The sequence below is a fragment of the Rhea pennata genome, chromosome 5 (assembly GCF_028389875.1).
Source record: "Rhea pennata isolate bPtePen1 chromosome 5, bPtePen1.pri, whole genome shotgun sequence".
Taxonomy (NCBI): domain Eukaryota; kingdom Metazoa; phylum Chordata; class Aves; order Rheiformes; family Rheidae; genus Rhea; species Rhea pennata.
Window position 1 is genome coordinate 15,977,726 of NC_084667.1, and position 115,433 is coordinate 16,093,158.

General features: G+C 39.8%; 2 protein-coding genes and 1 pseudogene across 2 annotated transcripts; all 3 read left to right on the forward strand.

Annotated features, from left to right (window-relative positions):
• The first annotated feature begins 1,113 nt into the window (after positions 1 to 1,113).
• On the forward strand, positions 1,114 to 22,702 carry LOC134140711 (cytosolic phospholipase A2 epsilon-like). Its single transcript, XM_062576266.1, has 21 exons — positions 1,114 to 1,143; positions 1,797 to 1,877; positions 5,307 to 5,379; positions 6,946 to 7,082; positions 7,478 to 7,609; positions 10,263 to 10,303; positions 11,045 to 11,087; positions 11,889 to 11,961; positions 12,153 to 12,322; positions 12,456 to 12,542; positions 13,534 to 13,571; positions 14,136 to 14,271; positions 15,398 to 15,534; positions 15,952 to 16,174; positions 16,878 to 16,992; positions 17,381 to 17,518; positions 19,143 to 19,250; positions 19,904 to 20,095; positions 20,614 to 20,780; positions 21,151 to 21,337; positions 22,494 to 22,702. The coding sequence occupies exons 1-21, from the start codon at positions 1,114 to 1,116 to the stop codon at positions 22,700 to 22,702; spliced, it is 2,517 nt and encodes an 838-aa protein (XP_062432250.1).
• An 8,170-nt stretch (positions 22,703 to 30,872) lies between these two features.
• Positions 30,873 to 78,267, forward strand: LOC134140712 (cytosolic phospholipase A2 epsilon-like; annotated as a pseudogene).
• A 3,560-nt stretch (positions 78,268 to 81,827) lies between these two features.
• On the forward strand, positions 81,828 to 114,735 carry EHD4 (EH domain containing 4). The gene is made up of 6 exons (XM_062576858.1): positions 81,828 to 82,094; positions 90,012 to 90,188; positions 94,693 to 94,790; positions 101,763 to 102,175; positions 106,405 to 106,569; positions 109,902 to 114,735. Exons 1-6 carry the CDS (start codon positions 81,856 to 81,858, stop codon positions 110,436 to 110,438), a joined length of 1,629 nt encoding a protein of 542 aa, XP_062432842.1. The 5' UTR covers positions 81,828 to 81,855; the 3' UTR covers positions 110,439 to 114,735.
• The last annotated feature ends 698 nt before the right edge of the window (positions 114,736 to 115,433 follow it).

A 115,433-nucleotide genomic window follows, 5' to 3' on the forward strand; every position in this document is an offset into this window, starting at 1 on the left:
CTCATAGACAATATGCCAGGACAACAGGGAAGCCAAAAGACTTCCTCCCTGCAGAAGTTGTGTTGACCTGCTGAAGATACGGTGGCTTTTGACTGCTCTCTTTAATCCTTTTCTAGTGAGCTGTGAGCCATGCTGGTTTCCACAGTATGGGTTCGTTGGTGCTACCAGAGGTACACGCAGCTGTCTTGCAGTGGTGGCCGGTTTGTCAGGTTTGCAGAAGAGCTGTTCCACCAGTGCACAGGATAGTGTGGAGTTGGAACTGTGTTTCGTCTCCAGTTGACAGGATTCATTGAGTCAGGCACAAGTGTTTAAATGTAGCTAGATTATGGCCAGAGTCAACGCAAGCCTAGAAGTGACACAGAAATATTCATGGGCGTGGAGCTAGGCTAAAGAAAGTCATTGCTTCAGGACTTGTTGTCTAAATAAAAAAATAATAATAACGAGCCATAGGAAGGCAGCAAAAAAGAAAACCACCTGAGGAGAAATCCAGCCCTGCTGGACTTAGATATAAACTCTGCATGAGCATCTCTGCTCTGCACTCCTAGACCTAGGAGAGCAGGTGTATGTAGTATGGAAACCACCGAGCTGGCTTTTGCTACAGCCAATTTAGTCTGAGAGCAATGGCATTGTCCTTGTTTTTCCATTAGCTGTTGTGTCCTTCTTACTATCTCAAATGACCTAAATGCAGTTAACATACTGTTGCTGCATCTTATTGCAACGCATATATTCCTGCAGGCTTTGGGGACTTGCTGAGTGAAAATACAGTGTTCACGTAAAATGGCATCCTTCTCTTAACTTTAGCTGTAACACTGCCATGGGCCAGTATTGCACAAAGTGACTCGAACAGCACACTTCCAGCCACTGTACAGGCAAAGGTGATTTTTGTTATTCTTATTATGACTTACTCTGCCACAGGATTCAGTTTCCTAGTGTAAGAAAATGGGAGGGGAGCCTCTGAATCTGAGAAATCAGACAGAGGTGGGGCTCTGAGTCACTTTATAAGACAGCTGCTCACCTGCATATGAGACATTTAAACCACAGGTGTCTCTGGGAGCTAGGAGATGTGAAATTGCCCTGCCACTGATAGCACTGGACACGCACGTAACAGGGACCATGACGGAGCAAAATGGCATTTTGTCTCAGGTAAGAAGGGAACAGAATAAAGCAAACGTGTCTGAGATGTCAGCAATTGTGCTGTAAGCAGTGCAAAGATGGCACTGCTTGCTTGACCTATCATCGACTATAAATGACTTTGCAGAGGAAGAAGAAAGTCAATACTTCAGGAGTTCATTATCTAAACAAACAAATAAACAAAGGTAGCAAGCCATAGGAAGGAAGAGAAAACTACTTGGGGAATAAGATCTTATTTAAAAGGTAGCCCTTTTGCACAGTTTGAATTTTCTTCGTTTCAGAACCATGATATATGTAACCTTAGAAAGAAGAACCAAATAGAACGGAGATGAGCTTCAAGGAGAAAAATTAATTACAAGGTGTGTTTTCTGGAGGCAGGTTTGCTGTCTCTTTAAGAGGCAGAGCTAGGCACAGCCTTCTTCCCTGTGTGTCACCAAAGGGTGGACCTCACCTGCCTGGTAGCCTCTGCTCAGGCTTGCTGGGGCAATCCTAATGCCAGCTGTGCCACTGGTACAGCAGGGAGCATCCTTACCCACTGAGGCTCTAGGGAGGGCACTGGCCATGGGCTCTTGTTCTCTGTTTCACAGTTATGAATTCATACCAAAGATTGCTTTTAAGAGGCAGGATGGTTTTTCCAGGGGTAACTTTAGCCCTTCGTATTGCAGGAGCTGATCACGCAAACCAGTCCAGTAGGAGATGGAGTTCTGAGGCTGCATCCCGATGGAGAACAGTGGACTTCTACCAAGGTACTGCCAAGCAGAATTTCAAAAGAAAACTCTAAAAGGGACTTTTTTGACGGGGGGGCACCAGGGTGAGAACAGATGGGTTTCACCGTCTGTTTAACAGGCTGATTAGCTACCACAACACATCCAGCTTCCTCAGTGAAACTCTCTCCTGCTTATCATTTTAATCATTTCACTTACCCAGTCTTGCTTCCTGTTAAAGTCTTCGTGTTGTTTTCTGTCCTTACAAGGGGAAATGAAACTTGTTTTAATGAGATCAGTATTTTCTAAAAGGGTGGGTCTGAATGGGCTTCCTGCTAAGCATGTCTTGCTAAAGCACAAGGGCAAATTTATTGCCCCTGTAAGTAATAATAGCTGTGAAACTGTGCCACTTTTACACCCACAAGGAGTATGGCACAATCTTATAGTGGCTTTTCAACACTTGATTTCCTGGGTTAAGCTGACTTCTGGCCTCTACAAAGCACACAAGCAAGCACAACCTCTAGTTCCTAGGGGACTTCAGGCATTTCACATGAAATCTTTCTTCTGGGAAATCAGAGAATTAGATTTGCTTAAAAAGGTACTTTTCCACCAATAAAATAACTCTTTATGAGGTTTGCTTGTGCCATCAGAGAGCACTTTTGGTGTTAGACAGGGTGATAGCACTTTATTCCATCTCTTTACAGCTACTGCTATACTTGACTCTGGCTCAAGAAAAAAAACAGTAATGGTTGTAAGGAACAAATGGAGCCTGCTAAATTGTCTAGGATCTCCCTAGAAAAAAGTGGCACCAAACAAAGGAGTCCTCTGAGGTTCTTCTGGCTTTGTTATCTCTAGTTTATTGCCATTTATTAATAGTTAGGTACCGTCCTTTCTGTTTTGAGCTGAGTTAAGATGCTGAGTAACAAGTGTTGTGCTTAGAGTTTAAGGATATTCAATCTTTCTGTTGATTAGTTGAAAGGAAAGTCGAAGATAAGAAAATATATTCTAAAATGTAACTCTCTGTAGTTCAAGAATCATTAAAAGTTTAGAACAATGAACAAACCTCTAAGCTTTTTTAGGCAAAACTCACACCTGTGACAGAATTAGGTTCATTATTTGTGTCTGTATGACGTTCAGTAAGATTTCCTGACTGTGTTAGGGTATGTCCACACGCTTAAGTACAAGCAAGGCTTTCTTCAATCTGTGCTCCCTCTCTGATACTTTTGGGTCACCACAGACCATGAGGGTGACTCCAGGGGACACTGCTCCTTAAACTGGTTTGAGCTCTTCCAGGAGAACACCTTCTCCAAAGCCAACCACCAGCAGCTCAAGCTCTTCCTCATGTCACTCTTTTACATTCCTGGCTATAGTCATTTCTCCAGCATCCCTTTGAGGTGTAGCTCCCTTAAGATGATCTGTGCCTCCATTTTGCATTGATAATCCACAGCTACCTGCTTTTCAACAACTAGTAGGCAGCATAGCAAAAGCTTCATATGGCAAAAATAAGATCAGGGAATCTTAACAACACACACAGGAGGCTTACATTACAAAAAACAAAAAAAGTATTAGGCACTAAAGTATGCTCAGCACAGGATTTCTTCTTAGCTGCTTCCAGTTTTCTTCACCTCTGTTCTGTCCTCACTGATATCTTAGCACATCAAGGTCTTAAAAGAGTCCCCTCACCTTTCTAGTGGCTCTCTGATTACTGAACATCTTCTGCCTGTACCTGCCTCATTTATATTCCCTTGGAGCTCGGTTTTAGACACAAATGCAAGTGCCTTTGATGGTCTTATCCTGAGCTAGTTTTTGTATACTTAACACTGTTGACATCCTTGATTCACATAGCCAGTCACCAAGTATGCAGCTGAGCACAGACATTGCTGCTAGCTCTTAGAACTGGCTGTTTTGGTTACTTGAATGCTACTTTCATCTCGTTCTTCATTAACCTGCTAACTGCCCCCCACCTGGACAGTATATGTTAACATGCTGTTAATATAACATAATAACATGCTGTCTAACATGCTCTGGGTGACTCTTCTTGAGCGGGGGGGGGGTGGACTGGATGATCTTCAGAGGTCCCTTCCAACCTTACCGATTACATAAGGCACCACGTAGAAATATATTTCATGGAGTCTGTGACTAGCAATTCATATTCACTTTTTACAGAAGGTAAACCTGGCATGTTATTAACACAGAGTGTGCACCACATTGCTTCGCTTGGACAGGCTCGAACAGGGCAGAAGCCCTGCTCTCCTCTCCTGTGGTGCCTGTGTCGCGTCTCCTTCTCAGTGGCACTAACAAGGTCAGCATCGTCCTAGCGTCACTTCAGGACTGGCACTGGCCCTTGTACAGTCATGGTGCAGTACGAGGGGAGTCAGTGGGCAGCTCACTACCTGTCTGCATGCCTTCAGTGCCACTAAACACCAGAACCTCTGGAGTAACGTTTTCCTACTGATTTATAGTCTAGCATATCATGTCTCTTTCCATTCTCCATGATTCTAAAAATGAAAGTTCAAATGGAAATAGAAAGTAAATGTATTTATTTGTTTATTTTATGGTAAAGGGATGGGGGTAGGGAAGCATCTTTTGGGCTCAAATGTGAAAACAGAACAGGAATTTGAGAGACTAAGAAGTGAAGCACAAGGCCTTAATGTAGAAAATATGGCCTAGTATGAAAGAAGGAAGCCAAAGGAAAGTAGCAAGAATTGCTTATACAGGGTCAAGTTTAAAACAATGTTTTCCCTTTCTACATGTATTTGGAGCAAAACAATGCATGGAAACTCCAAGCGTGAAAGGCTCATGTTGTTCAAAACTAGAGAAAAAATTCTCACAACAAAAATTCAGAAGTGAGCTCAGCCTGAGAGAGGTAGTTGTGGTCCTGAAAATGAGAAAACACATGCTACAGTGAGTAGCATGGTGGGATGCAAAGTAGAGATCTCTTCTTTTGAAGTTAACAGCTGTGTGAAGACCAGAGGTTAGCATTTAATGCCGGTGAGTACTGTATGTTTAAAAGAGCTTTGATGAGAAAAAGAGATTTCATAGGCCGGGAGACTGAACATGGGTAATGACTGGATGGAAGCTAATGCACGTAATGATAATTTTATCACTTACAAAGAACCTAATGCAGCTTTTTATTTTCTGCCTTAAAAATTCACCAAGTGACTACCTCTCTCAAGCTGAGTCTGAATCTTACCACTTTGCATAGCTGGATTTTTGTTGGAAAGAAAAGAACTTTCCTATGATAATACAAGTCCACATCTCATGTTACACTAGTAGAGAAACATTTCAGTCATTTAAGTTGACTTAAATATTAGTACGAAAAAAATGTATTGGCCATTTTGTAATCATATAGAAAAATTTAACTGTGTAAGCTGCTTATGATTTGGATATCTCACTCCCAGGCATTTCTATCTTCTAAACATGCTGTGTACATTTAGTATTCATTCCTGTATTTTGTATTTTTTTTTTCAGATAGAATTGTCTCCATGCTACTTACTGACTATAAGAGTCATAAGAGCAAGAAATATCCACCAGGCAGATGTCTGTGAGTATCAGTAGCGATCTGCACAGTTCCTGTGACCTTCTCTGTTGGACTAGCGAGTCCTGCTCCAAGGAAAGGGGCTTTGTAGATTTCTGCTGTGGATGGAGAAAATCCCCTCACAGGCATACTATTTTCAGCAATGAGTATAGTTGTTGGTCCTGTTCTTTGTTTTAGCCATATTCTGCATGCCAGCACAGAGATGACTGTACAAGGTTTCAGCTGTAGCTATTCCACAAATTTCTCTACATCTCCAAAGGGAAAAGGGAGAGCAGTTACTGTCTTCTGAAAGCAAGAACTATTGGAAGGTCTCCTGTGGTTTCCTCTGGCATATATTTATGTAACAGAAGACACAGACTGGCTGTGATAAAGCAGCAAACGCTGATGAGGAAGTAACCTTATCTCAGACTTATTATTTACTCAAAGCTTTCTTATAGGTAACTAGTCCAAAGTGCCGAGAAGCACACCCTGATTCGCTGAGCGCCGGCTTTCTCAGATATAGCCCCATTAGGAATGGCTACTTTCTGTAGGTTCATTTCTGACACCTCATGCCTGAATTATAGAAGATTATAGTTTTACTTATGCAGAAATCAAGCAATATTTTTCTTTGTGTTCTTTTTTAAAGTTTTATCTGGCTAAAATCAAAGCAATCACTTTGTTTCCTTAACCCTTGTAGAAACACGGAGGTATGGTTGTCTCAAACTACTGCTTGAAGGAAAGGCTTGGAAAACTACCCTCTGCTATGTGCTGTTTGTATCTAATTTTATCCCCCTACCACTTCATTTTTCCAGATGTCTCTTGGCCTTGTTGGCTAATGTATTAGGATGCAATTCTCACAAATCTTTTCAGTCAAATTGATGTATTCTTGCAGCTTTGACCTTGTGCTTTGTTACCAACTACGACACATCTAGCACATGACCCAAATATCCTAACACAAATATCACATCTAATTTCCTTTCAAACCCATGGACAAAGTCACTATGACTTCACTAACTAGTAGTTCCTATGTATTAATTAGCCCACAATACAGTTCATTTTTTTTCAAGCATGCACCTGTGTACAGCATTTTTCTGCTTGCATTTCTACGGTGCTAAAACTCCTCAATATTAATCTGTGTGTGTTTATTTTCTCTGTGCATTCCCTCTTTAACATTTCACTTTTCTGGTTTTGTTGCAACTGTCCCTTTTGCAAGAGCTGAAACTGGTTCCCAAATCTGAAAAATAAAACATAAACAAATTGGCAGTTCAAGTGATGGAACAGAGAGCTGCAGAATTGGATTTTTTTTTTTTTTTTTTAATTCTGGGCTAAAATGATTGATTGATGATGTGTCAGGAGAAAACTCTTTGTTTTTAATACATTTATTATTATCTCTAACTGTTTTTATTCAGAGAAGTATCAGGTTCCTCTTTTTTTTTTCTCCATTCCTGTTACTTGAATTGTAACATTTATGTTGGACAAATCAGGTAACATAGTGTCCCTCTTTTAGAAAACAAAGCTTCATGTTGTTCCGTTCATTCAGTCTTCTAGAGTAAATTCTCATTCTAGCTGTGTTTGTGTCTCTCTAATATGCAGTAAGCCAGACTGATTGCTACGTGAGCCTGTGGCTGCCAACTGCTTCAGCTGACAAATTTCAGACTAAAACCATCAAGAACTGCAAAGATCCAGTTTGGAATGAAACCTTCTACTTCAGAATCCAGGGTCAGGTCAAGGTACAGAGCGGAGATTTCCGTGTTAACTGTAATCTAGGGAGCAATAACCAGCTTTCATCCTTTTGCAAAGGGGACATCGGTAATTTTCTTGAGAGGCGGAAAAAGATGCAGAAATATGCAAGAATAACATGTGTCTTCACGATGTTATTCCATGCCAGGAAAGACAAGTATATTATTCAGCCACATGTAGAATATGATCTTTGACATGTCTTTAATCTCTCCTCATTCCTCCTCATAGGCAGATGGGTACATACAATTAATTTCCCCTCCACCTCCTTCCTGCTCTCTTTCCTTCTTCCTACTCCTTGCAAAAGCTGAATGAAAGAATCATCCTCAGGATCTTCTACTTTGAATGAAACCTGTCACGTTTCTAAGTCTTTCCCTTTCCTTCTCAGAATGTGCTGGAGCTGCAGCTCTGTGATAAGGATGTTGTTACTGAAGATGATCACCTCTTCACAGTGTATTTTGATATAGCCAAACTTCCCCTGGGAGAACAAGTCTTCATGCACTTCAAGTGTGATGCACAGGTGAGGTCTGACAAAAGAAATGGAGTTGGTTAATAAGAACACTTTCATCTGCTTTTCTGTTTAAAATGTTATTTGCAGCATTTCTTTTTTCCTTCTTGTGAATGGATTGCCCAGCCTTGTAAAAGGAAGTTGTTTTTCACTCTGATTTTAGAAAGCCTTTTCTCTCCCGGATCCACAGGCACAGTGAAGAGTTTTGTGTTGATGTGTTTGGTCACAGAGGCTAGCAAACTTGAAACGTCTTTGCAAAGTTGTTTCTTTGCTGAGCCAGCCCCCATGGAGGATCTTAGAGGAGTTTGTCCTTAGCAATAGAAGTCACATGATGCTTTCTGTCATAACTTGTTACTTAACCTAGTAATTAGCAAGTGATGACTCTGTGATCAGAACCAAACGTCGAACCAGACTAGAATAAAAATAGTTGCTAATTATAGGCTCTGACATGGGTGTTCAAATAACGTGTCTAAATCCCATCACTCAACTTGGCAACACGAAATATTCCTGTTTAGAACATCTGGAGAGACTTTGAAAGTTGCACTTGGAAATTTGGGGCCTGTATAGTACAGGAATTTCTAAAGTGGTAAAAGATGACTTAATGTTTCACCTTAATGTAGCTACAGAGGGTCGTCTGAGCAGAGTGCCTGGCATCAAGCCTTTGTCCAGTGTCTGACTTTGCTGCCACTACCAGTGCCGAGGTGCAGAGAGATGTGAATTTTCAGTGCTCATTTCTGTGGAGAACCTTCATGTGCTGTTAACATCTACCAAGGAGGCCAAAACAGCAGCCATGGCAGTAGGACTGAAATATTCCCTGCCTCTGTAAGGTGTATGGGGCAGCTCGTGTAAGGAGGGATGTCGTGTGCTACTAGGAAAACCCCCCACCCTGTGTGAACAGCTCGAGGAACATGGGTGCGTCCTCTGGCTGCTCCTCCACGCCTTGTCACCGATCTGAGCTGTGTGTAGGTCCATCTCATCAGCTTTGTTGCACGTGTGGGCAAGCCCCACTTAACGTGGGACTGGCTAGACGCTCGGTACCTCTAGACAGTGGGGATAGCTAACGCCCCATGTTAAGCACGGGAGCAGTGCTGCATTACACAGTAAAGGCCAGCTACGAATCTTGGGGATCTCTGCTGCCGACTGGGACAGATGAACTCTTGCAGTGAAAACTGTAGGTGACTTTACAGAAGTTTCCTGTGTATTTAGAAGCCTAGTACGGCACCTTGGTAGGGCTGCCCTGAAGCCTATGTTTCAAGGATGTTCAGAGTCAGTCCAAAGAGAAGCAACTTCTTGAGGAAACCACTGGTCTCCCACAATATGCCTGTGACAGCAGCAATGCTGACCAACAGAAAGGTGTGGGGGTAGTCTTGGCTGCTCCTTCCAGCTGTCTGTCGATATCACTGACCACTTTGTCCCTTTACTGGCTTCCCAGGGTCTCGGCATGATACAGTGTGGCTGTTCAGCTATTAGCTGCAATTTGCCTTCCCAGCGCCTGTTTCTGAACTCCTTTTCGCCAGACAGCAAGCTCCCCTCAGCCTTGTCCAGCAACACTGGTCTTATCAGGGTGGTTTCTTTACCCAGGGACACTGGTAAATGCCTAGATAACCATGCTCCAGCAACCAAATACCAGGATCGAGCAGCCAGAGCCTGAAAGCTGAAAAGGTGTATCCCACCTTGCGGTACATTCAGGCAGTCCTTCTCCTTTTCCAGTTCCCTCCTGTTTTCTTGGTGTGTCTGTCATTCACCATTCAATTGGTTAATTATCTTATCTACATACACCCAAACTCCTCTCTGCAGTTCATTACCTTTAAATGCCTTCTTTGAGCATTCCTTTTGCTGCGAAGCACCAGAAGAGCAGTGCGCAGACTTCCACCAGCCCTTTGACAGAGCGGAAACATTCTGCCTGTTACAGTCTAACTCATTATTGTGCGGGTGATTATGGGTGGTCCATCCACTTTCATTACTGCATTTGCACAGTTACAGTAGTTAGAACTCATATTTCTGAGGCCTTTGTTATGCTTTTATCTGTACTTTTGGATGTCTTTAATGCAATAAGTACTTTTGCCCCCACTAAGCACATAATTAATGTGGAGTACAATTTCTATCTCTCTGTTCATTGCTTTTCTGCCCCATTTTTGTTTTACTCTTTCCTGCATTGTCTTCTACCAAGGAACTCTACTCTCCTCCACTATCAGCAGATAAGGCCTTAATGTTAGATATACCTGCCCTCAGCATGTTGCCAAACCAGCTAGTTATCCTCTTCTACAGCTGCTTTGTAGGTCACCAGTTCTTCTTGCACCAGAAGGATTCAACAGCTCCTAGCAGGAGATCTTCTTTATCTTCCCACAGGTGGATTCAGTTTGAAACAGCATCTCACTCTGGTCTGTTTATTAGGCATCAGGGGCCCCCAGCAGAAGCAGGCAACCTCACTTCTTTTCTGTGTAAAATCCTGCTATTACTGACATCCAGAATCTTTGTATCAAAAAATAACCTTGAGGCTGGAGCTATACATGAGCGAAAGGAGAGGTGTTTGGATTTTGTGTACTCTGCCAGTCGTGAATAGTGCACGCACACCCACCTTATGAGAATGGGAACTTGCATTATGAAAGCTTCCAGTAAACTAGTGACAAATACTTATTCCTCTCTTTTTAAAATATTTTTCCAGAGAAAAGAGGAGCTGGAGGTTGGATTTGCACTGGATAATATGTGAGTAAATGTTCAAAAGTAACATAATATGCAGCAAAAAATCCCCAACAGAGGCATGAAATAATCTAATATAATTGTCCAGAATACATTGTTCCTTGCTAATATTGACAACAAACGTGGTTTTCCATGGAATCTGTGGTATGTGCTGTCTGACTAATTAGTGCATGCCTGGATGATCTTCCACGAACTCCAAGCATACAGGGAGAATTCCCTAAAATCTCGAGGAGGGTGTGGGGGGAGGTATTTTTTTTCTCTCCTGTGTGTTAGTTAAGACCAGATTACTGGGACTGATGTTCATTCTAGTTTCCTGGATTGACTTTGAAATTAGCTGGGGGTTTGTCTCCCTTTCTGGCATAACAGTATGCTGAAATAATGCACTATATTTTGATCTAGAGCCCTTTCTGTCCAGTCACTGGACAAGCTGCAATTCTGGAAAAGTTGGAGTCGTTGAAGTCATCTACAGGCTCAGCTTGGGGCTTAATAGAAATTCACTACATGGTTTGGCCCTGTAGCACTTTTATTTTGCTGAGCTCCAGGACTGGAATAGCCAGTATCATGATGATTGTGCCTTGACAGTAAGCAGTGAGGAGACTTGTACTGCAGTTCTCCTGGATTTTTTCCCTTGGATTCAATACACAACTAAAAATAAACAAGATCAAAATCAAGAGAAGGGTGTGACTCATGAATTATACTGTAATTATATTGAGTTATTAAAAATGTAATTTTCTTTCTGTTTTGTAGTTCAGGCCCTCCAGAAACCATCATTACTAATGGAGTACTAGTGGTGAGTGTTTCATTTTGTCATCTCTCTTGTCCTATTGCCACACTTCTTCCACTTGACTCACAGTCATCATGCCAACATACTTTTTGAGTAAACAAGGCTGTCACTGAAACAAAGTGATTTCCCTCTTCATCATCTGCCTCACGATACATCCTTATGTGTGTCACCTATGGAGAAGTTGTGACTGGAAAAGCTGTAGGATTCCCCACACTAGTGTTCCTCTGATATTGCAAAGACAACACAAGGGAGTGATTTAGATATGAATCGTATCCTACCAGGTACCTTACCGTGAAAGACAGAGGTGGGGGTAGTTGTGAGCTGTCCCTTGGATATTGTTGCTCCAGAACTCCCCATATTGCCAAAGAGACGGGGCTTATCCTGTCCCGCGTGCACACCATTTTCTGCGTTCAGACCTGCACACAAGGACTTTCTGACCATGGCACTTCCTCCTTGATTAGCTTTGTTTCCTCAGTATTTTTGTTTAAATTAGTCCTTTGCATCTCTGCACTCTAAGAGTGCTGTTATTTAGCTTGCTCTTACCCACTGCGTTGTGCAAGCCCTGTTCCTCCACACCACTGCCACCTGCCTTGCGGTGGCTACATCTGATTTCTCAGAGATTTCCCTTCATTTCAGACGGAATCTGAGAGCAAGACTGCCATTAAGGGATCAATTTTTCTCACGAAGCTAAGTGCACGGCCTATAAAGTACTCATATCAGCAGTAGCAGGTTATAGAGTAGGAAACATGATCTCAAACTGAAAATTTCCCTGTCAGAAAGTATTTTATTGTTTCATTTCTCTTACAGTCTCGCAAAATATGCTGCTTGGAAGTTCAAGTGGTTGAGAAGAAGAAGAAAAAGCAGAAGAAATCTGCATCAGGTGAGGTTATTTCTCTTTCAGCTGTTTTTAAATCATGAGACGCTAATGCTATGCAATTGGCCAGTCTTGTCGAAAAAATGAAGAAAACCCCACCCAAAACAGAAAATAGCCTCCTAAAAGATTTTGTAACTACTTTTATTTCTAGACAGATAACAAAATTGTTTTCGGTCTGCTTTTTATCACTTATTTAGAAAAAGAATTCCTCTTCAAAGTGAAGGGGTCTTATGAGGGCACCCAAGACATCACACTGGGATCCGACCTCGTCTTTAGCTCCGCCGCTCCTGCCACTTTCCACTATGCCAAATATAAGCAGCCAGCACTGGATGTTACACTACCAGGGAAGAAACCTCATTCCTCCACTGTACGTCTTAACTGGACTTAATAAAATAGACTAATGGCACGTAATATAATGTGCACAATAGTAACATTAATCTCTCTCTGTGGAAAGAGAGGAACGTTTCTGACAATATAAACAACTTTGATATATTTTTCAGCACTCCTGTTTGTATGATAGAAAAGCAGGCTCCCCAAATGTGGAACTTCATTCCCTTCCAAGTGGAAAAAAAATGATCTTAGCAGAGGTGAGTACCCTCTGTTGTGTGGGAGAGGTTAAGAAATCTGAGTGCTGAAGTTCGCATCTTCAATAATTTGTACAGTCCCTTGGAGCCCCACGTCCAGCTCTTTGCTGTCCTTGGCAGTGTTTCTCCTTGCCTTAGAGGAGACTGGTCTCACTCCAGTACAGACTGGTGACTCTGTGCATGGGATTGGGGGGCCCAAGCTCATTGCGCTGATGTGGTTTAATGGGAATAGTGAGTCTGAAGAGCAGAGACCTCAGTTTCTTCCTTAGGAGACTGGGAATTTTCCTGACTTACTTGATGATTTTGAAATGCTCTGATGATTGCCAGGCACTTTCTGATGCTGAAAGCATGCAAACTAAAATGCGAAAATTATATAAAATGGTGATCATTAGGTGATAAAGTCAGGCTGTATCTTGCCCTGTTTGGATGGGTGCAGGTGTATGGGGAATCTTGTCATGCTGTCCTGATCTTACTTTATGCTTGATGTGGAGGCACTGCTGTTCCCTTCCTCTCATGCCCGTGGGGCACCCGAACTAACAGTGGAAGCAGTACCATGCTCTGTAAAGCACCTTTAGATCCATGGTTAAGCAAAATACTTACAGAATCAAAGGATTACTGTTGTGGAGTATAAACCACAGAAAGTGAAAAGCAAATGCTGGTGTGTACAATAGTGATGCCTTTATCCCTGCTGTCCTTCTTCTGATAGCCTGAGAGAGGTGATGTTTATAGGGAGGGATAACGTATTAATTATAATTACTTTTCTCTGTAAACAGCAGACGTGTGAAGACATTTACTAGAAAGTGCTGGGAATTACTGAACTGCTTCCCTGACAACAGTCTATTGCGGGCAGCTCACGTAGGCTGCTGGGTTGTTCAGAGCCCCTGATTTGCTGAGATTGCTAGGATAGCGCACGATTAAATTCCCTCTGAGGCTGAAGGGGAGGAATGCTCAAGCTGATTATCACACTTAGGCCTCTCCCATTCTTGCCTTCCAGGATAAAGGGTTTGATTTACATGTGAAGGCAGAAGACTGGTAAGAGATCTGTACACTCTTGGAGCACTGAAAACTGAAGCTGTATGTGTAAAAGTAACAAGACGCGTCAATAATCCATACAGATACAGGAATGATGCATAAAATAGAAGAAATAATATCATTAGCCGATTATCTTTGCATGACTCTGCTGACTCCATCCTCAGCTCAGTTTTTAAGCTTTTCTGTAGCACTATATAACAGTGCAGTTGATCATCTAGTATTATTGATCATGAAGTAGGCATACTTTGTGGCCTATTTCCACATAAAAGTAAGAAACTTTTCATACAGCTGTCAGTACCGGTTAAAATATGACAAAATCCAGCCAGCAGATCCCTCAGAAATTAACTGCAGGAAAGACTTTTCTTAAGTTTTCTATTGATAACTCCTTAGAAATTTGGCAGTCCCATCCCATCATTCTTGCATGCGGCACTGTGTATGTGTTTGGGAGTGTGGGAAAGAATCTTCCTTTAATTGCAATGCTTTGTGGAATTGGTTGATTGTAAATTTTGAGATTTTCCATCAATAATAAAAAGGAATATTCCTTTTTCCTGATCTCTGCTCCAGCCCAGACCACCTTGATATTCGTTTAGGATTTGACCTTTGTGCAGAAGAGCAAGATTTTCTTCGTAAAAGGAAGAAGTGTGTTGCTGCTGCTCTGAAGAAGGTCCTGCAGCTGAAACAGGATCTGCTGGATCATGAGGTCTGTAGGGCAAACATTCAAAACATCTAATGAGTGTTTAGCAGTGGGAACACCTTATATGATACTGAATATTCACTATATCCACAGCTTGGGTAGCCAAGAGGTACCATGGAATAAGCACGACTTGCACTCACTTGCCCTTCTGTTCTTTACATCAGCTGCTGCTGTTGTCTAGACCTTCCCCTCCGCTTTCTCCAAAACATCTGTTTTAGTCCCCACAAGACCTACCTTGGCTAAGTCGTGAAATCTTCGTATCTCTCTCCTGTTTGCACCTCACTGTCATGGGAATGAAGGGTCCCAGATAATCCAGTTTGTTCCAGTATTCTATGATTTTCTCCTCCCTCTGTCCTGTCACCATCCCAGTCCAGATGTATGACTTTTCTTCTAGTGCCATTTTCCCTTTGTCCTGCATCTCCCCATGTTTCTGCAAATCTTGTCAAGAAGAGAAAATTGGTACAGTTCCTCAAGGATCTGTATCCTCCCTTTTCTCATTTGACCCACTTTCTCATGCTCTTTTACTTGCTGTCCTCTGATCCTTTCACAGGTTGCTACAGTTTGAGTTGGTAAAGTTCCTTACCTTTTTTTCTCTTTGTTACCACTTTACTGTTCTCTGCATAACTGCTCCTGGGCTATGGCTTCTTTTCCTTCCCGGTTCAAGTATTTTCTGTTTTTTTCCTTTCTTTTCACCCTTCTTCCCCAATCTTTACTCTATCATTATCATCCCTGTTGATAATCCTTCCTCTTTTTCCTTAGACCTGTGAGATTGTTTTTCTTCCTGCCTTTACAACTGATGCTTTCTATTTTACTGTTTCTGTCTTCTTTGATGACTGTATATTCTTCTGTTTTGAACCAAACTTCTGTATTGAACACATTCAAGAGAAGTGTCAGTATTTAATTAAAAATTGCTATTACTATTATTCCTGACCTTCTTTATAAAATAGATGGTATATTTGGTTCAGTTGAAACCAAATGGAAAGAAGTCTGTGTTTAGGCATGTGCGATGTGCAAGTTTGTGCTGTCCCGCTTTAGGCTTTGTGTAGTAGGAGGTCTCCGTCGAGAGCCCGGCGTCCCACTCCAGGTCTGCCTGTTAGTTTACTCCCGCCTTTTCTGTGTGTGTGTTACTCAGACCCCAGTGGTGGCGATCATGACAACAGGAGGAGGGATGAGATCTTTGACTGCACTGTATGGCAGTCTGTTGGGCCTCAAGAAGCTCCATCTCTTAGACTCTGCTACCTACTTGACTGGCTTGTCCGGTACAACATGGTGAGTAGGACTAAGCAGCTCTTCCCATGAATCTTCTTCGTGACACGAATGCACCAAAGGAGGTTAAAGCTTACATCCAGCCAACCTCTAACACCTTCTTGATAGACCTATTTTTTGATCTACCTTCTCTTGACAAATTGAAATCTTTTCATGGGACGAAGGTACACGATTTGCAACAGCATGAAAACAAGGATTTAAAAAAAAAATCTTATGGAAAAATGTTCAAGTTGTTTTGACAAGGAATATCGATTTTAAAAGGGAACATGATAGTTTCTTTGGGAACACATAATTTAAGACAGAAAACTTTTACTGAACTTTAAATCAAGAACTTAAAATAGAAACATCAAATGTAGCTGTTGCCTAATTCAGACCCCCCTCTTTTTTTTTTCCTCTTCAATATATATTTCTTTTTCCTAGGACTATGTCAAACTTGTACAGAGATGCTGACTGGTCACAAAAGGATCTTGATGAGCAAATCAGCGAGGCTCGAAAGCATATGACAAAATGCAAAATAAATTCTCTTTCCATGGAGTATCTGAAGTATTACAAAAAGCAGCTGTGTCAACGGAAAAGAGAGGGCCGCAAGACAACTTTTATAGATCTCTGGGGGCTTGTCCTGGAATCTTTGTTACATGATGGGGTACAGTATGCCATAAAGCAGAGTTTACAATTTTGTGAAAAATAATTTCTGGAGATAAGACTTTCATTTTTGTTCTGAGAAAAGCAGTTTGTTACGCGATTCTGTATGTATGCATGTGCACAGTCATTTTCAAGGCATTTGGTGGCAGTATTTTAGATATCCATCCATAGTGGAAAATATAATTCTTGCTTGTGAGATTTTGGATAATTTTTTTCTGAGAAAACTCCAGAATTAACATTTTTGAAAAAAAACACACTTGTTTTACATCAAGAGTTACTGACATAGTCTGCAAGTATTTTGTTTAGAAGTAACAAAATTACAGTATCTTAGTGCCTATGAAAGAGAGTAACATGGTCTGCAAACTTTTGAAATACATATGAAAAGTTTACATAAAGTTGCAGTGTAACACATTAAACTAGTTTATAGCATAAGTATTGCTTTCTGTCCTTGACCATTTCCTTCCATTTTCATGTTAAGGGGTCATCAGATAGTCTAGGATAAATAGTTGTCAATAGGTTGCAGGTATTTCTGTAACAAGAGTCTCACAGGAACTTGGGAAAATAGGAAACTTTTCAAACAATATAAACTCCACACATGTTATACATTAAAAGGCAGGAATTTTACTGCCATTCAAGTTCAGATGCAGAGAAATCATTTCTACGGTAATTTTTGTCATAATGTAATCATCTTTCTGGAATTACAGAAAGACAACCATAAACTCTCAGATCAGCAACGAGCCATTGACCGTGGTCAGAACCCATTGCCTATTTATACTGCAGTCAATGTCAAGAACAACTATAGCACTCTGGATTTCAAAGGTAATTACGAGATTTCTGAGAGTCATTTGTCTTTATATTTAAAAGGGTTGATCTGAGGACGGTCTCTTTAGTTTGAAGAGGAAAAAAAAGCCACCTCAATTAAAGACCAGGACCTCAGCTGATGTATATTGACAAAATGTCTTTGAGTTCAGGCGAAATTTTGACCTTTTATGCAGGGTATTCAAAAATATTTCAGAGACTTTTCTTATTCACTGGTTTTCATTTGTACCGCACTCATAATTCATTGCTATTGGTCAAAAATATTAGATTGAGTTGTAGAAATCCTTTTCCTTTTTAACTCCTTTTATTCTCATGACAACATCATTTTTGCCTACAGCCAAGGGGCCATAGTGAAACATTGTTCTTTTCTTTATGCCCCTTCTCACAGAATGGGTGGAATTCACCCCTTATGAGGTGGGATTGCCAAAATATGGAGCCTTTGTTCGCTCTGAGGATTTTGGCAGTGAGTTCTTCATGGGTCGGTTGATGAAGAAGCTCCCTGAATCCCGGATCTGCTTTTTGGAAGGTAAAATTATTGTCTTGAAACCATCTGCATAATTCTTTTTATTTGTGAGATACGTAAATCAAGAACAAATAAAGCACTAGTGCATGGCTGGCAGGGCAGTTTCATTGAAGAGAATAAATATCTCTTCTCTGAGTTAATACTTAGTATCATAAAATCAGTTTGCTGTAAAAAAAGACAATTCAAAGTGACAAATAATCATTTTGATTTTTAAAGTTATTTTTGAATAACAGTATAGTATTAATGTCAGCCCAATAGCAAAATCCAGGCCCCTGGCAATCCATGATTCAGGTCATGCTACTCCAAAAAAAGCGATGTCCAGAGCAGTTTCAAACACGCTGTCTCCAGCCTGTCTCATAGTCTTGTGTATGCTGCCTGTAGACAGTTCACATGGGCCTGCCTGCTAACTCACTAACAAACCAAGGTATGTTTGAACTTACCAGGACCTGCCTGCTCTGCAAAGTCTGCTTTGGCCACACCAGCTCCAATCTCCATATAGCCTGGGCGAGATTGGAGGGAAAACAGTATAGTCATATTCAAAAATATTTTTGCTATTGACATAAGAGTGTGGATTTCAAGATTCACATCCAGAATATAATCCTGAAGCATAGCCTTATGCAGAGCTCTAAACTGAGACACCAACTATATAACATTAAAGCAAAAGTGTGTAAAAAATGCATTGCATATTGATCAAATAATGTTCTGCAAGAAAACTACAGCAAAGGTCTGTAGGTAATCATTGAACAATGCCATATTTCTTTAGAATCTAAGATGCTGTATGTAATTATGTATCTCAAAGTTTTCCAGACATAGGGACAAAATGATAATTTTGGTAATTTTGGAAATACAGCCTTCTCTTTGTCTGGCTACTTGAGTTAGAGTTAGGGAAAAAACATACTGTTCTAGTGAATGTACATACATTTGCACTTCCTGAATGAAAAATCAGCGAGAAATTGTGCCATAAGGAATAACCAGAGAAATTGTTTCCCAAGCTCCAAAATATGTGGTCAAAACGGTTCTGTTGGTGTTAACAGGCTTATTCTTAGAAAGGGAAATCTAGAAATGGAGAGGATGGGCCTTGCAGTCTGCAGATGTGGGCTGTGTTCCTTTGAGGGTGTGTAAAAGAGAGGAAAGTTCCTTACATCTGCACACAGGGACAGAGAGAAGTATTTACTAACTCAGCAATTCGGAATAGGGCAGAGACAAATGTATACACAAAATAGAAGAAATGGAAAAAGTTCAAATGAAAAGGAGAAAGATCACATTGTAGCTAGCTCCTTGCCAAGTATAATTCCCCACCAAATCTTTCAGATTGCAAATTTTCATCCTTTTTTGTTTATACAAATCTTGTAGTTTTTTTTTCTGGAAACTAATTTCATTGAATCAATCACATGAATTCAAAAACATCTCACCTTTCATTACAAGAAAATATATCCATCCCAAAATACCATAAGACAAAATCTGTATGCCAAAATAAGTTCTAAAAGCCAGCAGCCAAATTTAAAGGGCAGAGCATCCATTTAAAACATGCAAAAGAAAAACATAAAACTCATGAGTTTTATTTCGTAACAGTTTTCAGCTTCATGATATGTGAACATTTGAGCTAGAGAATTCTTTCCTTTTACAGGCATGTGGAGTAGTTTATTTTCATTGAATGTGTTATATATCTGGAATTTGTCCCATTCGTCAGAGGATTTCTGGCACAGGTGGACCCAGGACAAAATCAACAATATAGGTGAGTTACCATACTTTTTCCTTAAAGTGTATTTATTGTTAGATAAATTTAATGTTAGATAAATCATCACATCCATCTGCTATGTGACATGTGCACAGTATATTTGGCATTTTATTTTACGTGCTGCCTTAAAGGCCACAGTGCCTTTGTAGAAGGAATTGGATTACAAGTTCCATATTGTAAAGCATACTTGGACGGTCCCTGGATCCAGCCCTCTGATCGACATGTTCATGAAGGGCTCAGCATCAATTTTGGCAAAAGAGTAAAATGTTCAGGAGCAATAAAGTTGATTTGCAAATGATTAATAAAGCCCAAAAGATTTCAGCTCCGTAGAGGAGTATGGAGCTACTCTACCAGAAATAAGTACAACAGTTGTCCTTTTCCAAAGCCTGCCTTCAGTCTGTTCCAGGACTATGTGGATGTCTGGTGCAGAGTTTCACCAACTGACTGATGCTGGGTCATGTTTTCTGTCCAGATCTGGACTACATAAAGAAATTTCATTTTCACTTTCATTTTTTTCAAAGTGCTCATGAAGTCTTTCCATCCCACGCCTTTGAAACACGTAAAACACTGATTTTTATTAGTTATTTTTTATATTCATCAAGCTTGCCCTGTTCCAAGCAGGTGAAACTTAACAGTCTTTTATTGTGCAGAGGAAGAGCCTCTTCTACCTCTAAAGCCCCACGAGCTGAGAACTCGGCTGTTCACCCCGCCTGGCCCCCTCGGCAGTGCTATTCGTGGTGCCCTTACAGACCGCCTCTCTGTCGCCCAGGAGCACAACTTCCTAAAGGGCTTCCAGATGCATAAAGACTACCTTGAGAACAAGCACTTCTGCAGATGGAAAGGTGAGCGGTGAGAAAATCAGGAGAAGACCAATGTGCCCTGGGAGAGAATAAACAAACAAAACAAAACAGAAACCCACGTTCAGTCTCAAACCTGTTTTCCAAGGTCCAAGACCATGTCTAGACAATTAGATCTGGGAGTTGTGGTATACTGGGATGTAGCATGCAGCAGAGCAGAGCCCGTGCCCGTGCTGCATCCGTGGTATAAGCCTCCTTGGGCAGTGCTGCGGGGTGCTGACGATGGTCCCGGCTTTCCCTGCGCAGAAGAGACGATCAGCGGATAGGCACAAGAAACCCCCTTCGCAAACGTTGCTGTGGCTCGTCCAAACCTGAGTGTGGTGGGAGCAGGGAAGGCAGAAGAGCAGGGACCCAGCAAACCCCCTGCCTAGAGGGGCTCTACAGTCATGGTGTAAGGGAGGAAAACAGGCCAGCACAGCTGGAGGGTGAGAGCTGAATGACCATGTTGTCTTAGATAGGTTTTGCATTGTTTCACTTTCAGTAGGAAATATCTTTCCTTTTAGATACTGTGTTAGACTCGTTTCCCAACCAGCTGACAGAGTCAGAAGAATATCTGTCTCTAGTCGACACAGGATTTTTCATCAATACAAGCATCATGCCACTTTTAAGACCAGAGAGAAAGGTGGATGTCATCCTGCACTTAAATTACAGTGCTGGATCTCAGATACAGGTGAGAGAATTTGAAGTAGTCTGCATTTCTTCCCTAAAAGCCATACATCTGGAAGCTTTGAACACTTGGGTGCTTGCTCAGGTATTGCTCCTACTAAGTCTTAACCACTAGCATTTTTAGCTTAAGGCTACAGTGCAATTCCTCATTTATAGGCTGTACACATTCTCATTTATTTTTCTTGTATGATGACAGCGTTTTGTTCTAAGAACTCAGGCAAAGCAAATCCCTTGTCTCCACTGATGCAGTGTTTTTCAGTAGGGGTTCAGAGCTCTCTCACAGCTAGCCTGAGAAAATTTCTCCTTTGTTGATGGACTCCAAGAAGTCCTAGAGCTCCTCCTTTAAATCTTAGTATTGATGTTTTTTGATCCAGGCTTTGGACCAGACCTGTAAGTACTGCTCAGATCAAGGAATCCTCTTTCCCAAGGTGGAGTTGAATGAAGAAGACAGGAAAAAGCTAAAGGAATGTTACCTCTTTGAAGGGTCTGAGACTCCAGGAGCTCCAATATTGCTATTTTTCCCACTGATTAATGATACCTTCCAAAACTACAAAGCACCAGGTAAGTAATCAAGCATGTAAGAAAAAGACTGCCAGCATGGCCAGCCTATTAAAGGAATAAATTTAATTCTCCAACTCCTAAACATCACTGTTGGCTCATTTCAATACATTAAACACTCTGTTGCCTAAGTTCACCTTTTTTACCTTTTCCCAGTAAAAGAGATTACACTTGTCCCTTCATGTTTTCCTTTATCTTTTCCCACAAAGTTTCTTCATGGTTAAAATAAACTCTTGTCAATAAAATGAGTAAAATCTGTAAGTTTTTGACTAGACTGTATACTAAGAAAAGCTTCCCTTTTTCTTTAGTAGACCTTTTTGTTTTAAAGCTGGCCTTTAATACCAATTTAAAACAGATTGAAGCATTCTACTGTGCCTTTTAGGCGTGGCAGCTTCTTTTTATTATAAATTAATCTACTCATGGTCAGGATTCATTTTTCCTCTCCATAAGTAGGATGTCCTTTGCTTTTGATGGCTCAATGTTTCACCTATTGTAGCTCATTCTGGGGCTGCCACTTTCCTTTTGCTTCCATTTTCTTTCTTCAGCTCCTTTAACTTGCAATGAGTATCCTTCTCATTTGAGTCACATGCATGTGAAGTCCTCCTGGCCTGTCCTGAGCCGACACTCAGCATGTATCTATCTGCTCTGCAGTACTAGTGTGTCATTGCAGCTCACCGTGGAGCTGATGTGACCAACTTTGACCTACCATCTTTAGCAAGTGCCAGCCTCGCAGCTGTAGCAAGATGGCACCTAGCCTGGGCTCAGCTGCTTGAGTACTCAAGTTCCTCAGTCAAATTTCTTGCCATGATCAAGCTATTTAAATCCCCAGACTAATTAGGTTGCAGGTAACTTTGGTATAGCCATATGAGCTACAGGCACACCTGAAAACTGCAGTGTAGACCCATGTAAGAGGAATAATCACCATTCTTGTCCCCTAGTCAGGTGAAGCATTTGATACCCCTCTGAGCCAGGGACTGAGTTGCCGGTTTGAAAAAGAAATATTTATTTAAAAAATAATTTTAAAAGCCCAATAAGACTGATGTGGATCACGAACTCTCTGGAGAGGGACATCTCCTTTTCCTTCTCTGGTAGAGTTTACTTGCCGATAACCAGAGCAATTGCCATCCCACAGTCATGGTTTGTTATGCATTTCTCCTAGGTCAGAAGCGCTCTGAGTCAGAGATGGAGGATGGCAAAGTTGATCTCTATGGCTGCTGTTCCCCTTACTCAACATACTCAGTCAAATACACTGAGAAGGTGTATGATCGTCTGGTTCAGCTTGGTGAATACAACATCCTGAATAATGAAGATCTCATTATGCAGGCCTTGCACACAGCAGTGGAACGGAAAAGGCAGAAAAAGAAATAAATCACCATTCTGCTTCTCAGACAAGGGAGGCTGCTGCTGTGTCCCTTAACCCACTGACAGACTGATGCTCCTTAAGATGGGCCAGCAGGCTTCAGCAGATTCCTGTTCAGCCCCATGAAGTGGCAATCTCTGATGAACAAAAAAGAGATGGAAGAGAACTCTTTTTCCCAAAGAATTTCACTGCAACGATTCATTGCAATTCAGCCAGAATAATGGAGTACCATTCACTGTATGGTACTGAGTTGGGACAGCTGTGAGGATGAAGATGCTAATTGCCTTCAGAGTGTTTGAAATGTTTAAGTCTAATGTGTCCAGGCTAGATAACATTAAAAATATATTTTATTTACATGGCTTGTGTTTTGTGTTAATGAGATGGTGGCATGGCAAGCAGCAGTCTGTGGGCCAGGGCTGTGACCTGTGCCATGGCACACTGTAGAGAAGCATTTAGAGAAAGAGAGGCATGCGTCATACGGGACCCTGGGGACACTGGTCACCTCAGAGTGGTAGCTTTGGGTGGAGAAGGAGGAGGTGCTGGCCCAGGGTACCAGGTTGACAGAGGCAGCAAAAGAGTGCTGATAAAGGGCTCCGCTGCTTGACTGCCACACTCCTCCTTGTACCTCTCTACCTGCTTCTGGGCTCCTTGTCCCTCTTCCCACTCCCAGCTTGAAAGGTGATAGCACAGTGAGTACAAAACCAAGCTGAACAGCATGACACTCTCCTGGTGCCGACCTCCTCAAAACCTGAACAAGGACATGCAGGCCCCTGGATTCCTTGGCCCTGCCTGCCCTTGCTGTGGGCTTTGCATGGTCATGGTGAGGGGAAAAAGGATTTTGTGTGTTGCAGCACATAAACAGGACATCCTGCTCCAGAAATATATTTTTTTCCTCTTGAGATAGCAAAAAATTTTTTGCCTATGCTATTGCTGTGAGCCTTGTGCCATTGTGCCAGCTGTGGCTCTGGAGCAGACAAGGAGGATGCAGACCTATAGAGGTCTCTGATAGCTCTGGGAAGATTTGCTGTAGCAGGCACATCCTTTTGCACGGCATGATGCTGAAGGAGGGTCTGTGCCTAATAAGCTATAATTCCTCTTGGGCTGGCTCTGCACTAAACCCAGCACCAACACAAACGTATTATGAACTGTCAGTGACTTTTCAATCAGGCTAATTTTGAGTACAGAAACATATTAGGGAAAGTCTGCTATGTGTTAAATGCTTAGCTTATGAATAGAAAGCAATCAATAATGTGTGCTTTCTCTTATGTCACCTCTCTAGCTAATTTTTAATGTACTTAACAATGCAACGGTGTGTTGCATTTCTCATTGTGTGTAACAATACTGCAGCTACAATTTGTAGCCTACTGAAAACTGTTTGTGGTTATATTTCAGCATTAAAGTTCTTTGGATTGCAGAAGGGCTCTCAGCTGATGTCAAGGCTCATGCTCAGAATTTTATCTTTACTTTCCAAATGAGTAGATAACAGAACCTGCAGCACGTTAGACTGAGTCAGTCATGTCACTCTAAAGCTTTAAATAGCATCATCAGAGCCTGTTAGGGGGAGCAGGACACAGTTTCTGTAGGACATGACAGCCAAGGACAAGCATTCTGTGTAACTCCCTGTTTTAAAATACAGAGTAGAAAGATGGACAGCTGCTTATTGTCAGAGATGTCTTGTATGTCAGAGAAATCAACTCATTTTTTCTGGGTCCGGCTCGTCTGGAACACAGCAGGAGCCAGGAAAATCAGGACCTTTGTAACCCCCTGGCTTGGGGTTAATTTAAAACTCTTCTTTGTCACTACAGAGCTATATGTTTCTAAACATTGTAAGTCATTTCTAGGCTGAAAGTCCTTTTTGTAAGCAGGTGTTCTTCCTGTATTCACTACTACAAGAAGCAGTTTCTTGTTGTAAGTAAAGTTTGTGCACAGACTTGTGGCTGTGAATTATTTATGCTAAAATCCACATGCATCTAATGCATTTATGGACTAAGCAACATAGTTTGTTACTGCTGGAAAAATATTTAATTAAATTAAATCATCATGTGAGCAAAACAAAAGAATTTGCTAGTTATCCTTTGGATGTGAGGTACAGAGAGTTCCCACTGACAGACATGGAGATAACATTTTCCCACAAGAAAAGTCTCACCTGTAATCAAGCTTTTATTTTGGTTCTGCCAAAACATTGCAGCATTAATAGTGTGGTTTGTACCGGTGGGTTACGGACAGGTTCTAGCTCTCAGCACCTCTTTAATTTAAAATTTATCCCTCTGGAACAAAATTCTGAGGGTTAGTTTTCCTGTAGTCAGTCTGTATTGATTTCCTCATGACCAGTTTGCTTCCTTCTCAAAGCCAATGTAAAGCATCAAAGAGATGGCTTTTAGGGCTACAAAATGGTCAGGTATTTGTGCGTTAAACGAGTGGACAGTGAGGTGGACTGAGAACTAGTTGAAAGGCAGAGCTCAGAGGGTCGTCATCAGTGGCGTGGAGTCCAGTTGGAGGCCTGTGGCTAGTGGCGTCCCCCAGGGTTCAGTACTGGGTCCCATCCTGTTCAACTTCTTCATCAGTGACCTGGCTGGGGGGACAGAGTGCCTCCTCAGCAAGTTTGCTGATGCTACTAAGCTGGGAGGAGTGGCTGAGACACCTGAAGGCTGTGCTGCCATTCAGAGAAAGCTGGACAGGCTGGAGAGCTGGGCAGAGAGGAACCTCCTGAGGTTCAACAAGGGCAAGTGAAGGTCCTGCACCTAGGGAGAAATAACCCTAGGCATCAGGACAAGCTGTGTGCTGACCTTCTGGAGACCAGCTCTGCCAAGAAAGACCTGGGAGTGCTGGTAGATGACAAGTTGACCATGGGCCAGCAATGTGCCTTTGTGGCCAAGAAAGCCAATGGTCTCCTGAGGTGCATTAGGAAGAGTGTTGCCAGCAGGTGGAGGGAAGTGATCCTGCCTCTCTACTCAGCCCTGCTGAGGCCTCATCTCGAGTAGTGTTTCCAGTTCTGGGCTCCCCAGTACGAGAGAGGCATGGAGCTACTGGGAGAGATTCCAGCATAGGGCTGCAAAGATGCTCAGAGGGCTGGAGCACCCGCTGTATGAGGAACAGCTGCGAGAGCTGGACCTCTTCAGCCTGGGGAAGAGAAGACTGAGGGGGGATCTTATCAATGTGTATAAGTACCTGAAGGGAGGGTGTCAAGGGGACGGGGACAAATTCTTTTCAGTTGTCCCATGTGACAGGGCAACAGGCAATGGGCAGAAATTGAAGCACAGGAAGTTCTGCCTGACCGTGAGGGGGAATTTCTTCCCTGTGAGAGTGACGGAGCACTGGACCAGGTTGCCCAGAGAGGCTGTGGAGTCTCCTCCTCTGGAGATATTCAAGGCCTGCCTGGATGCAGCCCTGTCTACCATGCTCTAGGTGACTCTGCTGAGCAGGGAGGTTGGACTGGATGATTTCCAGAGGTCCCTTCCAACCTCACTGATTCTGTGATTCTATGATTCTATATCATTTCCTTCCAGAATATCACCAGTGCTTCAAGTTTCATCTTTTCACATATCAGGGTATCTCCCATATAATTTTTCGCTTGACCTTTCTTCTGGGATGAAGGTGTTGTTCCCAAGATTTATAGTCTCTTATAAATGACTATACTAATTTATAAAATGGCTCTATTCAGGCTGAGAAGTTGTAAAATGGTATATTTACAGTGGCCATTCATCAGTTTCTGATGCCAGCAATTTGTATCTTCCAGAGGCATTGCCTAAGCTCTGTTGGGCAAGAGCTCTGTCAGAGGGCATTTTATTACCCTTCACCTCTTCAGAATTGAACTTTGTATGGCACAGATACGTATGTGAACCAGTCAGCCCAGTATGTGGTAACCTCGTATAAGACTTTGGGCTTTTAGGCAAGGCTCAGCCAAGGCAAATTCCAGATTCAACAAGCCTGGAGGAGGTGTCTCACACCTCTCCAGCTGGAAACGTAAACAGGAGTTACAATAGGAAGCAGTAGTTGGCTGCAGTATGTAGGACTGGAAGGCCTTAGAAGAGATGAGAAAGACTGTGAAGCTCTGGAGGCTAAAGCCAAGCCTGGAGGGGTAGTTACATTGCTTGGATTCCTTTGTCTTTGTCCTTGCTTCCAAGCACATAGTAATAAACATTTAACTAAAGTTTGAGGGATAGTTTTTCTGGGCATAGTTTTGCCACTGTTGCATTGTTGAATGCTTGCGCTTAGTTAATCCATTTGTTTTATAACACTGTACAGAGCCCTCCTGTTTAGCTCCTACTAGTTGGTCTGTGGATAGAAGAACACGATAAAACAGTGAATACAGTTTTGTATTTGTACTATTCATCTTATTTCTCCCCATAAACTCATAAAAGCTGGAAGTACCATTAGATCACCTTATTTTACTTGTTAGATGTCTCAGCTGTTACCTGTCATGCAGTTACTTAAATGTTAATCCTGATCACCTGTGGCTGATCAAAGTCTGTCTTGAAGAAAAGTGACTTCTTTCAAAGATATCAAGAATGGTAAAGTCATCATGTTTCATGGAAATAACTTCTAATGGATACTCTTCTTCCAGTAAAAACTGCATACCTTGTTCCCCATTGCATTTAGTTTGTTTTGGGTGTTCAGACATTAATTACTGTTATATCTCTTTCTAGTAGCTTAAAAGCACTTTTTTTCCCTTATGATAGATTTTATAAAATATGACAAAGTTATGTCAGTCTTTTTTGACAAACCAGTAGATTCAGCTCTTCAAGTTCTCACTATAAAATTTTTCTTTAATTGCTCGATCCAAATGTAGCTCTGTTCCTACATTCCCTCCAACTCTTAGTTGTCCCTCTATCAGATGCAGATTCCAATATCCTTCTCACTAATTCTGTATTTATAATGAGGTGAAAAATGCTTTGTTATTCTTTTATTTTTCTATATAAATGACTTCCCTGTTCATATATATAGGAATCTAGATGCCTTCATTTGCCATTGAAGACTTCTACAGAGTTGTTCGCCTGGTATAAGCCGGTGAGTTTTCCACGTTACAGTCCTCCCTTTCATAAGGGAGTAAATTGTAACATACCTTTGTCATTCCTTTAAACATGACTTCACACTTCAGTGCATTAAAATTAACTGTGGTTAATCAGGTCTAGTTTATCAAGCAGGTCAGACCATTCTGTATGATTGTTCTGTCCTTAGTATTGCTCAACACTCTCAGTCGTCTTCTATTACAAATTTTAACTGTCATTATGTCACACTTATTTCCAAATCATTCATGAAAATAGGGAATAGAATAGTAAATGCTTAGAACTTTCTCATAAAAAGCATTTTTCAGTGATATTTCTCACTGAGGACTAATTTGAAATCAGGTATATACTTTTTTTGAATCTTGGATAGAATGTCAATGCCTAACAAAAATTTACTGTCTTTGTGCAGTAGCCTAAGGAACAAAATCTTACAATTGGAAGGTATAATCATAGAATTGGTAAGGTTGGAAGGGACCTCTGGAGATCATCTAGTCCAAACCCCCTGCCCAGCAGGGTCACTTAGAGCATGGTAGACAGGGATGCATCCAGGCAGGCCTTGAAGATCTCCAGAGAAGGAGAATGAAATCAGGTTTTCATGATAAAAACCTGATCCATTTTTATTTTCCATAAAACTATATTGACTGGCTTACAGATCTTCCAGGAGGTAGCTCAGGGATCACCAAAACTGCTCATCATCTTACAGGGAACCTTTGGCTAATGCTAATTATTGAAAGTTTTCTCTTTCATGCAGTTGCCTTGCATCACTAGCTTACTAGCCCATGCATCTTTCTTAGAGAGCACTCTGATTTTTTAGAGATCCTTTACAGCTTTATTGTACTCCAGTCACTCAAAGAGAGATCTATACCTGGGTCTACAACATCAATGCATCCATGGAACTTTGTAGCCTATTGACATCACCTGTAGTACATACATAAGGTAAGGAAATTAACGAAAAATTTATGTGCCTAACCCAAATATAAGTAAGACTTTCACAAAGCTTCATAGGTTCCTTTAAAGAAATAAAAATAAATGTGCAATTGTGTCTACTTTTACTAGGATCAACTCTCAACTATTTATCTGTCCATGTGTATCCTAGCTATGAAGTTATTAAGCTGCTTACCCAACTGTATGGCTAAGAATTCAGCTCTTTGCAATCTATAACCCTTATTTTTGCCTTCATGGAAAGGAGGATGATATTTGGAGAGATATCATTTTTACTCCAAATCTCCCCTGGTGTTTATATATATATGGAATTTGGCCGGGTGGAGCCTTCTCCTGTCCAAATAGTAAATAGAAGCAGTTAATGACTGTTCTAAGGCTAACTAATTATAAATCACAATCTTTTTTTTGGGAAAAACACTCCCTTATGGGGCGGAGTGCAGTTTTCAGTGTATAATTGCTTTATCTGCTGAAACTTGTATTTCATATAAGCATGCATACCTCAACATATTTTATACATAACATATGAAACTTAAATGAGAAGAATGCATGCGATTTGAAACTAACTCTTGACTCAAAATAGGCATGGCTATTAATTATTTTAGGGATGATGATGCATTTGTTGTGTATGACTACCAAACCAAATTTTGAAGAACAGCAAGAGAACCAACAGTGATAGTATTCTGATAGTCTATTTTCAGTTGATCAGATAGTATACTCACTATTCCATTGGCATCACAGAAACCAATCTACTATCACCCTGCCCTACCCCTCTTGCTATTTTCAAAAATTAGTGCAACATTCACTTTCTTCAACTCTTCTGTAGCTCTGCAGTAAGATGTTAAAAAAAAAAAAAAAAAAAAAAAAAAAAAAAAAAAAAAAACAGGCAGTCAGGATTCTGCCTAGACTGAACTTTGGGACTATTTGGTAAGAATGGTTTCTATATAGTCTTAATACATATTGTTTAGTAGCTATGTGTAACAAAACAATTAATCATATTTGCTGATGAAACATGTATGTATCTTCTTTCCAAACACATAACTAATGCTTTACTACCATGTATTTATATATATATATATATATATATATATATATATATATATATGTTTCCTATTATCACCCTGGAAAATCACGATTTTCAAAACTCTAAGTTATGATTTATTTTGAAGGTTTTGTTTTTCCCATTTTCCTATGTTCTGTACATTGCTTTTCTCACGTCAGCTGCTGCTTTCTTACCATCCCTGAAAGAGGTTGGCCTTTCAGCCAAATTATGAAACTAGGATTGCTCTTATCTCACTGCTGATATTTCCCCAACCTCAAGGGGAGCGAACAGTTAAGCTGCTGGAGACAGCTAATTCTCTTAGCTCATCCTGACCTTCCACCTAACGCTGATTCGTAGCATGCAGCTAGAATGTTGAGCCTGTAAAGCAGTATGGATTCCTCTTTGTCAGTCATTAAGGTTGTTTTCTCAACAGCTATTCTGACTCGATCATCAACCTGTACTTGCAGATATAGTGGAAGCAATTTGTTTTCCTTTCACTTTGTATCTGTGCAACATGATCTGAGGAGTGGGTTTCAGTCATTATATCACATAGGGTCAAAATACTGAAACCATGTGACAGTTATATGTAATAGCTGTTAAGACAGGCTTTCATATCCTTTAGTAACATATGGCTCCCCTGTATTTATTATAATGGAGATTCAGCAATGCTTGCCACTACAAATTTGTCTTTCCTTGGTTTGTGTTTTCTTGACCTGACCTAAAGTCATGCCTGCCTTTGAAGTCTGTAGGTTTTAGCAGAGTGTCATGTTGCAATGGTGATTTAATTTAGCATGTAATAGGATGTACTTACATGGTTGCCTATCTTGATCTTAAGAATGTTTCTTTCCTTATGCATTTCTGAAACACTTCCTTAAGAGGTTTTGCAATTGTTTCTTTAAAGTCTTTCCATATGGAGTTGTTAACATAGTTTAATCTTTGTGATCAGCCCTTTTGTGAGTAAGTAGCTGTGCTAGATTCCTTAGCAGGTTTGTATATTTTTCAGCGGGAGCATCTGGAACAATAGCTACATTCCTTTGCCTCCCTACCCCTAATGCTCCCACACGCAGCCTCCTAACAAACTGGGAAGCCTTTAGGAGCTCCCTGAGAAGGTGCTTTGCTTTGGTAGTGTCTGAACGGACTTGCACATGTGGTCTCACGGAGAGCACATCCCATGGGCAGCTGGGGCAAGGCATGAACGATAGCTCGATCTGTGACAGAGCAACAATGCAGGTGAGTAGGGTGTCCCTGTGATTCCTGCCTGAGCTTAGGCTTATTAAATTCTGCTCACAGGAGCTAGCAGGTGCCCTGGAAAGGCTGGCATTCCTTGCTACCAGTGACAACACCCTGTATATAGGGCAAGACACACGATTGCTGCCATGCATACCTCCTCAGATTGCACAACGGGTCGCAAGACTTGAAGACGATGCGGCAATGGGATGTGGCACGGCTTTCGCACATGTGGAGAGATACTGTTTGCAAGAGCTTCTGAGATAGCAGGGCCTTTATCACACAAGGAAGAGGCACCAGGAACCAGAGGCACCATGAGATTAACTAGAGTGAATGCATTACCTAACCCCAGGCTTCCTCTTCCTTCTCCATCGGGAGGTAGGGCAGGAAATGCTCACAGTGCATTTCCTGCACCTCTTCCCTGCCTGGCTGTTACACCCCTCAGAATCTCCTTTACCTCTAGCTTGTGTTTTCTACCCGGGGCTTTCATAATGGAGGCAGCAACCTACCTCGGGCTGCATCACTCCAAGGGGTCAGCAGCAAGAGAAGGGAGCAGGGTCTTTTAGGGCAGAATCTCTCAGCTCTTTCTGTCCCAGTTGCTCAGTTAAGCAGGAGTGTCTTCAGTCTCTTGCAGCCCTTCGTCAGATGTGGGCTCTGATTTAGCAAGGCACTGACCTGTCCTGCGAGGGAACATATAAAATGTCAGAAAAGTTAGGAATTTCATTATAGCAAAACTTGAGTCCTTGCCATATTGAGAACAGTCTCCTGGTGTCTGCTGAAATACTTGGCTGAGTCCTTGGCTGACACCACTATACACTCAGGAAGATGCAATGCTGGCCTTTACACAGAAGAAGTAAAAAAGATCCTGGCCGACATGGTGAAAAGCTTTGAGGAACTGTCAGAGTCAGGGGCAAATGTGTCATCTGCGCTGGGGTCCCCTGAACTAGCCTGGTATTCTCAAATAACTATGCTGATGGGAAATGCCAGTTGTCTCTCTATAGTCAGCAAATGCACACTCTCTCATCCAACACTTATGCATGGACTGGATTACTGTAATACACTTTTTCTCCTGAAGCTACCTGCAATGATCACTGGAAATTTAAAGCTGACAATAACATATGATGGCCCATGTATTAGAAAGGATCAGGAGACTCAAAGGCAAATCACTTGGTGATTTAAATTAGATCCTTACTTACTAGTGAGTGATTATGAAGATACCAACATACCATTAGCTGAAAAAGTTCAGAAACTTGTTGTTTCAGGATATGCTACTTTAGCAGTTCCAACTCATTTTACTATTTGATGAGAGAATACGGATACAGATTTAATGGTAAGAACAAGGATCCCATTTGGGGTATGTCTTGCAGAGAGAAAAATCAATTTAAGAACTGTATATATGAACTTGTGAATAACAAATATTGCACTTAATACTGCACTGGTCTCCTACTAATCAAATATACCAAAAGAGCGATTGCTTTAGCCATCAGAACAACCAGACTTTCCAGACTGCAGGAATTTGCAGATCTGATTTACTGTTGGTATTTGTCCAGATATCCCTTGGATTGTTTATGGAATATTTATGAGTTAGGGTTTTCTCTAGGACTGAGGAAAGTCTGTATCCATTTGACAAGAAATATTTATTCCCTGCAATCATAATGGGGAAGAGCATATAGAGTGCTCTTAAATGCTAGATAATACTCCTGGTGGCCAGAATCTCCTTCCTTCTGCAGATCTAACTTTATTGTCCAAATTTTCACAAGTTATTCAGATTTTTCTGTCCTAATTTACTCATGTTTGAATGTATTTTTCTCATAAGGACCAAACTTAAAATAAAGGTGTATGAGTTAGCGGCAGCAAGAATAAACTTCAGTTGTATGATGTGAATCAGGCAAAGTTGCACGGCAGCTGTTCTATTAGGGCATGATCCTTGTGAATGATATTTGGTATTGCTTTCATAGAGGCTGCTATGATCTCTGGATTTCCGACATGAACTTGAACATTTCTGCTTTTACTCAGACAGGCCACCATGTATTATTACTTTTAATATGAGTGAAGCATCATACTGCTAAGAATCAAGAGAACTGCATTTTCTTGCACACTTGGGGAGCAGAAGATGGCTGTTCCTCATAAAAATAATCATCAGCTATCAGGAATTAAGCAGTGAAGATTTTAGGAAAGCTGGACCCTCCCTCTATGGCTAGAAATATTGTCTGGGAAATCTGAAGGGAAGATGCGCTGAAGCAGGAAGAACTTGTGGCACTAGGGCATTATACGAGGTGGCACGTGGGGTAAGATGTAAAGGAGAGTACATAGGCTGCAGAGGAGTTGGAAAGGGCACAGAAAGAGACTGATTTGATTGTTTATTTACTCTTGGCTGTCACTGCGATAAATCTGTGTAATTATCTCCAATCCTGTCCATGTATTAAAGTAATAATATTAAAATTAGCCTAGCTCAGTCACCGATTGTAGTCTCAGATCTTTTTGATTGTAATCTTAGACACCATCACACTAGACAGGAAAAAAAGAAAGTCATTTATGAAATGATAGTCAGCTCATGACAGAGCAACTTTGGCTGTTCGGCATTTTCACCTTTCTAGTAGCTGACCAATTGACTGACAGACCCCAAAATTGCCATGAGTGTGGATATCTAAGGGTGACATGGCACAATTTTTGTCCTCCTTGAGTTGCACTAAATGTATCATCTGACTCCCAAGGCCCTGACCCACAGGTAGGGAGTGAGTTACCTTTGGATAGTTGAAGCACATCTCTCCTCTCTGTCCTTCTCTTAGACATGCCCCATTTGCCCCAGGCATGTCTCAGATGCTCAAGAAGCAGCTGCATGCAGCCGGGGGTACCATGGAAAGCTGAACTTGATGTTCCTGCCCAATATATCCAGCCATGAACTGTTCCTACTCAGCCTGTTTTTTATTAGCAGCAGAAGTATTCCTGAAATGAAAGGCAGGGAGGGCTTCTGGGAGCCACAGCAGTCCTGAGGTAAGCTGTCCTTTTCATGATCACAGGAGCCTTAGGCTATCCAAAATTGAAATATGGAAGTTTGTACTCAAAAAGCTTTCCAGTACTTTTACAGCATTGCATTTTGCATTCTCTGTTAACCTGGATATCAAAAAAAAATCTTTTCTTTGCTATTTGAGGTTTTTTCATTTGTATGCTAATAGAGTTTTGCCCCAGGGTGTTTTGCAGCTTCACATTGCAACACTCTGAATCACCTGTTAACAACATAACCAAGTTCCTCAATGTCAGATTCCCTCAGCATCAGTAACTTTGGAAGCAAGTGATTAAAGAGGATATACTGATTACTCAGGGTGGGATCCATCTCACCTACCTTTAGCTATTCAAAAGTTTTGTTTCAAGTAGGAGCTGGACATCTAAGCTTCTTCTACAGTCAGATAGAAGAGTGAGAAGAATTTAATATAGATAGGTATCGTCACTATCTGTCATTACTATGTCTCCTTTTTCTTCCGTCCAATACAGAGGAAACACAGATAATGAGCTTAGACTAAGGCTAACTTTCCGATGACTAAATTTAGACAACATCAAGCTTATCATCAGTGCATGTCATGTGAAAAGACCACGTTTGCCTCAGAAGGAATGATCCTTCAGAGTGAAAATAAATTTGAACTATCTTCACAGTGAAAATGAGTTTGAACTTTGAACTAATTGAGGAAATTCAGCACCAGTGCCAGCTTGGAGTCAAAGGTGCACCTGGCTGCATCTGACTTGAGCTTAAAGAACAGGTATTTCATATGGTGAAGGTCTGAGTCAGAAAAGAAGAGTTAGTCGTTAGGCAGCAAGCAGCTCTTAGTCACGTTCCTGAGGGATGCTGGAGTTTTTCTCCCCCCTCATTTCCTTTTGTCTTAAAACCAAATGTGCACTGTGACACACGTAAAGGAAAACTGGCTCTCATGCAAAATCCTCACACCCATTAACTTCCCATATTTTGTAGAAACAAGACCTGGAGCTAAAAATCTTTGTGGGGTACAATTATAATGAAATTGTAGCTAATGTTCTATTTCCTGCATTGAGATACTGTACTTCTATACACTTTAATCAAGAATACAGATAAGCTATAGCAGAGTAAACAGAAAATGTGGATGCTTCTGTATGTACATACACTGTTCTCTAAACTGTCTCTGGTCATTTTTTACAGAAAAAAAGAAAATATTTTTTAGAAACACATAAGTGTTTGTGCTAAGCAAAGCATGTCAAGAGTCTGGGAGAAGCTAGTGACCTCTGCTCTGGAAGGCTTCCATGTAGGAGATAGTGACTGTCTTTTGCCTAGTACAGTAATTTGTCTAATTCTGCTTTCAGTTAGGCGTTTTCTATTCCATCAATAAGTCTTGATATGTTGAAGATGAGAATGGGAGTTCCTAGCAAACCTTTACCTTGCACAATGGGAGAAAGAAATGTGGTTTTTTATTAAAAACCTATATAGAAAATGTAGATATAAGATTAAACATAAGAAATTAAACTTTGCCATTATGGGATATTGCAGGCATGATGATCAAACTGTCTTAACTTGTTATCCTTGTACCCCACCTTTTCATCTTAATTCCTTTGTGCATAAAAGAAACGTACGTAATGAGCTGGAATGCTGGAAGCGACTGGGTTTCTGTCTAGTTTCTGTCAGTCAGGGTTCTTGTACAACACTTACCACCACACTCAGAGTAGCTGTGATTTCATACTTACGCAGATTTCCAATAGGAAGCATCATGCTTTGTCATCCTGTTAATCTCAAGTCCTTTCATAAGCACTGCTTCTAATCATTTGGGAGGATTTTCAATATAGATGTATGCCTGTCTAATGAGGTTTGCATAATGGATTAGAAAATTTAATCATTGAGTCTCCTAGAAGTCTGCTGAACACATGCAGATCTTTGCTGCACAGAAGGTTTGTAAAATGAGCAGATTTAGCCCATTAAATTCTGATAATTTGCTAGAAATGACGTGCCAGCTGCTGATTTAAATAAAGTTGCTCGGGTACCTGGAAGATTTTTGCATAACAAAATGACAGTTATGAACTGGTGCAAAACAAAAATGAAAAATCTGGATTTCCTAAAAGATGCAATTGTTTTACTTTGTTGAAATGTTGCATGATTTTTTAAGGTGAAACATTTGAATCTGATTTAAGTATGTTAAATGTGTATTCTATTAAACTTAAAAAAGGAAATAAACAAGAGATTTCAAATGGAAAGGGGATACATTACATTTCAGGGAAAAAAATGTTACTTACTGAATTTCTTCTTTCATTTATTTTGAAGCAGATTATTATAAAAACAGCACATGTACACAAATCATGATGAAACAGCGTTTTTCAATAGAAACATATTTTTTCAGGAAAATTCCTCCTCTTCTTTTCTTCTCTTTCGTTAAACCTGCGTAGCATTCCTGTCCTCAGGATGGGTAGTGTTTTCTCACATTTTCCCTAAGCATATGTCTCCTCTTAGAATACTATTTAGATCTTCTGTAGTTGTACAGCTCTCCACGGCTGCACCTCAGGACCAAACATAAGATCACAGACAAAATCTCTTCCTGGCTCTCCCCCCCCCCCCCAGGTCTAGCAAGCTTGGATCCCATCTAGCTCCTCTCTTCCACACCAGAGGGAATGAGAAACCTCTACTGCGTACAAGAGAGGTAGAAGAGACTGGATATGTGGAAGGAGTATGAGATGTGAGGAACAAGTACTCTAGTTCCTTTTGTTGATGGGAACACAGGTGGGTCTAGAGGATAAGTCATTTTAGTATCAGCATTTTAGAATGGCTGAAGTTTGTAGGAACCTCCCAAGATCATCTAGTCCAACCTCCCTGACCAAGCACAGTCACCTAAAGCGCTTTGCACAGGAACAGATCCAGGTGGGTTTTTAATATCTCCAGAGAAGGAGACTCCACAACCTCTCTGGGCAACCTGTTCCAGTGCTCTGTCACCCTCACAGTGAAGAAGTTTGTCCTTATACTCAGGTGGAACTTCCTGTAGTTCAGTTTATGCCCGTTGCCTCTTGTCCTGTCGCTGGGCACCACTGAAAAGAGTCCAGCCCCATCCTCTTGACACACTCCCATAAGATACTCATATACACTGATAAGATCCCCTCTCAGTCTTCTCCAGGCTAAACAGGCCCAGCTCTCGCAGCCTTTCCTCATAAGAGAGATGCTCCAGTCCCCTAATCATCTTTGTAGCCCTATGCTGGACTCTCTCTAGTGGTTCTGTGTCTCTCTTGTACTGGGGAGCCCAGAATTGTAGAAATGAAGAACTCTGTTCTTTGATAGTGGTAACTTGGTAATAATAATCTGGTTTGCTGCTTAATGGTCATTTGTGCAAGTCCTTAAAACATAAGGTACTATGTGAAACATATTGGCATTAAAAAAGTCCTCTGGTATTTTCTAAACCAAAGAGATGTGCCTTGCTGCCTTTGGGGGATGTCTCTCCACTACCTCCCTGTTGGAGGGAATAGTGCAAACCATTTCTCAGGGTCTTTGCACTGAAACACTTGGTAGATGGTTCTATTAAACTATTATCCTGTCTTTTAGATTATCACAGGAAGACTACCTACTGTAGATTATCTCTACCAGATCATCAACCAGGTAATCACCTTTTTTTACATTTCTTCAGTCCCCTAGCTGGAAAGGGTTTGGTGTCTCAGCACACTCTGTTCAGTCACAAGAGCTGCAAATGAATGTTCCCACTTTGCAACAGACTTGTTAGTGGGACAAGCAAAGTGGGTGGTAAATTTTCCTGTTTCAGAAATCCCAGAGGGGTGGAGCTCTGACTCAGTGTAATAAAACACCTGCTCAGCAGCTTCTGACACTCTGAGGTCTGTAAATATGTTTCAGGAGACACAGGGAACTGTGGAACCTCATATACAGGTGCCCTCTGCGGCACCTGCTTTTAGTGCAGCAGCGATCTCAATGGCATCAACAGCTGCCTTCCACAAGGTAAGTGGAAAATAGCACAAACCTGGCAGGATTCTCTGAGAATTTGATTCAGATTTGTCCCCAGAGTACAGATAGTACAAGTCCACTCTTATCTGTAGGATATAACTCTGTAAGCAAAAAAGATTGTCCTCCCTCGGCTATCTGCAGGCATAGGGACCTGGAGTCAGTATCTTTTTATATTGCATAGAAACAGCTGCCACTTTTTTGACACGTTCATTTTCTCTACCTGATAGAAGCAATGAGGGAGCACGAATTGTCCAGGTACTCGGCATACCCAAGGTATCGCAGTGGGAGTTCATGAGCAGCAACTCCACATTGAGAAGCTGAAATAACATGTTACAGTTAGGGACATAAAATACAACCGGAAAAAAAAATACCCTTCTTTTCAACCTGTGTTTTCCCAACCTCAACAGAATACAAGCAGCAAAACAAGCTCCTTGGGAAACGAGGAAAGAAAATGGATGATCCAGCGTGCAGCACAACACAGTGTTCATGCTAAGGTACCACATTCAGCAAACTAAAAATATGAGGGACTAAACCAAGAGTGACATGTTTTTCAGAAGGGCAGAACCTTCTCCCAAATTTAGTTATTATCAAAGATTCACGTGCATATTTAGAAATAAGAACAACATTTCATGGATGAAAATTCTCTTCAGGTGAAACATCTGCATTCCATTATTCTTTTATTCCATTCCTTGGTCTATTCACACAAAGTGTATTGTTTTCGTGTCCTTCTTTTAACACTGTCCACCTCTACTGACTTTAATGGAGTTTTGGTTCAGCATGATGAATGGAGAACGTTACCAGCATCTGCTGATCAGAGCAAGGCTGTGGGCAACCCCTTGGATTTTAGTCATGAATGCCAGTTTCCAGAATAAATGCTTGCTTTGCTCACTGTGCAAGTCACTGCAAGGACAAAAGGAGAACAGCTCTAGCAGACTTTGCAGGGCCTGAGACAGAGCTGTGTTTGTGTCTAACCTGTACCGTTCGTATCAGTGATGATTTTTCTCTCCGTTCTTGGTTAGCTTGCAGCTGGCTGTACTTTCTGACAAGCTGCCTCAAAGTTAAATTGGATCATGCTAAGCAAAAAGCTAAGTTATGTTTAATGATATTTTAAGTGGGGTGTGATTCAGTGTCTCTAGCTGACAGGAAACCTCAATGTTTAATTTTGTGTTTGTAATAAGTGTTCAAAATCTATAGAAAATGACAAATATCACTTTGTTTCTTTATTTATATTACACACTTGTCAAAACAATTGAAAGCATTCTTGTTAATACTACCCTGACAGCTCCTACAGGTGGAAATTAGAGCAGAAAAAATGATGACAAATTATCAGTGAGGTGTGAAATTTGATGCATGACCGGTGCTGACATGGCATGTAGGTGTTCAAAATCCTACTGAATCTCTTCATTTACAAAATGTACGTTGTGTATCTCTTGTAATCATTTACAAAAATCCCTATTGAACTTCTTTCTTGCTTTAAAACATCTATGGCCAAAATCATCCGTTTTTTTTAACCACTAATACATCTATATGTATATAAAGATTGATAGAGTCTAGCATATGCTTTTGAATGCATGTAAAACGATATAAAAAATCAGGTGGTCGAAAGCACCTGAATATGGGCATATGGGACTCTTTCCATTGCTTTAATTTTTTCTTCTTGTACTAATTTTTTCCTTAGCAAATCAGCTTCCAGAAATTCTGCCTGGCTATCCTCAAGTGTTTAACAACCAAGATGTTCTCAGTCATTCTTTATTTGCCTCCTGCATTTTGAACATCTGCTTTCTCTCTTCTGTAATAAAGCCTGATAGAAAACTGGCATTAAAGGCACGGACTTGTGTGAGCTGGCCAATTTCTGGATGGCTTTGAACAATCCTTGATTTTTGCTTGCCACAGCTTGCCATCCACAGGAGGATAATCATGAGTAGAGAGGTTTTATAAAGGATAAGACACTTATAGCAGCTCTTGAGTCCAAGGCCCAGAATGAGTAAGGAGGTGCAGAGCTCTCCTTAATGCCAGTGCTTAAATATTTACCAGAATATTTGTTTCTGTTTGATTTCTAAGCAGACTTTGCATAATTGTGTGATAAACTAAATTGTTACTGGGTTGGTTTTAGAAAAACATGCCCAGAGGCTGCTGCATGGAATTTACTAAGACTCTAAAATAGTAATAGCTGTCTCATCTATCTACAGTGGAAAGCCAAATATCCCTCACTGCTTTATTTTCAGGTAATGCATAAATGTTATGAAACCTCCTTCAGATTTTAAAATGGATGAGAGTTTCCACTGAGCATCTCTCTGACTGAATCTGGAAGTCTTGAGTTGACAGTTTGCTTTTTAGCATATTAGACATGAATACAGGGAAGATGAAACATAATAAATGAATGTCATAAATGGTTGTGAATAAGCTCCCCATAATTACATTAAATCTAGTAAATTTATTACTGGAAATTATCTGTTGGTGCATTGCATTTCTCAGACACCAACAGTGTAATTTGTAATTTTCATATATGCAAAAAACTGTGGCATTTTTTCTTGATAAATTATCAGCTTAAAAACCTAGCCTTTGGCTCATCAGCTGTGGATGTATTGAACATTTGTGTGCAGTAATGTAAAGAGCAGGAAACAGGCAAACATAATCTCAAGTAGCGTGAGCAGAGGTTGGAGGGGCTCATCAAAGTATTCTGCTGGACAGGACATCAGAAACCAGAGGAGCACTAGCAGGAGCTCCATCAGCTTTGAACTTAAGTAAGCAATATCGAGCACATCTCATCTTTACTGGTTTCCTGAAAAACTAGAAAAGTTGTGGCACTAGGACCAAGCCACCTGTCACCCTTCCCCCTTAAAAAATACCTGGAACTGAACAGTGACATGCAGGCTTATATTTTGCAGGAGTAAAAATGAGCCTTTAAAGAGGGCTACTCAGTTTGCCAGTCGCCCTGCCATTGCAGGGATGAGTTCAGAGGCTCAGAGCATAGATTTATCTCGTTGCCAGAGAGGACTGCAAGTCTGCAGTGAGAACAAACCACACTCTTCAGGCTTTGCCCACCTGTGGAAAAAACATGATGTACTGTGGATCCTCATGTTTTGGTAACAATACTTGCAGGATGGTACCAGGAGTTTTTCCTGACTCAGTAACGAATGAAAATGTTCTGCTGAAAGAAACTATGATAATAATCTCTTGCAAGTAGTTAGTTACATTATTTAATCTCTGAATTAATGATTTTTTTGGGATGTAATACAGATCATCAGCAGCAGCAGCAACACATTGTTGCTTTTTAATTTGTTAGCTTTTAGCTTTGCTCAATATGTTACTGTAATGAAATAATGAGACTAGAGGAAAAGGAGGATTAATTAAGTTATTTCCATTGATAAAGCCAGGGACTTGACCTTCAGTTATAAGAAAATGTTATTTTGCTCATAGAATTTTCTGGAGTGGCTTTCGTGTCTGCCATTTGGCTAGCAGGAAAGTGCTATATGGAATACTTTTTCATTAACTGCCTTCTCTAAAGAGGTTAGGTCTCATTTTCATTTGTCTCCGAGATTCGCTTAATACAGAGCTGGCGAAGCCCTCCAAAGGCAATGCTGTCTCCAGTTACGATGAGGAGGAACTGTCACTGAGTGAAGGGGGGAACTCCCCCTTGACACCGTGAAGAGGGGACAAAGGTGTATTCCGGAACTGATTTGCTTTTATTTTTTTTTATTTTATTTCTTTTTTTTTCCACCGAAGAGCCTTGCTTTGGCCTTCTAAGTGTTGTACTGAGAGAACATAAAGGCAGATCAGGTTACAGACCGGTTCTGAGTGCTAGGAAAATGCTCTTTTAACTAGTAGAAATGCTGAGAACATAGAGATAAGACTAATAATATTATTCCTTTAAATTTAGAGTAATCATAATTTTGGTGAGCAGGCTAGCACTGGAAGGAATTTTGCTGAAAAGCCGTGCTCACTGAGTGAGCAGAGTCAGGCTGAGGGAAGCTGAGTCTCCCTTCTTCCTTCCCTTCGTTTGTTTGGCTGCTCGTCCAGCAAGAATGCGCCAGTCGCGCTTACTGAACGCACCTCCCAGGTGCACAGCAACGTCTTTCACCTTTCCTGTTAATTCCTTCAATATTCTCTCCCCCTCCAATCTTTTTCATGGTATTTGTTCCATAATTGTTTGCTGGGTAGCCTCTGGCTGACATATCTGATGCGCTGTCATCTTACAGCACTCAGATTTCTCAGCCAGCACTCTGAGATTTTCCCTGATGGAGGCCGCCCGCCTTGTGGCACGCCGTGTGTCCGTGCAGAGTTCATTGGCTCTTCTCTTACTCAGTACCCACTCTGAACTCTCCTCCTGGAGGCGAGAAGTAATTCTCCTTCTTCAAAACGATTTCTAATCTGCACATTGTAGATGATCTCATACTGTGCACTATCATTCCCTTAGCAAGCTCTTAAAATGTAAACGAACTCCTTCCCTTCGCACAGGGCCATCCTCCTGCGACACCACAAATCCACTTTTGCATTCTCTCCACAATTCCACACAAACGGCGGTATTTGAATCCTTGCATCATCTTTGACACACTGTGATCCACACGGTATTTTAGTTGTTCTCCACAACTTTGTATGTTGTGTATTTATTTCCTAACACAGCCCTTCCACATTGTAGTTCTCTTATCAGTTTGCTTTTATTTGCATGCGAAATACGACATCCTTGTGGAGTATTTTTCTCAGAACCTCTGTTTTCCAATCTGCTGCAATGAAGTGCTCATGGCCCTCAGGAACGAGCATATGACTGATGCTTAATGTAGACGCATCCTCACAGAATCTGCACTGGTTTCTACTTCTGTCATTCTACTTTTTAAAAAGTCATGGTAGTTTATGAGAGACTCAGTCTTAGAAACATAGGTTCCAAAATGTTGATTGACAGAATCATGCCACAAGCTTACACTAAATAAGGCTAAGAGAACATCCACCGAATGCTTCAGCTTCTGCTGAAACTTTTTTTTTTTTTTAATTTGAGGTCTACTTTTGAAAAAATCATGGAAATAAAAAGACAAGCCCAATGGATTTGTAGGTTTCTTTAAAAACAAAGCAAAACAGAAACAGCTAAGCAGGCATAAAGGTATGCCTTTCTGATGAAAAAGGAGCTGGTTACCATCATGGCTAAGCAATAGCTTTGAGGTGGCTCAGCCCAGATCCTAATAATGCATAGGTCCTACCTCCCTAGTTTAAAACACTTTAAAATAAAATATAAATAAACAAAATATTCTCCACCCTACCTCAAACTTTACACAACAACTGTTAGTTTCCTACTTCGTGCTGGTATACATCCAGAAGCTCATTAAAATGCAAATGTATCTTCTACTCCTTGTAGCATGATCAAGAGAATGTGTTTATTCAGCACCGAATAGACGTCTTACTGTTTTGGATGTGTTTCTGTACCTCACAGTAAAAAGTACCAAAATTTTAATTAGCCAAGTTGTCAAAAATATTTTGGAATTATGATTGCTGATTATAACATAGAGCTTATGTACAAAGCTTTATGGTTACTTAATGTATTGGTTCATTTTTATCTAATACATCATCCACTAACACTCCTCCACTTCAGATAGTTTTTCCAAATTTTTGGCCATTAGCTTTGACAACAGCTTTTTTTCTCTTTCCTCTTCTGCTTCCTCCTCATTTTTTTTATTTATTTTGTCAGGTGAAATTACTAAGAACAATCAGTTTACTCAGAAGTCCTTAAAAAAAATCACCGAGATTCAGGAACCTGTATCCTTCTCTAAAGGTCACTTTCTTTTTTATTAATAAATTTTAACCTGTTTAATGAGCTATTCCTATTATAACTACGCATCAGCTTTGGACTCTGAATTTACTACTCAATACAGTTCTTTTTGAAATCTCTCCTTCTATTTCTATTGCCAAGCTATGAAGCTCTACCAGCAGCCCTCCCCAGTGCTGATTTATCCTTTTCACTCAATCTGTTGTGTACAAGCGTGATGCAACCCTCTTTCCTTTCTGTAAACTTTTCTTACTAATTGACTAAAATATTTTAATTATTCTTGCGTAGCTGTTCCCACAATCAGGGACTCCACATAGCCACACATGCCCCAACTACAGAAAGTTTTGCCTATTTTCTCCATCTTTCTGCTGATGCTTTAATCGCTGATGCCAAGCGATGGATATATTCTCTAAAGATGTAACCCCCCTACAGCACATATGGCTGGCACAACTTCTACAGACCCAGCTGATCAGGCCTGACATTTTCTATAGCAGATTTAAGATTTCCTTCTTTGAGATGGATTGTAGTCAAAACCGTGTATCCTGCTCACATATCTAACGATCAGATACGTCCTAAGGAGTAAGAACTCATCCTCAGACATCCCACACCGCAATCATTATGCCGATTCTACCTTTCAAAAGCAAGCAAGAAAACCTCAAAAGGTCCCTCTTACATTTTTTTCCTATATTTATGCAAGAATTCCATTAAAAGCATATATTTTGTGCAGGCCTTCAGCATGGCACTGACCATTGGTCAATAATCAATCCAAATCAGATTATCTCTGATCTGTGGATTCACTGAATTCTGTGTTGTCATGTTGGATCAAGTGGCCACTTGTATCTTAGATGATTTGATGGAGCTGGCTAACTGAACTTTCTCAGCTGTATTTACCCTCTGTCTCCATTTTCCTATCTTCCCTTTCCTTCTCCACTTTCTCCTATATTTTTAGGTGATTGCAAGCTTTGGCAGTTGATTGAGTTTGCAGAGAAAATGCATTTTGGTGCTGATTGATTGTATTTCTTCTGTGATGTGCATCAAAAGAGATACTTTCAGCAGAACCTGGGTTCCTTTCAGTGTTGGTTATCATTAAAATAAATACATATATCCTAACCTTTAAAGCTTATGCACATCTCCTTTGTTATTTTTCAGCAAAAAGAAATGTCACCTTACTACCTACTCACCGTAAGAATCATAAAGATGAGAAATGCTCATCGGGCAGATTTTTGTAAGTACCAGATTTTTCTTAATGACATACAGTTCTAAAATTACTGGATCAGACCCTGCTTGTTCTAGCCACTGCACAAATACAAAACATAGAAATCATTTTTGCTAAGAATTCACAATCTAAGCAAGTTCTGCCTCAGAATATCCATATTCAGTTTCAGAGTTAATTTTTTAAGAATTCAGCAATGTGTCAATGACAGGTAGTGTATTGATTGAAACTTAAATGCTATTATCACTCAGCAAAGCACAGAATTATACCTTAGTTTTCTAACATGTTGTCTATTTCAGTGGTGTGAAAATAGCTTAAATTGGTTTTAATAACCAGGTATCTACAGCTATCTCTTGTCTATAACAAATAGAGGGAATGCAGGGCTGAAATCCTTATGCATCAATTATATTATATAATAGCTTACATACAAACTGTTCTGAAAATATGTGATATTGAATAGTCCTTAATTGATGCTCCAGTTCCGCATGGGCTTTTTCTGGAGAAGTTTCTCCTGCCTTTCCACCAGGTCACTAATAACTACAGTTTTGCATTTTCCTTTGCCATACTGTTCTTTCTCCCCTTACTGTGCAGTTTTTTCCGTTTTGGGAGATTGTGCTGGAGTTCACTAACACCACAACCTCTCCACTGCCCAATATCTCCTATAACTTCTTACGTCTCTCCATTGTGTTCCCATTTCTTAGTATTTTTTAGTATTGTCTGAGCATTCACCACAGTGAAAGGTCATTTACTTTTGCTGTTAGCTATGGTACTCCAAAATACGATTTGGTGCCGTCACCAAAGCTGTCAGATGAATAGGCTGTACATCACATGGCAAGGACTCTCTCAGACTGTCTTAGTATATTCTTTGAAGCTAGAAACTAAGAAAACATCTATGATGGGCGCAACTTTTCCAAATAAGTAAGATGAGGCTCTCCATGCTCCCAGCGACCAGACAGCTCTGTTCCATGTTACTTTGGCCTGAGTACCCAATAGACTGGACTCCTTGGTAGGCAACAGGCAGACAGGATCCTTACAAATCCCTGCTCCAAGGATGCACCTTTGCATGAGGCAGCAGGTCATTGGACAGACTTTGAGGCAGGCTAGGCAGGATGCCTTCTTGTACTCTCCAAGAAAGCTACCTAAATTCCATTGGATAATTAAAAGAAGGTAACATTTTTAGCCAAAATACTACCATTAGTATTCGGACAGAACACTACCATTAGCTTCTATCTGCATCTTCTGATGGAACAATATTCTGCAAGCAAAATTTATCACCATCTCTTTGTAAAACTCCTTTTGGGGTTTTAAGTCATGGATGTCTTCATTGTAATGAAGAGAAGTGTTCCATTCACAGGTTTATAATACTGGGTTTCAGAGAATAGAAAAAGTATCATAGGGTGGTAAAGAAGGTCAAATTCATTTCTGTAGTGTTTCACAGCTATGAAACACTATATACATGCCCAAGATGATTCATTTGAAGTGCTGATTTATTTTCTTTTAATATCAGCTTTGATCTAGATTGGAGGTTGAACGACAAGATAAGAACCATCATTCCTTGATTATGCAAAGGGATTACATGAAGTAGAATAGTGCTGTGTCCTGACAAAATAGTTTTACTGTTGTGACCCTGTCCTCCATCCTGAGGCCACTGGGATTTCAGAGAAAATCTTGCATAATGAGTTGCAGAGGTTTCAGAGCTGTTAGAAGCTGTCCTGTTGATTCTCAGCATCAAAATGTACTTCATTGAACTGGGTTTCAAGATACGTTAACACACGTTTCTAGCTCTGCCAATAGGCTTCTTGCATGATTTTAGACAAGTCTTCTGAACACTCCGTGCCTCTGCTCTACTGTCTATTAAACATCAATAACAAAATAACTTTTCCCACATTTTGTCTGTTTTGTCTACCAAGATTATGTATTCCTTTTGAAAGGGATAATCTGATATTATAAGCAGAGGGATCCTAATTTAAAATGGGAAGCAATTCTTAGAAACAATGGGAAATATCTTTGGACTCCTTTTTGCCACCAAAGACCCAAGACACAAAAAAGATGTTATATACATTAACAGTAAACAAGTTCTGGAGATCAGTAGATGAAAAAGAGGATCTCTTTCTGTCTCTTCCATCAGCAGTTCTCCAGCTACTCTGTGGCATTGAGTCTGTTTCCTAAGGAAGTCCCACCGTAACAGAGCACTGTAAGCCAGCATGCCATTGAACAAGGAGGATAAAGTAATATTAAATAGCTTTTTGTTGATTGAGCAGCACCCATCCTGTGCTCTGAAAGAGGTTGGAGTCTTGCAGGAAAAACAGGAGGTGATCACTTGATTTTAATACTTCAGTACAATGCCCGCAGAAATCTTCTGATTTTTGAGTACTTGCTTTTGCACTGACAGTAGTGTTTTTAATTTTTTTAACATTAGAACGGATTTCCAATATCAGAAAACTAAAATAGCTACACATACTACCATGCTGATGAGAATTTTAAAATGATGTAATTTACCTAGCCTCAATTGTAGGTCTTGCCAATATGATTTTTTTCTCCTCTAAAGCTGAGTATTAGCAGCTGATGCCTGTGCTATCAGATGGTGAGGTATCAGTGGGAGGCAGATAAAGAGGTAATGATTTATTTCAGATTTCCCTAGGTTTTCCTCTTTCAAGTACCAAATCCAGGAACAAATCACCTTACTGCAGCTGCCAAGTGCAGCAGCTTCTGTGACTTCCTTTCTCTACCACTGTGCATGCTTCCCGTGCTTCTAAGTATGCACAGTTACCAACTTGCTCAAGTTCCTGTCCACCTCTGCTTGATGAAACAAGCTTCCTCTTTCCCTGATTTTTCTCAGTTCATTGCAAGTGCTTTAGCCATTGGATTCTTTATATTTTTCCTTAACTTACTTGCTAAATCCTGGCTTTAGGATATGCTGCTTTCTATGCACTTCCACTGACATTCCTCACTACAGTTCGCACTCAGCGTGATCCTGGGTGTTTTTTTAAATACGTATCTCAAGAGTTGTGGGACAGGTGTTTTGCAATCCTCGGATGAAGTCCCATCTTATCCTGAAACCTAACGCCACACCTTTGCCTGCAGACAACTCATGCTGGTGGAGTTTAGTAATGATTGCTCCTGCTTACAAACAAAGAAAAAAATTAAAACAACAAAAAAAATCCATCTCCTGCTCAGTACATCAGTTAGCTCATTTTATATGCCTACTGTCATGCTACTGCTTTGGTAGGCTCTGCTGTACTTAAGTAATGTTCAGCTCTGACATTGGCCTGGTACTTCATACAACTGGTTTCTAGCTCATCTTTATTATGCAAATGCTATTTACAAACCTGATCTAATTAATTTTCACTCTACTCCTAGCTGACCTTTATGCTAATCTGCAATAATAGGTCAGAAACAAACATGAGTTTACAGTACCCCCTAATTTTATGGGGGCACTAGAGAGGCATTACAATAAGATCTCTTTTACTTGTCCTACTGTCTCGCAGGTGATGAGTGTCATCACCACACACTAACTCATGTGCACAGTTACACTGGGGAAGTGGTGCGAATACCAGTATGCAAGCAATTCAGGTGAAGTTTATGGGACTTTCATAGCTTGGTGCCTGTTTTGCAGTGGTATCTTCTCCTTATTCCCAAGACTCTATGCAGTCTTGGGCAGAAGGAAGAGTGATTTGGGAGGGATTATTCATGTGTGGGGGAAGAGAACTTCACCTGCACCTCCTGCCCAGCGGAGGTGAGGAGGCAGAGTGGACACTCAATCTGCCTGCAGGGAGAGGCAGTGAGGAAAGCCACCAGAAATATTTCACCTCAGCGAGCATGGAAAAGGCAGATGTTTCACATGAGTGCCAGAAGCTTTTATAAAAGCTCTTGTTCCCTGGCTCCATTGATGGCTTAACTTCTCCCCAGATAATTTCCTCTGCATAGGAGGAATATCTGGCCAGACTGAAGCAGCAGCAGAAATGGTGCATTTAGCTTTTTTCCTTGCTGTTAACACCTCCTCCAGTGCATCTGTTTTCCAGAAAGGAAGAGGAAGGAGCCAGGCCAAGGGAGAGGAAGAGCGTGGTGGAATACATTCTGTCATACTTTAAAACTGCTCTCCCTAAAGATATGAGTGACTCTGTGGCTACGCAAGGTTGCACCCAGCCTAGTCTGCCTTCACTGCCATTAGCATTTATTCACTATGTTATGGCAGGGTCTAAAGTCCGTCCTACCCCATCCCCATGAACAAATACATGATTAATGGCTGCATCTGCCTCATCCAGCATGTCTAAAGCTGTAGCACCAAGAGAGGGGAAGAACTGCATGACACTGTGAGGGGAAGTAGATCTCTCTCAGGGCCTCAGGGAATGTGAGTGACAAAGTCCTGGAGTGATGTGACCTCCCTGCTGGTCTACAAGGGCCTGGAGACTGCCAGAGGTCACTGGTCATGAACCCAGGGAACCATGTAGTGGAAATCTATATCTCCAACATGGATCTACGATTCAATACAAACTGAAAGACCAAAACTCTCTTGTTTACTGGATATTGCATAATGCCCAAAACCTAAATAAAGAGGTCTCTGAAACATATGATTATCTGAAACCATGGTGGCTAACTTGGATATCAGCTGATAAGACATAGCAAGAGCTGACCTTTCCTGCTGCAGAGCACTTTATAGCTCAGTAACACAACACAGGTGAAGAGGGGGGTGTGTCTGGTCTGGCTTTACATGCTTAACCTAACTAGAACCGAGTGTTTGCAACAGCCTGAATTGCAGAGATGAATTTGAGCTATGTGTCCTAGTAAGAAATTATTTGGAATGAGTTTCAGATTGACTGGGCTTTCTTCCCAGAGACAGCCGCTTCTCTGCTGGGTATTGTTCTATCAGTTTAAGAGGTTTTAGGTAGGAGGATCTCCATGATGCAGCTGTCAGAGCTGAGGTAAGCCTAGGTGAAATCTCGGGAGTTTGAAAAGTGACTGTGACCGTACTTACTGGGTATGGTCTCCAGCTATAGAAATCGTTCATGTAGAATCTGGCATGGAGTGTGGTGTGCTCCAAGTGGTATAAAGTGCTGAAGGCCACTGTTAGCTGGCTCAGCTGTAAAAGGATACCTGTTTGTTTGAGCTGGAGGGTCAAAGAACTCATACTCCCTTTATCCTTCCTTTTGTTTTTGGGAAACCTTTGGATGAGGATTGATTTTGTATAATTATAAAGGAGGAGAGGGCTCTTCTCCTCTCCCAGCTTGAGAAATTATTTTGAGGATACTGTCATTCTGTGTATTCAGAAGACGTGCATCAGTTCAGGAATGATGCATCTGGAGTCAGAGTGTTTATAGATTAGAGTGGCTCTCCAAAGACAATAGGGATTATTTTTGCTAAGGAAAATAATACAATGCACAGCAACTAGGGAGAACACATGTATAAATGTGTTATGTGCATTTCTGTTTCATATTGGTCATTTTATCTAAAAACATATGACAGAGCACTGAGCAATCATTGACTTCCTGGAAGAACTCAGTGGGAATTTTTGTCTTTCACTTCCCATCAAATTCTCTTTTGTTACTACTGAACAAGTGTGATACTCATGGATACTTCTACTCTAGGAGTGCAAGTGGTGCCAGTGGTGCGGTAGGCAAAGCCTAGCTCAGGCAGGAAATCTTTCCTCTGTGACTGAGGCAGATACTGTACCCGCCAAGTCTGTGGCCCAGGGAGCCAACCCAACTGTAATGCCTGGCTTAAATGACTGGACGGGGTGAAGGGCAAATTCATGCAGGGACACGGTCTGTTCTGGCGAAGGACATTACTGATAACACATAGTAGATCCAAGATAGATCCTTTGTTATTTCCACAAGCAAGCTGTGGAGATTGGTATTGCTCCTATCTATGAGTGTCGCATCTGGTTACCTGTAAAGGACAGTGCTCAGTTCAAACAGGCTTTCAGATAGATGGTAGTTGGAGGTAACTATTAATACTGTTTGCCTTCTACTATGTTGATGAGGGAAAAAATATCCCTGAAGACTGTGTTTGATGATTGAGTAATGGGAGTGACTCTCCTCCTCCTCTTAGGTAAGCCATAGTAAACTAGGATTCAAGGGGAACCTGTCTGTCTAGGTAGAGAGGAGTTCACTGAAATAAATGATTTTTTTTTCTTTTTCTTATTATGAGCTGCAGTAATAGTTTTTACATAGTTATTTACATTCATCGTTCTTACAAGACTTGTTTTTCTTACACGGTTTGTTTTCAATGCTGTAATTTTATATGTGATGGAGATGAGTGATTTCAGTGTGTGATGGTTTATTGTAGGAACATGTCACAGGACTATACTCTCACACTGCAGCAAATAGCTAGATGCAATTCTGAAATTTTAGATTCAGCTGTGAATGTTTAGTTTGAAGACTAAACAGTCTGTGAATATTTAGTTTGAAGAGATGAACAATGTTATCATCACACAAATGCAACTGAATCAGAAGAAGTTAAGAAACGGGGGAGGCTGCCCTGCCACTTCGTGCTGAGTTCCAGAGGGACTGAGAGTTATGACATCTCAGCATCCCTGCAGGGCGATGTCGTGTCATTCATTAGGGAATGAAATTGCAACATCATGTGCTGATATATGGGCCTGGCATGGCATGAAATTGCAAATGATGCCCAGCCACACTGAGTTGCATTGCAATTTGAGCATGAAGGGAACACAATTGTAACTTTTAATTAGCTCTGAGGTAGCAATGAATAAACTGAAAGATTTTTGCTCGCTCTCTGTATACTTTTTGGCAGGGATAAGGAGAAGCAAAAAAGCTGGTTAGTCATTTCAAATGTTCCCATGGAATTAGGGTATCATCATCTTCAGCAGACATCCCACTATCCTACTATTTTTGATTTGTCCCACCATTTGCCTGATAGCTTAGTCTGGCTTAATGTGGACTGCCACTTCTACAGAATCATATAAGCTCAGTTAGAGTCACAGCATGGGGAACAGCTGGTACTGTCTGTACAACACAAGGAAAATACAGGAAATAGAAGGAATTTTATGGGATACAATAAATTCTTCTTCCCATCAGTAGGCACTGTAGATGAATTAGGGTACAAACAGATCTGGCATGGTTCCCTTTCTTCATGGGAAGCAATGTTTCTCACGCTAGTGGCTTCACCTCACCTCATTGAAGAATCTGCACCAAATAGTTACTAATGATTGCATGTAATTTATCTTTGGCCAGCTGGCTCTGCTCTCACAGATTCACACACAGACTCACAGAATGTCTGATGTTGGAGGGACTTCTGGAGATTCTCTACTCCAACCCTCTGCTCCAAGCAGAGTCACCTACACACCTTGCTCAGAGTTGTGTCCAGCCAGGTTTTGAATGCTGCCAGGGATGGAGACTCTACAACCTCTCTGGGCAACCTGTTCCAGTGTCTGACCCAACTCACAGTAAAAAAGTTTCTTCTTATGTTTAAATGGGATTTCCTGTATTTCAATTTGTGTTTGTTTCCTCTTGTCTTTTTGCTGGGCACCGCTGAGAAGAATCTGGCTCCATCTTCTTTACTGCCCTTATCAGGTATTTACATGCATTCAGCCTCCAGGCTGAACACTCCCAGCTCTCTCAGCCTCTCCTCCAACAGGGTATCCGTGTTCCCCTTTGCTGGACTCACTCCAATATGTTCATGTCTTTATTGTACGGGAGAGCCCAGAACCGGACCCAGTCCCCCAGGTGTGGGCTCACCAGTGCTGAATAGAGGGAAGGATCAACCCCCTTCCTGGCTGGCAACACTCCGCATAATGCAGCCCAGGATGTAGCTGGCCTTCTTTGCCCCAAGGACATGTTGCTGCCTTACTGTCCTTCGGGATCTCTTCCGCAAAGCTGCTTTCCAGCCAGTTGGCCCCCAGCTTGTACTGATACATGGGATTATTCCTCCATAGGTACAAGATTTTGCATTTCCCTTTGCTGAATTTGAGATTCAGGAATTATCCACCCATCTCTCTAGCCTATGGAGGTCCCTCTGAATGGCAGCACCACCATCTGGAGTAACAATCCCTCCTTCCAGTTTTGCTGAGGGTACACTCTCTCCCACCAGCCAGGTCACTAATGAACATGTTGAACAGTATTGAACCCAGTAGGGTCCCCTAGTATACCACTAGTGACCAGCCTCCAGTTGTGCCTCTGATGACCAACCTTTTAAGCTTGTCAGTTCAGCCAGTTTTCAGTTCACCTCACTGTCTATTTATCTTGCTCATACTTCATTTTATCAAAGAGGAATTATCAATTACTATTTTTTAAGTAAAAATTTATGAAAGCAAAACTCATGGAAAACTCATTTGCAAAAGCGGCCTGATGAAATTGTTTTGTCACAGAAAATACTCTAGCAAATAAATAGATCCAGAGAAAACAGCAACAAAAGAGATTCATAAAAGCTGTGGCTGTTCATTACGCTCAGCTCAAACTTTCAGCATTGTCAGCTTTCTCAGTTTTATCACGAGTTTTGTTATATACACTGTATATTTGAAATCTGGAATTTTAAAAAAGACTAGAGCATCCCACTTTTCAGAGAAGGGAAGAGAAAGGAAGCTTTGCAGTTAAAGCAAAAATCTTGAAATGTGTTCTTCATGCACCCTACACAGCCAGAAACCAAAAAGGAAAAAAAATCTCAGATCAGTTTAATAGTTTTTAAATTACATCATTTCTCAGCCATTTTGGTGATTTCAGGGACGGTAGATTCATGTTTTTGGAACACTTGAGATGGCAGCAATAAGTGCATGAATGAGAGGAGAGAGACTCTAGATGACTCGAAGCCATATTCAGCTCTTGGCTTTTGTACAGGGTTTCTATATGCTCTTGAGAAACTCTGAAGACCAGAACTAGTGATACCATGTGTCAGGATGAGTGCATCATAGATTAGTAGGCCTTCAGACAGTACAGTAAGAGGAGCTATTTCAGTGTATCATACAGATTGGTAATGATAGTTATCCTGCACATTGTAAATAGAATCACTCTGATAATTACCAAAGTCAATATATTGTTCTGTCACTTTGATTGTGTAAAAATCTGCTGCTCTGTGGAATCCATTTCAAAGGCAGAAAGGCAACATACACCACTGGTGAGGAAAGCACCTGACAGCATTAAGAAATTCCTTCAAATTCCTTGTAAAACCTTAACTTAGAGCCTCCCCACCCAAAAGTCATCATCTTCCAAGGATATCCCTGCTCTCCTCATACGGCCCTTAGATCTCAAGTAGCACCTTATATTTATGTAAAATATCCCAAAGGGAGTTCATCCTAAGCAAAGATACCAGGATTAGCTGTCCTTTAACCTTGAAGCTGATACATTTTTGTCTGTAATTCTGACTACATCACAGCCTGCCCAGGGGCCAGGGCAGTTGAGGTGCCCATGGTCTTTTGGGAACACCTGAAATCGTTAGATCATGCTTCCTCTCCTCCCACACACTGTTTCTCTGCCAGCTTCAGTGGATTATAGGTGATTTACAGCAGTTTATCAGTGGAGGATCAATTTATTGCTTTGAGGAACTTGCTCAAGAACTTGGGCTGTACTTAGAGAAATTAAGTGCTCAACTCCTTCCCCAGGAGGTAGGCAGCTCTATTGACTGATAAGAGACCAGGCTTCTCCCCTTCTTCTCTTCACTGCACTGAGACCTGTTTTACACAACAGGGTGGATCAGCCTTTTCTTTAGCCTTGGGCTAGGGTCCTGCTCAAGGCTGGAAAATCTCTCTGCTGTTTGCTTGGCTCATGATCTATGGGAATTGATGTCTAATAGTAAATGTAGGTTCATTCCATCCACAAGATCTAAATCCTTCTTGCTACTTCCTTTCTTTCTGCAAAGAGAGATGGAGTAGGAAATGGCTTCCAGATTTCTTTCAGGCATCAATAAGCACCAAGAAAAGGATCCAGCTACCTACTGACCTCCTGAAGAGGTAATCATATTGCTAGTAGGACTCTCTCTTCCTACTCCACCTAAGGAGGCAACACTCTAGGCAGGAGGGATAACTGTTTTTTTCTCCATTGTGAATGGTTAATAACCAGCTATGTCTGGCTTTTACTAGCTGAATCAAACTCAAACCCTGATTCTCTTAAGGTTTCTCATAAAGCTAAGTCGTAGACACAGAAATGAGAATTTAGGAAGTAATATTTTCTAAATCATGAGCAAGATTAGAATATTATTTTCTCTAAATATAGGTACTGTGTGTTGGTATTATACATCTACAAAATCCTGACTTCCATGATTACATGGCAAAGTACTTAAAGCTAGGAAATGTCAGGATTAAGTTTGCTTCTGTATGGTACACAAACCAATACAGTCTCCTCAGTTTCCTCAGTTTGTTCCTTTATGGGTCTACTACCTTCCTCTCCTTCTATTTGACCTATTTCACCCGAAGCTCATCTTTCTCTGCTTACTCCTACTGCTAGGCTGGATTATGCAGTGCTGGTGCCCTTCAGGGTCCAACTTGATGATCCAGTCACCCCTTCTTGTCTTACAGATTATTTACACTCCGTTATTCTCAGGATCTGAAGCTCTCACTCTTTGCTTTGTCACTGGCAGTTTTCTCTCAACTCCCAGTCCTAGTCCTTCCCTGCAAGTCAGCTCCAGAGCATTCCCCATATAGTTCTTGTCTCATGACACTCCCTTGCTTCTTCCTCTGGATCCAAATGTTGTCTTCTCTGTATTCAGATTGGACAGTTTCCTACTCCTCCTCACTTTCTGGGACTAGCAGCATAGGTGATGTGCCTGACCTTAGGAGAAGGACTGTTGTACTTTCAGCTTCAATGATTGACACAGAAGCCCAGAACTCCAAGTAATATCATCAGTAGGTCTCAGTCTAGGGTATGCAGATCGGATGGGAAGGTCTAGCAAATACACCATAGTATTCACATTTTTTTTGGATAAAATGGCTGATAATGTGGCCAAAAGTAGACAGATTTCTACATGGCAAATGTCTCCACCTGCCAAATTTTCAGAGAGAAGAAATAATATTTATAAGGGGTAATGTGGAACTTCTTGCTATCCATATTAGTCTGCCCACTGTCTACTGGTTTTTTTTTTGTAACATTATGCAGTTATTAAAATACTCTGCTTATAATATTTAATATTGTGATGAATAATAATTTTATCTAGCAGTGTGATACTGTTTTCCTGCTCTGGCCTATGTAGGTCAGAAAGAATTGGGCATGTCTTATCCATATTCAAACTATAGAGCATTTCAATGCCCTAGTCTCTTGTGTCCTAGTTCCACTGCCAGATACTTTGTGCCTGTATTTTTTGTAGTAAGTCAATCTGATTGCTACGTGAGCCTCTGGTTGCCAACAGCTTCAGATGAAAAATTCCAGACCAAAGCCATCAAAAACTGCAGAAATCCAGTGTGGAATGAAACTTTCTATTTCCGGATACAGAGAAAAGTCAAGGTATGCAAATAAAGCAAGAACTCTCTTCTTCATCTCATCTGTATGCAGCTTCTTTCAGTTTAGGCTGAAGTAGGATGTCAGGTCTTCTGAGTTTGCTGGAAATTTCACTAGCAAGCGAGAATGAAACAATTTTGGCTTTTTCTGGGATCTACTTCTCTCCTAAAGGTTGCTTATTTGTATATCAGTAACATGAGCCTGCCATCCTTGCAGAAGGCTGATGAGCAATTGAGTGATAATACAGAGAAACAATGAAATAAAACAGTAAAGAAAACTACACATTTTCCACAGAGAGGTCATGGAAATAATGGCATCCCAATGCCAGGAAGCTACTAAATTCTAGTATGATGAAGATCTTGATTTTGTCTGGTACTGCTAATGACACTGTACCCAAATACCTATCAAACATAGGCGCTGAAAGTTTAAGGCCCAAGAACGCAGAAAGGTGGCCTTGAAAGCTTTTAGTATGAAGTTACCTCTATTTAAGATTACAGTATTTGAGAGAGTTACTGGCAAGTAGAAATGATGACCTGAAAGAAATCTCAGCTCAGCCTCAACTGACAAGACCTGTTTCTTATAAGTGAGATCATACTCATTTTCTTTCTCTTCCTAGTGAGTTTCTCATCAGTGCTTTTATATTTCCTCTCTTTAAAGCATATGTTAAACTTGGAATAGGTGCAGAAAATCATCTTTCCTGGGTACTTTCTAATGAATTGTACATTTTCCATCTCTTTTCCAGAACATCCTGGAAATGACTGTTTCTGATGATGATGTTATTCATGATGATGAGTATGCGATTGTTCTTTTCGATCTAGCTAAAATTTCCCTTGGGGAAAGAGTGTTTATGACATTTCCACTAAATCCACAGGTAAGGACTCAATCTGAAGTTTAAGTAGAGGCAAAAGAAAATGAATGTCTCATTTTACTAGAGAGATCTGTTGTCTTTTCTGTTTTACCACCAGGACCAGCTTCCAAATAGCATTTAAAAAACCCTTCAAATCTTGCAAATTTAACACTGGTGGAAAAAAACTGACAATCTCAACAAATTCTTATCTGTTTCCTCTGACAGAGATTGTGGCTGAATCCCTGAGCTCAGTAATAGATGCAATTTTAGAGAAGCTGTGTATTTTTCCTAATCTGACAGAAAACAACAGATACTGCCTAATGCTCACAGAGATTACGAAAAGAAAAACAGTACAAAGAGAGGAAAATAGGGCCTATTTCCACAGTATTATTCTAAATACTAAACTCTTACCATATAGTGTTTAGCACATGGAAGCTGGTAGGGAAGAAAATGTGACAAATAAGTTTACTACAAAGATTTGTAAACACCTTTTGTTCTGCTAGTTCAGTTGATACTGCCTCTTCCTTTGGGAGGAAAAAGCTGCCTCTGTTCTCTACTGCTGACAGTAGCAAGCAAGAAAGAGAATATTGTTACATATTAAAGCATAAAGGATATTGCTTGCAAAAATGAAGGCCACTTTGTAAACCTCCACACATGCAAATTGAGACTGTTCCTTTTTTAATTTTTCTTTTTTTTTCTCTCTCATTTTCTCTCTTTTTCTGCTCTCACTTTTAGGGGAGAGGGGAGCTGGAAGTAGAATTTGCATTGGAGAGCATGTGAGTAAAACCAAATATTACAGAAGCAGCAGCTCAGAGTGGTACATCAGTGCAATGAAACATTCTGTCCACCTATTATCTTAATAGCCATATTCTTTCTTTTTCCAAAATTATATGCATTAGCAAATTCTTATAAGAAGGGAAAATGACATGGTATAGAGAAAGAGCCCACAATTTCCCAGTCTGTATTTTTTATTAAAATTGATGTGCGACTTACATAGTTCAGAGTTGGCTTTCTGGGATGTGTGAATCCCGCTGTAGTAAGTCTATTGATTTTTCTGGAGGGGATTCGCTAGGCAGTTTATGATTTAGGGGAATGCTGTTACCCAATATGGGACATACCTGTGATGTTACGACTGTTACAATCATCTACTTCACGTTTTATTGCAGTTGCATCATTTCTGCAAAGTAGTTATGTGGCATCTAGTTAAAAGGGAATGTACTTCTATAAGCAATAGAAAAGAGTGAAAATCCATCTTTAAGAGAGAAAAATCTGTCTTGTTCAAAACAATATACGGATTATATTTGTTATGAAATGTATTTTTTTTTCTTGTTTTCTAGGCGGGGTCCTCCTGAAGCCATCATCACAAATGGAGCAATAGTGGTAAAAGATTATTTGCATTACTTTTTTTATGTTCTTTTCTACAACACTCTTTACCTTAGCTGACTGTGATGATAAGGAGGGAAATGTTGTAAGTCTTCATTCTTCAATGACGCTTTATTTTCCTTAGGCTTTACTTCTCTCTGAGAAGGTCAATATGACCCTAAAAGAGCTTTCAGACTGCTATCATTTCCTCCTGCTCTGTCTGTACCCATAGAAAACTACAGCATCCCTAGCATAGCACCATCTTTTCATGTGAGGATGGAGTAATTCTCACCATCACAGACTCTGGCAGAAGCCTCCCATATTCAAGCATTCTGCTTACACTGACCCTTCCAACATCCACCAGCACTGACGACGAGGTGGTTAGATGAATAATCTTTTGTCTTGGTCATGTCTGTTAGTGCCGTGAACTGGCCTGCTTGGAAGTTCAGTTGGACAGAAGGAAGAAAAAGAAACATTCTGCAGGTAAGCTTATTAACTCCTTAACAGAGTATTAGTGGTTTTTTCTTCTCTAACAGTGCCTTGAAATGGCATTGTCCAAATATTAAGGGGTTGGTAAGGCAACTTATAAAAACTTCACAGTAGGAAATACCACCTGTGCAGGAGCAGGTTTAGGTCTAGGGTTCCGACTTCACAGGGAACCTTGTTCCAACCTAGAAACAGGGTACCAGGTGCCTTTACTGGCACTATCTAAATCCAAGGCCGAGATCCTCTAAAACTTTGCTGTGGTATTATTAAACTCTGAAGAAACTGACTTCCTTTGGCACAGTAGTCCATGGCCTTAACTTCCCTCAGGATCTCTGACATCTCGACTTCTGCATGTGCACAGAAACACCTAATTTTTTGCAGGTGTTAGCCACTCAGCAGCTGGCTCATGCCTGACCATGATCAAGATCCAGAATCTTGAAGTTCCTCTGCCTACATCCCCTGAGGGGCTGGATCTGGTAGGCAACCTCGAAGCACATATAACACACCCTGGCAGGATTAGCTGATTTCTTCATAGAAAAAGGGTCAGTGACTACTGCAGAGTCGGATCTTGTTTTAGGGGACTGAGAACTTCTGTTGCTCATTATTTGGCTGGGATGAGAAGTGATTTACAATGCAAGGCACCTGGCTGCATTTACTGTATTCTGATACAACTGCCATAGAAATGCAGAAGTCCAAAACTCAGTGCCATTCACATCACATCCACATCTGGCTTTTTGTTCAGCCCATTTTAAAGATAGGACCACCCATTTTAAAGATAGGACCACCTGTACTGCTCGAGTCTTGTGTCACTGTTGAATGTCAGCTTTCAAAGTACGTAGGAAGAGGGTGCAAATCTACCTTTTGCTTTCCCCCCTCCCCTCTCTTTCCTGCAGTTAATTTTGTGTGTGTGTGCATTTTATCTCATTGTTTTAGAGAAAGAGCTAACATTTACAGTAAGAGGATCCTTTGAAGAAACCCAGAGAGTTTCACTGGGCTGTGACTCCTGTTCCCCTCTCCCGGATCCCACTTTCTTCCACTATGCCAAATACAAACAACCCTCACTGGATGTTGCATTCACAAAGAAGAGGCTTCCCAGCTTTGTACGTTACCCCAGAACATGGTAGACAGCACAGACAGTTGTATGAACTGACTTTATTTGTGAGTAAGCAGCAAGAGAGGAGTACTTCTGTCTTAAAAAAGAACTCCATGCTCATTTTCAGTGTGCTTGTATGTCATGTGGAGCAAGAAAGAGCCGAAGTGTCCGGTTGTCTCTTCCTCTGAAGTCACTTCCCTCTGAGCAGGAAGTAGTCGGTGAGGTAAGAGCCTGTTGACCACCAGGAATCCTTCACGACCTTTTAGAATTGTTGCTGGTTTCAAAGAGAGAAAAACCAAAGACCAATTCTGTTGCTACAAAACTGGTTATTCTCCTGCTTCCCTCAAATGAAGGGAGATGCACAATGTAATAAATTTTTTAGAGCAAAATAAAAAGGGGAATCCATGGGGGGAACAGAGGAGGAAGAGATATGTTAAGGCGCACTTGTGCTCCTGGTACATTCCCTGTCCGTAGGCAGGCTGGAGGTCCCTGGGTGCCACTGGTGTAAAGGGTGGAGGCTGCAGCCTGGCTCACCAGCACAGCCTGCGGACCGGGCTGCACACCAAGCTGTGCTTATGTGACAGCCTCTTCGTCTTTCTCCTCACCTCGGTGGCTCCCTCCCTCCCTGCTTACTCAAGAGCAGCAAGAAACCAGCATTCTGAGATTTTGGAAAACCCAGTGGGACCTCCTGGTCACAGAGCCTAACAAGGCACGCTGAACCCCTGATACACCTGTGTGTCAATCTGGACACTTAAAGTTGCTTTGTGAGATACTTTATTTTCCAGATCGGTGATTAGTGATAGATCTCTTCAGTGAGATGCATCACTGCGGTTTTTCTCTTAATTATTTGTGCATTAGCTAAGCAGTACTAGAACGTAAACTGTCCTATACTTGAGTTTTATAATGGAAAGAAAATGCAGGTTATCAATGAGAATATTGAAGCTTTAACTTGCTAAATTGTTGTACGCCTCCAGGTACTAATGAAGTGTTGAGAGAACTGTTTTCTCCCAAAATCATTTTACTGAGATTTAGAGCTTTGTAGAGGTAATAATGACCTAAAGAAGCCTTATTCTGAGTGGGAAAGAAGGACTGTGTTAAACAAAATATCAGTATACTTTATTTTGCCTTTCTATTTTTTTTTCAGCATAGAAAATTTGACTTGCGCTTTAAGGTGAAAAACTGGTAAGATATCCTGTTTAACTTTCTTAAGTGTTTTTTCCCCTTGGTTGTTTGCATTTCAATAGTTGTCAGTCAAGTTCCAATCCCTTTCTTACTGCCCATGTCTTGTATGCCTGCTTACCCTCATTTCAGTCTGTAAAATAAAATGGACTTAGTACGATCAAATTTATGAAACCAATCCCTTAAATAAAAATCCAAAAATGGTTTTGAAATCTCAGGACAGAGCAAGCTTTTGCTCTGCATTTCAGATTGTTCCTTTCAGAGGGTTTTCAAAGCAGCACTCAGGAAAAAAGTACTGATGCTGGGGTACTCTCTGGGAAGAACTAGGGGGATCATGGGATCCCTCTACACTGCTCCAACGACTTAGCTAACTTAAACAGCTAGAAAGAATGAGTTAGGCTCTCTCTCCCTTTGATTTAACCGTACTCCTCTTACTGTGGCAGTCCTCCCATGTTCTTCCGATAGCTTAGACATTGTACTCAACACAGATACTTTCAGGGACTGTGATTTTATGTAATGGGATTACACCATGATTTAAGAAAAGGTTTCATAAAGAACATGCAATTTTTTTCCTCATATTTTGCTGTAACCAAAATTTGCATGAAGGCAGTTTTGTAGACACTCTTCGATAGCTCTACTAGCTTTTATCAAATATGGACTTTCAATAAAGGCATTTGAAGTGAATTGTCTGAAAAAAAAGCATAAACATATATTTTCCTTTGTATGCCACCTCTTCCTAACATTTTTGCTCTTGAAAGCTCCTCTGGTAGGCAACATTTGGTATCTGTAGAATACCACAGTAGTAGCTGAAAAAAGTACTTTTAATTCTAGAATCAGATGACTTAAAATTTTGCTGGAAATTAACTTTGGTTAATAAACATACTGCTTTCAGTCCAATTGTGAATTCTATCGAATAGTCTGGGACTGGGGAGGAGAGATCCATCATTCAGAAAGGCAACTTACAAAGCGTTTGTGGCTTGGTATACTAAATTTAGTGAAATAAACCTGTCTGCTGGACTACTGTTGCTGCTAATGCAGATCTTGGCCTGCAAACTGTTTATCAAAATCTTTGTTAAAAAAAAAAAAAAAAAAAAAAAAAAAGCAGCCAGAATTATTACAGAACAGCAATGAGGTGTCCAGTGAGCAGCAGATGGCCACATGCCATTGAGACCAGGTGAGCAGCAGCCTGTGTCAAATGGTCTCAGTCTGGATGGCCCTTTCCTCCCCAGCACGGAGAGTCCCCATCCCCTGGGCAGCACCAGCTGCTCTAGTCACTGCCTGGACTTTGTAAAGGAAAAGAGAAAGACAGTTCAAGCAACCACTTCAGCTTCCTAAGTAGGGCCAAAACAACTAACAGATCAAAGCCAGAAAGGCTGGCCACTCTAGAGTGTGAACAAATTGAAATAATAAATGTACCTATGTTCATTTTTAACGTCTTTTCAAAAAGATTAAGCTCAAAATAAAGTCAAGTTAACTAAATTGAATGATTGCTTATTTTCAAGAAAACACATTGAATTCTGAGTTATGACTAAGGCTTTAGTAAAATTCAATATGTTACGTTTTTGTAGGAAGTACCGTTCTCCTCCCTTACAAAAGCAAGTACATTTTTGAATGTGCTGTTTATTTTCAGTATATATGTCATGAAATAGACATAGAGTTTATCGCTGCCACCTAAAATTTCTTCCTTACCTTGCAAGATTTTCATAGCAGCTCTAAAACTGCAACTGTAGTGCTTATTCATAAATGACCATACTCGCAGGGGGAGAAAAGAAACATTTGAACATGGAAGCCCACAGCTTTTGTCCATGAATTGCAGGTATGGGCAGAAGTTTGTAACTTTTGAAGGTGCATTCAAAAGCTGTCTTAAAAATATTGCCCTTTGTAGGCTTCTGACTTTACGTCTGAAAGAGAATAATTCTGTTACTTGTGGCTATTTTCTATTTCAAGCATTTTTAGTAAGAAAACACCTCACTCTCAGTCCAAAGGAAGAGGTGCTGTAGCTCTCTAGCAACAGAAAAAACATTTCAGCTCTTGTTTTCCTGTGTTGCTTTATATAGATGTAGGGGTAAAGGCATGTCTATTTATAAAGTGGAAACAATTTAATTACTGAATTAGGATATAAATATAATGCGTGATACATTTTCCTGTGTTCCAGCCAGGAAGACCTAGACGTGCGCCTGGGGTTTGACTTGTGTGCCCAGGAGCAAGATTTCATTTGTAAGAGGAAGAAGGTGGTTGCAGCCGCTCTGAAGGACGTCCTCCAGTTGGAAGAGGATTTGCGGGAGGATGAGGTATCTGAGACATAATTATTCTTTGCTTTCTCCACAGTACTTTACCAACTGGATGTCAAAATGTGGTGTTTGTGCTCAATCTTCACCATTTCCAAGGGATCAGGAAGTGTGATGTGCAAACTATGGACTTTTCTCCCCCTCTATTCCGAGGAAGAAATGAGTGCTCACAGGGAGTATTAGTAAAAACCTGAACCATTTTCCTACAGTATCTTGCCTTGCATTGAGAAGCAAACTGCATAGTGATGTGGAGCTGGGCTAGGTGCTCTCAGGACTATAGCAAAAGCTTCTTTTTAGGATTAACAGTAATCTCAGCCAGCTCAAACACATGGATTCAGCAGTTCTTTCTCCACTTCAAAACTAGACTTCCTTTTGTTTGCATTTTGTGCTGACATTTAGGCTTCTATTGTGTGAGCACAGCATGCTTCCTGTCTGACTGCATCATCATTTGAAGGTAGAGCATGTAACTTAACAAGTAGAAGTGATAACAGAGGGCACAAGGCAGGCAAGAAAATCAGGCTTCTTTTTTAATAATACCACCAAGGCTACAATATGAAGCCTGATCTCAGAAGCAAAGATGCCAAATTTTCATCCTTTCCTCCTGAACTGATCTCAGCTGTTCTTTTGCACAGACGGACCTTTCCCACACAAGACTTTGCTTTTAAATGTCAGCACTAAGCTCCGGGCCGTTTCCTTCCCCTCTGATTTAGAGGCACCAACACTTCCGTGCAGAACAGTCTCCCTAGAGTCTCCTTGCACGAGAGGTGAACACGTGGTGTCTGTCTTTACTGTTAACTGAGCCAATATGTTTTCATGGATTACTCCTTCTTCTAAGACTACCAAACCCTGGAGTTCTGTATCTTCCTAGAAAGAAGTAATGACAGCTCTCTTGCAGTCCCAGTGTTATATATACATAAATGGTAGGTGGAGTGAATATAGCTCCTGTTTCCCTTCAGCAGCTGTTGAAGATGGTAGAGTCAAAAGCTTTTAGTCCTATGGGGTCTGAATTGGTCAGTGATCCCTTAGACCAATTAATCATGGTATATGTGAATGTAACCCATAAAATAAATGTAAAAGAGTAGAAATCATATTCAACAAACTTCAGTAATGGAGCAATCATTCTTATTCGTATAGAAAGTATGAGACAGCACCTCTGCTTCCTGGTCTATTGTAGTTCAGATGGAAGGAGGCATCATTTGCTCAAGATTTTTTTTTTTTTTTTTTTTTTTGCTGATCTGTGTTAGTAGTTTTGCAGAATAAATAGCGCACTGAAAATGTGATATCTGAGATGGTAGATTTCATCCTCCTAATTACAGAGCTGCTTAGCAGAAGAAACAAAAGTATTTCTTATTCCTGCTAAGTGTTCCATGTTTAGGTCAGGTCTTACTTCTCCTTGCTAACTGATGGCACACTTCTTCATTGCTTTATCAATGCTGTAATGCTGTCTCTCTTCTAGTCATACACATCTCTCTCCATTCCCACACAATTTCATTAAATGTTTTTCTTTTGGAATTGAACAGGTACCTGTGGTGGCAATCATGACCACTGGTGGTGGAACCAGAGCTCTGACGGCCATGTATGCTCACCTTCTAAGTGTCCAGAAACTGAATGTCTTGGACTGTGTCTCATACATCACTGGTTTATCTGGCACAACATGGTAAGGCCAAGATAAGTAAAGTTTTCATAGGAATAATCTATAAATGATGCCAAGAAATGACAAAAAGAGATGTAACATCTTTACAGTGATAAACTGTTAGCTGAAGCATAGTGGTTATTAAATGCCAAATCAGAAACCATCATTGTTCATAGTGTTTTTTGTACAGTATTATCAAGAAAAGGCTTTATTCTTCTGCTGTGATTTTTTTCTTCTTGTTTCCTTCAAGTGGTGTTTGCCAGCATTTGGAATCAATTCAATCCCGATTAAATATGTGCATGGCATCATAAATACATGGATGGCACTACGAATAAATGTGCTTTTTCATGTAAACAGCAGCATTGATGATGGAACAAGTGGTGGGCACAAGAGGTCTCTACAGGCAGCTTAAATGCCATGGTTCTAGATCAGGAGGTATCTGACACAGAGAGAAAGGCTTTGTGAGTTTGTTACAGAGCCCTCACTCCAAACCAAACACACTTCATCTCATTTCACAGCTTGCTATAAACAGATAATTTCAGCTCAGATCCAAAAGTGATTGCTGTTGATGAACCTAGGCCAAGTGTTAATGAAGTCTGTACTCTCTGCTTTCAGTGAAAAGTATATATATTTGCTTTTTCAGTAGAAAAGGGCTGTAATGGACCTTGAAAAACCAGCTTGTCTATTCTCCTGCCTCATGGCAGGATCTACTGACCCTCTCTTAGAAGTTTAACTTGTCCTTCAAGCACTCCAGGAATGAAAAGGACTCCACGAGACTCACGAGGCAGCCTCTTTCAGGCTTTCTCTCACTTCTAGAAATATTTCTTCTGAAATACAACTTAACTTCCCTGTTGCAGTTTAATGCAATTATTTCCCTATCCTTACTGCATGCATAAGACACGTGAATAAGGATCTTCTCTGCAACCTCCTTTTACATATCTGAAGACAGAGATCATATTCCCTTTTGGCCTTCTCCTTTTTAAGTTAACCACAAAACTTTCAATCACTTTTTCTAACTCCCTGCTCATTTCAATTAAATGTAGTTAAGTTACATTTAGGTATTTCATTTCCTTCAAATATCAAACCCATCCTACAATCTCAAATCAATGTATAATACACAAACCTCCATAACCCCTTGGTTTCCCAGAGCTCTAGCTGGAAACTTAGTTTTCCTTGTGTTTCTTTCTTCTTTAAGGACCATGTCAAATTTGTATGAAGATCCTAACTGGTCTCAAAAAGACCTTGAGGAAACACTCAAGGATGTCCGAAAGCACGTGCTCAAAAATAAGTTTTTTACTTGTTTTGCACCGAATCGTCTAAAGTACTATTTGGAAGAGCTGTACCAGAGGAAGAAGGATGGACACCAGATATGTTTCACCGATCTGTGGGGACTCATCATTGAAACTATGTTGCATGATAAGGTATAATACAAACATTTCTTTTCGGATTTGCATAGTTAGTGGATATTCCAATGAGGACAGATAGTAAATGCCTAAAGCATGTACCTCAGCAGCATCATTCTTGGTGTTTATTGGCTGTATTATGTAGCATTTAACATCACACTTGCTAAAAATAGGGTGTAAATAAAGGGAATTAATGGAAAACTTCTAGTATGAATGATTTGTAAATGATTTTATTTTTATATGTAAGTAGTTAAATGAAAATACTGCCCTTCTTAATAAAGGGGGGGGGGGGAAGCTGCGCAGTGTCATAAAGCAGTGAAAAACAAAGCTATCTCCTTTGAATTGCTAACTTTATTTTTTACTGTGTAACCATTTCCAACAAACAGTGTTCAGACCACACACAAGGCTGCATTTTATTATTCATAATTTTTTTAATGCAACCATGCCATTTATGCTTGATGAGAAAGCATTCCCCCCCGCAATACAAATGCTCCCCTTTTGTAATCCCCCCCCACCTCAGTGCTGCACAACAGGAGAGCCCCCCAGGGGTGGCCTGGCCAAGAGGCACAAGGGCTCAGCTGCTGGGCCTGGCACAGCCGGAGGGAAGCAGGGTGCCCTGGGCAGCACAGCGGCAAGGTGGGAGCACCTGCGGCTCCCCCAGGGTCTGCCCTTTGAGGAGGTGCTGCAGTCAGTGCCTGCCAAGCCTTAGCCCCCCTCCCAAGCTCTCCTGCCCTTTTCTACCAGGGCTGAAGTTGCAAGATGCTCTACAACAAAGCAGTTAGGGTCAAACTGTGCTGAATGTTAACTCTGTCGCAGCCTTGGTTCCACCATAGCGCTGAGGAAAAGAGGATTTCCTGAGCTGTTAGGAGCAGGGGCTACTTTTACTAAACAGAGTATCTCATGCCAAGAACGCTTTTCAAATGTTTCCTGACATTTTTTTCTGAAATAAACAATATGAATAACAATGTTTTCTTCCTACCTGTTAAATCTCAGGCTTCAGCATAAGAATTTAACTTAATACTACTCAAGTCACAAGGACTAGTTATGTGCTGAAGTGCTGGGGCAAGGGACAGTCAGAGTTAGGGGTCACAGCGCTTTTCTGTATGAAACCTGTGGGACACGTCCCTGTGGAAGCCCCGTTTGCACTTCCTTGTCAGACTCCAGGCTTAGATGAAGTGGGAGGCTCTTTGTGTCATCTAACTGTCCTCAGCTACTGTCCTTCTTCAAAACAGGAAAACTCCCATAAGCTCACAGATCAGCAGCAGGCGCTAAATCAGGGTCAGAATCCCCTGCCCATCTACCTCTCTCTCAATGTGAAGGACAAAATCAGCAACCAGGATTTTAGAGGTAATAATAACACTCCAGAATTGCATTTATTTTCTGATCCCAGTAGGGTTCTAGTTAAGATTAGGCAAATAAATCGATTCAATGCACAAATCTTCTAAAGGACTAATGCTCCTAGGGGTAGATTTTTGAGTTAAATTTTCAAAGGCCTTTCTGTTTTCAGCTGTATTCTGGATCAAAGGAAGGATGATGGAAGGTATTATCATGAAATTACCTTCTAAATATTTATGTAGAAAGTTTCAAAAGTCAAAAGTTGGTACACACATTTAGTTATAAGGGAATAATTCACTTTTCACACTCATTACTGTGAAATGTGCAATGAATAAATATCTGTTTGCAAAGTTTGTTAGTTCAGAAACTAGTTTGCCTTACCCTAGCTAATATTATGTTTTATTCAACTGGTTTGCCACTGTGTTGCTGTAGTCATAGTCTGTCTTGTGCCTTTTTTTCTTTTTCTTTTTTTTAAAAGAATGGGTGGAATTCACTCCTTATGAGGTAGGATTCCCAAAATATGGAGCCTTCATTCATGCAGAAGATTTTGGTAGTGAGTTCTTCATGGGTCGCCTGATGAAGAAAATACCGGAATCCAGAATCTGCTTCTTGGAAGGTGATTTGTTGCTCTGGGGAAATGTAATGTAATATAATATGATCCACCCTCTAGCAAAACTTTCTTCTGAAATGAAGTGGATAGTGCATTCTCATCTGCATAAAAAGCATATGGTGAAATATTAGAATTAATAATATGTTGTGGTCTGCACGGTTTTTAAATTTCTCTGTGAATTTATTCAGCTGAACAGATTTATTTGATCTCATATAAAATTGTGTGCTGACTGATGTGAGGCCTTTAAATATTTATATATCTTTATGTCAGCAACAGAATTTATGTACCCTTACATCTAATTTAAATTATCAGTCCCTTTTGCAATCTAGGTCTCTAGAAAATAGTCTTTTATCTAAAATATCCTCACAGCTGCTAACCCTCATTAAGCCTCCATGACAACACTTCCATTTTGGATTGCAAAGGGTTCCTAATATTTACCTTTCTCTTTCCTGTATAAGAGTGATAAAAACAGTAAGAGCAACTTTTTTTCCCCCTTTGCCAAAGCAATCTCTTGCCTCCTTGTTCTTCCTACTCCCACGAACTGTATAAAGGAAGTTTCAGGTTTTTGGAGAAGTTAAGACACGTTAAGACTATTTTGCCTGTGAGATGTAAGGAAGTAGTTTGACATTAGAAACTCCCTTCACTGGATGTAATGCCAAATGGTTCCCAGATCTCTTCTTCTGTGGTCAAACATTTCAGCCCCATCTGATGTTTGTCTCCTTGGTAGCCTTCTTCCTCACGGTTGTAGAGTGACTGCAGGACACTTCTCTCCATGTCTCCTGCAGATGACCCAGAGTCTCCTCAGTCAGGATGTGTTACTTACTTCAGTGACACCGTTATTTGAAAGGCAGCTAGTTACACCCTTGCCCCCAGAATATAGTGGGGACTGACTACACAGGTCGCGCTGCTCTTTCCTAGCCTGTTCTTGTCAGTCAGGCTGGTACTGATTGGTCAGGTAATCACCAAGCTGCTCAAGAGCAGTCTCTTCAGCCCATCACTCCATTTCTTCCAAGATGACAGATTCCATACCAGGACTTGGAAGGTACGGGAACACACACTTTGTTACACACTCAAGACCTCTGGCGGTATCAGGCAGTGGTGTTTCCTCAACCTGAAATGTTGCAGATAGGTGGCAGTCTGAACTGTCATTAAGTTCACAACACCTATTACTACAGAGAAGAATTTGAGATTATGCTAATATATATGCTCTAACCCTCAAAAATCAGGAAGACCCATACATTTGCATGTTTTGAGAACTTTTAAGCCAGCCCCCTCTTTCAGAGGGAAATTAGTATATCAATCTCCAATATCTGTGGTTGGCAGTCCTGTGTTATGACTGCATATCTGTAACAGGATTATGTTCTGAAGAAATAAAACCTTTATAATCACAAACACTGGGAACTTGGGGAAAGGGAAATGTTGAAGACAGGCAAATTACACTAAGATACTCTTAATAAAACATTATTTGCCACACGACAACAATGAATGTATTGGTAGATATATTGAAAATACTGAAAATACTGTCAGTAAGTGAGATTTTTTTTATATGTTATGAATACATATCCTGATTCAAAAACACATTCCCTTGAAAATAATTCAATGAATAAAGTTTCCTGGGGAATGTAGGGTGTGATTGAAGTCATTGTGAATGAAGATGCTTCCAGATCTCTACTGTATTACTTTCTGACAAATATATCCTATGTCACAGGCATCTGGAGCAGCGTATTTTCCTTGAATCTTATGGATGCTTGGTTTATATCCGTTCATTCAGAAGACTTCTGGCATAGATGGACCCGAGACAAAATTATTGACATAGGTGGGTCATTATTACACTCTAATGCAATTTTATTTTCTCTTCATTCTTTCTTTTTTCTATCTTTGTGCTGCTGTTCTCTCACTGAATTTTTCAAAGCCATTTTGGAATTCTTTATTCTAGTCTGTGTTAGAATCTGCCGAGAAACCAAGAGGAAATTCATACCATATCTTACAATATGGCAGTCATTTTTAGTTGTATGAGGAAAAGAATTGATGGGACCTCTCACAGAAACGAAAGAGAATGGCCCTCATATGAGCCATTTTCAGTTCACAAGGGTAAAACCAGAGAAAAATATTCCTGTACAGTAGGAGAGGCTGGAGACTATCCTAGTAATATAGTCTTCCCTGTTCCTCTCTTGGAACATGGGATACGGCATGAGGGTTCATAAACACAGAAGAAAATATCACTCTTGCCTCCCTAGATTTTACAAAGCCAGAATACAAACTTTAGTACTATCGTAATTCATTCCAACCCAGTCATCAGGATGAGATTTGCAAAACGTGCTATGTAGTTAAGAAAGATCTGTAAGACTGAGATTTCAAGGACAAACATACAAAAAATATTCACTACAGAGGAAAAAAAAAGAAGGATGAAACGGAAGGGTTTTTTTCCTTGTTTTACTTTCTTCCTTGTGTGGGAGACGGTTTCTGATAACTAAAACAAGGAGCTTGCACTTGCTAGAAAAGGAATTTGAAGTGTACATGCATATTTCTATTTGTGTGACTGAGAAATAATAACAGGAGGAAGCAAAGGAATACAGGATAAGTGCAGGATATCGGAGTGGATAAAATCATAGAAAAGCAAAGGAAGTTATAGTAGATGAGGCAGACTGATTTATAGTACAAGCAAGGATTTTACCACTCGGAATTGAGAAGAAATGGATTTTTCAAAGCTTAGCTGAAAAACTGAGCTTTTTTGGAGATCTTGGGAAAAAAAGGGAGAAAGGGGTCAAAGTTCTCCCAAACATTAAAATAAATTATGGTTGCATAGGTCAATCTCAACAATGAAACTGCATAAAAGATTTTTTTTTTTTTCTGGCAGATGATGAAACCCTATTCCCTACAAGACCAAATGAACTAGATACTCGAGTAGTTTCTCCCCCTGATAGCTTCTCAAACATATTCCGAGACATTGTCATGTTACGTCCAGCAGCTTCAGAAATCCACAATTTCCTAAAGGGCTTACAGATAAACACCAATTACCTGGAGAGCGAGTTTTCTAAATGGAAAGGTAAAGTAATGACACTGCTTTTGGCTGTATTTTAGACTATTCTTTTAAAAAGGAAACAAAGCTTAAGGCGTTAAGCTGACTGCCTATTAGTAACAACATTTGAAACTGTTTGTCCCTGATGGCTGAAATTCATTAAAAGGAGAGGCTTCAAAAATAAATTCTTATAAATTTCACAAATAGTAACTGATAGGAAAGAAAGACCCTGAAAAGTTGAACAGCATTTGCCCACTGATGCACAGCAAGACAGCCTGTATGTGACATGGAATTGGTGCCATCATATGCTGTCTCTTGCGTGGCCGTTACTCAAGGAATAAAATTCAGTTTTATTTGACCTTTTTACCTGTAAGTAAGGTATAACCATTGTAACAGTATTTCCCGTATACAGTTTGGGAATTTGTGCTCGGTTGAGTACCAGAACTTCAGTATTCCACATGACCTCCTTCAGCTGCATACATTAATATCTATGTGCCTGTTCTTGTAGCATGCAAGGCACCAAATATCTTTAATACTTAGTCTGTTGAGTCAGTGCTGTGCCTTTCTGATTTTTTCCGTATAAATAAAACCTAGACTGACCTGATCAGAGTCACACAAAAAACCCAGAGGTGGAATTAATTTTGTTCTCTTGAGCCCAAGTTACTCCCTCTTAATTAGAGTAAAGCAAATGAAACTGCAAACTAAAAAAGAAGTGAGAGGAACCCAGAAATTACTGAACTGCAGCTATCAGCTATACAGGTAGATCTAAGACCAAAGAAAGGTTGAATTCTCTCTCTTTTGCCAGCTATTTGCTTTGTTCAGCATTGTAGCACATCTTCTGTATTGAGTACATCCTCAGAAAAAAAATGTTTCTTTTCTAGACTGTGAGCTTGACTCCCAGCCCAACCACCTGACAGCAGCAACAGATTCCCTCATTCTGATTGATACTGCATTTGCTTTTGCTACCAGTTACCCACCTCTTATGAGACCAGAAAGGAAAGTGGATGTGGTTTTGCATTTCAACTACAGTTCAGGTTCACAAACACGGGTGAGACTTGTACATTCTTCAATAATGATGTCTTGGTTTTATCAATGAGTTACCAGAATGGCCGATCTTCTAGTTACAGAAACCCTTTCCAACATCTGACCAGAGCAAACAAGCTGACTGTTTACTAGGGTCATGTATCTTTATTGATCAGTACTAGTATTATCAGTCAGCATTTAGTAAACTGAATCTACCCATTTTTTAGACTATGCCTATATGAAAGAAATGAAAGAATTGTCTTTAGCTTGTGTTTAAACTTAACATTGGAGAGGGTATGTTAATATGTATATGTGTTTTGGTTGATTTTTTAGGCAGGTAGGTGTGGAAAGAATAAAGCTATAGGCATTTAAGAATTGTCTAAGACTTATCAATTCAAAGATGCCTTCCCACATTCTCACACACAGGAAAATGTACTTTCAGAGCAATAAAACTGTAACAGTTTAAGCGTTTAATGCAGGAGGTCAGATATGCAAATAAATGCAAGCACAATTAGCAAACAGCATTTAGGAATTTGATATTCCTTAAGAATAAAAAGCCATCTAAAGGCAACATTTTTAATATCCAAATGTGAGATTTAAATTTTCAGAGAGGCATGTGGATCCTGGTCTATCCTCATACTTAACTCCAGATCCTTGGGATAGCTAGATGAGACATGTAGCTGTCCTATAGTCAGTAGGCTGCTCCAGGAGGATATTCAGGCCTCTAGGTGGGAAGGATATGAAAGTCAGTGTACTTCATAAATTCTTGTTTGTGTGCAACTATGCCTTGGAAACACATCATCAGCTGTAGAAAGTCACATCTTGGATGGGGAAGAGCACAAAGAGATGTACTGCTATTCTGCCACTGTTACTTAGAGATGCCCAGTGCATTCAGGCCACCTTCTAAGAGTACCTGATTTAGTTGTTGTGACCACTGTAATATCAAGGTTCTGAAGAGATTTGGGCCAACTGCTATCTGGCCATCCGGATGCTGGCTCCATATGCAGTCTATAGCAAAATGTAGTTCAAACACCTAAGTTGAGTACATGCCATAATCTGTCAGAATTTGGCCCTTACTCCACAAACATTCTCAGTGAAATCATTTTTGATGCAAACTCAAAGTGTTTTCAGTACGTTCTGATGTTTTGTTTTGTTTTCCTATTATGGCAAACCAGCCTCTGAGAGAAGCCTCTAAGTACTTTGCAGAACAAGGAATTCCTTTCCCTAAGAAGGTGCCAGATGAACAGGAAACATCAAGTCTGAAAGAATGCTACATTGTTGGTGACAAAGAAAGCCCAGAAACGCCTATTGTAGTATTTTTCCCTCTCGTAAATGACACCTTCAGGGACTACAAAGCACCTGGTAAGTTTACAGCAACCCACCACTTCTTCAGAGGCAGCAGCCTTCTGCTTTTTGTTACTGTGCAATATCTATTGTTCAACCCCTGTAAACACTTAGGGGTTCAGAGTCCCGCTATGGTTTCAGATATGCCTAGATCTGAACTATACCAGGGACCTTAACATACAGCATGTTCTTTGACAACAGAGCAGCAGCTGGGATGAGCCTTGGACGTGCATGCTGCCCCTCAGACTTTTTTTCACAGTTTTCATAGACGGACTATAGAGTTCACAAATGAAAAACATACTCTGCCTGTAATGGCAAAATTTAGCAGGATTAGCAAGTCATTTGCTTTCATACTTCTCATTCCTTCCTGTCCGAGAATGCTCTTGGGAATCCAAGGATTTCATTGTTTACAGTCATTTCCAGGCTTACAGTTACGCAGATAACCTTGAAAACAAAAGTGTGAACTAGTAAAGTGATGAAAATATAACACTGAGACATGTGGTCAGCTTCTGTTCACTTCAGTGAGTCCTAGAGTTTGAAATCAAGAGAAGAGTTTAAATAGCAACATTGCCAGTCACTTCAAGATAGGTGAACTCTAACAGATATTTTATTTTAATCTTCTCTTACAACTCCACACTACCTATTCTGATGCCAAAAGTCTCAGTTGTTTCTTCTCCAGATGATAAAATCACTAACTTTTACTATGGAAAAAATTTTTTTTTTAATCACTGCAGTGCTTAAAAGGTATGCTGAAAACCAAAATGATATGATGGTATATAGTACATGAAATTTAATTAAAAAACCAAAGGTCCTTATTGTATTAATTCTTTTTTTCCAGCAATTATTAAAAATCATACAGTATTTTTACTTTGTAGATATTCTGGATTGAGTTCTTTGCTTATTTGAGGTATGGAACTGGGATTTTTAACAGGTTTCTAATATGCTAGGGATACTTACACAGGTGCATACAACTTTAAACTCAAGCACATAATGTAGATCAGCTGCCTAAGAGGTTAGTTTCTGTAGTTGCCCTTTCTAGAAAGAATCAGAGAAAGGAGAACAGGAGAAAGAACTACAACAGGAATGGAAAATTAGCTCCTGTATTATATTGCTTTCTGTGGGAATTTACCTCCCTCTTTCCCTCTCAATGATTTGCAGAACCCATGGATGGTTCTCAGCTTAGCTATCTAATATAAGGTACACATCAGATGATGTGTAGATGCTATTTGTCAACCTAAATTATCAGGGAATCTAAAATGGTGTTTTATTAAGTATGTAGCAGGTGTATATGAAGACCTATGATAGCTGCATATTATGCACTTTTGGACAAGTCTGTGCTGTCTGACTGGTTCAGCTAGTAGCTGCAACTTGATATAAAGAATCAGAGAGAGAATAGGTCCTGGTGAGGATATCGGAAGCAGGAGCTTCTGTTGAGCTCACACACAAGGACACAGCTCATAGAGGGGGTTAGGAGGCTGCTGCCTCTCCGGAGGCGCTGCCGCTCACCATGCTGGCAGGACAGATGCCACAGAAAGCTCTGAGGCTGGGAATGAAGGTCTGCCCTTGGGCCAGCGACAGACAGGGATCGGCGATGGGTGTAACTTGCACCACTTCAGTACCATGTCCTGCCCCCAAAATAGATTGTGCAGCATCAAAAGTACTAGTTTGATTACACAAATGGGCAGTTTTTCTAGTGTTAGCTCATCCATGAGCTTGTCCAGCAGTGAGAATGTTGAGCCTGGGCAGTATATAAGTAAAACTGACATATTTAAACTGAGTTACTTCTGCATGAGTTAGACTATCTCATGTTTGGAGTAGAAAGTGGAATACCTCTCTTTGAGGCTGAGTCTGCTTCATTTAAGAATAGTACTAGTTGCTCATGACTCTCTGTAAAGCTAGACAGAGTAGGTTTATGGATCTTACAGGCACTCTTCGAGGATAAACACTTTGAGTGAGTAAATTGATTTCTGGAAACATAAAAAGATTTTTTTCTTAGCAAGACAAGCACAGAAAAAAAAAATCCATGTTTGAGAAGATTCCCCGAATGCATGTGATCCTTTCAGTGGAAGAAAATGATGAGTTTCTGCAAGATCTGTGGCCCTGTTTTAATATAGATATTGCAGGTATTTGTGACTGAAGGGATAGATTGCTACCTGTGGTAATAACCTGGTGTCAATTTAGTGGTCTCATTGGAAGCTGATAGAAAAATTCTCTCATCTTTGGTGCTCTCACATCTATGATAAGAGGTAATCAAGCATTTTATTTCCTGTCAGTATTAACCTTTATTAACTCTCTCTGATAGTTTTATCTGCCATTTGTATTCATTTCTATGTTTGGCACCACTTTTTTTTCCTCATGCCAACTGTTAGAAAACCTAGGGGTCTGTGGAAATGATGGGGAAGGGCAAAAAATGTAAGAATCCTTATGTCAGGGCACAGGCTAGCCCACAGTAGTAGATCTCCGGCGTAGCATTTGATTGGAGCCCAGGAATCTGGACAACCAAATGAAATTCATTGAGATTTTCCCTGGGAGATGGAAGATCTCCACAAAACTCTTTATTCTGCATTTGTACTAAAAGGCAGATGTAAGTTCAGTCTACCTGTATGCTATGTTGCATTACTGCAGAGCTGAGCCAAAGCTAATATGGTCAAGTGGGCTTTTGACATTCTTTGAGTGTGGGCAGAGAGCGTTCACATTTGCTCAGAGTTCAGGAAGGGCAAGTCTGCATACTGTGTACAGTGTACAGCATGTACATACACCCTCAGCTCAGGTGGTGTACATTGCATGTACTGAATTTAGCATATAAACATATTTCCACCAGCTCAGTAGGTGATGACGTGGTCAAGAGAGCAGCTAAACAAAGAGCACCCTTCCTGCCAGTGTCTAGAGCAGGCGGTCAGGTCCAAGCTGAGATCAGCTGCTGCACTGAATCATAGGTGACTTACTTATGAAGGTCTTAGAAAAACAAGTAAGGAGATCTGGTTTCTATAGTCAAATGAATTAAAATAAGTTAATTGAATTTGTCTTCAGATTATAAAACATGATGGATCTATTTTTTTCCAGAGAAGACACTTCTGGGACTATCCGCCTAATTGTTTTGCCTGAGGCTGTCATATATATGTTGATTATCCTGGGATGATGACATGCACATGAAAAAGTCTTTCAGTATACCCTGCCATGTCTCAGTGTTTCAGGCAATATTTGACTCGTTCTCACTGCTGAGGTTTCATAAAGCTTGTAGTTTCTTATAGTAATAGGTAGCTCAGGGAAATTACAGTTAATGTTTGTGCCATCTGCTTCTGGGCTCTGTCCAGATAATGGCTCTGTGACATCTCCAAGTTTAGATAATAGAATCTAGTTTTTGTTGTCTCCTTTGTATACCTTTTGATAATTCCTCCCAAGAGCTGATGTAGCAGATTGTGCTAGGAGATAGCTGAGCAGAGGGGTATCTGCAGAGGTCACTGAAAAGGCAGGTCTGCCTTTGGAAATACCCTTCATCTGAATCCCTGAAATGGGTGGATTTTCAGCAACCTATCTCTAGAAATGTGAAAGCATAGTAGAGAGGGAAATAAGAAGTAAAGGCACAGCTGGCAGGCACAGAAAGTGGCAGTGGTATCAGAGGCCTTTTGCTGGTAAAAAAATTACGCTGTCATGACGCCCTTGTTGCAGTTCCCTGCTTTGGGAGAAGCAGAGGAAAGGAAGAGTAATTGCTCTTTGGTCATCACCTTATCTAGAAGTGCAAGGTGCTGCGATGCCCTGGAGAGCAGCAGCCTCTGGAGGGAGACCAAGGGTGGGCATCAGGCTGTGCTAACAGCTTGGCCTGGGGCTGGAGGAGCAGGCAGAGATAGACTGCAGTTTCACTTCCTATGTTCAAAAAGGAAACTACTCTATTTGTTTTGGCATTTTCTAGGGTGCCCAGAACAACCTTTACCTCCACCAGCTCCTCTACCCATGGCTACCAATCAAATATACCAGCAATAAAACGTCTGTGGAGGGAAATTTTGGGGTTGTGATTAACTGCGCATGTTTGAGAAATGTGCAGACCCTAAGTGTGTTTCGCTAAATAACCCAATCATTGCTTGTCCCTTAGGTGTGAAACGTAGTCCCTCAGAGATGGCAGAGGGTGATGTTGATGTTGCCAGTACCTGTGGTCCATATTACATAAACAATCTGAGTTATTCAGAGGAAAATTTTGACAAACTGGTGAAACTAAGTTACTACAATGTCCAGAATAACAAAGACTTGATTCTTCATGCCTTGCACAGAGCAGTGGAGAGGAAAAAGAAGCATAAGTAATAGCCACCACTGCAAAAATCACAGAGTGGTGATGGCATGTGTGTGTCCCCAATCAAGAGGGATCCCAGTATTCTGATGACTGCTCAGCACTAGGAAATATAAAATATCTGAGTCCTGTTCTGAGTCATCAAGGAACTTGATTAGAGAATGAGAAAAAGTCAAAGAATGTTAAGAAGAGCACTCTGTCACCAAAAATTCTAAAGCCTGCCTGTCAGTGAAGGGAATAAACACAGAAAACAAAGCTCTTCCGTAATGAATTAATGTGCTTCCCTTGTTTAAAGAATCAGGACTGTGGCCAGGTGAGGCTGTGCTATGCTCCTACTTGTAGAAGTGACCTTCAGGCCAAGGCTGAAATATGCAGACAAGGAAATGTGAGGAAGTTGATGCTGACCGTGTTTGTGTTCTACCTGTTCTATAAAAAGAGAGGATTTAAGTCCAGAAATGCAACAGAGAACAAAATCTATTGTTTCTAAAACAGCATCAAGAAGCCAATTTGTGAATCAAGGAGTCTTTATGTGAATGTAAATAAATATTAAACTTTATATAATAAAACACTTTTTGGTGTCTAAGTTACAGCAAATAAATGTTTTTGGAGGAAATAAATGTTATAGCAATTTATTTTAGGAAATTCCTTCTCTACAAGCAGAAAAATTAAATACAACATGCAGACTGACTTCATAGCTGCTGAAAAATATTGAAGAAGTGATGCTTGCTCCAGACCTAGATGCAAACTACCTCAGGGTATTGGGATAGCTCGACTTTCAGATTTCATTTAAGGTCCGTCTCTCCAAGAACTGACTCACACTAGTTTATTTAATTAAACTGGATTTAAATGTTACTGGTACATTCTGAAGACTTGAGACTTCAAAGCTTTTGAGAATGTTACATTTAAAAATACATAAACAACATGGGCAAAGTAGATCTAGAATTATATTTCTAATACCACTCACCCAAACTATGGTATCTTCCTCTTTTTAAACTTGCTATAGAGTACTCCAGCTAAAGGTAATAGGAGGTTAACTTTCAACTTTCTGACACTTTAGTCATCACATTAATATGGCTCCTTTCATACAAGCATTCCATCTTCTTGATGCAGATATAGCAGGTTTAACAGCAGTTGGATTACTACCTGGAACCTCAGCTGAATTCTGGAAAATGCTGAGCACTGCCTGAGTGAATCCAAGTTCTGGGGAGAATTGGGCTCTCATGGAGTGTAAAGAGGGACATACTTTTGTGTGGACAGAGTCTGAGAATTGGAAGTAATCTGCAAAATAAAACACAAGCTTTTACAAACCTGTCCTCTGTACTGGACAGGAATATATAGAACAGAGAGAGAGAGAGGAATAGTTCATTTGATTGTTGGGCAAAAATGATAAGGTATCTCTTATGGATATATCAGAGTGCATGTTTCTAATTTTCTAGGTTCAGAGTTGCTCTGTATTCAATACTGAATGTTATTTGAGCGCTATGTTTGAGAGATGAAATCCCAAGTCTCCATTTATATGTTTTCCTAGAATTAGTTTAATGTCTATTCAATTTTCCTCTTAAAAAAAATATTAGAAGTCCTGTTTCTCCAAGCCCATGGCTCTTTGATCTGTTTCCTAGAGGCTTCTCTGCTCATCAGTTCTACTGTAGTATCTCTTGTAAAGAATTCTTGATATTGTGGGCCTTAAATGAAAGCCCAATGAATCCCATTGCCCACAAGATCAGGGGTCTCCCCCTAGGCGGTTAACAGAAATGTAATTCTTCTATTTACCACTTAGGTCAGTTAACACTTACCTGTTGGAGCACACAGTAGGAGCCCGTACAGCTCCTGTTTGGGCTGTATGCCCCAAGGTTCACTTCCCATGGAAACCAAGGAGCAGAGGGTCATGCTGGTACATGTTGCATCTCATCCTGGTGTGGAACTGGATGTAGCCAAAGGGCTGGGAATAAGACCTGGGAATCTGGAAGCACTCCCAAGTTCCATTATATAGTTTTATTGTCTGAAGGGCAAAAATTATCCAGTGACAGCAGGAAGCATCTAGGCAGGAAGTTTAAAAACAAGCAGGACTAGGTGTGTAAGTGCAAACACTTCCCTTCCCTGCCTGCAGCTTTCCAGGAGCCACAGGGGGTCACAGAGAACAATGAACATTTTATCTCATTTTGAAAGAGTACAGTGGAACTGATGAAATAATTCAGTCTATCTGTGTTCTCTACACCCAGCAAGAATATAGAGGAAAATGGCAGGGATGATCAAAGAGGGGGATCAGCTTCCATACAAGGCGTAAATAGATAAAGAATATGCAACCTAGAAAAAGGACATGAATGAAAGGGGGGAGACAGAAGATTTGGCCTTAGCCTGAGGGAGATGGACTGTGCATCTCTCCCCTAACATGAGACCTTGAGGGGATCAAACAAAAATAACAAGTGTCAGGTTCAAAGTAAACAAAAGAAGGTAGTTCTTCACACAGCACATAATTAATTTATGGACCTCTGGATGTTGCCATTGGTAAGTTTACATGGGTTCGGCAAGATTAATATAATTATATTTAACGAGCTTGGGGGGAAAAATCATAAAAAAGAGGACGAATGTGAAATTGAACTTTAAAAATGGGATTTCAAAAAATGAGGAAGCCAGTCAACAAGACCCTGCTTGAAGTGATGTAAAACCTTTAGACTCAGCATGGAAATTGCAAAAAAAAGGTTGCAAAACACATGCACAACCCTAAATAAAGTGTGAAGCAAGGAACCAAGAAAAGGCAGAGTAGTTAAATGCTCAGAGGCAGAGCAGTATTAAAACCTAGCATCTGTTCTTTGAGGAACAGAGCAGGGAGGAGAGAGAGAAAGGACATATCTAAACCTGCTGATGTATTTAGAAAAGAGTAGGAACACACAGACAAAATGCAAAATGGAAATTACGAGAACTGCAAAAGGTAATGTGAATCTGCAGGCATGCTGGACCAGCTAAAAGTAATTACAATGATGGGAATACTGCAAAGAAGCCAAAGACTTTATGTAAGTGTACTACAGGCAAGATGTGGTTACAACATACTGTTTATGCACAGAATTAGTAAAAATTCCCACAATTTTTTTAACTGTAAGCCCAAGCACCTGTGCAAGTGAGCACAAACAAAATGTGCTCACTTTCATGTCAGAGAAATATTTATTCATTTTATTGATGTCTTAACTCTGTTAGTGCATATGGTATCTCTCCCATTAAAATCCGTTGTAAAATGAACAGAAAAGATGATCTTAGGTGGAAGAGCTGAGGTTAAAAATGATGGCTGTGTCCGCCAGGTAAGTTCCACACCAAAATTTTAATGTCATATTTAGAAATTTCACTGTAATTAGAAGAGAGTTGGTTGTCTAGTGTAGCAGTTAACCCCCACGGCGCTTAGTCACGCACGTCTTTGACGCCTGAGGACGGTTACAATCCTCGGAAAAACGTGAGGAGGATTTTGGCGAATCTCTGCTCAGAGCGGATTTGTCAAGAGCTTCGGGCTCCCACCCCGAGGGCCTGAATTTCGGCGGCGGAAGGGGAGCAGGCGGCTCCGATCTCCAGAGGAGGATCAAATTACCTCACAAGCCCCGAGCCACCAGCGGCGAGGCGGTGCCGCCGGCGGGACGCGGAGGGCAGGGCGGGCCGGGCAGGGCCGGCGGCGGCGGCCCGCCCCCGCGGCTGCGTGCGCGGGGAGGAGCGGCGGCGGCGGCGGGCAGTGCGGCGGGGCAGCGTGGCGGGCGGCGGCATGTTCAGCTGGCTGGGGAAGCAGGGCGGCGGGCGGGAGCGGGGCGGCGGCGGCAGCGACGTGGTGCAGACGGTGACTGGGGGGCTGCGGGAGCTCTACCTTCGCAAGCTGCTGCCGCTGGAGGAGCACTACCGCTTCCATGACTTCCACTCGCCCGCCCTGGAGGAGGCCGACTTCGAGAACAAGCCCATGGTGCTGCTGGTGGGGCAGTACAGCACCGGCAAGACCACCTTCATCCGGTAGGCGGCGGCCCGCGGCGCCATCTTAGCGGCGCCCTGCGGGGGGCTCCTCGCCGCGGGGGCCCCTCCGCTCGCATGGCGCCTGCGCGCGCCCCCCCCTCCCCAGCAGGTGCAGGTGCTCGTGCCGCGCCTCCCCCCTTCCCCGCCGGCTGACGAGCGTTAACGGTTCCCGCGGCGCCGCCTGTCCCGCACCTCCCCCCCCCACCCCGGGCGGAAAAGCAGCATAAAACCCCCCTCGCTGACAGCGTGCCGAGCTGCTGGCCCTGCGATAGGGCTCTTAAAAGCGGCCTGCCGGTGAAATACCGGGTCCAGCAGGGCCGAGTTTGGTCGCCGCTGGCAGCGCGAGGTAGCGGTGATGCTCGGTGCGCGCAAGCTGCCGTTGCGCTGCCGGTTTGAGCCCTGCGGCGCTGCGGGTGGGCGCCGCGTCTGACAGCTTCCTGTGTGCCAATATTCTCCCAATTTCGCGCTCTGCTGGGAAAGTGCAACCTTGCTGCCCGCTTCCTGCCAGCTTTATCTAGCTAAATTATTTCGAAGAAAAATAGTCACTTCAAGCTAATATACCATGGCTGCCTCCGTCGTTGCAGACTGTTTAACCCTCCCGTTCTTCCCCCAAAGCAGTTTACTGCAGTAGTTTGTATGTGAAGATAGGGGAGAAATGGAAGAGCAGTTTGGGGCAAAAGACACCACAGTATCTTGGAAAAAAAAATCCTTGCTATTTTGTTTAATTACATTGAGTAAGAAATATCACTAGCATGGCAGCCTAGTAATAATGTTGCTCTTGTATTTTCTGTCTTTTCTGTTTTCCTTAGATGGTAATGGTGATGTTAGGAGGCTGAAGCATGTGTCTCTTATTAGAAGACTGTGACTATTTTGTATGTGTTTGTTGCAGCATTTGGCTCTTAGAAATCTCTAAGAAAGATTACTTAAACTTTGCAAGGGGCACCGAGAAGTCAGTTGGATCAAATTTTTGCCTCCTTATATCTGAAGTTCATTAGAATCTTTCCTGAAATTGTACAAGTCTCTCACTTTTAGTTTTGAAGGTTACTGGCAACCCTACCGTGACTTTTTTGTGCTTTTTATTGTACAAAACACCTACCTCCCTTCTTCTGCTTGTTTACCTTTACTCACCTGATCATTTTCTGATGTTTACAGAGCCAGTCATGTTTCTTTTCCTGTTTCACAATTAGCTGATTGGAAGCTTAAAGCAGAACTTGGTTCTTTATGGGTTCTTACTGAATTTCTGCAAACATTTATGTACAGTGTCTTTGCTCAGAGAAGTAAGTAAAAGTAGAAACAGGGCTATAATTAAGAGAAACTTAGTTGAGGGATCGCCAAAGGCAGTAGCCAGAAAGCACTCAGGGAGGGTTAACTTGGGTTTTTTCTAATGTTCATTTAGGCGTGCTGATTAATGTCTGTCTGTCTTGGTGTTCAAATTAAAACTACTTTATGGGCCTGAGTATACTTCCAGGTAGGTGTTCTTGGCTTATGGAAAAAAGAAGTTGAGAGCATGAGTAATTTTGAGACAGAATAGTCCAGATTGACTTACCAGAACCTGTTCAGCCTGTCAGCTGAGTTGCTGTGTCATGTGCAATTCATAGGTGTTTCTTTTCCCTGTTCCTTTTCCTAAGGAGTTTGCCTTAGATGAGAACACATGTTCTTGATTTATAGACGCTCGTGTGTTCTGCCCTTTGTAGTTGCCTGTGTTTGATTGGAGTGTAAGTCAATATTGGGCTTAGAAACACTGATATTCCTTGTGGTGCTTTAAAAGTGTTTTTGATACTGTTGCTTTCTAAGTAACCAATTGCTGCTTTACATATGTCCTGTAAAATCTTAAGCACTAGGGCTGGCTGATACTAATGTACAGTCCGGGCAGGAAAAGAAACATCATCTATTACAATTATTTCCAGCCTTTTAGCCTAATTTCCCAAAGAAATGAGGCTTCAGTGGTCACCGCTGGGGGAAGATATCCTGACAAATTTTGAACCCACTGGCAGATGTCAGCTAAATCTGACAGAGATAAAGGTTTCAAAGGCATTTCCTTAAAAGCTTTATGAAAATACCTGACTGAATGGAGGAAGAGAATTCTACTATGGTATGCCCTTTTCTCCCTCCTTTCCTCCTCTCATATTAGGTAGATTGCAGTGTGGTTTAATCCCTTATTAGGTATCAAAGAACTCAGAAAGGAATTCACCCTTGAGACCCAATCTGTAATAAAACAGCTGCTATTGCTTCCACAGGACCACAGTTCAACCTCACCATTAACACCTTCCCTAGGGAAACCAGATAAGTTTTCATTACATTTGTGTTCACTGTAGAATAGATTAAAAACTGTCAGTATTGGAATGAGAACACACTCCATTCAAAATGGACAACAACTTATGATAACAGTGTAAAAGTTATACTGCATTGACTGACATTCAAAAGGCAATTTTGATAGGAAAAAAAAAAGCAAAGAAGTGAAAAATGAAATACTGCTTGTATATAGAGGCAAGACTTAGGAGAGCAGAAATGGGAAGCTATTATAGTATCCAGGTCAACCACATATGCATTTTTCTTTCTAATAGGATGAATTTTCAATGGAAGAGTGGTATCTTGCTCTCTAAAGATTGTTTTAAATCATAGATAGTAATTCTTAGAATGAAGTTTGATTAGATTAAAATATTAATTAGAACTCCTTTCTGTTTCCCAGCTTTTTTTCATTGTCAGTTTTTTATGAAGGACTGTGTACTGAATAGGAAAAAAAGAATCATATACTTCAGTGGAGGAGATTTTTGTTTTGTTTTTTAATTTCTGAGGCTATAAAAAATTAATTTCACCTAGATGAATAATTTCTCTGAAGATATGCTTAGGTGTTTGTTACTTTGGTGGCAGATGGAATTAAAAGGAGAACATACTAGATTTACTTTAGGTTCACATATAACCGTAATAGGAAATATTATCAGGTTTTGTTGTCTGATAAATATTCATTTCGGATTTACTTTTTGTGCTACTAAATAAAACAAGATAATTTGATATAGATGTTGTCATGAGAACTGTACATTTTTAGAACTCCACCCAGTTTCTTCCACCAAGTCTTCATGGAAAACATTGATCTAGCAATGACCAAATGTCCCTAAGTGTTAAGCTTTACATACATACATACATACATACATATATAATATATGTATATATATACATACATATATATATGTATATACATACATACATATATATATATGTGTGTGTGTATATATATATATTTTTAAACCATGTTTCTAATTTTAACAGTGTTTCTGATCTTTCAGTAGATGATTTTGTACTATTTGCACCTAGAACAACAAAGTAAAACTAGACAGGTTCACTGTCAAAATATGGTGCAGTATGACAATATTGTTTTTAAATCTCTGGCAATGCTGACAATTCAAAGAAATACACCCAGGCCCAAATAACGATCCTTGCGTTTGTCTGATTGTTTTTTAATGGGGTGGGAGGATGGGTGAGAGAGGGTGCTCATCTTACCTATAAGCTGCTTGACAACATACCTGCTGTGCTTCTGTGATTCTCTGTTTGTCATGGCTGCTCTAGAGGAAGACGAGGGGAAAGGAGGAACAGAAGAGAACTGTAGTGTATGAGAGAGAGAGGAGCTAGTCTGTGCAGTTCTGTAGTCACCAATCTCTTTCTAATGATGAATTCAATTTCTAGTCTGTTACAGTAATGCATTTAACTTGCTAGTAATAGTTTTTATTTTAAAAGTGTAAGAGACTGACTTTTTAAGAACTCCTCAATATGAGGAAAAAAACAGTTAAATTCCTCAGCTTGCCAGGGTATGCTTTTAGTTTCCCCAGAAGTTATTCTGAGGTTAAAATGGTAAATTTTCTTCTATTTAACTTAGCCAGAGCTGACTTTTATAAAAGCACTATATTGTATACGTAATATTTGGAGCTTTCAAGAAAATTGCAGTTGATTGTGTGGCAAGAATGGGCTACATCTTTTTATGGAAAAAGATTATTCTCAATATCTCTGGGGTTATAAAGCTGAACTTCTTTCTTACTGATGGCACACACAATGAGTTTTTTTAAACACAGTAAAACTAGCACATGATTTTTGCTCTTGTATGAGAATTCTGCTCTGAATAAAAAAAAGTGTAGGAGGGAGTTGGGGGTACTAGCTAGTTTTGAGTCAAACAGCCTTATCAAAGGAGGCTTCAGTTTGTCTCCATAGACCAGAACAATCGCTAGTGAGTTCTTGCCCAGTGCTGCTCAGTATGGTAAGCTTGTGTTGGTATGTTAGCATGGCTTAGCTGAAGAATTGAGACCTTGGATGGTTATCAGCATCAGGAGCTCTGGATAATCTTCACTGTCTCTGGAATTTCTGTAAAACAGTTTCCAATAGTTTGACTACAGATCTTGCAAAGCGAAATAGAAGGATGTTTGTTAGCCATGGAGATGGGTTATAGCCCAGGTAAAAATAAAGGGAGAAGAGCAAGTGCCTTGAATCAACAGGATGTCTGTTGTTTGATCTACACTGTCTTTGGGACATATGCTATTTTTAAGCTTTCTTCCTGAACTCCCTCTCTGCTGAAAATTCCTGAGAAGGCCATGAGATCACAGGTGTTAAAAATCCAGGTATTTTTCTATCTTAATGTAGCATACTGTACAAAAAGTTGAAACATTTCTGTTTATGGAACACTGGTCTTCCCTTTTGTGCAGCTAAGTGAAGCTGATATTTTCATATTGAGAGGAAGGGTGATAGCTTATGCAGCCAGCGCTCAAGATGTAAGGTTTATTTTAGGCTGTACTGATTCTTGATGTGTGACTGTCAGACAGTATCTTAATTGCCATTACAGTGTGCTGCCTGTGTCTGTTGAATATCTCTACCAGGCCTGTGACTGTTGAGTGGGACTTAATATTTGGAAGGAGCTCTTACCTACATGCATTGTTGTCATTATAAAAGCTTACTTTTTGTGTTTTATTTTTTTGGGTGTTTTTTTAACTGTATCTGTGAAGTTAGTTTAAAAGTATCATTGCAATTCAGCACTTATATTCAAGTCCAGTATTAGTGTAGTTATTGGAATATGCAGATAATCTAAATTTGCATTGTTTTTGTTCTGATCTGAAAATCAAAGTGTTGGAAATCCTAAAAGGTGCTTGATACTTTCAACTTTTCATAAATTCTGCAAGTGTTGCATGTGCTAGAAATTTTATGAGCAGGCCATGAGATTACTGTTTCTAGTGATCCAAAGGAGGAAGACTGTTGAAGGTGCATCACCGTGCCTCTCAGGGGCATAAACTTGTGATGGATAGCAATTGCACTCTTATCCTGGATGTCTGCTATCCTGCATTCAGATCGCATTATGTAGTTCTGCATGACTTGGAGTCTGGGACTTTTCTTAGGCGAGTCTGATTTAGTACAATGTTGTTTGCTGCTATTCCGGGAGCTTCTTGTCAATTTGTGTCAGCACCTTATGAATTGCTTGATTTCTGTCAGCAGGAGTCTGGCAATGATGATTCATATCAAGAAAAGAACTTAGTTATGAATCACATAGAGATTTCTTTTCTCTTGAAAGAAGGGCAGTGAGGAAAAGCAGAAATGAGATTTTTTAGAAGTAGAACATTTCATGATAAGTTGAAATCTCATTTTGGAAGTTAAAAGTATAATTAACCTTTCAAAATCAGTGCTGCAGATAAAGTCTAATTTGACTTTAGTAAAAATTAAATAAATATAGTGGCTCTTGCAAATCAGTCATTACAAGCTGTTTTAGAGGACTATTGTCTGTCATGGTATTCAATGAGAAGGTAGGGATGCACTTTTCTGTTTCAAAAATTTAGCTGTTTGCTAAAGCACTTGAATTGTTTGTGCATGGAAACATTGAAGTTTCAACTTCTGAGCTCTGAAAGGAGTTTTTTCTTCACTTTGTTCCTTCACATTTGCCAAATAAATCATATATTTCGTGCATTGTATGCTCAGCAGGTGAAGAGCGTGTATGGTTTTCTGTTTTCTTTCATTTTTCTTTTCTTTTTTTTTTTTTTTCCCCTTGGAAAGGAGTTTATTTGTCTGATCCTGTGCATCAGGGACAGGTTATTCCAGAAGCAGAACAAGTTATTTCAGCATGTTCTGTCCTCAAAGTGTCTCCTTTCCTATAGTTTTAAGCTTTTTTTTTTTTTTTTTTTTTTTTAAGCAGAAAGTTGCAGTAAATCACAAATCGCTGTTCTCTGGTTTCAGCCTCTTAGATCATAGGCTCCATGTAGGAAAATAGAATTGTAAGTAAAAGTATTGAGCTGCCTGGAATCAGTTTAAAGCTAGTAGAAAGAGACCTTTGAAATGGGTAGTGTAGATTTAATTCCTTAAAATTAGCTTCTTCTGTGCACTGATACTGTAGCTGCTTTGAACATTTTGGCACTGGAGAACTGAAGGACAAGTAAGATTCTTCAGCAAGTACAGATACTTTGTGGCATGTTTTTGCAGCTAAAGCAGACTGCAAGTCCTTTCAAATCAATAAAACCATGACATAATAGAGGAACAGGCAACTGTTGGGAGATTAAGGACCAGGACAGACCTACTGCTAAAAGACCAGTGTCAATCTAGAACATGCTCAAAGCTATCTAGTACTGCCATTGAACATGGGACTGTCACTCATGCCTGAAGAATTCTGGTTTAAATCCGGGTTGCTTATTTTTAAAAAAACTAATTCAAAATTGATTTGAAGAACTCCAAGGTGACATGAAACCTGTGGAATTAATAATTACTGGTAATACTAGTTGATTTAAGAGAGGATTTTAATGCTCTTGTAATGTCAAGTTACAGCATACTGAAAAAGTTATTCGACCTTAGTCTTCAAAAGTGATAATTTTCAAGATGGTACTGTTGTGAATGAAGACAGTAATACAGATATACTGTAAAGGTAAAGAGGGTGATTTGCTCCTTTTCAAAAACGTAGGAGTTGTCAGAGTGTTGACTGGGGTAATCTTGTAAGCTGGAGGCTTACTTCATAGGCTTGTGTGTTTTCTTACTTCTCACTTACCATCCAGGGAGAGACACCAACAACTTTTTTGTTGAGTACAGGCTCCAGTTCCATTAAGTTTTAGCTTTTAAATATGTGCATCCTTTATTTGAGATCTTGTCATCTTGAAAGTCAAGACTTGCTGTATCGGACTTGGTCCACTGAGTACATGATGTTTGTTTCCCTAAGTAGCTTACTCAGGAGAAGGTGGAAAAGTCTTTCTGTTGGTACATCATTGCATGACTTGATGTGTCAAGGAAGTAAGTTACCTTTAGATCTGAGGTTCTGCAAGTATAATTTCATTAACAATTATTATTTGACATGTAGACCAAAATAAAATCTCCTTTCCTCACTCCCAGAGATGCGATTGTATTGCCTCAACAAGTATATGAACTATGCCTGTGGTAAGATGAGTTAAAGCTATAAAATCGTATGTTGTAACTGAATTCATTTAAGGGTTGGATCTGTCAGCAAACTGACAAATCTGTTAATGGGATGTGTTTCAAACCACTCCTTCTCAATACTAGCAGCATTCATAGCTTGAGGAGACATAAATAGAAGTGATGTCTTTAATTTTGTAAGCAGTGTGGTGTTTGCTAGGCATCAATAGGCCTAGCAAAGTACTCAAACTACAACACTGCGATTATCAGTAGAAGCATGCATTTGAATGGTTCAGGTGCTATAGTTGAGACAATACTTTCCAGCCTGTTTTTGTATAGAGATTGACTTTCTTTATCCTATTACCTATTTTTTCTGAAAAACTGGAATTCACTTCTGATTTCTTTTTTCCCCCTACCTAACAGAATAGTGAAATGGAGGAAAAATACAGTTTTATGACTCTAGAGCATATACATACTTCGGAATTTTCAAGAAAATTGTAAGTATTTATTTCTGTCATAAATCTGTCATTCCATTTTCTTCCTTTGCTCTATCTCTAGATATCTGCTTGAGCAGGATTTTCCAGGCATGCGCATTGGTCCAGAACCTACAACAGATTCTTTTATTGCTGTGATGTATGGAGACTCAGAAGGAAGTGTTCCTGGAAATGCCCTAGTTGTTGATCCTAAGAAACCATTCCGCAAACTCAGCCGCTTTGGAAATGCTTTCCTGAACAGGTGAGGTTTTGGTTGTTTGCTGTCTTCTGGTTGTACATTTAAATTTCTGCTTGATATAATCTTCAAGCATCAATGTTTACTATGTCTTTTCTGCTGTACTCATTTTGAAAAATACGAAATAAGGATATTCAAATACAAGTAGTGGCTGTTCAAGTAAGTTAAAAATTACAGTACTATGTAAGGTAGCATTAGCATAAAGCTAAGTACATATTTAGGAAAAAAAATAGAGGAAAAAAGGTAAGGGGTGTGTGTGTGTGTATATATGTTAAATTATCAGAACAGAAAATAATCATTAAAACCAGTTCACAGAAAACTGCTGAAGTGCTTCACCTGTTGACTTGTTTGTAAGGTATTAGGCAGTTGAAGCTTTAGATCAGTTTGGGCATAAATCTCTCTGCTTAATTAAACTAGTAGATGAATACTATTTAAAAATTACCATCCAAAACAGAGATGCATTCTTTGATGCTCTTTTGTTGCTTTGTGCTGTCTTGTATACACCAAAGTTCTTGATAAAGCTCTTTAAAGTTGTGAGTTGCTGAGATGTGTAATAAGACCTACACGAATGGATAATATTTGAATGTACTTTCTGAACAAACTATTTATTCAGGCTGATAGCTTGTAGTGATTAATTTTGGAGCTGGTCTCTGAGCAATCCAACAGACACAGGAGGTTAGTGTTAAGCTTTGGGTAACTGTTTTATATTTATAAAAAGGGGAAAGTTGTTGAGAGGCTATGGCCATTGCAGTAGGTAACTTGTATGACAGGCTAAATATTTCCTGTTGAAAGTTATTTATAACTTTATTCAGATGGTGTGAGTAATCACCTTGTTTTCTTCCTGCATTTAATAGCAATTTGACATGGAAGCCTGGTTTTAGAAGATAATGAAGTTGAACTGGTTCTCTCTTAACAGTAAACTTTCCTGTTTGGCTGATAAACACTGGCTTATGTGTTAAAAGTTCATCATGTAAGGTCTTAATCTCTTGCTGTGTATTTCATAGAAGAGAGTTTTTTAGTTGCTTATATTTGGCTTGGCTATCAGTTTATTGAGAGGTAAAAATTTGTGTAGTGGGAAGCTGCAGTTAAGCCATATTTTAAATAATATTTTTGTGGCCTAAGGCCCCTTCTGGTGAAGTTTTTAGCAGAGTTCTGTTCTCCAGAGCACTGTTTGATTTCTCTACCTCTCTGTATCACCATGTACTAGTCTATCCATGCAACTAGTTAGTATATTTTAAAATATATTATACACAGTATTCTAATACTTAGACAGAACATGTAGTAATACTACGTGTTTGTTTAGATGAATGAGTAACATAATTTCATGGCTAAATCACCTAGTTGTGTCAGGTCTTGAATTTTATGTAAGCAAGGTCATTTGCTAGCTGAAGATATATATTCTATATACAACAAAGTAACCAGCTAAATTATTCAAATACTTTTGCTCCTTGGTTGTTGTGGTACTGTTATATTACAGTGCTGTAAGGAACTTTATATTCCCCAACGATCACATTAGCTCTTTAAGCATGCAGACTTCTGCTGCAAAGTTTATTACTACCTGCACTCCCACCGTTCCCCTGGGCTGTCATTCTGATCATAACACTGCCTTTCGAAAACTCTCTACTCATTTCTTTTTCCTACTTTATGTAGTTGAAAATGTCTTAGGCTTCATTTCAGAATCTCGAGTAACTTCTCTGTGTTCTTACCCATGAGCATGTTACATTTTTTTTGTGTTGCTTTCTCTCAAATGCTGTACTGTCAGTGACAATCCTTTATTTCCAATATTGTATTTTTCACTCCTGTCTTAATATATTTCTCTACACTTCTCCCTCCTCTCTTGTCCCCTATCTTTTTCCCCAAAAATAATTTTTCAATCCAAGTGTTTTTTTTTTAAGGCAAAACTTCAGGTATCACTTTTCACGAGACAACAGATACTTACGCTGCTCAGTCAAATACCCTTTTCACCTGAATGTAACATGAGAGAAAAAAATACCTAAAACAATAGGGAAATCAACAAACAAGAACACAGTAGCCCAATCAAGACTTGTACTTAGTAAGTTAATGAGGCTGATTAGTGATGTTACCATGTCTCTTTTTTCATTTTCCCTTTCTTATTTCCCCCTGTGTCACACTACTTGTGATAGCTGGCATGTCTCTGAATAAATTCTTAGGCTTCTGACTGTAGAAACTTGCCTTTTACTTCTCCTATGTACTTTTAGGAAAAGTTTGGGGCAGGGGACCTAGTGTGCCCTTGGATGCCAAATGAAGTAAATATAGCTGAGGAATATTGCAGTATTCTCAACAGCTGGCACTGCTGAGAATAAACATGTGATCCTTCTGCATTCTAATATATATCTGAATGGACACAAAAAGATGTTACAGCAGATCTTTACAGAATTGTTGACTTCGTTTTTGCAAATGATGCAACTTTTATATTTGTAAGGATAGCCCAAAATTGCTGAGTTTCTTTAATACAATTTTATAAAATTATGAAAAGCATGAGAGATCAAAGTTCTTAGAATGCTAATGTGTCATAAGCAGTTAGTCATCTCATACAACTGTTTTTTGTAAAGCGATGTTTTTTTGTGAAGTTTTGTTCTCATCTGTGCGGATAGTACGTAGCTTTGTTTTTTATGATGCAGCACTTGAAATCACATTTTATACAGATCACATAAAAAAATGGTGGTTCAGAGCCAAGTCTCAATGTCAAAAACAGATATTCAAATACAATGAACACTGCAGTTTTAAACTGCCTGAAATACGAGTTTTGACATAATTTTAATCCATCTTCTGAGCTATAGATTTAGTTTAAAAACAGCAGCCAGTTAATTCTAATTTGAGGTTATCCTATTTCGTATCCTTTCTCTGAACTGTCTTCCTTCCTACACTAAAAATGATTTCTGTGAGAATCTGCTATGTTGTTACGTTTCTGCCTGTAGCTCTGCTTTCTTGCTCAACCTTTCCCAGCTGTCAACGATGCCTAGGTCAAAATACTGCGGCATTGTTCAGCTGAAATAATCATTCTTGTCTTCTCGTAAGATATGCTGAGAAACATCTCACTGATACTGAGCAAGTGCTGAGCTTTCTAAACTAAAATGAAGTTGTTTGAGTTTTCATCTATGTTTCTTCAGTCTTTACAGTGTTCCCAATTTATGATAGCTACTTCAGATTGTACGTACTAGTGATTGTACATTTTTTCTGTATGGATTGGATAGTTCAGAGACAATTTTTTTGTTCAACAGTGCATCACTGCTCTTTTAATACTGCCTTATAAGCTGGTAAAAAAAAATAGCCTCAATGGAACAGTTTGCTTCAGAATATGCAGTATTTAAGTTTTTTAGGTGTTTTTCTTTTAATTTTAAAAATTAAGATATTATCAGGTCAAGATGGGTGTTGTTTCTTTTATCACTTCTTTGGTTTCAGGGAAAAGAGGAGCTGATGCTGTCTTTTTTCTATTGCATCCAAGAAGGGATTCTGTGTGCTTTTGTTACTACAGTGTCATTATTCTACGGTCACTTGAGAAACAAGGTGAAGCTAGTTATAAGGCTATTTTTTCCCGATTTTCTTTTGTATTCTGCTTCTTCAGGTTATCCATTTATAAATAGCTTCTGAATTCGGATGATGGATCTTACATTTCATGTCTGATACTTGACTGCCTGACCTCTTCATAACTCAGATCATTTTTGGTCTTTGGAAAGTATTTGTCTGAACTTAGCATAGTTACAATTTGTTGTCAGTGATATCCTAGTTTTTCAGATATTATTCCTTCTAAAATAATTAATTAACGTTTTGCAGCCATTTTATAATTTCAGCCTGCAACTTAACCATGTATTAGACTGCCTTTGGGAGAAGGATGCTTCACAGCTGAAGTTATTATTATACTAATGAAGGCTATGAGAATTGGGAGACTTCTTCATGCTGTTGTTTGAAATTTAACGTGAATATTTACAATACATTGTTTTCTATCTAAGTTTCTGAGAATGATAGCTCAATTTTGATTGTTCAGTCTGACTAATGTCATAGTTTGCAAACTTTAAAGAGTAGGTTACATACATAAAATATGGTATTGAGCTGCTATGCAAGTCTCTTAAAGGCAATTTGTGATGAAAGGAGTTAAATTTTTCAACTATAAATTATTCCAGAAGCATCCAAGTAGTTTGGATTTTACATACGAAGTGTTCTGAACTTGTGGCATACGCAACTCTCAGATGCCTTATAAATTATTATTTTTTTTTTTTATATAAGGCCACCATTGAATTCATCTTCTGTCACAAAGCTTGGAGGTTATTATTTACAGCTTCCTATCTGTAAACTCTCAGATCTATCAGTGTGGAAACTTAAACAGTTTTTAATTTAGGTATGGTTGCCAAACATAGGGGCTCACTAAGGACTTCAGAAACTATTTTTATATATTTAAAAACTCTTAAATCTGTCTAAAAGTAGATAAATCAAGGGTAACTTTCAGTGTGAGCTAGAGCTGTTAATGTGTTTTTCTCCTCTTTTCCTGTAGGTTCATGTGTTCTCAGTTACCTAACCAGGTTCTGAAGAGTATCAGTATCATTGACAGCCCAGGCATTCTCTCTGGAGAGAAACAACGCATCAGCAGAGGTGAGTTGCAGGGGTTAAAAATTAACCAAGTTCACTAACTCTAATTTTGCTGTATGGAGAAAGCCATTATCCTAATCTGTTGGACACCTATTTTTGTGTCATGGAGCAGTGCAGTTTCCCAGACTTTCTTAACATGGGGTCCATTAAAACGATGTCTTAAGATGGAAGTAGGATTTGGAAATTATTCCATTGAAAACTGGTGATGTTGGGACCTCCCCTGCTAATATGACTGCAATTAATCTTCAAATGGTTATGGCTTCATGGGCTGTTGACTAATTAGTGATTTTTCTTTTGAGAGAAAGCCTTATTTTCATCATTTTAATGGTTTTCCACTAAGTAATAATGAATAGGCTTTTATACATACTATTGAAAATCATGAATGAAAGAATGTTTGATAATGTCTATAGCTCTTCAAGCTGTTTATGCTTAAGAATTGAGGAATGTAGGCTCTAAGTCAGGTGTTTTAGATCTAAAGGCTCCTGTCTTACTGACAGCCTGTGTAAGTGATTTAGTGTGAAACTGAAAATGAGTTTTTTGTTTTTTGGGGTTTTTTTTAACAAAACAATATCAAACTTAGGAAGTGTCTTAAAGTTGCATTGATATTAAGATTACAAAGTCAAGCACTGAAAAGTACAATTAAGTTGTCAGAAGGAAAAAAGCCTACATTGGTAGGCTGGTATTTGTCTCAGTTGTACATATCAAGTAAGCTACGTGGTAGTTGTTGTTCTGATACTACTGGACTTCCCTGTGCTTGGCTGTGTAACTATAATGCAATCTTAAACACAGCTTTATGCTTTTAGTCCAACTAATGTATAAATGGCAAAGAAACTAGAAGCTAACAAACTGACATCAAAAAAATTATAAAATAAAAAACAAATAACTCGAATGAGTTCTTGACCTTAGTTTATTGTTTCTGTGGGAAGTAGCTATGGTTTGAGCTGTGAGATAACCATGGTAGAGAGGACTGACCCTGCATCCTGTGAGATTCCTTTCCTCTTTGAAGGAATTTACACTCTGCTAATGCAGTATGGTTGGAAACTGAGTCTTATCAGCCATTACATCTGAGCATCTATTTTACTGTTCCAATGCTACTTAATTAGTAATTTGCTGCGCCTATGGCTGCTCTTTGTTTCAAATGGTCCATCTGTGTGGTATTTTTGGTATTTCATATATTGTGAATTATACATTTTTAATAAAAATTAAAATTCTAAAAGCAATTGAGCATGTTTTTAATAGGTTGTTTATGAAATTAGCCTGTCTTTGAGAAACTATTAAAACAGCATCACGCAAATCGTTTTTGTCCATGCTTCTTTCAGTTGCATTTAAGTGCACATCGGAGGATTCTCCAGTTCAAGTTACAAATGGTAGCCATCTACTGTGTGACTTATATGCTGTCCTCTGTTTTCAGACCTTTGCTTAGGGAACATGAACTTGTGCGTGTTTTGTCTGTGGGGGGGGGAAGGAATCAGTTCTTTAACCTGTACTATGTCTGGAATTTCCTGAGGAAATCCTGGAATGAGCAAAATGTATAGCAGTTGTGCAACCATAGTCTTTAGTTTAAATTGCACTGACAGAATAAGGTTAATTTCAATTAAGAATAGTGATGGAACACAGTAAAAATCACAAGTTGGGGCTATTAGCATGACCAGTGCTCGCTCGATTGCTTTCTCTCTCTCTCCTCCCCCACCCGCCTCTCTCTTTCTTTCATTGCTTAAAGGACTGTGATTTTTTTGCTGCCATCTAAAATTGCTCTTTTGAGTTAATAAAATATGCCTCTTGCTTTACTGTTCAAATTTTTTTTCTTGGTGGCGTGTGCCTTATCATTAGCTTTTATGGCCTAGTTGTCCCTGCACTTTGATATGGTAGACTTTTACCAAAGTTGACAGTGCTCAGTCACAAACTTTTCTTATCTGTTTCACAGACTTTAACTTTTATTTGCATCTCATGGCACTTTCTTGATGTGTTAAGAATTTGTTAAATAATGTAGCTTGGCATAGTTCTTTTATTAAAACTATGGGTCTATTGTATGCTGTTTAGCATTAACCAGTCTGGTTGTATCATAAATAGGGTTTGGGAGTCAGCTTTAGAGCATTGTGTTCTGTGTTCCAGGTTTGCAGGGCAACTGCTGCCAAGATTTAAGGTTTTGTATAGTTAGACACACCAGCATGCACTGAGTAACTACAACTGAGTATAGGAATTACTGCATGTTCTTATGATTGACAGTACTGTCCTCACCCTTATGTTTTTGAAATTTTGCGTAGTCAGATACTTTTCCTGTATATGATTTCCTGACTACTTATGCAGTTCTAGTACAGATGGTTGTGTGTTGTACAAATTAGGCTCATCCTGTGATGCTACACATTGCAAGGCCTATCTAAATTGCTTCCTGAAGGATTCAGAGAGACAGCAACATGTTTATGCTGTAAGTCTAATCTAGCACATTTTGAACTTCAGTTGTTAAAATTCCCTTTTAAATCATTCTACATGCAAATATAAGCAGGATTTTGCAAGAGGATTTACAGAGTCCTTAAATGTGTTTGTATCAAAGAAAGTTTTATTTGTGCACCTTCAAACCAACAAAGGTGTTTTTCTACAAAATTTATGATGTTATACATTCACTAGCTGCTTCTTACTGAAGTAAGGTGATAGATTGTGTACTTCTCTGGAACTGCCATTTCCTTTCCCTTAAACTTATGACAGGCTTAAGTGTAGGGACTCTTTACTTGCTAGGAAAGCTCTAAACATATGGGGTGATTCTTTAGGAGAATTTTTTCTGAGAATTTCAAAATTTTACATCTCAACAGCTTGAATAACTTTTATATTTCAACAACTCAACTGAAAGCTTGTAAAACTTTTTCTGCTTTTCTAAGATTTCCTTTTTCTTATGAAACTTGGTCCTTTTTTCTTTTTTCTTTTTTTTTTTTTTTTTTTTTTGAATAAAAAGAAGATGTGATTTTCATAATGTTGTAGTGTATATGACATTAAATAACACCTGATAAGGATACTTAGGTGCTTTCTACTCTGCGTGATCTTAGTTTTTGTTCATATATTTTGTCCTAGAGGAGGATGTTTGGCCAGTTTTTAACACTGCTGAGCAGTAACTTTCCTTTCTGGTGATGTTTTAGTACATTTAGAAAAGAAACAACCATTCTTAGCTTACAGGATCTTAGTGTAAAGGTTTCACTACTTTTTTCAGTATCATTTTTCCCTCTTACCATGAGCGATGGCTTAGCTATTTAACTATCAATAGACATAACACCTGCATAATGATAAGATTTGACAGCTACCATTAGGAGGTAGGTGAACCCCTTCTCAGGCCAATAAAGTTATCAAACATTAACTTCCAGTTTTAGAATGCAGGGAAAAATATAATTTCTTCCCCAAAGATAGGGTGTGCATTCCTTATCAATGTGTTTTATTTAAAGCTTTGGAAAGTTGATAGGGTAATTGTGAAAAAAGGAGCTGTTTGCTTTCTGAAGGATCAAAAATATACACAAGAGTACAACATTCAAAGCTGTCTTTCTTTTGACACTCCTTCCCACTATTTTTATCAGCTGGAGCATGTGCCAGAAGCTTCCTGCCTGACTTTGCACTGTCTGTAAGTAATGTGAAGAGAAGGCACAAATGTGTGCCAGCATTGTCGTCCAGACAGACAACAGGAGGCTCTGTACTGCTGGCACTGAGGGAGTGCTTAAGAAAGGTCTGTAGCATCACTAGTGACATTTGCAAAGCTGCTTTCACACACAAATGTCTGAACAGGCGCCAACAGCTGAAAAAAAAAACAATGAGGATAAGGAGAGGAAGAAGGTGAAGCGACAGATACCGGGACATGGGGAGGAACTGCTTTTCAAAAGGGAGGGGGAAAGTACTGCTTACTGTTTGATTCGTGATTTATGTATGATTAAAGCAGTTACTCAAGAGTATGTAGCAACTTTCCTGTTGCAGTGTTCAAGGCCAGGCCTTGATGTTTTACTATAAATGCCAATGAATGCACATGGGTAGGGAAGGGGAAACACAATTCTCTGTCTCACGGTTGTCTCCCTGGGATGTAAAGGGAAGCCCAAAGGCAAGGGTTCAAGAAGCATGGGGAACGAGCACAGAGGAAAATGCAGAATATTGGTTAGTTTGTATTTTAGAACTGGCATTATTTAAATATTGATAATTTTCTGAGTTCAGTTTGGTTTGTGAAATGTGGTTGTGGACTAAATCAGGTAATGTACATAGTTAAGCACTGTGTCAGGCTTTCCTGGTGGCGATGTGCAGTGCCTTCACTTTAGGACGAGACTGCCAAGAGGAGTACAGTAAGACTGTTGTCCAGGAGTGCTGGATTGAGACAGGTTTTCATTAGCATAACTGGAAACATCCCCCAGAGTAGGAGTGTTAGCAAAAAATGCATCTTTCTTTGTGGGACTGAGCTGCCTTTGAATGACTAGGCTGGCTTGGATGCCTGCCTGTGGCAAAACCATGAGAAGAACAACAGATTTCTTTAGGGTAAAGGCTGCTCTCGTCCAGGTCAAGAATGCGTTAGCATCAATTTTGTGGTATGTGGACAGCACTGGTGGCTGCAGTCACTCCAGTATTCAGTCCTCCCTGGTTTAATCGAGAAACTGGAAACAGTTTGCTGAACTTGGAGGCAGCTTGTCTCGCTGTATTCCTCTGAGACATGCCTCTCTGCTACTGCTCCACCTGGGAAGCACTGAACGCTGTGTCACTCTGCTCTCAGTGCATGAGTGGAGCCCATCACATTCCCTGATTATTTTCCAAATTGTAAAAGCTTTGGAGGATGTTAAGGCAAATTGGACATTATTTCCTTTGGGCCCCAAAGGGAAAGTGTGCCATTTGGTTATGTGATTATTAGTAATGAGTATATAAAATTGACCTGTTCTTGTACTGCATGGATTGCATAGTTGTATCTATGAGTATGGCTGTAGCTGCCCTACATGGGGCTGTTACTTTGCTCTGTGCGAGTGACAGAAGAAAGCTGACAGTCATTGCTGTCATCCATGTTCGTAGTGCTGGAAACCATGCATAGTCTCTCTTGGACTCTTCCATCTCTTCTGCATCGTTTCGTTCTACTCTTCTTGGCAGCCTCTGTGCTATGCCTGTTACTGACACTCACTGACTGAGCAGCTCAGGTGCCAGCACGAGGTTGCTGCCATCCTCCCCGTGTCTGGGATGAGCTCCAGAGCTCTGCCATGTTGGGAGGAGGCTGCTGCTTTCCTGTGCCCCTTAGCTGGGCATGAGGGTAACTTGTGACTCTGTGATGTGCACTTGTAAGTAGTTAGACCACCTACTTACAACATAGACGAAGATCCTCATGCAGGATATAATTGCTGACAGCAGTTTTTGGGGTAAACCTTTGAAGAAATAACAGTAAAACAGCGAAAAACAAGTTTAGAAGCTATCAACTCAGTGTTTTCTGGTCAGGTTTTCCAACTGATCAGTGTTGAACAAGTACTGCTCAGCTTTGCAAATTCTCCTCTACACATATACAGAGCTTATGGCAAGAATGGTAAGTGTGTTGTGTGCTATGTTATGTTTCCTTTAAAGAATATTGCTTTGATTTATGGGATAGATACTGCATCGTGTTCTCTGTGAATAGGCTAGATGGAGTGGAACAGTAATGAAATCAGCCATGTGAAATCCTTGGCTGAAATATTTAACTACATATCACTTCCTTGTACTTCAGATATACTCTTAGGTTTAACCACTGATCAGCTGAACAATTTCAGAACATCCTGATACCCTTTGACTTACACCATGTTAAAGGTGCTGGGGAGAGCAGAAAGTAGAGAAGAGGGTTTTTGCATGTATCTATGTATGAACTATTTGGATGGTGCATTTGTATGTGAGTAATTTAAGTGTGTTTTCTTTGGAGGTGGGGTATGGCGGGGATCTAATTTTATACTGCTGTTCCTGCAGAATGACTTGAAATATTGTGACAATCTCACTAGTGCCAACCAAACTTTCTTGGTTGTCAGCACTGAAACATATGTTACTGAAGGGCAAAAGTATGGATACTATTTGGTTTACTTTACATCAGTCCTTGCCTTTTTTATTTTTTTTTAGCTTTTTATTGACTTCTTAGCAGAAGAAAAGGGGTGGAATACTGGCTTCCAGCTCACACCCTGCTATTCTTCACTCAAGCAAGATGAATCATTTGTATGCTAAGCCCAATGCCATATCATTAGTGGTGACTTTCTGTGGATTAAATGTGTCACTTCAGGAGTTCCTGAATATTATTTCTTGTGTAGATTGGCTGCCAGGCTACCACCTGCATTTATAAAGCATTCATATAGATGCTACAAATAGGCTTTTCTTTAGAACATCAGGAAGAGTCTGTTCTAGGTAATCAGAAAGGTCACCAATCAGTTCTGTTTGTAATCTATCATGTCCTCAAAGCTATCAGGAACACAGATTACTTGTAAATTGAATTTCTGAGTTTATTATGGCAGAGATATTGCAGTGCAAAGACACATGAATTTGAAATGGTTTTAAAATGCAGATACTGTTTTCTGGTTGTTGATGTTAGCTAGTATGCTGCACCTTCTGTTTTGCCAGTTAGTATGGATGCACAGTGATACTGAGGTGGGCCAGCATTAACAGTGCTGTAGAGCCTTACAGAGCTTCTTAGCTTGGGCTCCGTGCTGCAGTCACAAGCAGGGAAGAGACAACAAACAGCTGTCTCTGTGAGACAGTAACCCTCAGCATGCAGAAGACAGTGACACAGGAGATGAATGGAAGGGCTGAGGAAAACAAGGAAGGGGAGTGATGAAAACAAAAGGTGGTAGTAAGTGAGGCCTGCCTAAGGAAATACAGGGTAGAGTTGTCCTGATCTCATTGTCTGCAGACGCTCTCTCCCAGGTGCTCTATCCCCTTGTTCTCTACCCCCAACCCTACCTTATTTGAGACTCACTGCTTTAACTGGTAGAATAGTAACAGTGATTTTTCACTGGTGTGTTCTTTCTTCAGGTTATGACTTCTGTCAAGTCCTCCAGTGGTTTGCTGAAAGGGTTGACCGCATCATCCTGCTTTTTGATGCCCATAAGCTGGATATATCTGATGAATTTTCAGAGGCTATTAAGTCATTCCGGGGTCAGGATGACAAGATTCGAGTGGTGCTCAATAAGGCTGACCAAGTAGATACTCAACAGCTGATGAGGGTCTATGGTGCACTCATGTGGTCCCTGGGAAAGGTGATCAACACTCCAGAGGTGCTACGAGTCTACATTGGCTCCTTCTGGGCCCATCCTCTCCAAAACACAGAGAACCGAAGACTCTTTGAGGCAGAGGCACAGGATCTTTTCAAGGACATCCAGAGTCTCCCACAGAAGGCCGCTGTGCGGAAACTCAATGATCTCATAAAGCGAGCAAGACTTGCAAAGGTAAGAAGAGATAAAGATGTAAGTTACCTGAGTGAGCAATCCTTTCCGTTGTAGTAGGATGGATCCTACTTGTAGTAGGATGCCTCCCTAACTTGCAGAGATGGGATTTGATACCTTTGTGGCTGTTAAAGCTATCGTTTGCCTGACAGGGAGTTGAGATTTTTTACCCTGCACAATGAGGTGAACTTACTACAATTTGAAGTTAATACACTTTGTTTTTTAATAACAGTATGCACAGAGCTTTAAAAAAGGGGGAGGGGGGGAGGAGTGCAGAAAAACAACCAAAACTGCAGCTATGGAACAAGAACAAAAAAATTTCAGTGTGTCAAGTGAACTACTTTTCCAGTGAAGATTACCTGAAGGCTATCTAAGACCCTAAAAAACTAATTTTTTTTTCTCCAGCCTTTCATATGATCGTTTATACATTTAATCCGTTAGAGCATACTGCCAGGTTGCCGTGGAAAAATATTTTGACTAAATACATATAATACTCTGGAATTAAAGATTAATTAAAAGGTTATCACTCTTGGAGAAACTCAGATATGCAGGTATGAAGCAGAGGTGCTTATGTATTAGATGAAATTTTTTACCTCAAAATAAAAAGTAATCTCTCAGATTATATCTTCTTCAGCTCCTGTCCCAAAGGTACTTAAGCAATATGGACTTTGTATAATTATATTCAGGTAAAATCCATCTCTCATTGTCTAGATTGAGTTCTGTGTCCCTGCAGTAGTTGGGCCCGTCCCTATTCTGCTCTTGTTTTCAGCTGTGGAAGGGTACTTGTGTTGTGTGCAATTTACAGTCATGAGCTAAGGTGTATGGGCAGTCCGAGTGTGTTACTCTGTCTGTAGTTGACTATTGAAAATGTGGAGGTTTTTTTGATAGTTCTCTAGTTTTTTTAGATGAATAAGTGGATGTCATTTTAAAGCTCACCTGTCACTAAGTGTTGATACTTATTTGTAAAGCCTTCTGATTACATTTTGCACTAATCTTCAGAAGCCCTGCTTAGCATTAGCTTCAGCTGCCCTTTATTGTCACAGCCCAACTAGAATAAGCTTTGGTTGCTGTCTGAAGCGTTTCTTTACCTCTTTCTCTTATTGTGCAACAACCACTAGATTAGTAGTTGAAAGAACTACCAAGCTGCTTGTTTTAAAAAAATGCAAGACCAGAATGATAATGCAAGAATTACAATTTTTAACTTGGAAAATGGGAAAAGAAGGAAAAATAATCTGAGTGACACATTTCAAGCTTTTCTTTGTAGCCTGAGCTTTAGAAAAAACAGTAACAATTGCTTTTGAAAATTCAATTTAATATCATGTTCCTGATACTACTCTGTTAAAAGTTAAACTCTTGTTGGTGCCATAACGTCAGTCTGCTCTGTAGACATTATTGGCAGCTTTTTATTTTCATTCATTGCAATCATATTGGAAATTGAAGAATGCTAGAGGCAGGTGGATCATTTTGAGGCATTTTGAGGTGTTTTTACTTAATGTAAAATAAAAATGGGTAAAGGTGAATACAAAATATAATGTTCTTAGAGCATGCTGATATGACAACTACAGAAGTACATAAACTGCTTATCTGCAGGGCAATAGCGATGTAATTCTTCCTATGTCATCTTTCTACCTTCTGCACTGAACTTAAAGTGCTAGCAGTCAAAAAAATCGCTTTTACAGAGTTGCATAGTATTTACTTATTTGTCCCATTTCTGTACTGTTCTGTTCATTAATCTCTAAAACGTGTACAGGAACTCAAAGCAAGCAAATTGTCAACTTGTGGCCAAATTTTAGGTTTAGCCTTTTTCTTTCTTTCTTTCTTTCTTTTCTTTTCTTTTTTTTTAATCACTTGTGTGACTTACTTTCCCATTTCAAAGATGGGAACTATTATATTACGAAACATGCTGGCCAATTTGCAGATCTTAGATTACTGAGCATGCACATGCAAAAGTGTTAGCACTTGGGAGCTATAAATACCTTCTAGTAAAGATAGAGAAAAGTGTATTTTAAGTGTAAGTTCCATAAAATTACTTTAATCATTTATAAACTCTATTAGAAATACTTGTTGAATTAATTATTTGTAATTATGGAGAAATATTTCTTTCTCTTTTTTTATTTTAGGGTTTTATAGGGAGAGCTAGGGATCTTTTCATTTTCTGCAAAAATGTAAATTTATTTGTTATTGAAACACATGCATTCTTTTTCAATATGAGGAAGTGATGTTGAAAGTATAGTCATCCATATTTGCACAGTTATTGTATTAAGTCTGCATCACAGTGACTACTTGGCTCAGTCTTGAAAATATTGAGTCATTTGCTTCTAAGGCTCTTGAGAGGAGCAGAACTAAGCATTTCAGAACTATTTCTGGATCTCTGAGTTTAGTAATATCCTAAATACTTTCCACACATTTCTGTGGAGGCTGCAAGTCTCTCCCTTCTGTTTCCAGGTTAAAGACATCAATGCACCCATTCCTTACTTCACTCCTTGCCGTGATTATGCAGGCATCTTTTTCTTTGGTGTGCGATTTCCAAAAAAATTCTTCTAGGCTCTGGGAATGCCGACTGACCATTTCTCAATAACTATGATAAATGCAATTTTTTTAATTTTTTCTTTTCTTTTTTCTTTTTTTATTTTTTCTTTAAGAACAGAGGATTTTTTTTTCCATTTTCCAGTAGGTCTTTATGTAAGGAACACAGGGAAACTGTGTTCACACTCCTTTTCTTAATTATGTGTAGAATTTGTACAGAATACCATGAGACATGTTCTGTGGTGTTTTGGCAGATGTTGATTACTGTACAAATGACCATATCTGCATAATTCTTTTTTTTTCTACAGCTACTTTTTTGTTTTATTCTCTCTTTCTCTAGTCCTTCCAATTTCAATATTTTAATCTATGCTTCAGTAGTTCTTAAATTTTAGTTAAGAAGAAAAAGTGTAACTGCTATTTTGGGAACAGCTACTTTTTTAATCTCTTAATGAAGAAAGGCCTGTGTTCTTAAACATTTACATTATTATGGGAGGTCATTTGACTTCCGAGCTCCCTGCAAGTTTAGAGCTTAACATAGTCTGATTACTTCAAGTTGTCATAAATTTGTATTGCTTCTAAAAGAAGCCCGATGTTGTGTTCTTTTCCTTGTGCAGCATGAATATCTACATCTGTGCAAAGAGCTGGATAAGTGAACTCTTGTGGGTTAAGAACAAGAGCAATGCACACAGTTTAGGTCTTTGACAAGATCTCTGTGTGGCCCCACAGATCCTGTTGTTAGCACAAGATGCTGGGAGGGTGATAAGGGGAAGGGATGAACGGCTGAGGGGTGAGGGTAGAAGGGAGGTACAGGGAAGGATAGATCTGCATCTTTGGCAGTGCTGGATTGTTTTGCTCATGGTATATGGGAAACTCAAAGCAGTTGGAAAGTATTGATTTGTTTTAGGGCTTGTCAGACTAAATTAATGTCTTTCCTTACATACTAGAATGGCTCTGCTTTTCTCTTTCAGACTTCACAAGGCATACTCTTATCACAGCATGCTGAATGCTCTGTCATCCTTTTTGGCTGTATAAATATAAACTTTATGTTTACATAATATAAACTTTATGTACTTGCTTTTCTGGGAGTGAGTAGGAACGCAATGTCACTTAAGTTAGATAGCCCTGTCACGTAACATATCTGGATTACTAGAGGCATAACCCCATTCTTTCCTGTAATAATATGTTGTGGTAAGGCAGATAGAGTTACCAATCTCAGTCACTGAGATGGATGGTCCAGTATGGCTGGAGCTTGTTGTGTGGCCTGTAGCGTCTGGACCTGGTGTTGGGGCCTTGCTCACTGGTGGTACTGATAGAATGTTGTGCCATGCTTCTCCTTAAATTGCACTAGATTTTTCAAATGTCCATCTATAAAGTTTTTATGCGTTTCCTTTATCTCCACTGGAAAGAATGTGGAAAGCAGCAAAAGCTAGTTAACACCTGTTCCTATAAATAATTTAATGCCTGTATCTGTAAATAAGAAGTCTAAACAGTATGGTAACTGCAAATATCTCTCTGGCCCTTTCAGTGTAGCTTTTTAGGCTGTTCTACCTTAGTTGTTTCACAAACAATGGTTGATAACCTGTTGTCCTTGAGCTGACTCATGGAACACATCTTTTTTCCATTTCTTCTTGTGATCTGGAAGAAGAACATGAATGCCAATAAGTTTAGATAAGCAATAATATTGATTTCAACTTTGCTTCTTTTAGGTCCATGCTTATATCATCAGCTATCTGAAAAAAGAAATGCCATCTGTATTTGGAAAAGAGAACAAGAAGAAGGAACTGATCAGCAGATTACCTGAGATCTATACTCAACTGCAAAGAGAATACCATATTTCAGCAGGAGATTTCCCTGAGGTCAAGAAAATGCAGGTAAAACAATAGAGTACAGTTCTGCTGAAATGATGTTAACTTTCCAAGAGGATAACTAAATTATAAAAGATAGAACAGGGTCTCTTATTTTAGTTTTGGATTCTTTGAGTAAATGGCAAAAGAGCAACAGAAATAACAATCATTTGTCTGTTAGGAGGTTAGCATGACTTAGAAGTACTGCCAAGTGAAAGCAATTGATAATTTCATTAGAGTATAAATACAAGGCTACGCCATAAGGAATCAGACCTTCTGCCTTTTTAGTTGTTATTTTGTCCCCTATGGCAGATAGTACTAGATGTTTCTGAAGACTGTGCAAATAAAATGGCAGTGGGTGCTTACAGGTTAAGGTGGCACTTGATTCTTGTCCTAAATGTGGGTATTTCTATCCCTTTTAAAATGTCGCCAGATATTTATGTAGGTAAGAATATACTTTGAACACTCATTATTCATATTTATCATACTTTGTTCTCGCTGTTATTGATGCCATGGGCCAGTGAGTCACAAAGGCAGTATGTTAATTGAAAAGTATGACTTGGAAGCCATCACTTTTGAAAATGTTGCTTTTCAGGCTTTTTCCTATTGTTTTGAGCTTGTATTCCGTGAAAAATAAAAATTGAAGTTCTCACTTTATCTTGCAAACTTTTAAATACTTCTTGTGTCTCTTCCTGTTTTTTTTTTTAATTTTATGCAGTCTTCCTACCAACTTTCTATGTTACTTTTTCAACTTTTTATTTTATTCTCTGATTCGAGGTGAACTGATTAGAAACGAACTGGTATTCGAAGAGAGGGCTGCTGTGCTGTGTTAGTCATTAATTTATCCCTAAACTTCAATTTGGCAATGAGGATGGATTGAAACGAAGACTTTCCTGTCATTTAGCTTGTGTAATCTCATACTAGTGAATCTTTTGATCCCAGATCCTTATGGCACATAGGCTTCATAGATGGTCTTTGGATTAGAAGATAATTCAGTGTCCAGGTCATAGAACATGAAATGAGGAGCCTGTTGTCTGGTCTGTCTGTGGTCTATTCACACATGTTGTTGAGAACATCTTTCAAATATACGCTTGTGTAAGATTCTAACAATTTATATGTGGTGTGTTCATGCTGGTGATCAGAAAGAGCAATGAGTGGCTTTTTTTCATTCACCTACCTACAAGCGTGCACAAGTTTCTGTTAGGAATTAAAATATTTAATTTAGGAATCAATTTTTGCATGAGTCAGTAAGTTATAGATGAAGCACAAGATCTATTTCAATTAGATTTTCACAGCAGCAAGATTGCTGAGGAAAGATTTGATAAAGTTAGGTTTTAAAAAAGTTTGTGTGAAATAGATGACTTCTGCTTTCTTCCCATACCAATTCTGTTGGTCTGAAGAAATGGAAGAATGAGACTTGATCATTTGTCAATCTGGATATTGAAACAAACTTTGGAACAGAACTTTGTTAGACTAATAGTACATATCTCTAAGCCTTAGCAGCAGATGGCAGCAAATATATAGATGAGAGATCAGTCAGTTCTGTGATGAGGAAGGAAATTGAGAAAACAGCGGGTATGATCTTTGCTTTCTAAAATTTATTACCTGTCATAAATTTATACTGATCAGTTGCAGTAAATCAGATGACTGTGCCTAAACTTTAGCCGAATAGAGTGGTTGTTTGTTAGCATTTTTCTCTGAGAAATCCCAAAGGTTTTGCTGAAGTGTGCAGTTGAGTGCCTGTCAGTTCTGTGTGCCTTAACAAAGCAATTTGTCTGTACTTCAGGCTTCTTGAGTAGGTATTATAATTCTGATGAGCAGCAGAACAACTCCCAAAGGGAAATGTGATTTGTCAAAGCAGTTTAACACTATTTTGACAGAAGTTTTTTCTTTTTACAGTTTCCACTAACTCTGCTTTCACAGCTAGCATTTTTATGCAGAAATCTAGACTCTTGGAATATTGGTTTTGTTGCAGTCAATATCAGTTTTGTCATTAGCACCCAAGAGGCCATAATATACCCAGCAGGACAAAACGTGGAATGGTAATTAAAATCAGCTATTGTCACAGCTAGGGAAGCTCTACTGTTTAATCTGCTTCTTTTTGATTAAGGTGAACCATCTCTAGTGACTGCAGACTTTCAAATGAACACCTTGTAGATTAGTATGTTTCAGGAGCTGAGAGACAGTCTGCAGACACAGACTTGATCCAAATAAAGGTTTGCAGCTTTTTAGATGATTTTAGTTGTATAAACATGAATGTTTGTGCACTGAAAAACAGAAAATCTATGGTAATATTTTAATAAGAGATACATATTATAGAACAGTAATAAGAGCTGTGTAAGTTACATATAAAGTACAATAAAGTATATAAAAAGTACAATAAAGTACAATAAAGTATATAAGTTACATATAAAGTACAAGTATAAAGTACATATAAGCGCTTATAGGCTTCTTTTTCAAGAAGATCAAGAAGAAATCCCTTTTAGAGGATAGCCAGTGTGCTTGCTGTAATCTCAACAGGACGAAAACATTTCGTGACAAGGATTGTTTTCCCCCCCACACTACAGAGTCATTGTCATATGATGGTTCTGCAAAAGTGACAACTGATGAGATAAAATTTAATAATTGCCTAAAGCACTTTTCTGTTTTTCTGCTCTCTCACGTAAAAACATGTTCAGGCTTTTGTTGAAATAGCACATCTTGCCTGAAAAAAATCTTGGAGTTCATGTCCAAGATGAAAACTCAGCCAGGACTGTATCACCACATGAATTCTAGCAGGACTATCACAAAAACGCTGCTGCAATAATCCCGATACAGTAAGGTTATTTTTATTTTTATTGGTAAAGGACACTTCTTCATATTTTGACCACAAAAAAAGAAGTTTAATACATAAAATCAGATCAGTCCTGCTGATACGTGAATTTGTTTAACCTTAAACTCTTACATAGTGTTAGCAAGACTGAGGTCCTGCTTGCGTACTACTTTTGATGCTTGGAAAAAAAATTGCCAGATGGAAAGTTGTTAGGTAATATTCATCAACTGCAATGTTTTCATGCATTGCTGTTTTAAAATTATACTGTAAATCTAATTTAATAGAGGAGCTCACACATTGCTGTGGAATTGTCTCAGTATATTTGATCTATATATTAGGAATATGATAGATATTTTTATGTTCACTTCTGCTTTAAGAGTGTGAGTTTCAGCTGTTGGAACTGCTTCAAAAGAGAGCTCTACAGATCGTTGTCATTTGAAGCCTGTTCCTTAACAACCTTTTCAGTATAATCAAGTTCTTCTAACTAAAGTCATTGAAACCTTCAGTAGGGTTTTTTTTTTCTTATTTGTATATTTGTCATTGACAGGAGCTGCTGGAGACTTATGACTTTGCTAAATTTCACTCTTTGAAACCAAAGCTAATTGAAGCTGTGGATAATATGCTGGCCAACAAAATTGCCTCCCTGATGAACCTGATCAGCCAGGAAGAGAGCAATATGCCCACGCAGATAGTGCATGGTGGGGCATTTGATGGCACCATGGCAGGACCCTTTGGCCATGGATATGGAGAAGGTGCCAAGGAAGGAGCTGATGAAGAGGAATGGGTTGTTGCCAAAGATAAACCTGCTTATGATGAGATTTTCTACACTCTGTCACCAATCAATGGAAAAATATCTGGGATCAATGCAAAGAAGGAGATGGTGACTTCCAAACTACCTAATAGCGTCTTGGGGAAGATCTGGAAACTCGCTGACTGTGATGGCGATGGAATGTTGGATGATGAGGAGTTTGCATTGGCAAAGCATCTCATCAAGATTAAGCTGGATGGGTATGAACTGCCCGGCACACTACCTCCTCATCTGGTGCCGCCATCTCACAGGAAACCTCTGCTGGCAGCAGAGTGAAAAATACAGAGAGAAGAATGAGGATTTGGGATACCAAATGTGTTAGAACCACCAAAGTTGGAAATTAGGCTAAGATCCTTAAACCTCATAGCACATTCCATGCAAGTTGCTGACATTAGAAGCATAGTAGCAGGAAAACATTTGTGTAGTATTCCTGCTGACCTTCACTGAGACATGCTTATCACAAGTGCCTTGTATAGATACATCACAGTGCGTGATGTAAGGTGAAAAGGTTTTTGTTGTCTAGCTTCCATACATTGCTGCCTTTACAGCCATAAAGGAAAAAGACCATGTATAAAATCACCAACCTTTGCCAAACTTAAATGCTTAGCAACCGCAAGTCTCTCCAGACTGATTTTAATAAGTGCAAGGAAGCTCTAAACACAGATTCACCTGCCTATGCAAGGAACGTGTTTATGCTAAAAGCATACTCTAGGCACCTGAGTGAATGTCAGCATTTGTATAGCTTAAGAAAAGGCAGACATACAAAGAAATTTAAATTTTAGGGTGGGTTGTTTATTCTAGTTTGGGGGGAGAAGAGAGACGGGGAAGAGTTAAGAAGTGCTCAGACTATGTGAGCAGATTCATTTTTAGACTTCAGCAGTTATGGTTAAAAATGCAAAATACTAAAATGATTCAGTCTGTCATCACTGTGTCCTATTATAATCTGAAGAACTGTTTCTTCTATTTTTTTACAGCACTATATATATATATATATTCAGTATTTTCAGTTAAAAGAACTGAATCTCCTTTCTTCCTTGAATTTGGAGTTTCTTTTAAGGTTTCAGTTTAGCTGCTATGCAGACCATGAATACCTAAATTGTTCGAAGTGACGGCAGAATGTTTTCATAAGCTAAAAGTTGATATTTCTATTGAAATAAAGCCTCACTTTCTATTCCAAAAATGTGCACTGTGCAAAGTCAGCCTCTTCGCATTGAGTTGTCTTGGAAAAGTTTTACAGCTAATTATACAGGTATCTCTAATTATACAGGTATCTCTGTATATGTTACATACATATATACATATACTATATATAGATAGATACAGGTGTATTAGAAAACTTTAACTCTTCCTGTTGCCAGCATGTAGCTGACAAATACAGAAGAGATGTTCCATTCCTATGATGGCAGATTTGAAGGATGAGGCCACGAATAGGAATCTTCACATTGAGATTAATAGCTGGTCCCGTCAAATATTATTCCTTTATTGAAAATAATCTAAGAAATGAATAGATGCTTACTAAAGATTCATTTTCTAACAGCACAATCAAAATGTTGAGTGTATCAGCAGCTCACAACTGATTTTGAACGGTATCCCGGGAGAAGGTAGACTTTTGGTCCTATGAGCTTCAAAGTCTTTTGGTGAGGGCCAGTTGCTTTCTGAAATCAAACTTGGCAGTCAGTTTAGGTCTGTGCACATGAGCAAGAATTGATTTGTACTCCACTTGTAATATAAAATACCCTACACCTCAAAGGTACTGTAACTTTGAGCACTTTTTCTCTGAGTCTCAGTAAGTGATAGCAGGAGTGCCTTCTGGGACACAGCAAGCCAAAAAGTGTTTTATCATCCCTGCAGTGGAGATGGGAAGAAATTCAGTATATATATTGAGTATACAATTTTCTCTAACTTAAAACTTACACATTTATGTGTTCAGATTTGTAGGTGATATAAGAGCCTCATCTTTTTCTTCAAATTATATATTTGTAGGTTGTCAACCTGGTTTCATACTTCAGATCATTCTAGACCCCTTATCCTTCTGCATCTTGTCTATTCTGATACGAAATTATGAATTTTGCTGGGACTCTGCCATGTGTAAACAATGAAGCTTTTTTAATTAATGATAGAAAAATTCCTTTACCTTGCCAGATTTTCAGACCTTTGTATCAAGAATACCCTGGCATAGTTGATCATTTTTGAGGGATTGCTTGGTTTTCATTATTATTCTTAGATTTTTTTCTCCTGTCACCCAAGTGTGTTAACTAAATATATTTAGTTAATATTTAGTTAATATTTAACTAAATTAGGAATCAAATCTGCTGTAGTGCATCTCTGTGCACTTTAATAGAGTTCTGAAACTTGACCGTAAGTCTGCCTGTGTATCTCTAAGTCTACAGAGTAACTGATTCTTCATGTAATTTATGCAAATTATGCAAAACATATTTCTGACTGAACAAAAAATATTCTATAGATATTGGTGTGTGTTTTTTTTAAAAAAAACAACACGACCAATGTGCGTAAGTATTAACAATGCTTGCTCATGTGTGTAGTGTCTGCAGTCAGTGACAAATTCATACACTAATGACCAATCTGACTAGCATTGCAAGGAAAGCAGCTGGGATAAAGAGCAGACTTGTGTATTGTTACTACTGCAGTGTAGTGAGAGGGTCTGGGAAGCTGCTGATCTTCCAGCTGTGTCTGCCTTACCTTGCCCTTCAGCTGCAGGATTCCTGGGTGGACTCATGTTTTGGATTATCACTGTATGTAGCTTCCAGGGGTGATACTCTAAACACATTGGAGCTGTGTGATCCCATGCCAGCACAAACATCCTTCTGCAGTGAAGAGGGAGGAGAAGGGTAGTTTCTCAGTGACTTGTTTATTTTATTTTTCTAGTTTTATGGGTAGTAAAATGGAGACCATGGCCTTTCCCCCCCCCCCCTAAACTCCATGACAGTGCACTAACTTGGAGTTGGGGAGACAACTTTAAATGCATCATTTTGATAAGTTAAAACATTTTGTCTAAATATTGTTAAAATATATATATGGTTTTGTTTTGTTTGTTTGTTTATCCTGCAAGACTTGAGGAGGGGAAGTGGAGGAGGAATGCACAAAGCATGTATAGGCGTAGAGGTGGATTCAGTCTGTTTCTGCAGGGAAATAGAAGTGTTTCAGGACCAGCATGCAGAGCTAAGTGGATAAATGTATTTCTAGATACGTGGTGCAGTGCACTGGCATCTTAACAGAGCTCACACTTACTTGAAAGTAATTCAAGTACATTTCATGTAGTCTAAGTCATGATTTCTTAGGCAGCTAAACTGGTCTAGTAGCTTGTTGCTGCTCAGAGAAGGGGATCTCTTTCCTCATTACCTCTTCCCAGACCTGTGGTCCTGCTCTGTTCACTTTGCTGATTGTGTGGTTTATAGAATCTGTCTGCAAGCCAGTTCAGTTAGCTAAACTAGCCACACAAAACAGTTTGGATAGTATCCTGCTGAGTTAGCAAGTCAGATAAGATCATAGAGTAATCTCAATGCATTAGGAATATGAGGAAGAGAGAAAGGAGCAGGATTGCCTTTTCTCATGAAATTGTGCTTTAAGTAGTTATTGAGAACAGCAGTATGATGTAATCTGTGTTCAGTTCAATGTCATTATTAATCTTTGCTCAGGAAAGACCAAGATCTTGGATTTTATGCCTGGGACTTCAATGGGGTTTGCTCCAAGAACATTCAAAACTGTCAAATTCATTCTGTGAAATCAGTGCTCTGTGGTGTTGTCCACTGCCTTAAGCCAGAGTAGAGGCTACTACTTTTTACCTCTTTCCCAGCTATTCTGCAACACAGTTTTTATTTCCCAACTCTGATTCTGTTCACACAGAAATTAATTGGACTTTTGTTTCAGATTTGAACAGAAAGTGCAGGGATCTAGTTCATAACCACACTACAGGACAGCGAGAGCAGTTTGAAGCTGTGACTATTTGAAAATGGTGAGTTTAGAAGGATTTTTAAGTCAGGATGAGGCTCTAATTGTTGCAGTCAGGGGTGCTATGGATTTGTAGTCCCAGAAGCTTCTGTGGAACCTGGTCTCAAAGAAGCAGTATCTGGCCCTTGACTTTCAATAACTTAATATATTTCCAGTACTTGAAATGCACCTTTTTTTAATTTTTTTTCTTATTGCTCCCTTCCCTTCACAACATGCACTTAGTTTGGTGGCTCTTTTTACTGTTGGAGTTCAAGCAGAGAATTTGAAGTGTATACTTTACTGGATGTGTGTAACTTAGCACTGAGAGAATGAATATAAACTTTGGTTTCTACATCATATGCTCTCTTTTTCTAATACATTTATTAAATATGGTATTTTCACTTCAGAGGCACTCTTCCATTTTTGACAGAATGTTTCACCTGTGAGGTGTGCTTCAGTTTGCCCAGCTAAGCAAACAAAGTTGTAAGTTCATTACCATTGCACTTTGATTATACAATAAATTCCATGCAGATACTGTAATATATTTTAATATGCTTTGTAATCATTTTTAGGAAGTGGTGATAAAAATTGCTGATTTAATAAACTAATATTAAACTACCAAAAATTCTCTTTTGTAAGCTTCTTTCTGAAAAGACCTCTTTGAATGACTAGAATTTTTTAATACTGCAATTTAAGGCTTGTAGGTGTAGTAGCTGTTTGGCAAGCTGCTTATTTCCCCACCTCAGTTTGTATCCATAATAGGTTATAGCTGTTCCTATTCTGTATCCATGAACTTGTTGCTGAAATTACTGCCCAAACAAGGCTTGGCTCCAGAATCTAAATCTATATTCTTTTTTAAAAAGTTGGCTTTTTATGACAAAATTCAGAAGTTCTCAGTGCAAGTCCAAGAATGGAAGATAAATAAGACTTCCTGGGCTGAGTGAAAGCTTGAAACTTGAGCCATAAGAGACACTTATTTTATTAATTTACTTTGAGATATTAACCTTGAAAAAATAACAGCAGATTAAATGGCAGTTTAGCAGAAAATACTTTATTAGTTTGCTCTAAAAGTTCAAGAGGATCTTCCACACCATGCTACCTACTACTTATAACTAATGAAGTCAATAGAGCATTCATTTTAATATGTTTAAATGAATTTCTCCTCCCTTGCCTCTTTTCCCATATACAAACATACAGTTTGTTTGAAACATCAACAAGGATGGTTCTGTGCCACTGGGATGCTCCAGAATGTAAGTAACACCCCTACAATTACCAAATGTAAATTTGCTGCTAAGTTAAAAGGTTTTATGTAGAGCAGTTAAG

Excerpts from the sequence above, each read along its gene's own strand:
- EHD4 (XM_062576858.1), top strand. The coding sequence starts at position 81,856 with ATGTTCAGCTGGCTGGGGAAGCAGGGCGGCGGGCGGGAGCGGGGCGGC. Across the intron at positions 82,095-90,011 it reads GGCAAGACCACCTTCATCCG|ATATCTGCTTGAGCAGGATT; the intron begins GTAGGCGGCGGC and ends CTCTATCTCTAG. Across the intron at positions 94,791-101,762 it reads GAAACAACGCATCAGCAGAG|GTTATGACTTCTGTCAAGTC; the intron begins GTGAGTTGCAGG and ends TTCTTTCTTCAG.
- LOC134140711 (XM_062576266.1), top strand. The coding sequence starts at position 1,114 with ATGACGGAGCAAAATGGCATTTTGTCTCAG. Across the intron at positions 11,088-11,888 it reads TTACTAATGGAGTACTAGTG|TCTCGCAAAATATGCTGCTT; the intron begins GTGAGTGTTTCA and ends TTTCTCTTACAG. Across the intron at positions 20,781-21,150 it reads GTGCTGGATCTCAGATACAG|GCTTTGGACCAGACCTGTAA; the intron begins GTGAGAGAATTT and ends TTTTTGATCCAG.